The sequence below is a fragment of the Rhinoderma darwinii genome, chromosome 5 (assembly GCF_050947455.1).
Source record: "Rhinoderma darwinii isolate aRhiDar2 chromosome 5, aRhiDar2.hap1, whole genome shotgun sequence".
NCBI lineage: Eukaryota > Metazoa > Chordata > Amphibia > Anura > Rhinodermatidae > Rhinoderma > Rhinoderma darwinii.
In genome coordinates, this window is record NC_134691.1 from 318,349,137 (window position 1) to 318,493,315 (window position 144,179).

The 144,179-nt window shown below is 43.6% G+C and overlaps 3 protein-coding genes across 5 annotated transcripts; 2 read left to right on the plus strand and 1 right to left on the minus strand.

Moving 5' to 3' along the window:
• Positions 1 to 27,656: 27,656 nt before the first annotated feature.
• THNSL1 (threonine synthase like 1) lies at positions 27,657 to 46,023 on the minus strand. The gene is given in 3 exon segments (XM_075827533.1): positions 27,657 to 30,177; positions 36,861 to 36,995; positions 45,929 to 46,023. Coding segments are annotated over 2 exon segments (2,199 nt in total). The 5' UTR covers positions 36,953 to 36,995; positions 45,929 to 46,023; the 3' UTR covers positions 27,657 to 28,070.
• A 5,557-nt stretch (positions 46,024 to 51,580) lies between these two features.
• On the plus strand, positions 51,581 to 57,441 carry ENKUR (enkurin, TRPC channel interacting protein). The gene is made up of 5 exons (XM_075827532.1): positions 51,581 to 51,805; positions 52,132 to 52,277; positions 54,169 to 54,419; positions 56,104 to 56,250; positions 57,190 to 57,441. Exons 1-5 carry the CDS (start codon positions 51,729 to 51,731, stop codon positions 57,361 to 57,363), a joined length of 795 nt encoding a protein of 264 aa, XP_075683647.1. The 5' UTR covers positions 51,581 to 51,728; the 3' UTR covers positions 57,364 to 57,441.
• Positions 57,442 to 61,877: 4,436 nt separating this feature from the next.
• PRTFDC1 (phosphoribosyl transferase domain containing 1) lies at positions 61,878 to 105,873 on the plus strand. 3 transcript variants are annotated; one of them, XM_075828722.1, is made up of 11 exons: positions 61,881 to 61,937; positions 62,609 to 62,713; positions 66,708 to 66,792; positions 73,651 to 73,757; positions 79,412 to 79,595; positions 81,085 to 81,150; positions 82,668 to 82,685; positions 86,136 to 86,218; positions 87,720 to 87,763; positions 100,374 to 100,450; positions 105,712 to 105,873. In XM_075828722.1, the coding sequence occupies exons 3-11, from the start codon at positions 66,742 to 66,744 to the stop codon at positions 105,757 to 105,759; spliced, it is 678 nt and encodes a 225-aa protein (XP_075684837.1). In that variant the 5' UTR covers positions 61,881 to 61,937; positions 62,609 to 62,713; positions 66,708 to 66,741; the 3' UTR covers positions 105,760 to 105,873. The 3 variants fall into 3 exon arrangements, with proteins under 3 accessions (XP_075684839.1, XP_075684837.1, XP_075684838.1); XM_075828723.1 differs by having other exon boundaries at positions 61,904 to 61,934; XM_075828724.1 differs by lacking the exon at positions 62,609 to 62,713 and having other exon boundaries at positions 61,878 to 61,937.
• Positions 105,874 to 144,179: the final 38,306 nt, after the last annotated feature.

The window sequence follows — 144,179 nt, forward strand, 5'->3', positions numbered from 1 at the left end:
TTCCGGCGTCTGCGCAGCTCAATAAAAATGAAAGGAGCGCTGGTCACGCATGCGCACAAGCGCGACCGGCGCTCCATTCATTTCTACGGAGCTGCCGACACAGACCCCGGAAGTCCGAGGTTTGTGATGGAGAACTTCAGGGGACTTTCAGTCCCCCGTTCTCCCTGTCAATGCCAGCGATCACACATGTATCCCCTGTCCTGTGGATATCCTGTGGATAGGGGATACATGTATTTTGCTTAATGGCAGAGCGGGGAGATACCTCCCTGCTCTGCCGTAGTGGTGTTCAGTGGCGTCCCGCTGTAGCAGCCATAGCGGCTGCTAGCGGAGCCTCCGGCCATGGTGGGGTCCCGTGCCGGCGGGCGACACGGGCCCCCTCATGCCGCGGGCCCCGTAGCAGCCGCTGAGTTACGCCACTGACTAATGGGCATCTGCCTACAAATTGCTGTAAATTCATTATTCTATTGTCTGTAGGACCTGCCAGACCCTCACTTGGGGCTCGATGATACAGGTGGGAGGGCGATAAATTAGGCAGGTTGGGGTTGGACACTTTAATTTTTCTTGAAATAAGCAGCACAATCTTTTGGCCAAAGATTTCTTTATGTCCATATTCAGGTTGAGATTTTAATCAAAATCTTATAATCTTGTAGCTCTTCTGTCTCAAGGCCGTCTGCTTATAGTACAGACTTATTCAGGGAACATTGTGACAGTTGTAACAACAGCATCCAAAAATCATGTCATCATTTATAATGAATTGTGCGGTTTGGGCTAGCTGTAAGAGTACTATAACTACTACCTACATAGCAGTGATTACTTTTTCCAAGGCTGCATTTTTTATATTGCCACTCCTATATGTCGCTGGTCTCCAAGTAAATTACTGGGGGAGTTACAGGTTGGGCATCAGACAATCAAATAGATAGAGTTAGGACATTAGTGACATCTGGAGGATGTGCAAGGGTACTGCATCGCTGGTTAATTATACTATAACTTTAATTACGGTTTATAGAGACGACCAGACTACAGTCCTGCAAAAAGTAAATGATTCTCTGGAGGCCGTTCTTAAAACGAACAATACATGGACTATTAGCCACATACTGCATAAATAGATTAACTAAGGCTTAGTTCCTAGAACCGTAATCAAATTTTTTACATGCACGGCGCTGTGACGTCACTGGATCCCATGTTTATGTGACATAATATCACCATGGATGTCCTGTCACTGCCAGGCGTTCTTAACAGAGGACCAGCGGTGATAAAAGCAGTCTTTTTCAAGGCTGTAAGTATATTGAAAATAATGATTTACCTAAAGACGGCGCAGTAAAGCTGATTTCCCAAATTCACATGAAACCCCTTTAATCATTATATAATGAAAACTTACTTTTTTCACCTTATGGAATAATACAAGTCACATGCGACTGCGACTTTGATGTGAATTTTTAGTCATTTGGGTTTTTAAGTCGCCATCAAGCTTACAAAGGACATATGGACATATATCGATGAGTTGGGTTTGCAACTTGAGTAAGAGTGACTCCTGATCTGGAGGATCTAACCTATTCACCTGAATGGCTGGCCTGTACTACTACACTTCTCCTTCAGTAGCGCTACATTCTCAATGTATTGCTGGAGGAAACTCCCCCCGGCATCAGCAACTGATCGCTGGGGTTCCAGGGGCCGGACTCGTGGTGGATCGGGGAGGCTGCCCATATAGAAGGGGTTGTCTTTATAACACAACCTCTGGAAAGCAGATCTGTCATCTTGCTATGCTGCTCAGTTTAAAAGCAACTACACATGGGGACAAGTCTGCCCTCCTATTAGCTCGAATGGCACAAAAAAAATATTGTGCCGTTTGGCTAATAGGAGCTATCAAAGAATGCAACATACTTATAGTAATGATAGCATAGTGAACTGACCGATGTGCTATAAATAGGATAGAAATTAAGAGATTTAAATGTAAATCGGCTACAAAAGTTGATCGTAACTGACCACATAATACATTTTGGGACAAATTATGGCAAAGATTATTTCAAAGGGGTATTCCCATCTCAGATGGGGGTCCCTGTCCCAACCAGGCCTGATTTACAATAACAGCTGAGCTCACTGAACTACTCTGTTTCTGTAACTCCCATCCAATGGATGCGCTTTAAATGTCTGATATGGGCATACCCCATTCAAGGAAATATAAAGTCTTTGTTCACACTGGCATCATGACTTCTGTTTTTTCAGGATCCATGACAGATATGAGGGATCCGTTATGATCCATTTTAATGAGTCAGTCTGGTTTCCTATGGGTTTCTGCTTTTTTTTTTTTTAAAGACAGAATAGATGCTTCACTACTCTCAGTGGCGTACACACCATAGTGGCAGACCATGCCACTGCTATGCGTCCCGTGGTGAGAAGGCCTGGCTCTGAATTCCTTCTGCATCCCGAGATCCATAGCATTTTCCTGCACATACCACTAGGGGGAGCTCAGTGGGTAGAGATTTCTCCGCAATCATTGAGTTAAATTTTAGCTGTATAAATAAATATGCACTTAGCTCCCCCTAGTGGTGGTTGCAAGCAGCCAGTTTTATCATGTTCTGTGTGAAGGGAAGCAGAGTATTTAGACTTGTATGGAGGAGATTTATCAATGTATTTATGATCTAGTTATCCAGTTGTCTGATCGAAATTGAAAAATATAGCGTTGAGACTGAGCAGCATATTTATGAAGCACCCGTTCCACTTTTTCTGACATAGTCAGGTAAAGTTGTCAAGGTTTCAAAATTGTGCAGAGCGAGACGTGTTAATTAAAAAATTTCTCCACTTTCTACTTAGAAAAGTGTTGAAAAAGGTCCGTCCTGATGTTTCAAGCGTAAGCCAGATTCATCCACTGGGTGCGCACCCCAATCTATTACACGCTGCACAGGAGCATCAGTACTAACAGAGCTCCATCTCTAAAGATCTGATATATAATTACTGTGAACATTAACTTAAAAGGGGTTTTCCCACAGGATATGTCATAAGTGTCAGCTAGATGCGGGTCCCACCTGTGGGCCCCCTAAACCCCATTCTACCTCTCTGTGTTGCAGCTGAAGCATGCGATTTCCGAACAAGAAGAAAACAGCCTTGCTCGATGAGCTATGCTGTTTCCATTAGTCTCATAGTAGTGATTGGCAGTTACGGAAGCAGCGTATCATGCGAGCTACGCTTTATCCGTAACTACCATTCAGTCCTATGGGACTTACGGAAACAGGATAGCTCATCGAGCAAGGCTGTTTTCTTCTTCATGTTCGGAAATCACACGCTTCAGCCGCAATACAGAGAGGTAGAACGGGGTTTAGGGGGCCCGTTCTAGAGATAGGTGCGGGTCCCAGAGATGGGACCCGCTTCTATCTGACATTTATAACATATCCTCTGGATTTGTCATAAATGTCCCTGATGGGAAAACTTTAAAAGGGGTTGTCCAGTCCCTAAAAATTGATGGCCTATCCTCAGGAGAGGTCATCAATAGCTGTTGGGTCAGGGTCCGACTCCTGGGACCCCCACCGATCAGCTGTTTTAAAAAGGGCACACATGTAGCGGCGATTCACATGTATTGTTTTTGAAGCCATTGAAGTGAATGGGAGAAGAACGCCGCTACATGTGTGTCGAGGATTCACAGTGAGCAAATAAAAATGAAGGGGAAGCAGCGCTCGTACGAGCGCTGCACCCCTTTTTAAAACAGCTGATCGGTGGGGGTCCCAAGAGTTGGACCCCGACCCATTAGCTATTGATGGCCTCTCCTGAGGATATGCTATCAATTTTTAAGGACTGGACAACCCCTTTAATAATAAATTTGGAATTGTGTTGGGGCTCTCCGTGGAGCCCATACTAAGTTTTATGTGGCCTTATGATTTCTGTGTACGCCCCTGACTATTCTGACAAAGCCTAATCCAAACTGATCACAACTAACAACAACTGGCCACAATTTATTTTATTAAAGCCTAATTCCACGAGAAGAAATTCCCTGTACCAATCCAATAAAACCGTTATATACATTAGATTACATCCCTCCCAACTTACTGGGGGCCATCTTCCATAACTGTTTCTGGCTTCATGGGCGGATTCCCCATGCTCCGTTCTCTCCCGGGACCCCTGTGTGAATTATTGTCTGTGACCACAACGGTCAGGTCTGTGAGGAGACTAGACTGTGGTCACTGAGACAGGAAGTGATGTCATCTGATTGACAGATACAGACAGGAGGATATCATTTGGAGCGGAAAGTGACTGCAATTATGTTACATAAGTCGCATGTTATTTTGTCACTTAATATACTGTACGCTTACAGGCTCTTCTCACACTGGCAATAAGGTCCGTTCCCAAGTTTGCAATGGTGAAGTTGATAAGGAATACTGATTCACTGAACAAAAAAAATATTTACATTATCTACCATAATTGCAATTTTGTTTAGAAAGTTTTCTAGAAATGTTGCACATAGTTTATGCATAAAGTACAGCTGCCACATTTTATACCACCTCCACAATTAGAATATCAGTCAATTAGTCAAATGTAAAAGAGTGACAGCAAACCATGCACAGTCACACACACCTTATACCATCATTGTAAGGGTAAGGCCACCCGGAGCGGCACCGACGCGACTACAATGTGGCCAACAACAGCGCCCGTACCATGTTCGGCACAGCTCTCAAATAGACTGATGATGTCCGCGTGTTGTTGCGGGTAAAACAGCCTTTACCTGCAAAATCGTGCGCCCATTAATTAATACTCCCTTGATGGACGTGCAATTTTGCAGATAAAAGGCAGTTTTACCCGAAACAACGCACGGCCATTAACAAGCTATTTGACAGCCATGCCGAACATAACTCCAGCCGATTGAGCTTCTGACCCTACGATGAAAGGAAGAATTCATATTAGACTTTATGATGGGCAGCCCCAAACCATAACATTTCCACCATTATTCTTTACAGCAAAAAGAAGAGAACTTCTACTCATAATACCCTTTTATGACTTAAGGGGGCAGCATTTTGCAGATATACCATACATCCTGCACTTTCTCATCTAGAATTGGGAAGGGAGGGGACACATCTCACATTTCATCTCAGCACAAAAGCTAGTAACTCCCCTGTGCTGCTGCATGTAAAAAGACATATGCATTATTTTTCCTGTTGAAGTCAATGGGGAAAAAAAAAAAAGTTACAAAAACAACGAGGGTACATTGTAATATAAAAAACTGATACCATAAAAAAAAAAACATGGTACAAATGGGAATTCATACATTTGTATTCACTTAATGGTAATATCTAGACATTGTTTTTTTAAAAATTAAATTAACTGGAAACGCGACATGGCGCCATATTGATCTTACTGCTGAGTCATAAAATCATTTCTTTTTATTCCTATTTCTTTTGCTCATCCAAGAATAAAAATAAAGTAGATTCAACTAGAAAATACTCCAGAGATAAAGCGTCAGGGAATTGAGGGGACTGAGATCCTGCTTTCAAAAGGCTTCACTGACAATGACAATGTTTTTATCTGTCTCGATTGAAGCAAAGAGAAGAACATTCACACATATGGAAATTAAAGTGTAGATCCATTTTTTTCTGTGCTTCTGAAGGTTTAGACTGCATTAGTAGGACTTCAATTTAAGTCCATGTAGTCCATTAGGAAATAAATTTTAACTAAGATAAAGGGTATCAAGGTCTGGAAATTTGCAGTGTTTTTATAACTTTTTCGGCATTTTTGCTTCCATTTCCCCCCCTTGATGCTGCTACAAATCTGGCAGCTGACTATATAGTCCCTTCTTACCTCCCCTGCAAATGGAGTCTCCTCAGCTATACTTCTGTGCTACTGCAGAGGCCCTGCTCCTTCCCTGACAAGCAGGGCAGAAAGCTATTTCTATTGACTGCTCTACAGTGAACAGAGGATCAATATGCGGAGACCTGGCTGTGGGAAAATTGGCTGAGCATGCGGGTCCACCAAAACTCAGCTTATTAGGTGAACGTGCACATTGCTATACACTTTGAACACTAGGTGGCACCATATTATGTAAGTAAATGTCATAGCTCTTCACTGAAAAATGTTTTCAATAGCATGTAAAAGGACAAACATAGTCCATTTTTTATGATCTATACAATGAATATGATATTTATTGGAGGGACAACCCTATTAATGTGTAGTTTACTACAGGTTTATGCAGAATTTTGTCAAGGGTTAGTTTCACATGTATGGTTATGCATATACAAATACCAGCACACATACAAATATATGCACACGCATTTGACAGACACAATCAATCCCCTCATTATAAAGTAATTACACAATGTCACCATACAATGTACCTAGACAGTGCTGCCATACCATACACATAACTAATGCCACCATATAATACACATAAATAATGCTGCCATACTGTGTACATAATAATTACATAATTAACAAGTAAAAAAAAAACGACCCCCATTAACAGCACTATCAGAGTCCCCCCATTAATATTGTCAATACAGCAAGAAGACTGCCTACTGCAAACAACGCAGCTTGAATTTCTCCCCTAAACCAGAGTGCCAGCATAGTGCACCTTATAAAGAGTCGCAGCTGAGTGCCATACACATATAGCGCCAGCATGTAATAGTGGTACGTTTTTTGGTGGTATTGGGCAGTAAAGTGGTTCTTTATAGGGAGTTATAGCTTTAAATAATAAAATTCTGACTTCTTACAGCCACTACTAGAGGGCGCTTACTACACTCCTCAACATTGAAATTGCAACACCAAGAAGGAAAATTTTGGAATTACAGGATCGTTAGACATGTTAATTATATACAAATGATAAAAAAAAATGGAAACAACATATTCCAAACATCTTGATTTATTCAGTATCGAGTATGAGCGCCACCTGCAGAAATACACGCTCTTACACGCCTTGGCATGCTATTAACGAGGTTATTAATGGTTGTCTGAGGAATGTTATGCCAAGCTGAATGCACTTGGACACACAAATCACCAAGATTGGCTGCTGGCAGCTCCCTTTGCAATTGCCGACCAATGTCGTCCCAGATGTGCTCGATGGGGGACAAGTCCGGAGACGCTGCAAGCCATGGTAGCACATTTAGGCCACGTAGGCTGCTCATAGTAGCATGAGCAACATGCAGCCCGGCGTTGTCCTGTTGAAAAACAGCTTCTGGGACACTTTGTTGAAATGACCGTACCACTGGTTCCACGTTCAAAACAATGTAATGTCGAGCTGTTAGTGTACCTGAAATGAAGACTAGGGGCGTCCGGCTGCCATACATTATGCAAGCCCACAATATAATCCTGGGAGTAGGACCGATGTGATGTTCCTTTGTGAAGGCCTTGCCCACGTGGTCTCCAGACCAATCTCCAGCTATCATTGCATCTGAGGCAAAAGCGGGACTCATCGCCGAAGAGGATAGACTTCCATTCCAGCCACTCTTGCCTAGTTGCTGTGCACCATGATAGCCTTTGAGAGCGGTGGCATGTGGCCAACAGAACACCTGTAGCTGGACGTCTGGCTCATAGCCCATTGTCGTGCAAACGCCTTCTGATGTTTTGTGTCGACACTGGTTGTCGCCCTAGGCTTTGGATGTGACGTGCAATTTCACTTGCAGTACAGAATGGATCACTATGCGCCATTCTTCCAATCAGACGATCCATCCGTGCAGAGGTTCGCCTCCATGCACCTCTTGCTCTTATTCCTGTTCAGTTTTTCGACAAGTGGCGATAACTAGCACATCGACGAACAGGAGGCATCGCACAATCATCCCACACCACTTGATCAGGTTTCATGTGGATAAAAAACTTTGCTTTCAATCTGGCTTTTATGCCCCTCTCACATGCCACAGATTGGATCTTGGTGCTCAAAAATGTGATCATTCTCAGATCTTAGTGACACCTGCTACTTTCCGGATTTACATAACCTTTACAGTTTGCCCTTCTTGGTGTTATAATTCTAATGTTGAGAAGAGTAATTTAGATATTGTTTTGAAATGTATTGGTATTAGTGGTTGGTGTAGAGCCAGTTCACATGAAAACAGTGCGTTTTTTAGGGTATACTGCAAATTAGATTTTCCTATAAATTGAAATGAAAAAAATTGTGGCATTAAAAAGTGCACATAAAAATTGTGGTAGGAGCCGTTACATTGCTTCGAATCACTAAATTGTGATCAGAGCCTTAGTGCTAATGCACACAGCAATGCCATACGATTAAACTTGTAGCAACTCCATGTGCAACCATATGGTTCCTCTGTAATACAGCAACTATATACACAGGCTGGGGGTGATGATAACTTCTACTCCCCTTACTTGACTCTTTGCACCTATCCGGGCCTGTTCCCAGTGGCTCCCGTCCCGCTTGGCATATTATGTGATCGCAGCCCTCAGCCGCTCCCGCCCTGCCTGGCTCTCTAGCTATCTCTAGCCCTAGACGGCTTCTGCTCTGTCTGCCAAATCTGGCTCTGCACACCCACCTACTGACTGAAATCTGGGTGGCGTCACTCCCCTATATGTTCAGGAGAACAGGCCTTAGGGAGACAATGTGTCCTTGCTGCTCACCAGTATGTACGCCCAACCAACATGACGCCGAATAAACATCGCTCCTTTTATCATGTTTAATGTGGCACCACCCCGTAACTTGAAATGCGCGACTACGGCATCATGCTTGCGCTTCTTAGAACCCTCAACATCAGGGAACAAGTACCTCCCCCAAAATGGCGCTGATATTATCTCTGTCCGGTACCCAAACACACCACATGTAATGCAACCTTAGCAGCATGGGCAGCCCTAGGCACAGTGTAGTCCCACTTAACTCAGATTGTTGGGTCGCACCCCCTTGTTTAACGCACTAATCACTCACTACATAACTTTCCTGGTTGGCTATAATAAAGGTATTCACCCAAGATACTTTTACCCCAAGGGATAATCACAGCCACAGATTTTTGGTGTGGATTCCGCACTGAAAATCTGTAACAATTTACAGTAAAATATATGTGGATGGGGTTTTGAAAACCCTATCCACATGTAGAGGAAAAAATCCATGAGGAATTCAGAGCTTGATGATGATTTTCAAATCCGCAGCACGTTCATTTGGTTGTGAAAATGTTGAAGATTTTTACTGTGGATTTATCCAAAACATTGAATTCCAAAGGGAAAAATTAGCAGCAAAATATATAGCAAAATTTGCATGTAAGGGTGTGTTCATATCAGCGTTAGGTTCCGTTGATGGGTTCCGTCAGACCTTTCCGTCAGAGGAACCCATCAACGGAAAGGCAAATGGAAGCCATAGCTTCCGTTTGATTTCAATAGTAATGCTTCCGTTGCTAATGGTTTCCTTTGTCTCCGTTCCGTAAGGTCTCAGTTGTCTTGGCGGAATCAATAGGACGGTTGACATCTCAGGAGAGGTGACTGGTTCTCTTTAAGCATAATACGTAATCTGCGTCCGTTTTCAGGACCTTCTTTCTCCAGTTGTACAGTGGTAAAACATTCTTAAATCCGTCCCATTATTAGGTCACAGATATTCTGAAGTAACCTCCGTTAATAAAATATATATTGGCCTTTTTGACCCCTGCTCTTGCCCTGAACCTTAGAGAATGAGGTCACAGACGGATGAGTCTCAGACTCATTGTAATAGTATGAATCATTTATAACCATTCAATGAACTACTTCTAACAAATTTAAATCACACTTTTTATTAAAGTACAATTCAGAGAGGGTTTCATTTAATTCTCTCCGCTATTTTTCTCTCCTATTAGCAATTTTGCAGCATCAAAGAGTTTCATGCTGCAAAACTAAATCTATAATGGGAATGCAGTGTTATCTGTGACTGACAATCACAAGATGGTGAAGATTTAATTAACGGTATTGTGGTGACCCAAGTAATATTAGCAGATTAAAGTTTTGCATGCTTTTATTTATACTGATCATAAATAGCTGATAAAATATATAGCACACAATATCAGCCTGGGATACCTATGACGCAACAGAGCAAAGATTTTTAGGGACCACCTTGAGGTCTAGAGAACAGAGATCTGGTCCATTGTCAGCTTCAGATGATTTTCCCAATGCTAGACCTCATGGGCATACATGCCAACTCTCCCGAAATATCTATGAGGCTCACCGAGAAAGGGGAGACCTCCCGAATGAGCAGTCATGTCTTCCAGGCAATACGTCCTGACTGGGGATTCTTAGCCCTTCTCGTTGCTGCAGTCATCTTCACTCCCAGGGGGACACAACAGACCATGCATGTCATGATGCCGGTGGCGGAAATCTGTATTAGTTTAGGGGGTCTAGTCTGGTGTCTGCATTTGTTTAGGGGGTCTGGTCCGGGTTCTGTATTTAGGGGGTCTGCCCACTCTGTAAATTCTGCCATACAGCCCCCTGTATTCAGGGCTATACAGCACCCCTGTAGATAGTCACACCCCCCCCCCTTGTAGATCGTGCCACCCTTCCCCCCCTGTAGATAGTGCCCCCTCCCCACTTGTAGACAGTGCCATTCAGCCCCCCTTGTAGATAGCGCCATACAACCCCCTCTTGTAGATAGCGCCATACAACCCCCTCTTGTAGATAACACCTCCCACCTCCCCCTTGTAGAAAGCACCATATAGCTCCCCCCAAATAAATAAAACAAAGAAATTATACTCACCTAGGCTCCGTTACCGGGACGAACAGAGCTGCTCCACAGCATCCTCAACGCTGACAGGATCCTTGCAAGGGCCTGCGTGATCCAGTGACGTCATCACGCTGGAATGCACAAGGATCCCGTCCCTGCGCCTGATAAGCTGAGGACGAACGTGGCCTGTAGCCAAGTAAACGGCAGAGCAGGTAGATACTTCCCTGCTCTGCTATAGTGTACAATAGTCCTAACGTCCTAAGGACGCAGATACTATTAAATGTGGCGTCGCTACCGCTGTAGCAGCTGATAGCGGTGCCCCGTAGCAGCCATTATGACTGCTACGGCGGTAGTTACGCCACTGGCCCCATCATATCAGGATAATCCTTGGTAGTTCATCCAAGACTAGGATTGGAATAGAAAACAATGGCTGCCATATTGTGTCCAAATGAAGTGCATTGAAAAGTGGAGCAATTGGCCATACCAACCAATCCGATTCCAGCTCTCATTTTTCAGATGTCTTCGGAAAATAAAATTTATAAGCCGAATAAATTGTGTCCAAATACGTAAAAAGCTTGAAGGCCTTCTCTGGTTGCTTCTGACTAATTACACTGGACATAATGGCGAAGGCTTGAAGCCAATTACCAAATGTTTTCGCAACTTTCGACTTCTTATCCACCAACTTTTCAAACCGTCTCTCTTTATCAATGGTCAACTGATCGGGAGACACTAATGACCATATATCCACAAACTCAAATTTTTTCCCTTGTTTCATTAGATAAATGTGAAAAGGGCCACACCACAAAAATATGAATCTCAGAACAACAGACCAGTATTAACTGGGCCCTGCTCAGGTTGTGCGCTACTAGCCCCTGGAGGAGGAATCGAGGGAATAGAACCATTTTGATAACACGTCTTTATTCCACGCATGAACACAAAATAACTCACCAGTCAGTCAGTTGAGTGGCGGGCTGTGCATCAGGAGTTGACATGGTAGGCTGTAGAACTGCAGAAACCGCAGCGGCAGGCACAGCCAGCTGCAGAGGCGTAGCTAGGTTCTCCAGCACCCGGGGCAAAGATTCAGTTTGGCGACCCCCCCCAACTTCTTTCCCGACATCTCCTTCCCCCTCGCCGTGTTTGTTTTCTCTACCAATCGACGTGTCATTTCTTTTTATGTAACGCGAGCATAAAATTATTTGTACATTTCACAAGCAATATGGTTCTATACACAACACCAGAACCAAGCTCAGTACATATATACAGCCCCAGAACAAATACAGCTCAATTTAGTGCGACCCCTGCCGTATAGGTTTGTACGGCGTAAAACTACAGCTCCCAGCATAGCCCGAACAATGGTAAGGATATGCTGGGAGATGCTGTTTCACAAAAATAAATCCTATCATAATCATACCACCATCATCTCGCTGCAGATCGTACAGTGACTACATTACTGATTAGAGGCAGAATAAACATTTACATTAAGTGACTCACCGGTGACATCTCAGATTCTAGTTCTTTTTCTCCATCCGGTCCAGACTTCTATGATGACTTCTCCCGGTCCATTTCTGCAGTTTGCCGCTCACATGTCTTCAGCTTCTCACTTTACCAACATTTCTACACCTATAAATAAAGATAAAGTTATCATTATACCACACACTACGCCCCTAAATATAATAGTGACATACATTGCACCTCTAATTATAATAGCACCATACACCGTGTCCCACACACACACTGTGCCCCCTGTAGATAGTGCCTGCCATAGAGGCCCTGTAGATAGTGCCCCCATATAGACCACCCCTGTATATAGTATCCCACAAATAACTCCCCTATAGTGCTCTACAGATAGCCCACCCCTGTATATAGCCCTCTGTAGATATAGCCCACCCCTGTATATAGAGCTCTACAGATAGCCCAACCATGTATATAGCCCACCCCTATATATAGTGCTCCACATATAATCCACCCCTGTATATAGTGTTTCACAAATAGCCCACCCCTGTATATAGCCCCCCCCTTGTATATATAGTCCACCCCTGTATATAGTGCTCCACTAGATAGTCCACCCCTGTATATAGTGCTCCACAGATAGCCCACCCCTGCATATACTATATACAAGGGTGGGCTATCTGTGGAGCACTATATACAGGGGTGGACTATATGTACAAGGGGGCTATATACAGGGGTAGGCTTTCTGTGGAGCACTATAGGGGGGAGCTATTTGTGGGATACTATATACAGGGGTGGGCTATATCTACAGGGGGACTATATACAGGGGTGGGCTATATCTACAGGGGGACTATATACAGGGGTGGGCTATCTACAGGGGGACCATATCTACAGGGGGACCATATCTACAGGGGGACCATATCTACAGGGGGACCATATCTACAGGGGGACCATATCTACAGGGCTGGGCTATATCTACAGGGCTGGGCTATATCTACAGGGCTGGGCTATATCTACAGGGCTGGGATATACACAGGGGGGCTATATATACAGGGGTGGGCTATACACAGGGGGGCTATATCTACAGAGGGGGGCTATACACAGGGGGGCTATATCTACAGGGGTGGGCTATATACAGGGGTGGGCTATATACAGGGGAAATATATCTACAGGGGGCTATATCTACAGGGCGACTATATCTACAGGGGGGCTATATACTGGGGTGGGCTATCTATGGAGCACCATATACAGGGGTGGGCTATATCTACAGGGGGCTATATACTATATAGCCCACCCCTGTATATGGTGCTCTATAGACAGCCCACTCCAGTATATAGCCCCCCTGTAGATATAGTCCCCTTGTATATAGCCCAGCCCTGTAGATATAGTCCCCCTGTAGATATAGTCCCCCTGTAGATATAGTCCCCCTGTATATAGCCCAGCAGATATAGTCCCCCTGTATATAGCCCAGCCCTGTAGATATAGTCCCCCTGTATATAGCCCCCCTGTAGATATAGTCCCCCTGTATATAGCCCAGCAGATATAGTCCCCCTGTATATAGCCCAGCCCTGTAGATATAGTTCCCCTGTATATAGCCCAGCAGATATAGTCCCCCTGTATATAGCCCAGCCCTGTAGATATATTCCCCCTGTATATAGCCCAGCCCTGTAGATATAGTCCCCCTGTATATAGCCCAGCCCTGTAGATATAGTCCCCCTGTATATAGCCCCCCTGTAGATATAGTCCCCCTGTAGATATAGTCCCCCTGTATATAGCCCAGCAGATATAGTCCCCCTGTATATAGCCCAGCCCTGTAGATATAGTCCCCCTGTATATAGCCCAGCAGATATAGTCCCCCTGTATATAGCCCAGCCCTGTAGATATAGTCCCCCTGTATATAGTCCCCCTGTAGATATAGTCCCCCTGTAGATATAGTCCCCCTGTATATAGCCCAGCAGATATAGTCCCCCTGTATATAGCCCAGCCCTGTAGATATAGTCCCCCTGTATATAGCCCAGCCCTGTAGATAAAGTCCCCCGTTTAGACAAAGTCGCCCCCGCAGATACAGCCACACTTCTATTACAATTTAAAAATAAAAATAAAAAATAAAAAACTTTCAAACTCACCTTATTCCCGCTCCCACGCCGTCCGGCAGCCATGGAGACCTGCTCTCTTCTGCGCAGGTCTCCAGGGGGTTGAACACAGCGTCTATGAAAGGAGCTGATTGGCTGGGCAGGATGACTTTCCCTCCCAGTCAGTCAGCGCCTTTCATCGACGGAAGCGTCACTGGTACAAAAGGTACCAGTCGCTTCATTCGTGGAGAGACGCTGAATGGCCGGGCACGGAACGTGCCCGGTCATTCATTGCTTCTAATTGTACCGGTGTCCTTGCGACACAGGTACAATTGGCGCTGGCGCCCCCCTCTGAACTGCGCCCGGGGCACATGCCCCGCTTGCCCCCCCCTAGCTACGCCCCTGGCCAGCTGTATCTCCTTCCCACGGTTGTCAGGCCGTCTACTCCGCCTATGTCTCCAGCTTCCATGCGAACGTCTCGTATGGCGACTTCAGACACTGCTGTCAGATGACGAGGAAAAATAATGACCGGACCGTCTCCTGATGTGTCTGCTCATAGAACGGTGCCCACTAGTAGTCCTTTGTTCTCTTCTACGAGAACGACTATGGGAGCGACTATGCCCCATATATCTTCTATAAGGGGGTACGATCCGACCCAGTCTCAGACGGGGTACGGCTACACTCATAACGGGACCCAGCTATATGGGATGCGCTATGTACTGCCAGACGCCGTCTATCAATAGGGACCTGAGTGCCAGTCCTAGGAGTGCCTGGTACACAGTCAAAAACAGTTATCTGTGCTATTATTGCCAGGTGACCCTTAACATTATCATAAATAATATACTGTGCCTCATTCATATTGTCATTGGGTGGATTCTGAAATGGTATGGATGGCATGGCCAGTGGGGGTGGGGTGGGGGAGCAGAGCTGGAGAAGGGCTCAAGCGGGGGGGGGACGGCGTTGACGCGTAGGCTACCTATAACGCGCCCAGACGCACCAGAAGTCTGACCTGCAGAGCCGTTAAGCAGGGGGGTAAGCCACTCAGCGCCATCCATGTCTAATTTCTCCTTCAGGAGAAATAAAAGCGCAGCTTCAGCCATTATAAGTGCTAAAAGTTAGCAAGCAAAAAACTCAAAAGGTTCTCTTCTAGAGCTGGAGGGGAGTCAGGGGAAGAGCATATGAGGGCATTTTACTCTAGGGAGGGCCTATGGAGGCATTATACTGTGTGGGGAGGCACTATGGGGACATTATACTGTGTGGGGAGGCACTATGGGGACATTATACTGTGTGGGGAGGCACTATGGGGGCATTATACTGTGTGGGGAGGCACTATGGGGGCATTATACTGTGTGGGGAGGCACTATGGGAGCATTATACTGTGTGGGGAGGCACTATGGGGGCATTATACTGTGTGGGGAGTCACTATGGGAGCATTATACTGTGTGCTGGGCTGTGTGTGCCCACCAATCCCTGCTGGGTAATTCCCTTAAGGGGACATAACCGCTAGTCACTAACTCCCAGGCTTAAAACAGCATGGGAGCAATGAGGGGATTAGGCGGGGTTAGGGACGTATAAGGGCATTACAGTGTAGGGGCATTATGCTTTGTGGTCAGCACTATAGGGGCATTATACTGTGTGGGAAGGCACTATAGGGGCATTATACTGTGTGTGGGGGAAGGCACTATATCGGCATTATACTGTGTGTGGGGGAAGGCACTATATGGGCATTATACTGTGTGTGGGGGAAGGCACTATAGGGGCATTATACTGTGTGTGGGGGAAGGCACTATAGGGGCATTATACTGTGTGTGGGGGAAGGCACTATAGGGGCATTATACGGTGTGTGGGAAGGCACTATAGGGTCATTATACTGTGTGTGTGTGGGAAGGCACTATAGGGGCATTATACTGTGTGTGTGTGTGTGTGTGTGTGTGTGTGTGTGTGTGTGTGTGTGTGTGTGTGTGTGTGTGGGAAGGCACTATAGGGGCATTATACTGTGTGTGGGAAGGCACAATAGGGGCATTATACTGTGTGTGGGAAGGCACAATAGGGGCATTATACTGTGTGTGGGAAGGCACTATAGGGGCATTATACTGTGTGTGGGAAGGCACTATAGGGACATTATACTGTGTGTGGGAAGGCACTATGGGGACATTATACTGTGTGTGGGAAGGCACTATGAGGGCATTATACTGTATGTGGGAAGGCACTATGGGGGCATTATACTGTGTGTGGGAAGGCACTATGGGGGCATTATACTGTGTGTGGGAAGGCACTATGGGGGCATTATACTGTGTGTGGGAAGGCACTATGGGGGCATTATACTGTGTGTGGGAAGGCACTATGGGGGCATTATACTGTGTGTGGGAAGGCACTATGGGGGCAATATACTGTGTGGGGACATAACACTGTGTGGAGGGGCACTATGTGGACATTATACTGTGTGGGGACATAACACTGTGTGGAGGGGCACTATGTGGACATTATACTGTGTGGGGAAATGACACTGTGTGGAGGGGCACTATGTGGACATTATACTGTGTGGGGACATGACACTGTGTGGAGGCGCACTATGAGGACATTATGCTGTGGGGAGGCACTATGGGGGTATTATGTTGTGTGACTGACCTGGGTGTGTATGAGTGACTACTGGCAGAGAATAAACAAGCCTGCATTCTTGATAATTAAATAATTACACAGAGACTTATTGTTGGTATAAAAGTGGGGGTAGGCCACAGCTTTATTACAAGTACGAAGGAAACCTTGTCCATAGTTAGCTACGGTTGGAATTCGTTCTTCTCAAAATATTGTCACCATGCATGCCCCGCCACGGCAGCTACGGTGGGCGCGTCTTTGTTGATATCTCAGGTGACCGTTCTGCTACTATCTCCTAACTTGAATGGACACGTTCCTTCCACACCGCCAGCTGTGACCATAATGCAAGGAAAACAACATAAGTGTAAATTCCAGAAAAAAACAAATCGCCATTTACAAGAATAAAAACAATGTACAACTCAACAAATACACAAAAATAGACCAATGTAGGGAGGGTGGGAGGGGATCCTCTTCCAGAACTGGAGGGGAGACAAAGAGGAAGACCCTGGGAGGCTGAATTTATATAGGTGGGGAGGGGAGCCCATCCCCCCCCCCCCCCCCAGGGGAGGTGCCCTCCAATCCCTGTTGAGAACCCAGGCTTTTGGGTAATTCCCTTAAGGGGACATACCCGCTAGTCACTAACTCCTAGGCTTAAAACAGCATGGGAGCAATGAGGGGATTAGGCGAGGTTAGAGACGTGGCTTAACATTAAAAAAATATTGCCGCCACAGAGGTTTGCCGTGTCCATGGACCCTTCAAAACCGCAATTCAAAACCATACTCTGAATTTTTGCACTATCCTATAAATGAGCCGCCATCCACGACCACTTATATGATATTAGCAAAAGAATACAAAAATAAAGATTTAGTCAAATTAACAAATGACTCTTTTATAATTAAAATGAAGCTCTTGCCATAAACTTTTCCTAAAGTCTTCATACATTTTAGTCAATGATATTTTAAAGCCAAATGAGGAAAGGAGATAATTTGAATAAATATGTTAATCCAAGCGAACAGTAAAGACCATTAATCATCCAAAATAATTGGAATTCCCTCACAGCTTCACAAGTGTCTGCTGTGTCAAGTGGAATCTAATTATGCTCCACCCAAAGCCAGATGTTAGTGCAGAAATTGGGATTCACACTGTTCGAGCAGTTTTTACAAATTATTTTTTTCCCAAATTGTAAATGTCTTACTTTATCAAACCACCAGAGGTCACTAGAAATCAGAAATTAAATTTGCATGAAAACAGGGTAGAGCTGTTGAATGCGATGACTTACACCTCTTGCACACGACCGAGATCAGGCCATGAAAAACGGTCCGAGTGTCGGCTGGATTTCCCGGCTCGACCACGGTACAGGTGAACGGGACTCCTGGCATCATAGACATTTTATGATGCTAGGAGTCCCTGACTCCCCGCGGAACTTCTGTTCCATACTGTATCATTTTGTTCAGCTTTTTACGTGCCGAAATACGCGTTAAAAAACACTTGATTAAGCTTCCCATTGACATCTATGGGAAAGTGCGCCATTCGCATATACAACGTGCTTTTTTACGAGAGCAAAATTAAATCACACGTTGCGCAAATAAAAAGCATTATGTCAATTATTTGGCACATAAATTCAAACATTTTTATAGATGTCACAGTAGTTTTTGTGTGTATTTACAGGCTGTGATCTTTTGTGATGATGTCACTATAGTGTGCATGTGTCTAATCATTGTCTGGTGATGTCACAGTGGCTTGAAGTGTGCTCTCTTGTGATGATGTCAGAATAGCGTGTGTTTGTGCATTTAAATGCTGTGCTCTATTGTGAAGATATCAAAAGTGATCTCACAAGATATTGTCACAATTGTGTGCGTATGTGTTGTTATATGCATGTATGTTTGTGTGTGCGTATTTGTCGCACCATATTAAGTAAACCGTGTTCGATTGTGGTGATGTCACTATACAGTTTTTGTATTCACATCCTGCACTCTACTGTGGTTTTTCTATCAGCTGGGCTCTAGTACGATTCTGCCACAATAGACGGTTTTATAGACTACGCTCTATAGTGATGATAGTGTTTATCTGTGATTATAGACTACACTCTAAAGAAGAGGCTGGACGCAGCCTGCAGGGCTTAAGGGGAAGCCTCCATGACCTCCCTGGTAGGGAAAGGGTTAATAGGTAAGGGAGAGTTGGAGGGAGAGTGAGGAGGAGGGACAAGGAGGAGTCAGGGGGCCGTTGCTGGGCTTCCCGCTGTTTTTCGGCATTGAGCCGGAAGCAGCGGGAGAAGTAACACAGGGAGAGACAAGCTCCCACCCTCCCGCCCTTGATTTGTTACCCCTGTGGGTCTTTATGTACGTCTGTCTATGAGTGTTGTGTTTGATTTGTGTGCTTATTTAACATGTTTTTTCCTTTTTCCGGAGTAGGTTCTGTTGTCATGGCAGCTGGCGGGGGGAGTCCTTGAGGCCAGTCAGTACAAAATGGTGGGGGGGTCGCATCGGGGGTATGCGTCCCCCAAAAAAGGTACATGGTTGAAGACTTCATCGGGTGTTATCCCTTTGAAGTGGTCTTCTGGTGGAAGGTATATCACTTGAAGGCTTCATCGGGTGTTATCCCTTTGAAGTGGACTTCTAGTGGTCGGTATATCACTTGAGGGCTTCATCGGGTGTTATCCCTTTGAAGTGGACTTCTAGTGGTCGGTATATCACTTGAGGGCTTCATCGGGTGTTATCCCTTTGAAGTGGACTTCTAGTGGTTGGAGCCATCTGCAGAGGTGAACGGTGCTTCCGAGCTGGTTTACGGCTGGAGGTAATTACTGGTTTGCAGATGGCTAACTCGGTGTGTTCTTAAAAAAGGAATATCGGAAAGGGCTTCAAGGACTTCCTCTGCTCGGGTTAATGTTAACGTTAAAATTGTTATTTACGATTCTGACCCATGTTGGGTCATGTGAATTATTAGGAGGAATTCTCTGGTGGATTCCTAACTAGTTATCCGAATGTTTCGGATTTAAATTGTTTTTATAAAACTGTGAAATTAATAAACGGCTGCTGTGGCCATTTCACATCCAACCTCGGTGTCACGTGTCTTTCCTAAAGGTGGGGGTGGAGGGATAGGATGGGTAAGGAAAGGTTCATTAACACACGACTCTACTTAGGCAGGTCATGTGTTGATGTCAAAGAATTGAAATAATATAGAGAACTCACATCAATAAGGGATAATAAACATGACTATTAGGCCTTATTTACACGAACGTGTTAAACGTCCGTGGGACGGCCGTTGAAACAGCGGCCGTCCCACGGACCTATGTAATTCAATATGGCCGTTCACAGAGCCGTTGTTTCAACGGACCGTGTGAAGGGTCCGTGCGAAAATAGGACATGTCCTATCTTTTCATGCATCACGCATCCCTCCATTGACACAATTATGGTGGATGCGTGACATCGCGTCCCGCAGCGCTGAGCACAGATGCACCTCGGAAATTTCTGATCCACTAGATCTCACCCGGTCAACTGTAATTTTGAAGTGGAATCATCGAAATTGGGTGATCAAAATTGGATAATTTTCTAAAGGTCAGCTCCCCTATTAGGGTATGTTCACACGGCCTATTTTCAGCCGTTTTTCGTGTCATAAATGCCCCGAAAAATGGCTAAAAATAGGAGAGCTGAACGCCTCCATACATCTGCCCATTGATTTCAATTAGAAAAACGGCATTTCCTCCCCACGGGGCATTTTTTACGCAACCATTTTTAATAACGGTGCGTAAAAAAACACCCAGTAAAAAAGAAGTACATGTCACTCCTTGGGCCGTTTTTGGAGCTGTTTTGGAGATGCTTTAACCCCTTAGTGACCAGCCCATTTTAGGCCCTAATGACCAAGCTATTTTATTCGTTTTTCTATAGTCGCATTCAAAGAGCTATAACTTTTTTATTTTTTCGTCTACATAGCTGTATGAGGACTTGTTTTTTGCGGGATTAGTTGTACTTTTTAATAGCACCATTTTTGGGTACATATAATTTTTTTATTAACTTTTATTAACTTTTTTTGGGGGGGAATATAAAAAAAAACTGAAATTCCGCCATTGTTCAATGCGTTTTTAAATTGACGCCGTTCACTGTGCGACGTAAATAACATGTTACCTTTATTCTATGGGTCGGTACGATTACGGTGATACCACATATGTGGAGGTTTTTTTATGTTTTACGACTTTTGCACAATAAAAACACTTTTGAACTAAAATTATTTGTTTTTGCATCGTCGCTTTCCAAGAGCCGTAATTTTTTTATTTTTCCATCAATGTAGTGATTTTTTGGGCTTGTTTTCTGCGGGACGAGACGTAGTTTTGATTGGTACTGTTTTGGTGTGCATGGGACTTATTGATTCATTTTTATTTTGACTTTTTTGGGGGGCAATGGAAAAAAATTGCAATTTCGCCATTGTTTTTTGCGTTTTTTTTTTACAGTGTTCACCTTGCGATTTAAATTACATATTAACTTTATTAATGGAGTCATTACGGTCGCGGCGATACAACATATGTGTACTTTTATTTACTTTTTATACTTTTACTAAATAAAACCACTTTTTATGGGAAAAAATGGTTTTAATTATTTTTTTTACTGTACTTTTTATTAATAATTTTTATTTCACATTGATTACTTATTTTATTAGTCCCACTAGGGGACTTTACTGTGCGATCTTCAGATCGCTACTATAATGCTTTGGTATACTTCGTATACCAGAACATTATAGCCTGTCAGTGTAAATCTGACAGGCAATCTGTTAGGACGTGCCTCCGGCGCGTCCTAACAGGCATATGTCCAGGGCAGACCTGGGGGCTTTCATCAAGCCCCTGGCTACCATGACACCCCATCGGAGACCCGCAATTGCATTTGCGGGCCGCCGATGGGTGACAGAGGGAGCGCACTCCCTCTGTAAACAAAGTTAAATACCGCGGTCGTTATTGACGGCGGCTTTTAACGGGTTAAACGGCCGCGATCTAAGTAAACTTCGATCGCGGGTGTTGGAGCAGGAGCTCAGCTGTCATCAGACAGCAGAGCCCCGGCTCCAGCCTGCACGGGAGACCCGTGCAGGACTTAGACTAGGCTCACGTGAAAAGGCGTCAGCCTAGCCTAAGGCCCCTTAGTGACGAATGTAAAGGGGTTAAACTAAGGGGTCACTAAGGGGTTAAAAACGGCTGAAAATCAGAGGCTGTTTTCCCTTGAAAACAGCTCCGTATTTACAGCCGTCTTTTGTTAAGCGTGCGAACATAGCCTTAGGGTATGTTCAGATGGTCAATTTTCAGCCATATTTATTGGGCTGTAAACACCCCAGAAAACTGATAAAATTCCAGGGGCTGAACGTTTCCAAACATCTGCCCATTGATTTTAATGGGAAAAACGGCGTTCTGTTCCCACGGGGTGCTTTTTACGCGGCCGTTTTTAAAGACGACATGTAAAAAAACGTCCTGAAAAAAGAAGTGCATGTCACTTCTTAAGCCGTTTTTGGAGCCGTTTTTCATTGGGTCAATAGACCCAATATGCAGCTGTTTTCAAGGAAAAACAGCTCCTGATTTCCAGAAGTTTTTTAATTAACTAGTGTTTTTTGCTGCGTTTTTCTATGGAGTCAATTAAAAACGGCTCCAAAAACGGCTTAAGAAGTGACATGCGCTTCATTTTCACAGGCTTTTTTAATGCGGCTGTTTTTCAAAACGGCCGCGTAAAAAACGCCCCGTCGGAACACAACGCCATTGTTCCCATTGAAATCAATGGGCAGATGTTTAGAGGCGTTCTGCTTCCGATTTTTCGGCAGTTTACGGCCAAAAAAACGGGTGAACATAAGCCGTGTGAACATACCCTTATAACATATCCACAGGATATACCATAAATGTTTGATAGGTGGCGGTCACACTTCTGGGACACCGATCGATCATGTGGACAGGGGTCTGATGACCTCTCAATCGACTGGTTCCTCACCAGCATCCAGGCAGAGATTAAAGGAAGAAATGTTCATGGCTCTCTCCATTCTAGTCGATGGAAGTTATTGCCATCTCTCCATACAATATCAGTCTGGATGCGGCAGCTGCTTCACCAGGAGGACCAGGGTCACGGGACCTTTGTTCTTCACACCTACCAGATATTTATGGAATATCCTGTGGTAAGATGTTGGTCCTAGGAAGAAAATTAGACATTGTTATGCCACCCTCTATCCCCCCTCATTTTTATGACCTTCTTGAGGAAACTGTTAATATCATCAAAGACTTCTTCCCATCCGTACACAAGGAAGCCTATTGTAAATACATGTATACCACACAGTTTACGTTTTGGTGTCATCCACTTGTATTGAAAAGCGTAGTCTACTATGTTTTCCAACACTGACCAAAAAAAACAGGCACTTCACAGTATAAATTTGGATAACTTTTTTTTTCCAATCCAAACCCCTATAAATGTGGTGTGAAGAGAACCTTGCAAGCATAAAAGTATGATACAGAGACAGACAGTAGGGCTATTGTTTCTAAAAAATAAATAAATTGGGATAATGGCAACAATCTGAACCAGTTGCATATTGTGATTATGTCATAATAGTGTGAATATCTTATTTGGAGGCTGTGCTGTAATGTAGTGATGTCACAATAGTATAAACTGTGCTCTATTTTGATGATGTCCCAGTGTTCTGCATGATTTTATAGTATGTGCTCTATTGTATTGATGTGTGTCTATGTGTGTGCCTATAGGCTGCGCTCCCTTGCGATGAGCTCACAGTAGTGTCTAGGTGTTTTTATAGGCTGCCAGTCTGTTGTGATGAGGTAACAATGTCGTACACGATTTTGTAAGCTGCTTTCATGTGATGAGGTCATAGTAGTGCTTGTGTATATTTACAGACTAACCTGTTTTTTTTATTATATCACAATAGTGTGTATGTATCGATTGCAATCTATTGGGATGATGTCATAACAGTGTGTATGTGTATTCATAGGCTGCACTCTATTTTGACGATGTCACAATAGCATTTTTGTGTGATTATAGGCTGTAGTCTATTGTGATAAGGTGTAAATTTTACTACTATGGTGTGTGTGTGTGTATATATATATATATATATATATATATATATTATTTACTAACTTTAATATTGCTGTTCTTTTTTTCCTTTTATAACAGATGGGGATGTCAAGTTAAAAAAGGAGACTGGGAGACAGGGGTCTACGGGGAGACATTGAGACAGCACCAAGCAGGCAATCGCTGTTTCTCAGGTGTCTGGAGATTTGGTTGGCGTGTCTAGTGGTGTCAATTAGCATCGAAAGATGGCAGAAGGGATCTACCCACGAAGTTCAGGACGTTGCTACTTGTATGTTTTAAGACTGTAGCTGTAGACAGTTCTCTGGCTGGAAAAGTTATCTTCATTGGATTCCTTCATCAGGGCTGTCTTTTGTCTGTACATTCACGTACAGTCTACGAAGATAGATTCTTCTTAGTGTCCATGATAAAAAAAAAAATGTATATGTCTGATTTTCTATATGCTAGAGGAGTGTGTACATTATGTAATCATCATTTTGCAATTCACAGTAAATGCAGCGAATGTGTTCGTATTAGTATCTGAGCTATAAAATATATTATCTTTATTCATTTTAGGTTTGTCTGTCCAACAAGAAAAAAACAAAAAAGGAGGCTGGCAACCCTGTCCTCTATGATGGCGAGTTCTGTTTACCCTCGATAGCCATGGCCCAGGAGACATGTATATATTACGCATTACATAGACATATGAAAAATAATATCACACATGAATTAATGATGATTAAGTAGGTGAAAGACACTAATAGATACTGCATTAGATACTATTAGATACACTAACAGATACTGCATTAGAAAAGTAGTATTGATCGAAGAGGATGACTGGATTGATATATTACGTAGAGTACCCAAACAGTCAGTCTACCAGGTATCAGTGGCTCCAAACTCTTTTGTCTGTATTTTAGGCTATGTAGGGTATGTGGCGATAACTGAATATGTACGAGCGGCTATTCAGTAGCAAGAATGTTATACACAGCCAGAAAACGAATATCACAACATGGATAGATGAACAACCGCCTACTGTACAAGTGTTTCAAATAAAAGTCTACTTAGGCGGAGTTCACACGGGAGAGCTACGATGCATAAGAGCACGTTTTTCGCCCGGAATATCCGCCGTGGAAAACTGCTGCATTAACCGGCCTGCTAGAAGGCCAGCCTCCTGGGATGACATTTTATCCCTGTGATTGGCTACAACGGCGGTCACATGGAATTAAGCATCATCCCAGGAGGCCGGCCCTCTGACATCATCCAGACCGGTTGCTTGAGATGACGTTTCATCCCATGTGACCGCCGCTACAGCCTGTGATTGGCTGCAGCGGTCACACGGGATAAAACATCATCCTAGGAGGCCGGCCTGGAGGAAGAAACACAGACTTCTGGGTAAGTATAATGGGTTGTTTTTTTTCCAGAGTTGTCTTTTGTGGCGGAATCTTTGCGAACCCGCTGCAAAAAACGCAACAACTACTACTTGTTGCGGATTTTACCTCCCATTGAATACAATGGGGAAAACCCGCATCAAATATGCAGGGATTACACAAGTTACTGTATTATGCTGCGTTTTTTCCGTCCGCAATTCCGGACAGGAAAAAAAACGCAGCAATTCCGCTACGTGTGGACAAGCCCTTACTGCTTCATATGGAAATACATGTATATCTAGAACGGGGAGACATCTCTACATATGAAAAGATATGGGCCTCACGGTTAGACACACCTGGGATAGTATTGTGGGGTAATATAAACTTTCCAGTCAGAATTACCTGACTGTATTGAATGATTAATCTTGGTGACGAGACCCAATTTCTTTTACGGCACACTGGGGGGAATACTAGCGTTTTATACGCCAGTCTTCATATGAAAACAAATTCGGAGTAAAGTGTGCCTACTTAATGAAGAGGCACACTCCTCTTAATAAATTAGGCGCATCGCTGACTAACTGTGCACTAGAAAGTGGAATCTACACCATCCATGAGCTGGCATAGACTTGTGCAATAATTTACTCAAGCTTCTTTCGCAAAGCTCCACCCACTTTCTAGAAAAGTTCCATGAGCAGCAGAAACTACACAAAAGTTGCGACTTTTATGCCATTTGCGATTTTTCAACGCCAGAAAGAAAAAGTTAATAAATTCCCCCCACTATGTATACTCGTAGTGCGTAACCTTTATGTGCAGAATGACAACTATATGATATAGTGTTATGGACGTATAGAATCAAACATTTAGTGTTAATGCAGGAATTAGCAACCTATTACATAGTGCATTACATATAAAATATTGCTGCATTCATGTCAGATGGGGGGGGGGGGTTCGTTCTTGCTTTTTGGATATGTAAATGTAATATCTTGCAATTAAAATGACAAGATAAAAAAAATAATTTTAATGAACTTACAGAGCTGCATTCTGCAGGCTGCAGAGCTGAAATCTTCCCGCATTCTGTACCAGAGTCGGGTCTGGTAATTAGCACTTTGGGTAGTATCATCTTTATTATATATAAAACAAACCCATTATAGGAGCTCAGATAAGCGGTTAGGGATGTGTCTGACATCAGAATTGTCAACTGTTTTCAATAGTAACCAATAGACTTGTGAATACAGATTTGTACTAAATACAGGCTGTAACTCAGGATCAGTGCAAGATAAACAAAGCAATGTATTTACAAAGTTGTTCATCTTTATATGTAATTCTATGTATACATTGTGTTTAAAATTGCTTGAAGATAGATAGGAGAGAGAGAAAGAGCGAGATATGAGAGAGCGCGAGATATGAGAGAGGGGGAGCGCGAGATATGAGAGAGAGATCTCTCTCCCCTCTCTCTCATGTCTCCTTATCTCTCTCTCTTATATGAGAGAGAGAGATATGAGAGAGAGAGAGATATGAGAGAGAGAGAGATATGAGAGAGAGAGAGATATGAGAGAGAGAGAGAGATATGAGAGAGAGAGAGATATGAGAGCGAGAGATATGAGAGCGAGAGATATGAGAGCGAGAGATATGAGAGCGAGAGATATGAGAGCGAGAGATATGAGAGCGAGAGATATGAGAGAGAGAGATATGAGAGCGAGAGAGTGAGAGCGAGAGAGTGAGTGAGAGTGAGAGTGAGAGTGAGAGTGAGAGAGAGAGAATAGATAGACTCTATTGTAAAGAGTTAAATGTTGCACACCTGTAGGGAATGCAGATTTTGTGGTTAAACTTGAGCTCTTGTACATGAGGGGGCCCAAAATGTCCTTTTCCCGATATAAGGAGACCAGTACTACAAATTACATTGAATAGTTGTGGGACGATGTTATATTTCTCTTTGGGTCAGAGGAGCTACAAGTCACAGCCCTTTGTAAAATATTGCCACCATAAAAGACCCCTTTGTATACACACGGGAGGCTGCCAACATCTTTATTGCAGAATTATTCTGTCCTAGCACTGTTCTTTGTTAATAAAGATAGTGATTTAACGTATATATATATATATATATATAAACACATGTGATTGGTGCAGCTTTCAAAATACTTTTTATTAAAAATAATTTTTACTTCTTGATATAAAGCTGCTTTATATTCTGTATACAGAGCAGCTTTATCGTGCGCTAAGACCTGAATCCGTCAGGTCTGCAGGACTGACAGGTTCAGTGTCAGCAGGTCCTGTGTGCCCCTGACACGCAGGATCCACCTGTAATCGATCACATCTAAGTTATGAACTTAGATGTGATCGATAACAGCTCGATCTCTGCCGATACTGAACCTGTAAGTCTCGCAGACCTGACAGATACAGATTTCAGCGCACGATACAGCTGCTCTGTATACAGAATACAAAGTAGCTTTATCTCAAAAAGAGTCAAAATCATTTTTAATAAAAACTAATTTTGAAAGTTGCACCAATCACACAGATAGACATTTAAAAAAAAACAAAACACTGATTTCAAAGGTGCACATAGCCTTTAATTTGTATATTCGGTAATTTATTCTGGAGGTCCAGTATCACAATGTATGTAGCTCCATCCATAGGCTGCTGTCGACAGTAACTTCTGTGGAAGTGGCTACAACTGCTAAGTAATGGGTGACATGACATGTTTTCCTACAGCTCACAAAGCATTCCCGGCAGAACATTTTCAATATGTCATTTTCTCAGCCTAATTTTAGATTGTTTCAACCGGAGTCTTTCCTTTGCCAAATTAGCATTGAAATAGCTTTCCTGCAACGTTACTATATTTCGCTCATTTTCCTAATCTGTTTTGGCGGAAGTTATTTTGCTATTGTGTTTTTTATCCTTATCGAACGTCTGGCTTTGGCAGAAGACGACTTCATAGGAAAGAAAATTACCGCCGTGACCTTTAGTAAACCTTTAAAAATTGAGTTTGTAGGTAGTTTTCTACGCAGTTCATAACATGCATTGAATCAGGCTGGCATATATGGCTTTTGTGATGGTCTTTAAGCATTTCTATCAGAGGCTTGTGAGCCGGAGGCAATGGGTGAAAGGAATTTAACAGATGGAGTTGGCTTAATGGATTTTGCTTAATATCTTCAACCTTTAAAGCTTGTAAAATAACAGGTGCAAACTTGGAATAATGAGCGGTACAGGATATGATAACTGGACAAGTACCGTCCTGCACCCTGTCTGTAACCACTTTGGCAACAGCCGTGTGCGTGTCCAGTATGTATCCTGTTGCGGTATAGACGGCACGGATTGCCGAAACGCAGTCTGACTCCGAACACCAGTCACCAATAAGGTCCTGCTGTAAAAGATGGAATAAGTGATCTGGTAACTGAAAATAACCTTGATTCTCCAGCTGACTATAGAGTTTATTGATAAGACAACCATCTTGGTTTGCTATAAGGTGCAAATATCGTTCTAAATTGGAAGATTTAAGGATATCAATAGCCGGGGAGAAGGACTGCAGCAATTTTTTTCCTCGGAGGTCGTATCGTCCACTTTTTATAAAATCGGTCAAAATATGATTTTGATTGGACGCACAGATAAATTTACGGATTGGAATTCCCATTTGTTTTGCGTAAAGTGCAGCCATGATGTTGCCAAAGTTTCCAGTGGGAATACAGACATCGACTGGGGAGCCGAAAGTAATAACACCTTGATCGACCAGATCTAGATAGGCAGATGCATGGTATACAGTCTGAGGAAGCAGTCTGGCCCAATTGATGGAGTTCGCTGTACTTAGACTTGTTCCATATTCAGCTGTAAGAAAACCAGTGAAATGTGGATTAGTGAACATGGCTTTAATAGTTTTCTGACAGAAATCAAAATCAGATTCGACTCCCACTGCTAATCCATTCTCTCCCTGGCAGGCAATAATTTGGGATTTTTGCACTTGGCTTATTCCATTTTCTGGATAAAGACAAAACACGGCAATTCTCCGCTTGTCAAGGTCACTGAGGCGGCTGAATCCATCTAAGACTGCACTGCCTGTATCTCCAGACGTTGCTACTAAGACTAAGTGGTTACATAATTTTGGATTGCAATAGGCAAAAATATGAGGCATAAACTGTAAGGCCAAGTCCTTGAATGAAGCTGTTGGTCCATGAAATAATTCAAGGATGAACTGGTTACCGGACAAGTGCCTTACTGGGGCAATTTTATTACAAGAAAAGTTGTCACCATAAGCTTTTTCTAGAATATAACCTAAAACTACAGGTGGTACGTCAGCCGGATGTATGCATCTTTCCAACATTATCTGAGCCCTGTCAACATATGATGATTTAACAAGTCTTCTCCATTCACCAGCTGTGAGCTTGGGAAGGCCATTTCCAGGAACATAAAGTCCACCGTCATTGGCCAAACCTTCGATAATGACATCACTGAAGAATTTTGATGGTCTTTGGTTTGGCTTTATATCTGAGCCTTGAGATCTTGTGGAAACAAAGGTTTCAGAATCTACACGCTGATATCTTTTAACTGCATCAATCACTTTGTCAGCCACAACTTCTACACAATCCCCTGTCTGACAAAGTACACGCACATCAAGCCACTTTTTATAAAAATGCTTCCGTTTCTTAAGTATGTCGCCAAATGAAATGCCGGACCTTTGGCCAACAATGCGATCCACTTTCATTCGTTCAAGCCTCTCAATAATATCCTGTGACTGGACATCAAGATAAACGACTATTCCATTTTTCTTAGTGTGTTCCATGCTGCTAGGGTGAAGAGGGTTGGATCCCGTAAGGGAAATTACACTTCCAGATGCTGAAAACTTTAAAAGGGCTTTTCCTTCCTCTTCTAAAAATTGCTCATCACCAACATCCTGCAATTTATTGGAGACACTCATATTCCAGGTTTTTTCAAGGACATCGTCATCCACATCTATAACGGGACAACCAAGTTTTTGGCCAAGAACTCTGCCAACAGAGGTCTTCCCAGAGCCTGGAGGCCCCATCAGAATCAAATTCTTCTCTCCGACAAGAGAGCTTAGAGTTGAAAGCCATAGTCTCCGGGGGGCGCTCGCGAGCTGCAAACCAAGATGGCCGCATGCTGAGGTAGCTCCGCGACTCCTGGGCACAACAGCTACAAAAAGCTTATATTTGAGGTGAATTCCCTCGCTCACTTACCCTTCTCCTCCATCCGGAGGATCTTCTGCCCGGATTGTCCATGGTTCGGAAGAGTGCGGTGGGGCGAAAGGACTTGAAACCACCGGAGTCCTCCGTCCCTGCCCCCACACCTGAGATTGCAACATCGCCCGCCATGTCGACCGTTTCTGAAGACGAACTACAGGCCTCGCCTGAGCTCATCGCAGGCTCCCAAGAAGACGGTTCACAGCTATCTGAACCCCAGTTCACTACCAGAGATGCCTCTCTGCTGCAGAAATTTAAACAGCTCTTGCAGCAAGAACTGCAACTTACCGCGTCTAAGCTGTCGAGAGATCTTACCCGAGAGATACGTGAACTGGGAGCCAGGACTAATGCCCTGGAAACCAAGATGGACGACACCATCGAAGTTCTGAACGCGCACGATGCCGAATTTGACTCGATGAGAGCAGACCTGGATTCTACAATGCTTCGTTTAGAGGACTTTGAGAATCGTGCACGGCGGGGGAACCTCCGGATACGAGGTTTGCCCGAGACATATGAGGACCTTAGTTCTTCCATTACAGCCCTGTTCCAAGAGCTGGCACCGGGCCTTCCAATAGACAGGTTGGAGATGGATCGGATCCATAGGTCGCTCGGCCCTAAGCGACAAGACGGCAAGCCACGAGACATAGTGGTGAAACTCACCTACTATGCCACCAAAGAAACCCTGTCCCAGAAGGCCAGAGCATCACCAACCCTCATGTTTCAAGGCCACGAATACCAGATTTTTGCTGATCTTTCCCCGATCACTATACAGAAACGACGGAATATGAGAAACCTGCTAGCTGTTCTACAGAATCGCCAGATAAGATATCGCTGGGGATACCCCTTCAAACTACAATTCACTCTGGATAATAAATATTATTCGGCCAACTCAGCGGAAGAGCTCAAGCAAATTTTGGTCTCCCTGCAGCTTTTACCGGCTGACGCTGAACGCTCAAGCCAACCTTCTCAGGGACGCCGGGACGGGCCGCAGCTACGTCCCATTTGGAATAAGGTACCTCCACGCAGACCGCCTGGGAGAGCTGGAGTTGTTGCTGATGTCCGAGACGATCCTGGCTGATGGATGAGTACTTTTTAACATGTTTCACCCTGTGTATTGGCTCACCTACAGCGGAGACTGTTCTGAGGATTGGGCAACCATGGCGGCCATGTTTTGCTGTATCCGACAAAAGTTTGCCGTTTAACTGATTGCAATGTTTATTAATTTGGTTCTGACCCTTCCCTCCATTAATATGGTTGTCATTGTTATTTTTCTGTCTTGCCGGCCAGACACCCTTTGCCTTGCTTCCTGGCGGCATTGAGTGTATGGCCCACAGGGGTTCAATCTGCGATACAATTTGAGGTTATTGATGGGCCCGGCCCAGCCTTATGCTGATCGGAACGGGGACGTGAGTCTTGGCGCGGTGCGGCCTGCCTGTCACTCACTGCCCCAGGATTGGGGGTGGTGGGTGGCGGGTATGCGGCCCCGTGGCGGACAACACAGTGCGGCGGGTTATGTTTAACTACACTGAATAACTGTCCGAGACGATCCCGGCCGATGGGCGAGTACTTTTAACACGTTTTAACTTGTGTATTGACCCATCTACAACGGAGACTATACTATGTCCTGAGGAATGGGCTGCTATGGCGGCCATGTTTTGCGGAACCTGACAAAAGTTTACCGCTTAACTAAATGCAATGTTTAATAATTTGGTTCTAACCCTTTCCTCCATTAATATGGTTGTCATTTTTCTGTTTCTGTCTTGCCGGCCAGGCACACTCTGCCTTGCCTCTCGGCGGCGTGGTGTGTATGGCCCGCAGGGGTTCAACCCGCGCCATAATTTGAGGTTATTGATGGGCCCAGCCAGGCCTTATGCTGATCAGAAGAGGGTCGGGATTCTTGACCGTGGTGCGGCCTGCCTGTCACTCTCCGCCCCGGGACCGGAGGTGGTGGGTGGCAGGCATGCGGCTCCGCGGCAAGCGACACAGTGCGGCGGGTTATGTGCAACTGCACTGATTAATAGATATGTTTGAAATGTGACCATATGTTTGTAAAGGCCTCGGCGCGCCTGGTCCGCCATTTTATTTGAGGCAGAATGTTTTGGGAGACTATTGTTCTCTTCCCTCTATCCACAATCCCTGGTTTGTTTCCCCCTCTTTGTCATGACAACGCCTTGGGGTTCACCTCAATGGATTACCGTAACCACACCTTTGTGCCCAGGTGTTGGTGACCCCGGATTCTATCAGTAGTACCCCCTGTGCTACTGTCTACCCTACTTGGCCGATTTTCGGACACTTTCTCTTTTTTATTTTCTATGCATATTTGTCTCTATACCCCTTTTTACTTAATCTGTTTCTCCCACCCCTTTCCTTCCGGCCCTTCTTTCCCTTTCCCCCTGTCGGTCAGAACTCAGTATAAAAGTATTAGATCCTACAGATGGCAGCATCTGCCTTAAAAATAATCTCACATAATGTCCAAGGCTTCAATTCTCCACATAAACGATCAAAGGCATTTCATTTCTATAAAGCCTGTCGTGCGGACATTGTCTGTCTCCAGGAAACCAGATTCTCTGTCACTTCTAGACCAAAATATCTCAGCGCACATTTCCCTGTTTTCCACGGCGCATATGCTCATGAAAAGCGACGTGGGGTAGTTATTGCCTTCAGGAAGAATCTCCCCTTTCTTTGCAAAACGGAAATTCTTGACCCCACTGGTCGTTATGTGATTCTTGTTGGCACGCTATTTGATATAGAAGTGACATTAGTGGGATATTATGGACCAAATGATTTCCAAACAGGGTTTTTTTCCCACTTATTTAAATTGATAGATGCTAATCGAAAGGGCTTACTAGTGGTCATGGGCGACTCAAATCTGGTAATCAATCCCTCTATGGATAAATCCCCAGCCCCGACCGCACCCACATCTCAAACTTCCTCATCCACGTTTAGCGACATGTTACGCACGCATGATCTCCAAGACCTGTGGAGGGAACTTCATCCCAGTACTAAGGATTTTACTTTTTACTCCAACCCTCACTCCTCTTTTAGTCGCATTGATCACATATTTACGTCGCAGCGTTCACTACCATTATGCTCCGCTGCAAAGATACTTAGCACACCCTGGTCAGACCATAACCCTGTAGAGGTCTCCTTCTCTTCTCTGATCCCACGGGGGCTCTCTTTTAATTGGCGCCTAAACGACTCCCTATTGACATCCAAAGACTCATTTGCGCAGATTGAAGTAGCTGTTAAGGAATACTTTGAATTAAATGTGGGTTCCACGTCATCGCCGATAATACTATGGGAAGCCCATAAAGCCACCCTGCGAGGGGCTCTCATTAGGATGGGGTCCATTAAAAAAAAAAACAGAGAAAAGAAAATAGCAGATTTATACCGAACGTTAAATCAAAATGAAAATGCTTGGAAACAGACTCCTTCGCTTGCTAATAAGGCTTTGGTAGAGGCCACCAAACTAGAACTCGATCTTTTATTAACGGAACAGGCTGAGCGCAAACTACGATGGTCCAAACAGCGCTACTACTCGCAAAGCAATAAACCTGGTAAACTTTTAGCACGCCAACTGCGAGTTCCTGTGGTGCCAAAAGAACTTGTTAGATTGAGGACAGCCTCCGGAACAATAACAGCTGATCCTAATAAGATTGTCTCCCAATTTAAACATTTCCTTTCTAAATTGTACTCATCCCCCCCACCTTTTGACCCCTTGAAGGCTGAAGGCCTATTTGCTAATCTGATCTTCCCGGGCATCACCCCCACCAATCTTGATGCCTTGGAGGCCGAGATATCTGAGACGGAAGTTCAGGCGGCTATCAAGGAGTTAAAACCTTCCAAATCTCCTGGTCCAGATGGATTTTCCCCATTATACTACAAAAAACTTTCCCCGCTCCTAAGTCCGTATTTAACCCAACTCTTTAACACTATCCGAACTGGCACGACTCTTCGGGTACCAACCCTGACGGCACATATTGTAATGATTCCAAAACCCCAAAAGGACGCCCTTCAAATTACTAATTATAGACCAATATCCCTCCTGAACACTGATATAAAAATTTTAGCTAAAATTCTGGCGGCTAGAGTCAACCGCTTCCTTGACGGGATAATACATGGGGATCAGGCAGGCTTTGTCCCAGGCAGACAAACAAGCGATTGTACCAAGAGAGTTATATCCCTGGTTCACCTGGCACGTAAGAGAAATGTGGCTTCAATGCTCCTTTCACTTGACATTCAAAAAGCTTTTGACACAATATCCTGGTCTTACATGGATTTTGCCTTGGGGAAGTGGGGGTTTGGCAGCCATTTTATGTCTTGGGTGCACGCCCTCTATTCTAACCCTACTGCTAAAGTTTGTTATGCGGGTTATCAGTCTGCTTCCTTTTCTATTGAACGAGGCACCAGACAGGGATGCCCGCTATCCCCTATTCTATTTATTCTAGCGCTAGAACCTCTAGCTATGATGATTCGCCAAAATCCGAACATCAGGGGTCTGGAGTTAGGGGGCGTGCAACATAAATTGTCCCTCTTCGCTGACGATATGCTACTTATGCTCTCCCAACCCCTTATCTCCCTTCCTAACTTAATGCAAACTCTATCAGAATTTGCTTCAATATCTGGACTGGCTATAAACCCCACGAAATCCATCGCATTAAATATTAACCTGACACAACAAACTATGCACTCATTACAAAGCCATTTCCCCTTTCAGTGGGCCAGACATTCATTGAACTACCTGGGTATTCATTTGACCCCCTCCTATGATCAGCTGTATTCCGCTAACTACCCCTCCCTTATCCGCTCTCTAACATCCTCGATGACATGCTGGCAATCTACATATCTATCCTGGATGGGACGCATCTCTGCAGTCAAAATGACCATCCTTCCAAAGCTCCTCTACCTGTTTCAAACCCTGCCAATCAAAGTCCCACCACACATTTTGCGTCTTATTCAGAACCGGATTTCTTTCTTTATTTGGAGGGGAGCGCGTCCTAGAATATCCAGGTCTACACTTTGCTCGCCAAAGGCAGATGGGGGCTTGGGGGTTCCGAATATTTCCAAATATTACCAAGCAGCTATGATAGCGTCCTTAACTAAATTGCATGTTTCTGTAAATATGCCTTTATGGGTATACCTGGATATCCCGGAGACGTCGCCAACCCCGATCCAATCATTACCGTGGGTACCCCCCTCCCTTCGCTCTCCTCATCTTTCCCCCACACTTATGCACATTTTAACGGTATGGGACTCTGTCAAATATTCTAGCAGATTGATCTCGCCGCACCTTCCTCTCCTTTCGCTGTGGCATAACCCCCTGTTCTCCCCAGGCGCGGACAATTATCTTGCATTTAAATGGTGGTGGTCGAGTGGTATACTCAGAGTTCATCATCTTCTAGCGCCCACTCACTCTCGGATTCTCTCGTTCTGTGAGCTTCAGACCTCTCGGCAGATTCCCAATGGCGAAGTATTCCGATATTTACAACTCAAGAATTGGATTACTTCTCTTATTCATAATAAGACTGCTTCTGACTCCTTCTCTCAGTTCGAGCGAATCTGCGAAACTAGCCCTAACACTAAGGGGATCATATCAATATTATATAAGTGGCTTCTTAACAATCCCACACCTGTTCCTCACACATATGTGGATCGATGGCACCGGGATTTGGGGGTGACGCTTGAACCAGCAGATTGGCACAGTATCTGGAATACAATGTCGCACTGCTCTATTAATATGAATATCTTAGAATCAGCCTATAAAGTCATGATGAGGTGGTATCTGGTTCCTAGTCGACTTGCCCGCGCTTTTCCCACCTACCCCGACTCATGCTTTCGTGGTTGCCACACTCCCGGTGACATGCTCCACATCTGGTGGTCCTGCCCAAGGCTTATACGATTCTGGAGTAGGGTGTTTGGCCTCGCCCAAAGTTTATTCGGCATACTTATACGTAGGGACGCTAGGATAGCTCTTCTCCATTACAAACCTCCAGAACTCACGAATGCACAATTTCGACTATTCTCTTATATCCTATTGGCTGCTAAAATAACTATCGCCCACTCCTGGAAAAAACGTACAGTAACTTTTGCAGAGGTCAAAACAAGAATAGACCAGATATTTGTGAACGAAAAACTTACAAGTATCTTATTAGATAGAGTTGCCGGATTTGAGTCGCTCTGGTTACCCTGGATTAGCTACGCATACCCTCACCTGCCTGCCAATATGATTACTGCTTATTAAAGTCAAACGACTTCTTTCATAGCAGATTTCTGGCCGACAACCCCCCCCTTACCTTCCCAGCTTTCCGCTATACTCTTCCCAATCCTTCTACTCCCCCCTGTTTCGTCTCTTGTCTTTATGCTGTTTCTTTTATTATATCGAACCTGCATATTTACTGTTACTGCAACCACGAATATTCGACACTTTGTCTTTATAATTGCAATATAATTTGCTGAGTGTATAGATTGATTTTTTGTTCAGTATTATTTATTTGTGTTTTCGAAATATGCCCTTTACCTTGTTGTAAAAAACTTTCAATAAAATTTGTTGAAAAGAAAGCCATAGTCTCCTTAGCTTGCAATGTGTCAAGGATTTCAAAAATAGAAATCTAGACATTTTATATGAGGAATGCAGATGGCAGAGACTTGCCATTTGTTACAGATTCTTAAACTTCCATATTCAGTAGTTTGGCTCGCTGAAAAACAAAAAAATTTATTTAATAGATAAAACATTAAAAATAATATACTTAAAAATTCTTCACAGATTTAAGGAATGGCAGAACCAAATTTTATATATATATATATATATATATATATATACACATACATACATACATACATATACACACACATAAAAGTCTCATGCCCACGACTACATTATGGCTCCGTACGCGTCTATGGGGCCATACTGTACCTCTGTAGGCCTCTGATTTACAAAGGAGGAGTACAGAGATCTTTTTCTCAGATTCTTGTGAAATCCAACAGAAAAAAATTGTGGTATGCTCCACTGGTTGGCATATTATATAGGTATTTTTCCTTAGAAATATTTCCCCTATAGGAGAGTATTTCTGTAACATCATGCCGTAGGGAGCACCATATGGATGTGGCCGTCTTTACCTTGACTTTTAAAACATTAAATACACAGTGGCAAGAGCCTTTATCTTGAGCTTTTCAATGACTTATCAATGGCTTTTGTTGAATGATATCACGCTGCAGCAAGTTATCAGAGTCAAGATAAAGAGGTCTACATCCCTACATAAGTTCTAAGACTCCTGCCATGTGCATGAGGCCTTGGATCTGTTCACAGAGATATTTTTGCCACTACAGCGTTTAGTAAAGGATTGTCTAGACTGTTACATTGTAGCAAACCTTCAGCTGTGTTCGCACCACTAGATCAGAATGGGTTTTCAACCTCAGAATATAAACAAGAATGTTTCCCTGTTTATTATACAGTGATTAAAGGTAATCTGTCAGCTGTTTGATACACCAAAACTGCTGACAGCACTGTATAGAGGGTATTGTAACAATACCTGTTCATGCAGCTTGCAAATCAATGTTTAATGACCCTGGCGCCGTGATTACAAGTGCCACGGAGGCGGAACCTTGAGGTTCCAGTTCTCCAGGCTCCACTTACGGAATACTGCCAGTCCCTCCCCTCTGCTCCGACGGTATCCAGATTAGATGCTAGAGCCGTCACTCAGAGCAGAACGTGGCACTTGCAACCATGGCGCTGGGGGCATTCAAAATCTAATTCTCAGTCATGCAACTTGCACGACCGACACAACAGGTATCGTTACAATGCCCTCCCCCTCCTCTACATAGCACTGTCAGCAGTTTTGAGGTTTCAAAACTGCTGGCAGATAACTTTTAAAGGTGTTGTCCAGTCATAAGAAATTGATTACCTATCCTCAAAATAGTCCATCCATATGTGATCAGTGGGGGTCCGACTCCTGACAACCCCGCTGATCAGCTGTTTTGAAGGGACCGTGGCACTCGTACATGGTCCTTATCAGCTTGTACTGAGAATCGCTGACTCACTTCTAGTTCACAGTATTATAGCCTTATCACATTTAATACTGCGAACCGCCGCCATTAGTGTATCGGTGATTCACAGTACGAGCAGTGACTGTAATGAAGGTGAATCTGTGCTCGTACGAGCGCCACGGCCCCTTTAAAATAGTTGATCAGTGGCGGTGCTGGTAGTCGAACCCCCACCGATCAGATATTGATGACCTATAATGAGGATAGGCCATCAACTTCTTATGACTAGACAACCTCTATAATCTTTATACTCACTTAAGACTAGACAACCCCTTGGGCACTTTTGGGTAAGACCCTCCTCTGATTCAAAAGAGTGAATGATGGCATCTTTGAGCACTACATGTGGTTAGACCTGTTTTTCTCTTCCCAGACAGCAGTGAGGGTCCTCTTGCACGGCCTGATGTGGGCCATGTAAACGAGCGCCGATCCACCTCGATGATTGGCGCTTGTTTGCTCCTTTCACAAGGAGATATGTATGGGGACGAAAGCTCGTAAATGCGATTGTTCGTCCCCATACTTTTATTTTTCATGTCAGCAGCACGTCTCCTTGTTTACACAGGGAGATGTGCTGCTGACAACGATAATATTTTCGGCAGCATAAACTATACAATCAGCCGATGAACGAGCGTTTGCTCGTTCATTGACTGATCGCTGCCCTGTTTACACAAGGCAATGATTGGGAACAAGCTTTCTGTGAACACTCATTTGCCCGATAATTGGCCCGTGTAAAAGGGACTTAAGGGCAACAGCTCTCCTATCCCGGGTGCATCTATAATCTTCCTCCCCATAACGTTATCAAAAATCATTAGGGGGCATCTAAACCTCATTGTACGGATATAACCCATGCAGTGGCTTTCATATGGCTGACAGCTCGGAGACTTTTCAAACAATCTTTCCCAGATGGAAACGGAAAGGTTAACATAATTTCCAGACAATAATCAGCAGTACTACAAGGTCATAGATACCTGGACATGTGCCCAGTATGTCTTTTACTAATAAATGTCAGTAGAATCCAAAATTCTTTGCATATGATTCTAACACGGTCTCTTCCACCCAATTGAACAATGCTCAGAGAGCTCAATGGGAACTGTTGACTGCGTTGCTGTGGTTTATCTACAGCTTGTATTGTATTACACAAATTAAGAAAAAAATATGTTGTACTAATAAATCTCACTTTATTGCAAAATAATGGCTCCCTGCACGAGTCCTATATTTAATGCCAAGGAAGGGTTCTAATTCCATCAAGTGAGATTAGTGAAGCCTTGCCAATGGTCGGTATCCCATGCCAGGCCATGTGCACGAGCCAGGCCAACAATACTTTATATCATTGCACCCCCGACTGATTGTCTATCCAAATATGAACTTCTCTTATATATATTGTACTCGTTTCCCTGCAGTCCAGTCTTGTCTACTTCTGATCAGACATCATCTTGAATTTTAGATTTCAGCCTGCTTTCTCTTCTCTGTGCTATGCTACCAATCCTGTGATGCCTCAGTACCACCGGATAGGTCATCAGTGTATCATCGGTGTGGGTTCGACAGCCGGACCCTGCACCGATCAGCTGCTCCAGCTGCCTGTGGGCAGCAGGTGTAATTGAACAGTATGCAATGTGCGGAGCCAGAAGCAGTTGGCTCCGTACATTGCATGGCGTCCGTGCTGCCGAACTGCAGCTCTGCTCCTATTCACTCAGTACTGCAGCTCGGCCGCTATTCCGTGGCCGGAGACATCTTTTTCTGGCATGGACGTCCAGTGCCCGGAGGCAGCCAGAGAAGCTGATCAGTTCGGGATCCTGGTGTCGGACCCCCGCCGATCATATACTGATGACCTATCCGGTGGATAGGTCATCAGTTGTCTGGTAGTGAACAACCCCTTTAACAAACGTGATGTGAGCTATCCAGTCATAGCTTGGCTGTCCTTCACCTGAAGAAAGATTCATTTTGATGCCAAAATGTCAAACCCTGTATTAAAATACCCTGGTCTATGCACAGTGATTTGTTACCGGCCCGCCTGGCAACCAGCACCCGAAGCACATGCCCTGTTAAATGGGTTCCCCAATGGAAGAATTTTCTGACATGTCATCTAAACAATTTAGAAAATTACTTAAGTGGGGATCATGGCTATGTAGGAATACACAAGGGGATTTTTCAGTACAGTAGATTGGAAAGGCTGAGAACAGAAATCCCCTAATCTGAACAGAAACATATTCACACAATTGACATGTCAAAACAGCATCTTCCTGGGCACCTTACATGTCTTTGTATTTCACATATATAGCACAGGGGAATTGCACTGGGTAAAATCCTCTGTAATGTTGCATGTCACTCATCCTGTACCAGGTACATAAATCTGGATCCTGGAAACTGTGGATCTGAAAGCCCCTGGGACCGTGATTGTGCTCTAGGGACAACACGACAACCGGAGACTTTACTAAGTTGCTAAGCAATATGGATAACAAGCAATATGGATAACAAGCAATATGGATAACAAGCAATATGGATAACAAGCAATATGGATAACAAGCAATATGTCTGGTCCAGTTTTGGTTAGTGTTAACCAAATACATTATCATTGTTTTCAACCCTATCATCTATACAAACATATTGCAATTTTAAAACTTCAAAAAACACAAATAAATTCACTGATGATTCTCATACTGGATCATTTATGGTATAGAACAATAATCATATCCTCATAGTAACCAAAAAGATTTTACTTGCTATTTTAGCATAGGAAGTTAGAAGACGTAGACTTAAAGGGGTTGTCTGGTTACAGCAAATGAGTGCTATTTTTGTATAATTAAAAGTTACAAAATTTTCCAAAATACTATATGTATTAATTCCTCACAGTTTTCAAGATCTCAGCTTGTTGTCATTCAGTAGAAACATTCATTGTTTACTTCCAGTAGATAAAATTCTGTCCATGGTCACGTGATGGACACACAAGCGCACAACTCATTACAGGGTCATGTGATGCACACAGGTGCTGGGATCGTTACATGGTCATGTGATGGAGACACAGGTGTTAGGAGCATTAGAAGATACAGTTCTCATACACATACTGTAACTACAACGAGCCGTCCACCTGTGTGTCCATCACATGACCATGGACAGAATTTTATCCACTAGAGGTTAACAATCAAGGTTCCTACTGAATAACAGCAAGCAGAGAGCTTGAAAACTGTGAGGAATTCATACAGAAAGTATTGTAAAAATTGTATAACTTTTCATTATACAAAAAATTATTTGCCGAGACCGGACAAACCCTTTAAATATATTTAGTTGCTACTGAGATCCAATGTGTTTTTTCTCTTCAAGAGATACTCATTAAATAAAAGACTTACGCCTAGTTCACATAGAGGAATTTGCAGGCAAAAAAAAAACCTATCTACACTTTCTTGGGCATTTTTCACCCACGGCCATTAAGGGCTGCGGGCAAAAGACGCCGCGTAAAACACTTTCTCTGCCTCCCATTGCTTTCAATGGGAGGTCAAAGGCGAAACCACGGCATGAAACAACAAGCCGCTTTTTTTGTCCTGCGAGCGGCTGAAAGCTGCGGTGAAAATAAAACGCCTCTGCCTCCCATTGAAATCAATGAGGGGCGGTTTTGGCTGGTTTCAGGGCCAACAAAACAGGGCCAACAAAACTCAGTGTGAACTGGCCCTAAGAAGGAAAGTCAATTGCCAGTGGCCTACTAATACAGAATTGTCCCCTCTCCTGACATGTCTGTATTAGTAAATACTTGTATTCCCCATAAAATAACAATTCTGGAGCATCTCTTCTTAGAAGTCCGTTGTTATGTTCCTCTGTTATTCCTCCTGAAAATGTATGACTAAATTGACAAGTGGGTGTTTCTCCCCAGATTTCCTCATAAACCTGCATTCTTGGATCAAAATCACTTTGGCAGAATCAACGTGACCATGTTTTTCACAGTCATCCATTTATTTGAAGAGACTTTATGTAATACCACATTTTCCCTACAGTGGTCGATACATGAGAAATGAGTGACCCATTATCACCATGAGTTAGGGCGGGTTCACACATGGCGGAATTCCACTTAAATTCCGCTGCGGACACTCCGCAGCGTTAATCCGCAGCGGAGCCGTTTCTCCATTGACTTTCACTTTAATTTAGCAGTGTTCGTTTACACGATGCGTACAATTCCGCTGCGGAGCATAGGCTGCGGAGCGGAATTTGGTGTCCGCAGCATGCTCTGTCTGTTGCGGAGCAGTGGCGGACTCATGGCGGAATTTCTCCATTGACTTCAATGGAGATTCTAAGTTCCGCAATGAAGTCCGCAGCTGTCATGCACATGTCATGTGTGCTGCGGATGCGTCTTGCTTTTTTAACTTGACATTTCTTCATTCTGGCTGGACCTAGGTATTTCTAGGTCTACAGCCAGACTGAGGAAGTCAATGGGGCTCCCGTAATGACGGGAGCGTTGCTAGGAGACGTCTGTAAATAGTCACTGTCCAGGGTGCTGAAAGAGTTAAGCGATCGGCAGTAACTGTTTCTGCACCCGGGACAGTGACTACCGATCCCAATATACATGTATCTGTAAAAAAACATATAAGTTCATACTTACCGAGAACTCCCTTCGTCTGTCTCCAGTCCGGCCTCCCAGGATGACGTTTCAGTGTAAGTGACGGCTGCAGCCAATCACAGGCCAAGCACAGGCTGCAGCGGTCACATGGACTGGCGCGTCATCCAGGGAGGTCGGGCTGGATGCCGAAAGAGGGACGCGTCACCAAGACAACGGCCGGTAAGTATGAAAATCGTTTACTTTCACTAGGGAAAGTGCTGTCCCTTCTCTCTATCCTGCACTGATAGGGAGAAGGGAAGCACTTTTCCCGCAGTCTGCAGCAGCTAGTCCGCATCAATGTACTGCACATTTTGTGCAGATCCGCTGCAGAATCTGCAACGCAGATTCTGTGCGGCATCGATGCGGACAGTTGCGGAGGAATTCCGCCATGTGTGGTCATGCCCTTAGAGAACCCCTTTAAGGCCAGGTTCACACAGGGCATATTTTGGGCACTAATTGGAAGGGGGATAGGTATTTCCAAATGTTTTCCTATGCATCTAGATGTTACCCAAGAGCGAATAGGAAAATAGAATTTTCCATTCACAAACAGGTATTTTTTTTTGTGCCTTATGGATGTTTTAGAGAATTCTTTGTATTTTCAGACCTTGCTGGGATTTTGTTTTTTCTATTTTTTTGTAGCATCCTCTCTGTGTAGTAGGGGAATGTTTCCATAGAAACCGTCATTTCTCAGAACAGTTTCCTTAAATAATAAATGCTCCAACAATTGCTGCTAAATGTAAGTTAAAAAAATAAATAAAAAAAATAACAATTTTCCAGCAATACTTGGGGAGATAGTGATGTGGCAGAGTTCCTGCATGGACCCCGTATGGGAGAACACGGAGATCCTACGGTTACAAATAACGGAGCGGTTGGCACTTCCTGTGCCAAACGCTTCTAGGGAAGAACGGCTCCTTAACACGGCTCGTGATGCTGCATGGCAAGAATATTATTTTTTCTTAAATTCTATAAAAGCCAGAGAAAAACATCTGCGTGCCTCTGTACAGTACGAGCACCGTATTCTGAATCCGTACATAACGGATCCTCAATACATCGATGTGCGCAAGCTCTAACTCATCATCATAACAAAAAGGTCATTCAGTTCACGCCATTCAGCTGAGCGCTGTGCTGCTTTTCTAATCGGCCTTACTCGGAAAGCCGCGCAAGTGGTGTACGGACTCATATACTTTCTATTGACACCACAACGAAGCTCCTGAAAGGTCATTATGAATGGTCAAAAGTTTTTAGAAAGTTTAGTTACCCTTCAAAGTCACATCTCTTTTTTTCCTGGCTAAGGCCCCATGAACGCGACCATAGAAATCATCCGTAATTACAGTCCCATTCACTTTTATCGCCCACGGACACCTTCCCGTATATTTACAGGAAGGTGTCCATGCCGTAGAAAGGCTCCGCAGACAATAGAAGATGTCCTATTTTTTACGAACCGTACTCCCATACTTTATATGGGAGCACGGCCCGCAAATGTGGGTGGCTGTCCGTGGCCGGCCGTGCCCGTAATCACGGAGAGTGATTATGGGCACCATCGTCTCCAGTGTGCCTAAGGCCTCGTGCACACGACCGTAATGGTTTTTACTGTCCACAAACACGGATTCGTAGTCATCCACGTATACGGCACGCTGTCCGCAAATACAGTCCTTAGTGCATCCGTAAGTTCAACCGTATTTATGGATCTGCAAAAAAAACAGGGAGGAGACTTGGGTAATCCCCTGGTGTCGCATAACAAGGCTTCCGTAATTACGGATGGCTGTGGGTGCACGTCCATAGTCGTCCGTAATTACGGAAGCGCCCATAGACTTTTATGGGGCGTCCATGCTGTAATTACAGACAATAGGACACGTTCTATATTTTGTGGATCATTTCTATAGCATGGACACCCATCCGTAAATATACGGAAAGGTGTCCGTACGCCATAGTTTCATGATTTCATCCATAATTACGGATCTGTATTTACAGATGAAAACTACGGTCGTGTGCATGCGGCCTTAGAAAATGATTTACAAAGCTTTTCTATTCGGACCTGTCCTTACTTGCGCAGTTCGCTGGCGGTGCCATATACCTTTATAATCGGATACGCTGACCATGCTGCACTCCAGTATTAATAAAAGCGCCGCCATGAGCTCTATTCATGTGCAACTGCTGCTCTACAGTAACAGGTTATGCTAAAACTGTTATTCTTAGGGAGGATTTACATGAACGTGCTATACGTCCGTGCAACCCGCGTGGTCTTCACGCGGGTCGCACGGATCTATGCAAGTCTATGGGGCAGTGCAGACTGTCCGTGAGTTTTGCGCAGGGTGAGTCCTCTCCGTAAAACTCACGACATGTTCTATATTTCGGCGTTTTTCGCGCATCACGCACCCATTGAAGTCAATGGGTGCGTGAAAATCACGCCCAGCACACGGAAGCACTTCCGTGGGACGCGCGTTATTCGCGCAACAGCAGTAAAAGAATGAATGTAAACAGAAAAGCACCACATGCTTTTCTGTTTACATACATCCAAACAGAGTGTCATAATGATGGCGGCTGCGCAAAAAGCACGCAGCCGCGCACCATATGAACAGGGCACACGGAGCTGTCACGCGCGCAAAACGCAGCGTTTTGTGCGCGCGCAAAACGCACACGTTCGTGTAAATCCACCCTTAGCTGTCGTTGTATTGGTTTGCACAGATTAGGACATTTATTGTATTCCTAATGACACAATTGTTGAGTAACATCTGTCTGTCACTCTTTGTTACGGGTCTGTAGCTGCCATGGGGCCGGGGACGTCATCAATATAAAGGGCATGGTAATAATGCAATGGTAATATTATTCTGGATAACGCATCCAGTACATATCCATTTTAGTACACAATTTTGTATTCTATGTGCGATGCAATATCTAATTCTTTCATTGCAACATTCATTGTTTTTCTAATGTATACGGTATATACTCATAGTAGAATGGAGTAGGACAATGGTGAAACAGTGTGACAGCTGCGAATGTGCTCCTTACCTGCAGACCTGAGGCTGTTTACACGTGAACTGTCAGCAGCAGCACAAGGCAGGGCTGTGCATTTCCCTCCTGCCTGCCTGCCAGACACCCTCCCAGCATGCTTCACTTCTATTAAAAGGGAAACTTCTTAAAGGGGCAATGCTTCACACGCTAGGCAGCAGACACACAAGTGAAATGCACTCACCCAGAACAGCATAGCTTGAAACTCCTGACCCCACTGTCAAATCACTTCCATTTTGGAGGGACAATCCCTACTTTTGATCCAAATCTCCCTGTCCCTCTTTTTTCTTGAAATGTCCCTCTTTTCAACTGATCATCAGATCTCCATTCAGTATGTTGTTGGAGAAAGTGTACGTCTGGTTGTTAACTGAATATTATCACGTGTCCTGTTGTTATTTGGTGCTAATACGATTGTACAGATGTGTCCAGTGTTACCTTTGCTTGAATTTGGTTAAGGACTAAAATTTCTCATGAAACAAATTCAATACAATATCGCGACATGATAGCAAAACCCTCGACAGGTTGCAACCCACATCACAACCACTGGGTGGCCACATATAGACACATATAGCATGGCCACCTGGTGACAGAATATAGCGAAATTATATTTTTTTTCAAAGCGGGTCATCTCGTGCCACACGTCTCAGGATATATTGAGATAAGAGGAAAGGTAAGGAAGGAGGCATCTATATATTCAGCTGATTTATGAATGAAGCATGTAGTCAAACATGAAAAATGAAATATTTTTCCCAATTAAATATAATAACAATAACCTTAAGACCAGAGCAACACGGCGACGTTAAACGCAACACAGGTTGCGGTTGTTATTATTAGTGTGCCCCTGATTGTATCGCAGGTAATGAAAGTCAATGTGGCGCTTTGTGACTAGCAAGTTGCCGCGACCGCGTCACCACAGTCGCAAGGAATCCAAACCGGCTGGACTTCTTGCAAATGTGGTGTCGCGGTCGCAGTAACTTGCTGGTTGCAAAGGAGCCAGATTTATTTACGCTACTGCGATGTTCACACCGTGACACAGCGATCTTTGGATACACGACCGCCTAGTCCTAGCCATATTTATATAGCAGCAACATATGCCACAGCGCTTTTCTACTGTGGAGGGACCAAAAGTGTGAATTATACAGAATCGAAAATCAGACAAATGGAGAGATGTCCCTGCCCATAAAACCTTACAATCTAAGGGGGGATTCACACGAGCGTGTATTCGGTCCGTGCGGGCCGCGTGGTTTTCACGCGGCACGCATGGACCAATACAAGTCTATGGGGCAGTACAGACAGTCCGTGCTTTTTGCGCAGCGTTTGTCTGCTGCGCAAAAAGCGCGACAGGTTCAATAACTCTGCGTATTTCGCGCATCACGCACCCATTGAAGTCAATGGGTGCGTGAAAACCACGCAGGTTGCACGGAAGCACTTCCGTGCGAACTGCGTGTTTGCGCAACAGCTGTCAAAAGGATGAATGTAAACAGAAAAGCACCACGTGCTTTTCTGTTTCCGAACATCCAAACGGAGTGTCTTTGCGATGAGCGAAGCCGGACAAGCGAACCGAACTTCACCGGGTTCGGCCGAACTCGTTTTGGCCGAACCCGGCAAAAAAATTATCGGTACGCGACGTCAGGAGATAGTCACTGTCCATGGTGCTGAAAGAGTTAAACTGTTTCAGCACCATGGACAGTGACTTCCGATCCCAATAAACATGAACCTGTAAAAAAAAACGAAGTTCTGACTTACCGATAACTCCCGGCGTCTTCCTCCAGTCTGACCTCCCGGGATGACAATTCAGTCCAAGTGACAGCTCCAGCCAATCACAGGCCAAGCACAGGCTGCAGCGGTCACATGGACTGGCGCGTCATCCAGGGAGGTGGGGCCCAATGTCGAGAGGCGCGTCACCAAGGACGCGTCACCAAGGACGCGTCACCAAGGCAACGGCCGGGAAGTTCTCGGTAAGTACGAACTTTTTCTTTTTTTTCAACAGGTTTTTCGATATTCTGTTCGGCATTCACTGTCGAGGGTGCTGAAAGAGTTAGCTCTTTCAGCACCTTGGACAGTGACGGGCGTCGACTAGCCTCATCTCTATGATGGCGGCTGCGCGAAAATCACGCAGCCGCGCATCAGACACGCATGACACACGCATGACACACGCAGCTGTGTATCTGCCCTAAATGTACTGGAAGGAGTGACACAATAGGTTAATGGCGCTCTGTATAACAAACCCCTTCTCGGCAACAGGAATATCAAAAAAGCTGCATGAGCCAGTTACCCTAAGCCAACACAATAATGGGATGCAACAAAGGCGTAAGGTCCCATTCACATAAGGTTTTTGCCCTATGTTTGTACTTTGGTAAAGCTCCCGATGTACATGTTAAATGTGTCCAGAGGGCTCCATTAGCCTGACGAAGGCCAAAGGGGTGTACTATTGGCCTCCGTCAGGCTGTTATACAGCAGTCATAGACTATGCTATACCAGTAGAATCCTGAAAAAAGTATCCCACGCATTATACGTTTTTTTAACATGAAAGTCTATGCGTGTGTTTAACGTATACATCATGAAAAGCTGTTGAGAAGCTCATGACGTATATGGTAAACGGAAGCCGTAACAGCCTATGCGTGACGTATGCCACTGAGTCCATCTAATGTATACGTTGGGAGCTTTTCCAGGCATATATGCCAAACTTAGGTGGAAAAAATGCCACGTGATTAGGGCGTAAGTTGAGGACATAGCAGTCTGAATTTCTTGGACCAGGTCAGGTTGTGTATGGCCCATGGAATATGGCTGTAAACTAACTAAAGTTATGTGACATAGGACTCCTTGAAGAAACGAGTTTTCAAGGTACGCCTAAAACTGGGAATGTTAGGAGCAAGTCTAATGGCCCAGGACAATGCTTCTAGGGGAGAACACCGCCGTATATAGAGTCCGATAGAGCGTGACATATTTTTTGTATGAAAATCAGAGGCATACGGAGGAGGTACAGTATGGGCCCATATAATCACTGGAAGGGCCAACTTTGATATTGTTGCCTTTTTATATCCATAGACTAGAATTTAAAAACATGACTAATACAAAAATATCTGGGATTCCATGTGCCACGAATATATAACTACAGACTGTCAGTCAGGATTTTCTAATTCTGTTTTTAAAGAATTTTAATATTTAAAAAATGAGTTTAATAAAAGCCGTCTTTACAGCTCTTCCCCGCTGGTTCTTCAGAGAAAGCTGCACAAAGCAGATGATTGATTTTTATAATGAGCATTATAAAACTGTTCATAGGATACAATCACTTATGATCAGTACGTCAGCTGAAATTGAATTTTAATGGTTTTTCCCATCACATAAATTGATGGCATATCGCTAGGATGACTGCCCCGACCACCTTCAAAGTTTTTCCCTGCACAGCGGCTCTCCTGGCCACCAGATGAAAAACAGTGAAGGTGCCACGGCACTAAACCAGTAATGTGGCCCCTTCAATCTCAGGTTCAGTGGTGGTCACTGTAGTTGGTTGGACCCCCAGCAATTAGAAAGTAATCACTTTCTTTGATGGGAATAACCTTTCAACCCCTCCTGCTGATTATTCAAAGCTGATCTCGTTTAACGGGAAAAGGGCAATACTGTTTTGAACGAACAGCTGCAGAGGGAGCCCACCAAAGGCTCTAGCTAGAGACGCGATCTTGGTCTTGTTTCTAAGCCAAGAGTCTAGAACGAGCTAAAGCGTGTTGAAGAGCAGAAGAAGGGCCAGTGGGTGACGTGCTGACCACAGTCCAGGGAGAGGTGGAGGATCTGTGATCATCCCCCTGTTCCTGTATGGCTTCAGGTGACCCCAGGTAAGGGGTTACAAACTTTTGTTCAGGTTACCAAACCCTTATATATCAGAGATCATACTTGCTTTTTGATTCACCCATATGTGGGGGGGGGGGGGGGTCTTTTTTTTTAATCACTTCTGTGCACCTAGTTAGGTTGTTATTCACACGACCGAGTGTCAAATCTTTTGTCACGGCTGATTTGCACCTGTGCAAAACCCAATTTCACGGATCCCTCATAGACTTGAGTCTATTGAGGGATCCGGGAAAACGGGCAAAAATAGCACATGTTCTATTTTTTTCCGGGACGTTCACACGGTCCGTTAAAAAAACGGCCGTGTGAATAGCCCCATGAACATGCATTAATTTTAATGCAACCGTGTGACGGCCATTAAAAAAAACAGCCGTCACACTTTCCCTGTCGCCTGAATAAGCCCTACCTCCAAAACCAGGCCAAATAAGCCAAAAGAAAACAGTGTTTAGAAAACAATAAAAAAAACAATGGCAGAACCGCTGTTTTCTCTTCAACTCGCTTCCCAAAAACAGGAATAAAAAGTAATCAAAAAGTTGTATGTACATACCGCAAAGTGGTACAAAAGAAAACTGCAAATCATCCCGCAAAAAACAAACACTCAAGCAGCTCTGTCGTTGGAAAAATAAAAATGTTATGGGTTTTGGAAAGCGGCTACACAAACACAAATTATTCTGTAAAAATAACTATTTTTATTGTGCAAAAGTAGTAAAACATAATAAAAACTATAAAAAATAAACATAATAAAAACGATATAAATTTGGTATCTCCATAATCAGAACCACCCGTAGAATAACGTTATGTCCTTTATGCCGATAGACACCTTAAAAATAAATTCCCAAAGCAATAGCGAAATTGCTGGGATATTTTTTCCATCCCCCCCAAAATATACTAATTATAATTATATATTATATGTGTCCCAAAATGGATCCTATAAAAACTACAACTCATCCCACAAAACACAGGGTCCATGATTACGGGAACGGTCGTATGCATGGGGGCTAAGGGAATTTTCCGTTTTTTTCCTGCTCAAAGCCATAGTGGTTTTTTATTTTTAACTCCTTAGTGACCAGCCTATTTTAGGCGTTCATGACCAAGTTATTTTTTTTGTTTTTCCATCGTTGCATTCAAAGAGCTTTATTTTTCAGTCAACATGGCTGTATGAGGACTTGTTTTTTGCGGGACAAATTGTAGTTTTAATGGCACCATTTTGGGTACTTATAATTTATTGATTACTTTTCTTAGCTTTTTGGGGATTGTAAGGAAAAAAAAACCCAGAAATGTCATCATTCTTTTTTCTGTCATAAATTTGCGCCTTTTACCAAGTGGTAAAAGTGTGAGTAATGAAGTCCAGAGACTTCAAGGATGGGGCTGCCTGCAAATGGGGACACCATTGAAGTGTATGGAGAATGTGGCAGCTGAGAATAGGTGATTGGCGGACACGGGACCCCTGTTCTACCGATAGATGATTGTCCCAGATGTCCCGCATGTATCAGACATTTATAGTATATCTTGTAAAAAGACGGATAGATAGATAGATAGATAGATAGATAGATAGATAGATAGATAGATAGATAGATAGATAGATAGATAGATAGATAGATAGATAGATAGATAGATAGATAGATGATAGATAGATAGATAGATAGATAGATAGATAGATAGATAGATAGATAGATAGATAGATAGATAGATAGATAGATAGATAATATATAAACTGTACCTCCTGTAGTGAAAACACGCAGTGAGACTTTCTATAAGTTTCTGTAGATGTAATTGAAACTGTTTAAATAAAGCTAGTACAAAAAAAAACAGCAGGGACACCTAACAGCTGAGCAGTAACGGCTGCCGTGGTAACGGTAGAGACAACACTGATGAGCGGAGCTTCTGTGTACTGAGCCCAGGAGAGTCCCCGACACCCGCACACACTGCACAGTCACTGCTGTAATTACTTCTCAGTATGAAGAACATGAATCCTACTGAAAGTATCTATAACCTCATCCCCACAGAAGAGGTGAAAACATCCAAACCACCCAGGTGAGTGGTATCCATGAGATAGATAGACAGACAGACAGACAGACAGACAGACAGACAGAGAGAGAGAGATATAGATAGATAGATAGATAGATAGATAGATAGATAGATAGATAGATAGATAGATAGATAGATAGATAGATAAAATCCATGTAAATAATGAAGAGGTCCCTTTAATCATTGCCGCGAATCGGACCCCCACCGATCCAATATTGAGGTCTTATCCGGATGATAGGTCATCAGTTTCAAATACCATTTGCTCTGTATCACACTAAAATAATTAAAACAATGTACATTATTTTATTCTACATATTTATTCTTCCATTCAGATATATTTCAACATTCAGGGATTCTGTGAAGGTCGAGAAGAACAAAAATAAAATGGACCACAAAACCATGGGTCCCCCCAAAGTAGAGGTGCCGTCTCCTAAAGAATTTCTACAGAAGCACACAAAGGAAGCCTCACTGGCGCACAGTAAGTCACTTTATGTCTGCCGGTACAGGGAGTCTTGCGGCACACGGGTACAGATGTGTCCACTCTTAACTGTTCTTGAATTGCGTTAAGTTATACAATTTGTCATAATACCAATTCAATACAATCCCGCGCCATCCAGTAAAAAAAGTATACATTGACGTATCCGTTCTTTTTAACATTGGAGTCTATAGATCACGGATGGCTGACATATGCGCTGAGTCATCTGTCGCTGGTATACGTTTTTAATTGAACATCTCGCGCCACATGTCTCGGGATATGTTGGGTTTAGGCTCTTTTTACATCTGCGTCTGACAAAAATGCAGAAACCCAATGGAATTTATTCAAGTCAATGAGTTCCGACGGGCGCAGTCTGTCGGGTGGATCTGGAGGCTCAGTTTTTTTGTTGCTCTGCTCCTATGACAGAGCAGAACAATGAAAACCTGTACGCAGATGTGAACAGATCCTTAAAGATACGTTAACCCCTTGGCCACATGCAATGTAACTATACATAACTACACGTGAGTATGGAGCGGGCTCACAGGCTGAGATCGCTCCATACTCAGCAGGTTTTCAGCTGTAACGTACAGCCAAAACTTCACTGCGACGGCCAGGATCAGAGGTAACAAAGCCATTAGAAAAAGAGGGTGAGGCCCCCTCCAACAGCCAATCCACAAGCGTGCAATCGCAGGGTGCCAAAGGGCAGTTTATTGTGCAAGCGATCCAACGATCGCTCATCCAAGCCCCCTAGGGGGACTAATAAAAAAGTAAGAAAAACTGTTAAATATCCCCCCAAATTTTTTAAATTAACATAATTGGTCTCGCCGCATCTGTAAAAGTCGGAATTATTATTATAAAGTTATTTAACCCACACAGTCAACGTAATAAAAAATAAAACCTTAGCTCCCAAAAAAAATGAAATAAAAAGTGATGAAAAGGTTACATGTGCCCCAAAATGGTACCAATAAAAACTAAAGGTCGCCCCACAAAAAAAACAAGTGCTCACACTGCGCTCAATTGACCGAAAAATTTAAAAAATTGGCTTTTGGAAGGCGGGAGGAGAAAATTTAAATGTAAAAGAAAATGGGCTGCCAAGGGTTAAGGGAGGACACATCTGTATATTGGACTCTATCTCTTAGTTTCATTATTTTCCATTGTTCCCATACTGATAGGTCAAAGTGAAGGGTTAAAGGGGTTGTCTAGGATTAGGAAAATGAATCGGCTTTCTTCCAGAAACTGTCACTTTTGTCCATGGACTAGGATTAGTATTAAGAGTCCAGTAGTTCCAGTGAATGGGGTTGAGCTGCAATACCAGACACAGCCTAGGAACGAGAGTGGCGCTGTTTATGGTAAAAAGCAGGCACTTTTTTCTAATCCTAGACAGCCCCTTTAAAATCACTCATCCTTCACTGGAGCGCCATTGCTTTTTCATTTAGTTTTTTCACTGGGGAACAGTACAAGAATGTGAACCTATCATTTCAATTGTAGACACTCTCTTACATATACACTATCAGTAAATGTGGGCGTTATGTCACCTATCAAACTGGAAAAAGTACTCTGCATACCACATGGCACATATGTCGGTTCCCCGCTCTTCCATATGCCCTCCTGCTCATTCAGACGAGAAGGCTTAAATGACACTCATATGACTTTATAAGCTTTGACTATAGTCATGTGCTTGTGTCATGGGGCGTTGGTACTATTGAATGGCGGATAGGACTTAGGGAGGGAAGAGGAGTGCGGTTGTTGTTATAAGTTTTGAAGCTCAAAGTATAATAAAAAGTTGCATCACTTGTCATCGTACAAATATTAAATAGGACCAGAAATCCCCTGTAATGTAAAATAGAGCCGGTACCATTCATGCCATTACTAAGATGATTTACTCTCTTGTTAGAGAGCGCTTTAAATGATTCCACAGGTAGACCGCCCCGATGCTTGGCAGAAGAGAAGCGCCCCCCAGTACCACACAGGACCGAGCAGCCAATCATGGGAGTACAAACCAGCAAAAGTTTCATCACAACCAACGTAGCCGAAGCGGTTATGGCTGTGCCGAAGAAACCGCAGCCCAACTATGTGGACACCAAAAAGGGGGATAAATATCTCCTGGAAACCTCTGGACTTGTTCCTAAATACATCAAAAAGAAGGTAATATTGCGGCGTAAGTCGCACCGGCTCTTAACATAACAGGAAAGAGTGCATAATTTATACACTGCATTACTAACTGGCCGGTATCAATCATCTCTAGTGACAGGTGCCTTATACTTGCTAAGCACTCCCACCGATGTATACGTTATTATGCAATCTCCACGTGACATGCCTAATGTATATGATATAGTGTGCTCTAAACATGTCAAATGCCGATTCTGAATGGCTCTAATTTTAGTATAAGAAGTATATGAACCGTCTCCTGGTTGATCTTTTAGTTTAATATTCAGTCCGTGGGGAAGCAAAAATATAATTCAGCATCAGTCGAAGATCCATATGTCAACTCCAACTGTCCAAGTATCTTTATAAAAGACGCCGCCATTATCTGATGATTATATTCTATTATATTCTGATAGACATTGATGGCATAATGCAAGGATAAATGCAAGCTTTAGGGTATGTTCACACGCACTAATTACGGACACAATTCGGGCGTTTTTGCCCCTAATTACGTCCAAAAAATGCGCCTCGATAGCGTTGACAAACATCTGCCCATTGAAAGCAATGGGCTGACGTTTGTCTGTTCACACGAGTCGTATATTTACGCGCCACTGTTAAATGACGGCGCGTAAATAGACGCCCGCGTCAAAGAAGTGACCTGTCACTTCTTTGGGCGTAATTGGAGCCGTTATTCATTGACTCCAATGAAAAGCAGCGCCAATTACGTCCGTAATGGACGCGGCGTTCAAGCGCCTGCACATGCCGTTACGGCTGAAATTACGGGGATGTTTCCTCCTGAAAACATCCCCGTAATTTCAGCCGTTACTGACACTGCCGTGTGAACATACCCTTAAAGAGAAACTGTCACCCGGTCATATAAGTTGAACTGGTTAACTGACCTGAATAGCGCTGTCTCCCTGATTCCAGCGCTGTTTTTCTTTTTTTTCCTGGACCCACCCCCCCCCCCCCCCACTGTTCCAGAGACATGGCCCACTGTTATGTTGGCTCCCTCTATGCTAATTTGCTGTAGTTAGTCAACGGGGTGGAGCTAGCTTCCGTGCCTCTGATGCTGACCAATCAATGTAAACAGCTTACTCTATCAGCAGTTGAACCCCCACCGATCGCCAGAACAGGGATTCCCTGTCCCCGTTACTTCCTGCTTGGCAGTCTCCATCACTTCCGTAGACTTTGAATGGAGCGGCAGGGCGCATGCTCGATCGTTGCTCCATTCAACTCTTCCTGGCAAGCAGACTTGCGGCTGAAGGGAACCAGGGGACACGGGACCCTCGTTCTAGCGATCGGTGGGGGCCTCAGCAGTCGGATCGCCACCAATATAACAGTTATCACCTATCATGAGGAAACAATAAGATGGTAACATTAAAGGATAGTCCTTTAGTTTGGAGATTCACATGATCTTAAAAGACATTTGCTCAGATAATTCTTGATGTTTAAATGAACATCCACCAGCAGTCATTCTAATGTGTTCTGCCAACAGGTTTTCCCATAGAAAGAGGATTTTCTTAAATTGGCCGTAGAACCAGACAAAAAATTTGTATAGTTGTAATCCTCTTTATAAAAATTGAATGTGCCTCATAAGTGGAGATTCACCATCACTGTTGTATGGGATATGGATGGATAATGTACGGGCGTCACATTATTTTTTTCATGTTTTTTTACTCTTAAGGATTATGGTTCTACTCCTGAGTATTTAGCCAAGAGAAATGAAGATGTACGGAGAGCTCAAGAAGATTATGATGCCTATGTGAAAGAACGACTTAGGATGGGAGCCATGAAGCAACTCTCTGAAGATGAGAGGCAGTGCGTACTCCAGGTTAGGATTTTTTATGTCAAATAACAGCATTATTGTGACGTGAACTCAATGTTTGCCTACGAGAAAAAGGGTCGCCCACGACCTTGCGATTATTGCAAACAATAAGACCTTTCCCATAGGAAAACATTGATGTCATATTAATGCAACGATTTTATCAAAAGTTCTTGCTCTAGTGTTATCATACATAAACCCTCAAACCCATAAGCAGCTGGATTTTTATTTTTTGTTATTTTTATTTTTCCTATCATTATTAAAAGCGGGCCAAAGACATTAGACTTTGTTTGGTATATCCAATCCATTTCAAAGGGATCTGCTTGAACCTAAAGTCTGCAATGCCTAGCAGATCCTTGGCTGAAGGCTACTGGTGGGGAAAAACAAGAGCATCATACATTTTATGCTTCCGACCCTCTTAGAATAGGCCATCAATGTGTGATTATTGGGGGTCTGACCACCGGTCCCGTCACCGATCAGCAGAAATAAAGGGCTTTCATCCATGTGGCTTTTTCTGGTACTGCAGCACAGCCTTTTTCATTCGAATTGGCCTGATATTCACTACCAGACACAGCCGTGGATGGCGCTGTGCGACATACTGAAGTGAAGGGGCTGCAATTCTGCAGCAAGCACTGTGACCCCTTGGTTCTGTTGGTGGTCTGTTTGGGCTAATAGAGTCAGACCCACAATGATCACACATCTTTAATTGGGGATGTTGGAGCAGGTTCGCTGTGTTTTGTCTGAGCTCATGATAACCTACAATGGACCTTAAGGCATCAGCATCTTTACTGACCCTCCATCACATTGCGTATGCTTGAGTTGAGTTAAATTCAGTCTGGTCATATCATTATGGTGTGATCTGTTTGCTATATGCACCGCAAGTTTACAGTTTTGTGCGGTCAACTAAGACTTAGATCCTAATTGAACTGTCTTCTTTATATTTTCTAGGGAATTAAGAAAAATTGGGATCAGCTCCACCATGAGTTTCAGGGCCTCTCAGTTGTGATTGATACACCCCCCAAAAAAGCGCACAAGGAGGCGCTGGAAGCAGAAATGAGACAGCTGGAGCGAGATATTGACATGATTGAAAGACACAGGATCATCTACATCGCTAATAACTAAATAACCCTTCGATGCACAGTCAACATAGGAGAGACCAGACTTTCTAGTGGAAGATAATAAATTGTAACTTTTAATGTGGCCATTGTTATTTATTCTTTTTTTTTATCTTTGCGCTTGCTTAAAAAGTGTACTAAACTATACCTATGTAGGCTCTGTGCCGTTATGAGCCCTGACGGCAGGACAACTGTCCTGTACTGTAATCATATTTTCAGTACGGGACAGTAGTTCCACGGAGAGGCAGGGACTCCTAGCGTCGTACATAACTATGATGCTAGGAGCCTGGCTCCCTGCACGGAGTTCGGTCCGGGACTTCCGGCCGAAATACGTCCGTCCATTACGGACGTTAATGTGCTCGTGTGAACCCAGCCTAAGAATGGTAAACCAGAGCTCTCTGCTGTCTTGACATAGTGGATCTAGTTATGGCCATTGTGAAAGGGACAAAGAGTCTGGTGACATCGGAATTAATAACCTCGGTGACTGACATACACTATATGGACAAAAGTATTGGGTTACACCTGGATTGACGGGTAGGTTTTGTGTAGGAAAATGGTAGAAAATTGACCACTGAATGGAACTTGCAGAAATCCATGCAACTGCTGCAGAAACAATCAGATTAATGGAACTGCTTTTCAGTGACTGCCTCCTTACAATCAAACCAGACTCGGTGGTTAAAAGTGTTGTCCAGTCCCCAAAAAATTGATGGCCTATCCTCAGGATACCCAAAAGGAAAGGACTCCACAGAACTGGACCCAAAGTGGGTGCACGCCTCAACAGGACCTGGTCCGCAGTCCTAGATACTGGACAAGACAATAGACATAGAAGCTATTTTCTTTGGCAGTGCTGCCTCTGTGTCTATTGTCTTGTCCGATATCCTCAGGATAGGCCATCAATATTTGATCAGTCAGGGTCCAACTCCCGTCACCCCCACCGATCAGCTGTTTCGAAGGGGCCGCAATGTACGAGAGCTGCTTCTTCATTTCCTTAGCTACTTACACTGTGAATTGCTGACACACTTGTAGCGGCGGGTCACAGTATTACAGCCTTCTTACATTGAAGTGAATGGGCTGTAAGGCCTCATTTACACGAGCGTATTATACGCGCGTGCGACGCGCGTGCTTTTCACGCGTGTCGTACGCACCTATAATAGTCTATGGGGCTGTTTAGACGATGGGTGAATTTTGCGCTGCGTGAGTGCGTTGCGTAAAACTCACGACATGTTCTATATTCTTGCGTTTTTCACGCAACACGCACCCATTGACTTCAATGGGTGCGTGAAAACAACGCATGCCACACGGACGGTCCTGCGTTGCATGCGCGAAAATCACGCAAGAGCTGTCAAAAGGATGAATGTAAACAGAAAAGCACCACGTGCTTTTCTGGTTACAAACATCCAAACGGAGTGTCAAATTAGAGATGAGCGCACCGAACTTCACCGGGTTCGGCCGAACTCGTTTTGACCGAACCCGGCAAAAAATGTTCGGGTACGCGACGTCAGGAGACAGTCACTGCCCACGGTGCTCAAAGACTTAAACTGTTTCAGCACCCTGGACAGTGACTTTCGATCACAATATACATATACGTGTAAAAAAAAACAGAAGTTCGGACTTACCGATAAGTCCCGGCTCCTTCCTCCAGTCCGACCTCCCGGGATGACAATTAAGGCCAAGTGACAGCTGCAGCCAATCACAGGCCAAGCACAGGCTGCAGCCAATCACAGGCTGCAGCGGTCTCATGGCCTGCCGCGTCATCCTGGGAGGTGGGGCCGGATGACAAGAGAGGGACGCGTCACCAAGGCAACGGCCGGGAGACCGGACTGGAGGAAGCAGGCAGTTCATGGTAAGTTTGAAAGTCTTTTTTTATTCACAGGTTGGTGTATATTGTGATCGGCAGTCACTGTCGAGGGTGCTGAAAGAGTTACTGCCGATCAGTTAGCTCTTTCAGCACCTTGGACAGTGACGGGCGTTGACTAGCCTCATCTCTATGATGGCGGCTGCGCGAAAATCACGCAGCCGCGCATCATACACGGATGACACACGGAGCTGTCAATTGCCTTTTGCGCACGCAAAACGCAGCGTTTTTTTGCGCGCGCAAAACGCACACGCTCGTGTAAATGAGGCCTAATACTGTGAACTGCCGCTACAAGTGTGTCGGCGATTCACAATACGAGCAGATAAGGAATGAAGGGGAAGCGGCGCTCGTACGAGTGCCACAGCCCCTTCAAAATGGAGTCAGACCCCAACCGTTTAGATACTGATGGCCTATCCTAATGATAGACCGTCAAAACCTGCCCGTTAATCCAGGTGCTTCACTAGATGTACGGCTCTGGTGCAGATAAACAATAAAGATAAACAATAAAGCTCATAGGGAAGGACTGAATGAAGCAAATATTTTGGTTCAAAATGGAACTATCAAACCTAGGTTAGCAGTCAATGACCTTAGGCCTTGTTCACACAGTGCCGATTTGCTGCATAATTTTTGCATGCATTTTTTAAGCCAAAACCAGAATTGGATCCAGGAGAGCAGACCTATAAAGCCTTTCTTTTATATATTTCTTCTGTTTAGGTTCTATTCCTGGTTTTGTCTTAAAAAATTAATTAAAAATCTGCAGTAAATCTGCACTGTGTGAACAAGGCTTTAGGCCGGGTTCCCACGGGACGGATACGCTGTGTAAAAACCACTTAGCGTATGCGACCTGGAACCCGCGGGGGCTTTCCATCCGAAAAATGCGTAATTAAGCACACACACTTACCACCTCCGGCCTCCCTGGATGACTTTTCAGGCCATGTAATGCTTCAGACTGTGATTGGCTGCAGCGGTCACATGGGATGCAACGTCATCCCAGGAGGCCGGACTGCAGGAAGAAGGAGAGCGTTCTGGGTAAGTATGATTTCTTTATTTCTTCCGGCGTTGAGATTTTTGCGGCGTAACTGCTGCGATTACGCGTGCAAAAGTCGCAATGCTTGGCGTTCTGTTGCAGGTTTTGCCTTCCCATTGAATTCAATAGGGAAAACCCGCAACGGAAAATCAACAAAAACGCAGCACAAATTGACATGTTGCGGAATTAAATTCTGCACCGTAGGTCAAGTTATTAACGTTTACTCTACGTTTTTTTTCCGCAGCACGGGCATGAGATTTACTAAATCTGCCCCAATTTGCTGCTACTGTAAACGCTGCAGTATTTCTGCACACAATTCCGTTATGGAAATTCTGCAGCGTTTACGCTACGAGAAACCCGGGCCTTAGACTACTAAATAGCAGATACATGGAACCTCTTCTTCATACCACACTTGGCACGTGACCCACGCTCTGAATTAGACCCCACTTCTAGTGTCTGTCTCTGCTGCATTCAGTACAGAAAGCCGCAAAGAAGAATATGACCATTATTGCATTTGCAGGAAGCTCAGCTGACTGTCCGGGCGGATGATTCACATTAGTTATAATTCAAGGCTGTTAGTAAATGTTATGATATTAATGACTGTCATACATCATTGGTTATACGCCCCCTCTGCCCAAGCTTCCATTTAGCCATTATATTGCCTCCTCTTGCACCCTCAACATCTTACTGAAGTTCCACGCTCTGGAGATCTCGACAGTCTTCCATTCATAAATCATCTGTCCAGATTTAGGGCTCATGTACATGGCAGCGCCCTCTGACCGACCCTGAATGGCAGCACATCGAGACCCTACAGGTCCATATTATGACAAGAACTATGTAATGATCTTGACATGATTTTTCTCTCACGGATTCATATAGGAGAAAAAAATAAACATACTTTAGCCTCCATCTAAAATCCGTGACACACAGAGGTACAGTATGCGTCCATAGCAGGTTATAGGCCCCATATCATTCATCGGCACCACATGGGTCCATAATATGGTCATGTGCATAGTCATAAATTCTTATTTATATAGCTCCATCATCATCCACAGTGCTTTATAATTGAAGAAGTGAGAAACGAGTCAACTGACCAATCAAAACATGAGACAGAAGGAGAGAAGTCCTTGCCGGTAAGAGCTTACAATCTAAATGGGTGAGCCATAACACTTTAAAAGGGATATTCCAGTTTCAGAAAATTATTCAGAGATTATTATAATGTATAATGAAAAGTTATAGAATTTTCCAATATACTTTACAGTATACAGTTTACAGTAGCAGCAAATTGGATGAGATTTAGAAAATCTAATGCCCACGCTGCGGAAAAAACCCGCAGTGTAAACGTTAATAACTTGACTTGACTTGGCATTTAATTCCGCAGCATGTCAATTTATGCTGCTTTTTGTTTGATTTTCCGTTGCGGGTTTCCCCCATTGAATTAAATGGAGATGCAAAACCCGAAACAGAAAGCCAAGAATTTCGACTTTTGCGGTGTAATCACAGAGTTTATGCCGCAAAAATCGCAACAAAAAAAAAAAAAAATCATACTTACCCAGAACACCCTCCTCCTTCCTGCAGTCCGGCCTCCTGGGATGACAATGCATCCCATGTGACCGCTGCAGCCAATCACAGGCTGCAGCGTCACATGGCCTGAAACGTCATCCAGGGAGGCCGGAGCGGATGTCAGAGGAGGGAGGTGGTAAATATGAACGGCTTTCCTCCACAGCGGAATTTGGTGCGATTTCTCGGGGGGGATGTCATGCGGGTTCCAGGTCGGACGCGCTGTGTGATTTTTACGCAGCATATCCGTCCCATGGGAACCCGGCATTACTGCAGAAAATGGTGCGGATTTTGCTGCGTTTTTCTCAATGCTGGGAGATGGCGACATCTCCTCTGAAAAACGCAGCAATTTAGTCCACTTTCCGCAACAGGAATTGACATGTTGCAGTACGAAAAATAAGCACCGCAGGTCAATTTCTGGTCGGAAATTTTACGCAGCGTCTGAATGAAATTTGTTAAATCTCACCCATATTGCTGCTACTGTATTCTGCTGCGTATTTTCCACCCGCAATTCGGGGCGGAAAAGCCGTAGATGGGACAATTTTTCGCCTGATGGCGATGACAGCTGACAAAATATTGCACTATGTACGGCCGACTATAATAACGTTTCTCATAGAGTCCAAATCTTATATATCCCCCCCATTATGATGTGAAGATCTGCTCATCAAGACTTCATGGCCTAATAGGAGTCACGCTTTGTTGTCTCGCTTTCTCCAAAAATCTCACATGGCTCGAATTACGCAAGCCCTATGTTCTGAATTCCTTTCTGGGAATGAAAGGGTTAACACTTGAGCTTTTTCCAAATTACAGAGAAACAAGCAGTGTCTTTAAGCTGAGCCCTCCTTCCCCCAGCTCGGATCTCAGCCTTCCTCATATCCCCTTCTTTCTTTGGTGCTCTACAGACGGGAAGTTGAGGTGAGCCAGGGGGTTTGGGGGTCTGCACATGGTTGGAGGGGACTTTGGATGACGCAGTGAAACGTCTACATGTGGAGAAGTGAAGTTAATGTGACTTTTATTGAGTTTGAGAGTTGTGAAACTAGTGAGTGCACATGGATCTGAGAGGCCATGATATGAGTGTGAGCTCTTTAGGATTACGGAGTGCTATAGTGAGTATGGAGAAGGCAGTAAATATTAATTATGAATGTGCGCCGGGACGCTCCTACGAGATTATACGTAAGTGCGTGCAGAACACTACTAGATTGTTAATTATTAATTACTTTTTATTCGTGTTATTATGGGTTAAAAGGTCATCCTAGGTAACGTGCGTTATTGAAGCGTTGATGTATCAGTAGTTACGTGAACAATGTATATTTGTGTTTATTATAAGGCTGTTGCTTCATGGCAAGTTTTTGTAAATTTTTGTTTTGTGTCCCGATTTGTCACACTTTTTGATTGTGATGCATAAAAGGTGAGATATATTGGTGTCATCCATGCTAAACCCTCATGCAAACGGCTTGAAAGCAGCATGAAGTCCCATAGGGCTCCATACTGCGGAGCATATACTCTTAGGGTATGTTCACACGGCAGCGTCCATAACAGCTGAAATTACGGGCCTGTTTCCAGGAGAAAACCGCCCCGTCATTTCAGCCGTAACGGCATGTGCAGGCCCTTGAACGCCGCGTCTATTTCGGACGTAACTGGAGCTGGTTTTCCATGGAGTCCATGGAAAACGGCTCCATTTACGTCTGAAGAAGTGACATGACACTTTGTTTGGCGCGGGCGTCTATTTATGCGCCGTCTATTGACAGCGACGCGTAAATATACGCCTCGTGTGAACAGACAAACGTCAGCCCATTGCTTTCAATGGGCAGATGTTTGTCAACACTTTAAAGTCGTAATTTCGGACGTAATTCGGGGGTTAAAACACCCGAATTACGTCCGTAAATAGGCCGTGTGAACCTACCCTTACAGAGACGATATTGTACGCTACTGAGCTGCGTTCTGATGTGATTATCGCAAGCATGTCACCGCGGAGCTCTGAGCGCTGCGTTTAGTGGTGTCCGTTTGATGTATACATCAGGGGAAGCTCCCAACGTATATGCAACGCCCCATGCACACGACCGTAGTATTCATCCGTAATTACGGATACGGTAATTACCGATGAAATTGTGGACCCGTTCATTGCTATAGGCCATGGACACCATTCCGTATAATTACGGATGTTTGTCCGGGCCGTAAAAATGATCCACAAAATATAGAACATGTCGTATTCTTGTCCGCAATTGCGGCACGGACTCGCCCATAGAAGTCTATGGGTGCTTCAGGGATTGCGGACGGCTACGGATGAGCATCCGTATTTGCGGACAGTAAAAACCCTTATGGTCGTGTGCATGAGGCATGACATGTCGGCTGTGATGGATGCCTAGCAGTGGCACCTGTCACCCATAGACCTCTCATGACCCCTTTCTTGATGTATCTGTTACATGGAGACCATTATAGTCTATGGGTGACGGATGGCGTCGTTAGGCATCTGTTTAACGCATCCGTTATCCATAGGCTATAATGGCATTCGTTCAATTTATAAGTCATGAAAAGGCTTTGAAAAGCCATGACGTATCAGTTTAATGAAAGCCGGTCACGAATGCCAGACAGAGGCCATCCATCAACTATAGGCTCCCATGTTTTAATTTTTTATATATATATAATTTTTTTTTTATTTTTTTTTCAATGTATGTGATTTTGTTTATTGAATGCCTCTGGATAGAAAAGTGTTGTCTGTTATGCTCTTCTATCTAGCAAAAAAACAAACAAAAACGATTTGTCGTTTATGACGCATACCACCTGTCCGGGCCCAAAAAAAGTTTATTTATCTGACTACGAAAAATCGCAAGCAATTATCTCAGCATGTAGATGCGATTAAAACAAAAATAATCCGCGATTCGCTTGCATCTAGCAATTTGTTGAATAATCTCTAACAAAGTCTAGTCTAGTCCCAGCCTCAGGCCTCATTCACACATTGCAGATTTGGTCAGTATTTTGCATCACTATTTTAAAGCCAAAATCAGGAGTCGATGCAAATAAGAGAAGAAATATAAGGCCCTGTGCACACATCACGCAAAATTTTGCCGCTATTCTGCAAAAAAATCCCAGCAAAAGAAACACAGCACAAGGGCACATTCAGACATGGCGGAATTGCAGTGGAATTTTCCAGCGGCCGTTTTTTACATTTGTTTCTATACATTTTTAGGCAAGTTAGTTCAGACGTTGCGGAAAACTCCGCTGCGGACCATAAGAATTTTCCCTCCGCAGCATGCACTGTCTGTTGCGGAGAAGAAGCGGAATTTCACTGCGGATTTTAGCCTTTGCAATGCAAAAACTGAAATCTGTGGCAAGTCTGCTGTGATATCTGCAACGTCTGAATTACCTGTCAAATATGCAAATGTTGGTGCAGATTAGTTGAGTAATTGCCCCAAATCTGCACCAACATTTGCAGCGGAAAAACTCTGCCACGTCTGAACATACCCTAAAACTCTCCATTATATTCCACTGTATTTAGGATCTAATCCTGGTGTTGGCTTCAAAATCCTTATGCACATTCTGATCCAATCTGCAATGTGTGAATGAGGCTTAACGGGTACAATCACATGGAGTAGTAATGGTTTTAGAAAACCTCCTTCACCAGTTGAGGAGCAGGGGACACATTTGTTCCATGCCATGTGCCAATCACTTTTATCATGTGTATTGATGTATTTAGATTGTTTGTTTCTAATTGTATTGATACAAATTTATTATATGTTTTACCGTGTGGAGTTGAGCAGTACCTTAGTTCAAAATATTTCTATGTAAAGCACAAGAAAAGGACTTTTAGGGCGGGTTCACACATGGCGGAATTGCACTTAAATTCCGCTGCGGACACTCCGCAGCGTTAATCCGCAGCGGAGCCGTTTCTACATTGACTTTCACTTTAATTTAGCAGTGTTCGTTTACACGATGCGTACAATTCCGCTGCGGAGCATAGGCTGCGGAGCGGAATTTGGTGTCCGCAGCATGCTCTGTCTGTTGCGGAGCAGTGGCGGACTCATGGCGGAATTTCTCCATTGACTTCAATGGAGATTCAAAGTTCCGCAATGAAGTCCGCAGCTGTCATGCACATGTCATGTGTGCTGCGGATGCGTCTTGCTTTTTTTACTTGACATTTCTTCATTCTGGCTGGACCTATGTATTTCTAGGTCTACAGCCAGACTGAGGAAGTCAATGGGGCTCCCGTAATGACGGGAGCGTTGCTAGGAGACGTCAGTAAATAGTCACTGTCCAGGGTGCTGAAAGAGTTAAGCGATCGGCAGTAACTGTTTCTGCACCCGGGACAGTGACTACCGATCCCAATATACATGTATCTGTAAAAAAAAATGAAGTTCGTACTTACCGAGAACTCCCTGTTTCTGTCTCCAGTCCGGCCTCCCAGGATGACGTTTCAGTGTAAGTGACGGCTGCAGCCAATCACAGGCCAAGCACAGGCTGCAGCGGTCACATGGACTGGCGCGTCATCCAGGGAGGTCGGGCTGGATGCCGAAGGAGGGACGCGTCATAAAGACAACGGGCGGTAAGTATGAATTTCTTTTACTTTCACTAGGGAAAGTGCTGTCCCTTCTCTCTATCCTGCACTGATAGGGAGAAGGGAAGCACTTTTCCCGCAGTCCGCAGCAGCTAGTCCGCATCAATTTTCTGCACATTTTGTGCAGATCCGCAGCCGTAATCCGCAACCCGGATTAGGTGCGGCATTGATGCGGACAGTTGCGGAGGAATTCCGCCATGTGTGGTCATGCCCTAACTTGTCCCGACAAACAGCATTGTAGAAAAGCAAACATGAGATGTTGGAGCGCACGGGGGATATTGTTTGTTCTTTCTACTACTCTGCCAAAAACTACCTGCAACAAAGAAAATCTCTTATTCCTTTTCTCTCCTCCTGTAGCGGTCACAAGACTTCCTACTCCTACAGTATATAAATGGATGACAACGTATCCCGGCTTTCCCATACCCCAGGTCATGGATTGGTGGTAAGTAAAACGGATGTTGCTTTTTTGGGATTGGAATTATAGTCACAGGATTCATTATTGCCAAACTAATAATAGAAAATGATGCAAAAGCAGAATAAGTGGTATGTCACATAGAGACTAATGTATCCTAGCTCCTCACTAGGAAGGTTTTGCGAAATATTGCTTCTACAGTATATAGGTGGATGTAGTATTCGTTACTGAGGACCGGTCCGCTCTCCTGACATGTCTGTTTTAGTAAACCCTCCTCATGTAATAACAATTCTGGAGCATGTTTTCTTACAACTCTCCATTGTGCCGTTCCTCTGTTATTCCTCCTGAAAATGTATGAATAAATTGACAACTGGCCGTCACCACCTTATCAATAGGGTGGGCCCTACACAATCTGACACTATCCGCACTGTTTGGACAGCGTTGGTGTATATGGACACACCCCTTTGATAAGTGGAATGGTAACACCCAATTGTCCATTTATTCATACATTTCCAGGATGAATAACGGAGGAAGAGCATAAAACAGAATTCTAAGAAAAGATGATCCCGAATTATTGTTTTATGGGAAGTATGTATTTACTAAAACAGACATGTCGGAAGAGTTGACAGGTCTTCTTTAAAGAGGCTCTGTCACCAGATTTTGCAACCCCTATCTGCTATTGCAGCAGATCGGCGCTGCAATGTAGATTACAGTAACGTTTTTATTTTTAAAAAACGAGCATTTTTGGCCAAGTTATGGCCATTTTTGTATTTATGCAAATGAGGCTTGCAAAAGTACAACTGGGCGTGTTGAAAAGTAAAAGTACAACTGGGCGTGTATTATGTGCGTACATCGGGGCGTGTTTACTACTTTTACTAGCTGGGCGTTGTGTATAGAAGTATCATCCACTTCTCTTCACAACGCCCAGCTTCTGGCAGTGCAGACACAGCCGTGTTCTCCAGAGATCACGCTGTGACGTCACTCACAGGTCCTGCATCGTGTCGGCACCAGAGGCTACAGATGATTCTGCAGCAGCATCGGCGTTTGCAGGTAAGTCGATGTAGCTACTTACCTGCAAACGCTGATGCTGCTGCAGAATCATCTGTAGCCTCTGGTGCCGACACGATGCAGGACCTGTGAGTGACGTCACAGTGCTGCACTGCCAGAAGCTGGGCGTTCTGAAGAGAAGTGGATGATACTTCTCAACAGAACGGCCAGCTAGTAAAAGTAGTAAACACGCCCCGATGTACGCACATAATACACGCCCAGTTGTACTTTTACTTTTCAACACGCCCACTTGGACTTTTGCAAGCCTCATTTGCATAAATATAAAAATGGTCATAACTTGGCCAAAAATGCTAGTTTTTTAAAAATAAAAACGTTACTGTAATCTACATTGCAGCGCCTATCTGCTGCAATAGCAGATAGGGGCTGCAAAATCTGGTGACAGAGCCTCTTTAAGTAGCCCCAAAAAGTGGAGCATCATTTACAGTTATGTTACACGACTGCACTAAAACCCTGCTGATCTGCTGTCACTTTAAGGCTTTATGCCCACTTCAGTCTTTTTCTTCAGGGTGCTAGCCGTTTTTCAGAGCATGTCGGGCCTTATGAAGACGCTGGTTCAGCCTTGAAACGCGTAGTCTTTTGCAATAATTTATTTATTTTTGTATTTCAAAACACTGGAACTGCTTCTACCTTTATTATTACCAGCAGCGCCGTTTATGGCCCACCAATTTTTTCTTCCTGCAAATACTTTACAGCGGTAACCACCTCCACCTGGCTGCAGCGGTCTAATGATACCTATTTCATTATTAGTCTACAACAGCTTTGTGCCTGTGCTAGCACAACGCAAAGAGGTGAGCTGAATTGACTTTCCTCTGTTTTATTCCATTATTTTTGGTGATCTGCACTATGAGGCGCCGTGCGTTTTTTTTGCTTTCTTCTCCAGATTTGTACAATGGTCCAGCCATCCTTTGTGCAAAATTGAGGAGGACTCATACGGTTGTGAGAGCCAATCGCCCGCCAGTATCTATACAGACACCGGTACGAAGGGCATTTGGGTGTATAGTGTGAAAAATATTGCTAAACATATGCCATTTGGCGGACACCCGGAATTTCTCCCGGGAGTAGACAGTGGGGACAGATTTGCCTATTAGGGTACTGGAGGCATTAATAACGCAGGGGACCTTATGCATATAGAGGAAAGGAGATGGTTAAACGGGGCGGAAATCACCGCTAAACTTAGACCCTTAGAGGATAGGGTTAATTTTTTACAAGTTCTTCAGGTACGGTCATTCTGCACCTCTAGGCTCAGGGATTTGAATAAGGAAGCCACCACTCACACCCTAGATGAGGTCATAGGTCCAACAACTGGGCGTGCGACTATTTCAGGGTTGTATAGAGCACTTGGGGATGGTTTTGTTCGTTCACAACCAAGGGCTAGATTCAAAGTTTGGGAACGATGGACTCAAGATCCAGGTATAGGCGAGATCATATGGGAGGGTTGAGAGACGGTACGGAAGAGTGTCATAAACGAGAGCTGGAGGCAAACCTATTTTAAATTAATGCATTCGGCTATATATGGCTTTAATATTTTGCCTTCACAATCCTTCCCCGACCGCATTACGTGTTGTCCCAAATGCAACACCCCCCTGACGAATTTGTGGCATGGAGTATGGGGATGTGTTCATACTAATCGATATTGGGTGATGGTACACAAATATATTTCGGATCATTGGAAGGCGAAACTCCCAATGACTCCTCAGGCGCTGCTGTTCCACCAGGCGCGACCGCCGGAGGAAGAGGGTGCTCGAGGGGTGAGATCTCCTCCCCTGCTGGTGCACACAATTTTACTGGTGGCCTTGAGATGCCTCCTTGGTAAATGGCTGGAAAAAGACATGCCGGGGTTAGATCTGATAGTGTCCCGTTTGAAACAGTTATTAGCTCTTGAGCGGGTGGAGGTGGAAAGATGGAAAGAAACGGGAACGAAGAAGCTATTCGCTAAATGGCAAATATTCATAGAATCGCAGTGCACAGTGGTCGAGGTGGTGGAAATTGTTACGCCTTTCCGGCACACAGCGTGGTATCATACGCAGCTCTTGGCAAGCACTTTAGGAGGTTTGCAACTTTAATCTAGTTAGGGGATAGATGGGACGTAGCTACTCAGTGATGACCAAAGTCGTGTTCAGGGATAGGGGAAGTCATGTTTTCAGTTGATATGAGGATCGAAACTTATGCCATGATTGTATGTCATGTTATGTAGTGTTTAATTCAATGTTAATGTAAAGGATCTGCCAGACACCGCTTCTGGGTCAACGCCCATAGGTAATCAGTCTGCACCTGCTTCTATGTCTGTGAGACTGACTCCATCTTCCACCACCCAGGATGGCAGGCTTAGGAGTGGGAGAGCCTATCACAGCCTGGCCAGACGGAGCTAGCTCCCGCCCTCCGTCTATTTATACCTGCCTTTCCTGTTCCTCCTTTGCTTGTGATTCTTCTCTGCTGGTTTCCTGGCCCTGCTGCAGCTTCTTGAACTACTGACCCTTTGCTCGTTATTGACCTTGGCTTTACTGACCACTCTTCTGCTCAGCGTTTTTGCACATCTCCTGGTTTGACTCGGCTCGTTCACCTCGCTTGTTGCTCACGGTGTTCCCGTGGGCAACTTCCCCATTTCCCCGGCTTCTTTGTACACTTGTCTGTTTGTCTGTCGTGCACCTATTGAGTGTAGGGACTGTCACCCAGTTGTACCCCGTCGCCTAGGGCGGGTCGTTGCAAGTAGGCAGGGACTGAGTGGCGGGTAGATTAGGGCTCACCTGTCTGTCTCACTACCCCGACATTACAGTTAATTTGTTGCCAGTTGCGTGCTGTGCACTTATGACGCAACCTTTGCGTGGAATGTTTATAAGAAAATGTGAAAACTGTTAAGAAAAAATGAGGTTTTTAAAAAAAAAATACAAAAAAAAATATTGCTGAATGAAATTAAGGTATCAGGTTCTGAGGAATAATGTAGAGGGCATGTTAAAAAGGAGTCAAATAAGGGACTGTGATAGGCCTCTTTAGTAAGCAGGAGCGGGATTAGTTCTCTTGGGGGACAAGGCAGGGGTTTCAGAATATGCTCCAACACCCTCAGTCCCTTCAAAGTTGTGAGGCTGGGTTCACACGACCTATTTTCAGGCGTAAACGAGGCGTATTATGCCTCGATTTACGCCTGAAAATACGGCTCCAATACGTCGGCAAACATCTGCCCATTCATTTGAATGGGTTTGCCGACGTACTGTGCAGACGACCTGTAATTTACGCGTCGTCGTTTGACAGCTGTCAAAAGACGACGCGTAAAATTACAGCCTCGTCAAAAAAAGTGCAGGACACTTCTTGGGACGTTTTTGGAGCCGTTTTCTCATAGACTCTATTGAAAACAGCTCCAAAAACGGCCGGAAAAACGCCGCGAAAAACGTGAGTTGCTCAAAAAACGTCTGAAAATCAGGTGCTGTTTTCCCTTGAAAACAGCTCCGTATTTTCAGACGTTTTTGGCTCAGCGTGTGAACATACCCTAACATTGACAATCGTTTATTTTCCCGCTGTTGCCCCCTACGCCACCAATCGCCAACGTTCATACATACTCTCTGTTTTACTCAACCCCATCCCCCTACACATGTGCCATTCTAAATAATCTGCTCCCCCAACACTTTCTTCAGTCAGCTGCTTCATTCTACAGAGATGATTGGTTACTGTGGGCGACTCTCATGCAATGAAAGCCTATTCCTGTGTGACAGATGCCACTCCCTTACCAATGCACTAAAGGGTAGCGCTCATCAAACTCCGGCCCCTATACCACTATCCACGGCTCAACAAGTATCCAATTGGTTATACAGAGAAATGTTACGGTAGAGCGTTGCTGTTTGTTACTTTTAGTCTGAATGGCGCTCCAAGTGGCTGCCGACTCCTTACCCCTCAACCTGACCCTGTGAATAATGTACTTGGCTCACATGAAAACTTTCCCTTGTTTGCAGGAAACAGGAGATTTAGATTGTGAACGCCATATACGTTCTTTATGACGTGCTGCAGAATATATTAACACTATATAAATAATAAACCCTCATTCTACTTTACAAATGTGATAATGCCTTTGAGGGGTTGCATGAAATAAAAAAATAAAAAATATAGGTCTGCTTTTTTCCAGAAACCGTGCGATGCTTTGTATTGCTGTTCAGCCTCATTCACATGAATACTGCAATACCAGACACAGCATATGGACAAGAGTGGCGCTGTTTCTGGAAGAATGTGGCCATGTTTTCCAATCTTTTACAACCCCTTTAAGGCCACTTTGAGGTCCTGAAGGACAGCTTAGACCTGTAGTACCTAGCAGTCATAGAACCCTAGGGCACGTAGTTCTGAATAATCCCCTTACTAAACACTAAAAATTTAACTCATGTGTGGAAAATGAGTCAAAATACAAATATACAAGTCATATCAAATAATTGAGCATTGATATACTGCTAGATCCTTGCCAACTCTTCTGGGAGTTTTTCACCCGTCGTCACACATTGTTATACTACAGCTTAGAGTCACATGCTGCTAAAGCCGGTTCTTTGCCTTCATAATGGATAATTCCCCTTTAAAGCGACTCTCCAGGCTCCCGTTTACGAAGGTTCATTTGTCTCAGTATGTGTGACTGTAACCTGATAGTCTTTTTGTTTTCTTACTGTTTAGCAGTGTGTGCTTTATGACCATCCTGTAATAGAAATAGTCTCTCCATGCACTGACTTTCATTGTGGGTTTGTGCTGGGCTTGTGCTTATGCACAGCAGCCAATCTGAAGAGGCCGAGCTGCAGTGAGGAGAGAGAGCAGCAGCCTGAGCCAATGATGAGACAGGAGGTGGATCTCAGACTACCTGTAGACACTGTATCTAAACTGTAGTCAGAGATCACAGCTCTGCCCTAATGCAGCTGAGCTAAATATCAAATGAGCCGCTAGCACAGAGGTAAATAAATAGCGGGCAACTACAACATTTAAGTTCTGACTTGCAAATAATCTTTTATGTCACAACTGCACAGTCTCTTTTAGGCCCTGTTCACACGTTCTGGATTTCATGTCAAAATCTGCAAACCATTCGCCTCACACTGAGTTCAATGGGAAAGTTGCATCTTTTGTGCAGATATTTTTGCACGGATTTAAAATCTGTGTCACACAAAAAAACAAACAAATTTATTGACGTGGATGCCTCACGGAAAAGCCGGCGAAGTTCCACACCCGGATTAGCCCTATTGAAATGGGGCTAATCCTTGTGCAGATACGTTGCACATCTGGGGCACATGGGATTTCTGCTGCGGATCCTGCGGTAAATAAGTTTCGGATTTGTCATAGGCAAATCTGATCCGTGTGAACAACGCCTAAGGCTACAGCTATACGTACTATTAAAACTAGGGTTCAATGAGCACACTCCCTATTCAGTGGAATAATATGTATGAGTTTGCGTTCCCTAGAGGGTTGACCTTCACTGCGGCAATATCCAAAACGTATAAAAATGGGACCGCCATCTAATGCAGTGATTCCTTATTTACAATCCATGTCACACAGTGCACCGCTGGTGTGTATCAATGCAGGTGAGGTGGTCACACGTGCGCGGCACTCTCCAGTGATGGTGGGGGTCCCAGAGGTGAGTAGTATATACACTACCTATTCAAATGGGTAGATCAAATGATCGAACTGGTCCTTGGTGGAGGTCATCTAGGTCCCTAAGTTGGCGGAGGCCCCAGCCCGCCTATATTCTGGCCTCAGTCACATGTACTGTATGTGAAACTTTCATGCAATTGTCCCATCTCAAAATGTCATAGGAATGACGCGCGGTATTCTTCTTTTTTTAATTTGACGAATATTTTTGCTTTGTAGATTTCTGACAACTGGACTGGATATAACTTAGATGTGTTCTCCCTGCCCAACCACTACTGCGAGGATCTAGAATGCGTCTTCATACCACATGGAGTCATAGTAGACAGGTATTTCCAGTATTGTGTGTTGTGCTGGCAAACAAGCAAGCCTTGCAAAATCTTGGCGGTAAGGTTAAAAGGGTAATTTATCAACCTTTCTACGCCAGTTTCCTTGTGTAGAAAAGGCACGAATGGGCCCAAAAGTCGCAAATCGCGACAATTGCCCTTTTTCCGCCACCCTCCCCACTTTTGTGGAAAGAGAGTATGGCTTTGCGGAAAGGGTGTGGCTATCGAGGCCCAACAAATTTATTTTATTCCAGAAAACTACCGTAAATTATAGTGGAAATCTATGCCAACTAGATTTTACTCTATAGGGAGTAACTAGTTAGAGGCCCACGCTGAGCCCCTACCTTGCCCTCCAACCCCCCCACCCCACCATTGGCCATTTTTAAATGAGAAAAATGAAATCATTAAAAAAAATAAAGAAAGACAAACCCAAACTCACCACACCGCTCCTCTTCTCTTCTCCCCTCCGGCTCCCTCATCATTCCTGCGCGGCTTACACAACGTAATGGTGCCGAACATCATCAGGACGTTGTATGCGATGCAGCACTGATGACGTTGAAGTGCTGTGTCGCATATAAGGCCCTGACACTGCTCGGCGACAGGACCTTGTATGAGCGGCGCTGGGGTGATGAGTGGACCCGGAGGAGAGAAGACAAGCGGTGAGGTGGGTATGTGTTTTTCTTGTGTTTCTGTTCTCCTATGTCTGATATGGAATGTACGGCGCATGGCCATGGTCGTTGGTCTACAATAGTGGTGCTCGGCCTGGCTGAAATACGCGTCACGTTTATTAATAGGCTTTCGCCTCTTAATAAATATATCGCTGTTTACTCCTGCTATTAAGACTGGCATATGAAATACCAGTCTTAATAAATTGCCCCCTTAGTGTATTATTCTATCAATAACTTCATCCTAATTATTACCTCTCCTGTTCCCTACAGTATTTTTGCCTTTTATTTTTTACTTTGTATTGTAATAATACTGGTTATTGATTATTCTTTGACTACTTTTGCAGAGATGACACGTTATCTAATCTCAATCCAGTGTGAGAATGAAAAAAAAATAAAGACATACTTGTAACATGATGTAATATGTGATCTATGATATTTAATTATTCATGAGATGTGCTCATTAATTCATTAGAAGCCAGTGCTCCATAAATACTAGTCGTAAAGTATTTCAATGAGGTTATGGGGTCCTTGTCGGCTGCATACACATAGAGGTTGCATAGAAGTATCAGATGTGTTCATCGTTTCATCCTCTATCTAAATTTTTGCAAACCGGTTTGCTTTATAGGAATCTTCTATGTAAAAAGACCCTTTCACATACATAAAAAAATCGCTTGCTTGATATTCCAGGTCCAAAGCCTGAGGCTTCAATACAAAGCCGTTTTTCACGACACCCGATTTTCACAGGCCCATTCACTTCAGTGGGTGAATCGGGTCCATGAAAACGGGCCAGACTCTCCGAACTGTAGAAAGATAGAACATGTCCTATCTTTCCACGGATCGTGGATGGGACTCGGCGGCACGCACGGTCGTGTGCTGAGACACTAAGGTCTCTTGCACACGACCGTTGTGCCACTCGGGCTGTTTTTGACGGCATCCGAGTGGCACCTGATAGTCTTCACGGACCCATTCACTTTACCGGGTGAATCGGGTCCTTCAAAAATGGTCCGAGTCTCCGATCCGAGGAAAGATAGGACATGTCATCTTTCCTCGGATCACTGACGGGACTCGGACGGCGCACTCGGTTGTGTGCATGAGGCGTAGGAGATTCTGATTGATACTGATCATGTCCCCTCTCATTTTTGTCAAGTGCAGTGTTATCATGGACACCTTGTGTGAACTTAAAGAGGCTCTGTCACCAGATTTTGCAGCCCCTATCTGCTATTGCAGCAGATAGGCGCTGCAATGTAGATTACAGTAAAGTTTTTATTTTTTAAAAACGAGCATTTTTGGCCAAGTTATGACCATTTTTGTATTTATGCAAATGAGGCTTGCAAAAGTACAACTGGGCGTGTTGAAAAGTAAAAGTACAACTGGGCGTGTATTATGTGTGTACATCGGGGCGTGTTTACTACTTTTACTAGCTGGGCGTTCTGATGAGAAGTATCATCCACTTCTCTTCAGAACGCCCAGCTTCTGGCAGTGCAGACACAGCGTGTTCTCGAGAGATCACGCTGTGGCGTCACTTCCCCAGGTCCTGCATCGTGTCAGACGAGCGAGGACACATCGGCACCAGAGGCTACAGATGATTCTGCAGCAGCATCGGCGTTTGCAGGTAAATCGATGTAGCTACTTACTTGCAAACGCTGATGCTGCTGCAGAATCATCTGTAGCCTCTGGTGCCGATGTGGCCGACACGATGCAGGACCTGTGAGTGACGTCACAGATCTGCACTGCCAGAAGCTGGGCGTTCTGAAGAGAAGTGGATGATACTTCTCATCAGAACGCCCAGCTAGTAAAAGTAGTAAACACGCCCCGATGTACGCACATAATTACACGCCCACTTGGACTTTTACTTTTCAACACGCCCAGTTGTACTTTTGCAAGCCTCATTTGCATAAATACAAAAATGGCCATAACTTGGCCAAAAATGCTCGTTTTTAAAAAATAAAAACGTTACTGTAATCTACATTGCAGCGCCGATCTGCTGCATTAGCAGATAGGGGTTGCAAAATCTGGTGACAGAGCCTCTTTAAATCAGCATCAACATTTATAGCCTACCTGGCAGGAATAGTGGCAGATATCTGCGTGTATATGTGAGACTTATAAATGTATTTGGTTGTTTGGATCCACACGAGGTTTCCATGACAACACTGCACTTGACAGAAATCAGAACAGGAAATGTCATCAGAATCTCTCAGGCCTCATTCACAGCTGCGGTCGATATTTCTGTTCTGTTCCGTCATAGGAGCAGAGCAATGAAAATACCGGACACACCGGTTCCGTTGCACCACCGGCAGCCGATGGAACCCATTGACTTTCATCGGGTTTCTGTCTGGGTGTATGTAGTTTTACCGGAAACAATAGCACAGCATGCTACGCTATTGTTTCCAGTAATTTCGGGCAGATCTGAGACTGAGGCCCCTAATGGAGCCTCCAACGCACATATGAACGAGGCCTATGTAGTGCAGCCTTGGGCAGTGAAACTGTGACTTCAAGTCATCATATCTCAGCATAGAAGTAAGATACTAAAATTCACATTTTAACCCTTTTATGACCAAGGGTCCATGATATGTTTGTATCCAGGTCACATTTTGCAGTTCTGGTATGTATTGCTTTAAATACACTTTTCCAGGACACAAGGGGCTTTTCTTAAATTTATGAAACTTCTTTTTTTGTTTTTCAAGAAGTTTTATGTTTCTTTTTCTTCTTCTTCTTCTTTTTTTTTTTCAAGAAGTCTCCGTCAGCTAGAATCAAGGCTTGGGCCCCATGCACACGACTGTAAAAACTCACCCATTCAGTTCTATTGGCCGCGGGCACCTTTCCGTATCGCTACGGATGGTTGCCTGTGCCGTAAAATTGTTCAGAAAACTATGGAACATGTCCATTCTTTTGCATTTTACGGGCCGTGCTACCATACCTTGCATGGGAGCACGGCCCGAAAATGCAAGCTGCTGTCGGCGTCAGGCCGTGCCCGCAATCACAGGCCGTGATTATGGCCACGGCCGTGTGCATGGTGCCTAAGAGTTTAAGCTGCAGGAAACATTTCTATAATTACTATGACTGAAGAATTATGGTGATCATCAGTCATTTACCCAGAAACTGAGCTGGGGGATGCCAAGGATGCAAGGGGCATAGTCAGGACATGTATAGACATATGTCGTGAAAGGGTTAATATACTCTAAGGAGCACGTTTTTTCCTTTTTTATCTGGTAGCTCTCAATTAGGTTATTTAGAGAGATAATGTTTTTTTAAATGATAAAAACAAAAATGATTATTAAAGGGGTTGTCTAGTTTAGAAAACCCAATTTTAAATACCCTATTAGGGAATTCTGAGATAATTGAGGTGAATCTATGTTTCAGGACTCATCTCTTAGCAAGATCTGAGAGCAGCGCCCTGTGCTCAAATTATCATTGGTCACCCTCTAGAGAAAAGGGATTGTCCAAAGCAGACTGCCATGTTAATAATAATTGTTACATCTATGGTACTAAATAATTATTTATCAATTTAAGTCCAAGAAACTGGAAAATGTGTTGCACATGATTAATATAGTTCCATGGTATGTGAGGCTGAAAATGGACACAAGTCCATCCAGCTCTGCCTATTATCCTCTAATGTTGATCCAGAATAAATCCCTGGATGAACGACCAATCTCCGGAAATCTAGTGCCCATAACTTGTAATAGTATTACAATCAACGTATCCAGGCCCCGATTGAACTTTTTTGTTAAATTTATTTTCAGTGAATTAACCGTCACACCGTCCTCTGGCAGAGAGTTCCATAGACTCTCACTGCTCTTACAGTAAAGAATCCCCTTCTATGTTGGTATAGAAACCTTGTTTCCTCTAGACCTAGTCGCGATCCCCTTCTTATAGTTACAGTCTTGGGTATAAATGGATCATTAGACAGATCACTTTACTGTCCAATCATATATTTATACATAGTTATTAGGTCACCCCCTCAGCTGTCCCTTTTTTTTTTTTTTTTTCTTCTAAACCATACAAACCTAATTTTGATAATCTTTCTGGGTTCCATGGTCAACTGATTCCATTTTTTTTTTACTTGGGTTGCCCGCCTTTGAACCTGATCAAGCTTTACTTTGCCTTTCTTGTGCTGATCCCCATAAGGGTATGTTCACACTGTGTTTTCAGACGTAATTCGGGCATTTTATTACGCCTACAAACATCTGCCCATTGCTTTCAATGGGTTTTACGGTGTTCTATTCCCACGAGGTGTAATTTTACGCGTCGCTGTCAAAATACGGCGCGTAAAAAGACGCCCGCGAAAAAGAAGTGCATGTCACTCCTTGGGAAGTTTTTGGAGCCGTTTTTCATTGACTCCATTGAAAAACAGCTCCAATAACGGCCGTAAAAATACGCAGCGAAAAACGCGACTTGCTACAAAAACATCTGAAAATCGGGAGCTGCTTTCGCCTGAAAATAGCTCCCTATTTTCAGAAGTTTTGGTCACTGCGTGTGAACATACCCTAACTATACGCAATACTCTATGTATATACAGTATGTTTAATGATGATTTATGGAATCTCCCCTTCACTTCTGCATTGATGCCACAAAAAGGCACCAAGAGCAGTGATCACTTTTTTTTTTTTTTGCTATAGACCACTCTGCTTGTTGGGGTACAACGCACGCCGTGTTGTGGTGCAATTGTGTCTAAATATTGACCACGTCATGAGAACATTTACTCACATTGTTGATGTCCTTTTCATATTGGATTTCCAACTTTTTTTTTCCTCTTTTGTAAACAAATGCCTAGATCTTAAAAAGAAAGAAAGTTCTGATGTTCAAGAGGCTACTTTCATCTCTTACCTTTTGATGAGGACAATATCATCATCATAACGTCCAGTAACCTCTATTATATTTCCAGTAATATTCTTAATGTCAATGGCATCAGATAATGACTGACTCGCCTCCTGCATCCGTCTTTGATGGGCAGATAATTGTACTCAGACGTTTTACTTGTTTGTTTTCCAGGATAGAAAGATTGGCCAATGACATTATGAAAGACATTGGAGACCATCACATCACCGTCCTATGTGTGTTGAAAGGAGGCTACAAATTTTGTGCTGATCTTGTAGAACATATCAAGAACTTGAGCCGTAATTCAGAAAGGTTTATTTCTATGAGAGTAGACTTTATCAGGCTGAGAAGCTACTGTGTAAGTCAACTATTATTATTTTATGGTTGTTGTTTTTGTTTGTTTTTCTTGTACTGATTTAAAAATCAAGATCATACTAAAGTGCTGAATGGGTGCAACGTTGATTTGCTGCCCAACTATAGGTGAAGATGTATGTTTGTGACAAATTTGTAGATTATTCCACCTTAAACTAATATTTCCATATATATTGTGTTCAATGACCACCCCTGTGAAATTGCCCACTTAGGAATCAGATTAACGAACCAAAAAGGAGGGCAGCCCTATAAGAGTGGCTTTTGCTCGGATTGACCTGGCTTGTTGGTGTCGTTACATGGTCGGTCATTGATTTTTCTCCCACTCGGGAACCCCTTTAATGAGTCAGAATGGAGAGTTGTTCCGTAAGAGCGTCTTCAGCTCTGGCGGATGTGGTGCATTTATGTATTACATAGTCGGCCATTTCTGTGAAGGGTCAGCATGCAATGCCACGTTCCCCCTTCAGGAGGAATGAATGGCTAGCCACGGCACTGGAAGGTAGAGAAGCTGTGCCCATTGTGATCAGCTGATTGTTGGATCTGCCTCTTTTTAAAAAGGGTTGCCTTCATTAGAAAACTCCTTTTAAGTCTGAACCACATAAACTAAGGTTAATAGTTTCAATCCCTCTACTCTAAACCAGACAATCTAAAATGAGAAAGCCGTTCCCGACCTGGCAGTTTATATTTTTTCCCATTTTGGGATATTTATGGCTCTGTACATGAGCCATATATTAAGTGCCAGAGACACGATTGGATCCTGTCTTGGGAGATCAGGAAATTCTCTCCCAAACTCTTTCCTTATGGAAAGGTATTCCTGATCTCCTTGCATGGGATCCAATCCCATTCTTGGCACTAAATATACAGCTCATACATTGGTGTAAATCCAGTCATAACAGATGCTATAGGGCCCGGAGGCTGAATCGGACAATTTGGTGAAGTAATGGTGCCCCTTTCTGTTGAAAACAAATCATGATGGTGGACTTTTGCTGTCTAGCCCCACTTGGTAGGTTCTCTTTTTGAATATAGGCCTCATTGTATTACATCAGTGATTTTGGACTTTTGTTCAGTGTACCAGATCATTGTAGCAAAACAAACTCAAAAACTGTCTGATGTCCCACAAGAACATACAAACTCCCATGCAGATGTTTTCCTTTGGATTCGAACCCAGTGCCCAGGGCAACCCCTTGAACTTGTTCAAGGAGTTTTACATGCTGGCACGCCTTTTTTCTTCTTTTTTTTTCCAATGCTCATGGGATCTGTCAAGAAGAACCTCAACGTATATCATGTGGTGTGTTTTTTTTTCGTTTTTTTTTCTTTGAGCTACAAGTTTTCTATTTGTCTTTTACCAAGCTATTTCATTTGTACTTCTCAGAGTTGCTGATTTGTTGAATGTTTTTGCATTTGTAGGTATAATGCTGCGAAAATCTTTGACTCATGCCTATAATTTCCAGCTAATATCCCCCTCTTGTTTTATTCAGAATGACAAGTCTACAGAAGACCTACAAATAATTGGAGGGGAGGATTTGTCAAAATTGACTGGAAAGGTATTTAATGTATCATTTCACTTTAATATAAATTGACTCTACTTACACAGGTCTACTTTTCCTGTACACAACAAAAGCCTTTTCATCCGCTATATCCTACAGATACTGGGATTAAAGTGAGGTATATAACAATGTTCATGTGATCCTGGATCTTTTTATTTCTATTGGTGCGTTCCAATAACTATAATGGACTTTCGTTGAGCCATGTTCTTGTGTCAAGTTATTAAAAATTGTATTCCGCCATTGCCACGTTTCTGGTCAACCAATATGTCCACCGTTCCAACTCCCACAGGAATTGTGACCGAGTCTTCCTCAAAGGGTTTGTCTATTGTTGATAACCACTATCCAAATGTCCTATTAGGACCGCTCAGCCCCATTCACTTGACTGTACCAATCTACATCAGATCACTGTAAACAAACCTAAAGGAAAACTCTACACAAAAACTCTATGCCATTCATATGTCCAATAAAGCATATGGGCAGGGGTTTTCCTGATGTACTATACACAGCTGAACGACCACGGACAATGCTGAGACAGTGAAGAGACCATGGTGCTTCAGGTGCCAAGGCTAATTTGTTTTGGTGATCAGTGGGTGTCCCATGCCAGGGTCCAACACCCACAGATTACACAGTGATGGCCTATACATAGAGGGTTTTTCCAGGAAGCACTTTTATGGCATGTCAACTAGATATTTCATAAGTGTGATCTGTAGGGGTTTGATGGGTGGGACCCTGTCCCTATTACTGGGGAAAAGTGGTAGAGTGTATGTGGAAACTTTCCATTAGGAGCAATGAGAGATATGGAAACGGCTGCAATTGGACCCCCGTTGATGACACTATTATGGCGTATCTAGGTCATATGTCTTAATTATTTCATGGACCCTTTAAAGAATGCCTTTCTAAGCGCTAATTATAGGTGTTTTACTTAAATTAAACGTCTTCATTGTGTACAGAAAAGTTCTTTAAGATTGTAATTTACTTTTTGTATCCCGTATCGTTTTCCAAAATCTGTTTGCCTCTAGTGAATGGAAACATTTTTGTTGAGGCCGAAAACCTGTCCCGATTTATGTATTGGTCAAAAGGGAGCTCTGATGCCAGGAAGAAGCCCCAAAGGCCCCTACACTAAATAGGAAGGAACCAGTATTATTAAAAATGACACTTTGTTGGTGAGCGGCCCTTTTGACTAGAGGGCCGCGTGCGCGAATTGACCGCTTACGGCTGCCACACCAGGCGGAACGGGGGTCTGTTTACCCCAATCCTCTGGGACCCGCATTTATCAGGCATTTATGGCATATCCTGCGGATATGCCATACATGTCTGAGATGGCAATAACCCTTTAAAGGGGATGAGTTGCAATACCGAACACAGCCCATGGACAAGAGTGGAGCTGTTTATGCGAAAAAATGGCTGACTTTTTTTTTTTTTTTCTAATCCTCGACCTTTCCTTTTAAATAATGCTGTGTACTATAAAATAATGACCATACCAGACACTTACTTTGTGTTTCTTTTTTTCCCAGAATGTACTGATTGTAGAGGTAAGAAAAATTACTTTCTGAATACTATTTTTAGGCTTCGTTTATATCTGCATCGGGGTTCTGTTCTGGCGTTCCATCTGAGCTTACCGTCAGAACGGAACCCTGACTGAAACTATAGGTTGTGATAGGGTTCCGTCGTTTTGACTGAATCGATACCGTAGTCGACTGCGCTATTCATTCCGTCAAAACGACGGAAAGCTTGCACAACGGAGACAAACGGAAACCATTTGCACCGGATCAGTTACCGTTGAAACCTATGGTTTCCGTTCGTCTTAGTCAGGGTTCCGTTCTGACTCGAAAGCTCAGACGGAAAGCCAGAATGGAGCCCTGTCACCGTTTTGAACGAAGTCTTAGACATTTGCTTTTGTTGCAGGATCCAAAAATATTATACGAGGGGGCGCTTACTTCATACTAGAAGGCTGAAGTAACTCTGTGTTTGCAGTATCCGCTTGGCATATCTGCCAGAAAAGCTCATGGTGCAGAAGCCAAACATAATTGGCACATGCCAAACGGTGGGGACCTACTCTGCACATACACCCAGAACTGGGACTAAGCCTACATATATCTGGGGATGGTAGGAACCAGCATTAAACTAATTCAAATCACCCAGGTCAGAATGGGAGGAGTGCAAGATCAAAAAATGGAGGCAGTCACTAACCCCACATATATGAATCCCATAAACAACACCAAAGTTTGAACAGCACATTCCAATAAAACAAAACGTGTATACAGGTGCAAGAACAACTGTGACTGCGAATATACAGTACAGCATGCAAAAAAAATGGTCCATATATGTGGGGTTAGTGACTGCCTCCATTTTTTGATCTTGCACTCCTCACATTCTGCCCTGGGTGATTTTAATTAGTTGAATGCTGGTTCCTACCATCCCCAGATATATGTAGGCTTAGTCCCAGTTCTGGGTGTATATGCAGAGCAGGTCCCCACCTTACAGAGGTTGCCTTGTCGTGGCAGGTGGGCAAACACTTTTTGATCAAAATGTGCACTAAGAACCTCCCTATTGTAAGTAGATTTAGCAGTAATGCATATTTATTTATATTTAGTGTCATTAGCGTTTGCAGTCTGCTGTCGCCATTTTCTTGTGTGCTGTATAAATTTGCAGTCTCAGGCGTTCTTGCACCTGCATACACGTTTTGTTTCATTTTGTTGGAATGTGCTGTTCAAGTTTTTGTGATGCCTGCAGTGCTAACAGCCAATGTTAGCCCCATGCACACGGCCGTGCCCGTAATCACGGGTCGCGATTGCAGGTACGGCCGGCCGCCAACGACCCTGGACAACCGCCCACATTTTCGGCCTGTGCTCCCATACATGTCCTATCTTTTGCGGTACACTTCTACGGCCCGGACACCTCCCAGTAAATAAACGGGAAGATATCCGTGGACAATAGAAGTGAATGCGTCTGTAATTGCGGTCCGCAATTACGGAAGATTTTTACAGTGGTGTACATGGGGCCTTTTAGGCTGGATTCACACGAGCATGTTTGGTCCGTAAAGGACGGAACATATTTCGGCCGCAAGTCCCGGACCGAACGCACTGCAGGGAGCATCATAGTTATGTACGACGCTAGGAGTCCCTGCCTCGCTGCGGGACAACTGTCCCGTACTGTAATCATGATTTCAGTACGGGACAGTGGTTCCACGGAGAGGCAGGGACTCCTAGCGTTGTACATAACTATGATGCTAGGAGTCCGGCTCCCTGCAGTGCGTTCGGTCTGGGTCTTGCGGCTGAAATACGTTTCCGTCCTTTACGGACCGAACATGCTCGTGTGAATCCAGCCTTACTGTGACAAATCAGGTTAAATCTGTAGGATGTCTTTGATTTACAATATACTTTCCTTGTACACTTCTATTATAATTTATGGCTTTTAGCACTACTCACACTGAGAATGAACAACGCATTAGGCCAGTTAACACATATCACAAAAGAATGTCTCTAATTCCTGGCTTCAGTTAGATTTATTGCACTATGAAAAATAATTGGATTTGACATTGCTGTGCAGAACAATGTACCTGATATCTGTGATGTGAAGCTGTTCCATTTCCATGGTGAATAGTAATATTGAAACTCTGTCACCAGTAGAGCGGAGTATAATATGTGTGAAATAGAGGAAGCGACTGGCGTTATCGGAGTCTTCTAAAACTGCTGCTCTGCTTCAGGTGGTTTTACACAAGCAGATATTCGCCCGTGTTCACTACCTATACCGAGCGCTGATACAACTTGCCGATCGGCGCTCATTTGTTTCCTTCAAACAGAGTAATGATCGTTTAGTATGGGGATGATCGTTCGTCTCCATACGTTTGCATCATGTCGTCCGCCCATCTCCCTTTTTACACAGGGAGATGTGCTGCCAACTAGCGACCATTTTAATGATCGCATAAAAGATGCGACCAGGTAATCAGCGATTGTTTGCTCATTCAACGCCTAATCTGAGGGCTCCCAGGTCCCCTAAGCACTTCCCAGGCATTCCTAGTAGGAGATTGTCCATCCCATATACAGTATTCAAAGAGTTTGAGCTGTGTTCTTTCTTCAATGCGCTGATACCCCCTCTACTGTACCTGCACCAAGGGTTGCTGCCTTTTCTACCCAAAAATACTATGTATTTACACATGCCCATTTTTTGGCGCTTTTTTTTTCAATTTTTTTTTTAGCAAAACACGACAATAATTTGCCACAGGTCGTGTAATTACACCCAAACACAAATAAAAGTTGGATGTGGTATTGGGATCATGACCTGACACGGAGTGTGCTTTGCCACTTCGGTCTCAGTTCTTCAGACAAATAGTCCCTGTAACTCCGTATCCTCCAACGACCGCCACTCTTGACTTTTGGGGCTGCACAAACCGTGTGGGCATGTCTGGCACCTGTTTGAGTGTCTATGGCTCTCTGCAGCTTTGCCCACTGCTATATCCCACTAGCGCTAGTCCCACACACTGGACACTGTTGACATTTCTGGAACTTGGCGTTCTTGCAAAAGAGAATTATCCATTTTAAATAGGAAGAATTTTGACTCTGGATGTCCAGGAAGCGGGAAAATTCTGATAATGTCATATGGCATGGGACCAAACTCTGTCCCTACCAAAAATGTCCTGTATAACGTGTAGGACAAACAGAGCACCTGTGCTAGAAACTCTCCCTATAAAGCCTTATAAGTCATCCCTCTATCTAAATCCCACCACATTTCCCCGTAAACACAAGTAGTCCATCAGGGGACCAAGGGAATTGATGGAAACCCAAATGCAGATGAATAACCGTTGTACCAAACATGAGCGGCAGGATAACACTCAGACGGTTATATGGTGCAGAACAGCTTTATGGCCAGGCTCTTTATAAAGCCACTTTCTGCACCCAGGCGCCGATGTAAATGGCGTCCACCACTCTAACTACTGTCACCGTTGTATCTGTACATTTACCAAATTTATTTATAATTTGCAGGATGTTATAGGAACTGGAAGAACAATGAAAGTTCTCCTCAATCATTTGGAAAAGTACAATCCAAAAATGGTGAAAGTGGCAAGGTTGGTACCTACATTACCAGACATGTTATAGACTCAATAATGTACCGTAATTGAATTACTGGATATCACATAGACCGTGAAACCTCTCAAAAGGGACCTTTATTTGAGAAGGCCACCTCATATCCAGATCAGATTTTCTGTTCCACCATATACTATGCATACTGACCATCCTCTTTGAGAGTACCACCCATGTAGAAGACCATTCTTCTATGCAATTTTGGGTGGTCCTCTCAAAAAGGTTTTACTATAGTTCTTTGATTATAGTAATGTCTTTGAAGAAATGGTGCGTGTTATATTTCTTACATGTTGGAGATTTATTGGCAACAGACAAAACATTTTCTGGTTGCAATTTTGGTCCCCAGCAGTGATTTGGCTGTAGGTTCACTCCATAACAAATAATTATATTATTCACCGTTGCTGCCCGATACGTTTTTCTTTTTTCACATAATTGATATCCGGGTCAGTTGCAGTTAACGGACAGAAATTCTCCCATATTGCGCACTTTGAAAAAATTGTAAGAAATCAACTAAAATGCTACAAAATATATCTCAAAGACTTGTTACACTGAAATTACCGTATTTCCTTTTTGTATGTAAGCGGGTTCTGCATAAGGCCAGGATTACGTTATGGTGCAGCACAAAGCCATTGTAGAGGAAAAACAGGGCAACGCTACTAGATTATTCCACATTTTTTGGCCAGTGACGGTTTCATTGCCCACTTACATAAAAATGTTACTCACTTTGCAATACAGAGATTTTAGGGCTCCTGATGCTGGGGAAGTATAGCATAGAGGTGTATCTGTCTGTCTATCATCTATCCCCCACATAAGTCTGAGTTTGTGAGGAAAGAGATTAACCCCATCAAGGCAAATGGAAAGAGACCTTTACACTGGAACCACTGCAGGGGTGTAGCTATATGGGATACAGAGGTAGCAGACACACCCAGGCCCTAGTTTTGTGGGGGCCCAGAGGCCCCTCTGGCACATAAGAAGCCACCAGTAATAGATAACACATGGTAGGGACCTGTTAAGCAGTGTTCACATCAGCGTTGGGTTCCATTGCAGCTTTCCGTCAGAGCAACCCGTGAACGGAAAGACAAACGGAAAGCATAGCTTCCGTTTGCATTACCATTTTAATGATAATGCTTCCATTGCAAATGCTTTCCGTTTGTCTCCGTTCCGTTCTTTTGGTGGAAACCATAGCAAAGTAGACTATGCCATTGTTTCCGCAAAAAAAACCGGAAACCTCTCGGAACAAAGACAAATGAAAACCAACGCTGATTTGATCAGGCACTTACAGATTTTGCTTTGGGCCCCTGGAGCTTGAAGTTACACCTCTGAACCGCTGCTACAGTGTAACAGTATATTATGAATCTGACAGCCAGTAGTTCTCTGTGGATGAAGAACATTGAGATTCTGTTTTTAAATGTTTCGATAAAAAGGATGTGATCGGCTTTGTAAATATATCCGCTTCCTAAACTATTCTTTTATTTCTCTTTACAGCTTGTTGGTGAAACGATCGCCCAATAATAAATACAGACCGGACTGTAAGACATTTGTAATACTTATATTCCCGGGGCATAGTGTTGCTGTATTTTAGTGTCTAGAGTTGAAAAACAGATATGCTTATAAATATAGTGATTTTATATGGTTAGGAAACTCCTTGTTGTGGGTAGATTGACACGTGGTCGATTTCTTACAAACATTTCTGCAACTGAAAATCGGTTCCGTGTGTGTAAACAGGATTATTTTTGCAGCATGTGCGTGGATTTTTGCACGGTTCATTCAGAAGACTAGACCGAAATTTCTGAATGTCAAAATTCAACCTGTGAATATATCCTTTTAGGGCATGTGCAGCTTGTACAGCATTGTGGTGCGGTTTTTCGGACGGAATTTCCGCTGCGTAAAAAAACGCTCCTACTTACCCCCTCCCTATTTGACATCCACTCCGGCCTCCTACGATGACCTTGCAGGCCATGTAACGCTTCAGCCTGTGATTAGCTGCAGCGGTCAGATGGGATAGAACGTCATCCCAGGAGGCCAGAAGGAAGAAGTGTGTTTTTGTTCTTTTTCCGGAGTTGCGACTTAATAGCTGTGAATACACCACAAAAGTCGCAACACTTGTCTTTCTGTTGCGGGTTTTAAATCCCCATTGAATTCAATGGGGAAAACCTGCAACGGAAAATCAACAAAAACGCATCATTAATTGACATGCTGCAGAATTAAATTCCATGACCTGCCTAAGTAGAGTCGTGTGTTAACGAACCTTCCATTACCCCATCCTATCCCCCCACCCCCACCTTTAGGAAAGACACGTGACACCGAGGTTGGATGTGAAATGGCCACAGCAGCCGTTTATTAATTTTACAGTTTTATAAAAACAATTTAAATCCGAAACCTTCGGATAACTAGTTAGGAATCCACCAGAGAATTCCTTCTAATAATTCACATGACCCAACATGGGTCAGAAACGTAAATAACAATTTAACGTTAACATTAACCCGAGCAGAGGAAGTCCTTGAAGCCCTTTCAGATATTCCTTTTTTAAGAACACGCCGAGTTAGCCATCTGCAAACCACTAATTACCTCCAGCCGTAAACCAGCTCGGAAGCACCGTTCACCTCTGCAGATGGCTCCAACCACTAGAAGTCCACTTCAAGGGGATAACACCCGATGAAGCCCTCAAGTGATATACCGACCACTAGAAGTCCACTTCAAAGGGATAACACCCGATGAAGCCTTCAAGTGATATACCTTCTACCAGAAGACCACTTCAAAGGGATAACACCCGATGAAGTCTTCAACCATGTACCTTTTTTGGGGGACGCATACCCCCGATGCGACCCCCCCCACCATTTTGTACTGACTGGCCTCAAGGACTCCCCCCGCCACAGCGAAACAGGCCTTGACCACCTTAAGCCTGTGAGTTCCTCCACACCACCACCGCCCTTTCTATGCCTTCTGCTATCGCCAAGCTCCAAAGATCAATGCCAACCTCGGTCAGATGAACCCCGTCACTCCTCCAGAAATTCCCCACTCCTGACTCCAAATCCCTATGCCTCACGCAAATGCCCCCGTTTTTTGCCACAAAACGGGACACCGCCCGATTTAACTTTAATGCGAGCCTTATTGACTCTCTCCACAGATCTAGCTAACCGCCAATGCTTTCTTGGGACTATGTCCGACCACACTATCACCAACTTGGGATAAGATACCCACAAACACAACATATCATGTTTGATATCCCGCACCAACTCACGAAAGGGGCGGACTCCTAAGTCATTCCCACCCACGTGCAACACTAAGACCTCCAGAACCCTATCAAGCCGAGCATATGTCTGGAATTCCGCCAACACCCTGCTCCACGACATACCTCTAAAACCCAGCCAATGCACAACCGCATCCTGTCGCGGAATGCGCAACTGGCGACCATTCGGGCGGACGTCCGCCCTCAAAGCCCCCCAGTGCACGTAAGAATGACCCATCAACCACACCAAACACGGAGGCGAATCTGAAACGGAAAAAACAATTAGGCACCACCATATAACATTTTTAAAGCGTTAACAGCAAAATTCATAACATATGGGGGCGGACATAGGACTTAAACCTGTTGGACTCCCAACGACCAATACGCCTCACCCCCTCATCATGCAACCCCCAGCGCCCCGCTTCTGTTGCTGCGCCAATCCTGAAGGAATGAGATGAATAGGAGCCTGCCGCGACACCAACCGCCGTCAAACATTTTTTAAATACAGCTCCAAACTGAAACCTGGACAAAAACGACCCGTCCACATGACGTAACAAAGGCAAATCTGGAGACCCCCTGTTTGGCGTAAAACCCCGCATGCACTCTACTGGGCACATAACCGACCCCGGGAGGGCGAACAAAACTATCAGTTTACCCTTCCCTACCTGGTCAGTTTTTGACCGACGCAACCATACCTCCAGCCGATCTGCGAATAGGCTCACCTCCCCAGATCTCAGCCCCCCTGCCTGTTTGGTACTTGGCGACACCAACTCACCTATTCTAAATGCCCCAAAGAACGCTAACGGAAAAGCCAACCGAAACAAATCCATTTCGTCTGAAGAACGACAGACCGATGCTACTGAACCGCCCAACGAGCTAAGCAAAGCAAACGACACAGGCCTTCTACTATCCGCCTCCACCCTACCTCGGCGCAACCCCTTCAAAGCCTGCGATACCAGAAATTCCTTCGATACATCCTGAAAGCCCCGCAACTTAAACCCAAACGCCACCGCAGATATGAACCGGTTCACCTTCGCCACTGAAAACCCCGCCTCCCAGGCGTCCCCTAACCAGTACAAAAGTGCCACCAACCTGTCTCTATCCGTATTGACGTCACCCAACTCTCTTACCCACTCCTCCCACTGCCTCCAACAAGCAGCATAAGCACTCCACGTCGTGCGCGCCAAAGACCTTTGTAACAGTTGTTCTACGGGACCGATACCAGATCCCAAAGATGCTCCGGACAAGCCAAACCGAGACGTTCCGCTCCCGGTGCCAATTGCCGAAACCGGTCCCACTGCGAGCGAGAGAGCATCAGCGATACAATTCCGTACACCCGGGACATGCACCGCCACCACCCACGCGTTCAACGACAAACACACCAACACTAAATGTCGCAACAATTGAACTACCGGAGGAGAGGACGCCGTGATGTTATTAATGGCAAGCACCACCCCCATGTTGTCGCAGTAAAAACGGACCTTCTTATCCCTGAGCCTGTCCCCCCAAATGGTAGCCGCCACCACGATGGGAAACAGCTCGAGCAGGGCCAGATTCCGCGTGAGTCCACTGGACACCCAGCTAGCCGGCCATTGACCTGCGCACCACGGACCTCCCCCGTAAGCTCCAAAACCGCCCGCCCCAGCCGCATCCGTAAAAATATTCAACTCACTCGTATCCTGCGCTGGAGCCATCCATAGCGAGCGACCATTGTACTGGCCCAAGAAGTCATCCCAAACCTGAAGATCAGCTCGGTGCTCCTCCTTGAGCCGCACAAAATGATGCGGCGCACGCACTCCCGCCGTTGCCGCCGCCAACCGTCTACCAAACACCCTCCCCATTGGCATAATCCGGCAGGCGAAATTCAACTTCCCCAGCAGCGACTGAAGCTCCCGCAGCGTCAACTTCTTCAGTCTACAAGCCCGCCGTACCTCTAGCCTCAAAGCACCCAGCTTATCCACAGGGAGACGACACTCCATTGCCACCGAGTCTATTTCGATTCCCAAAAAACAAATCGTCGCTACCGGGCCCTCCGTTTTTTCTGGCGCCAAAGGAATCCCAAAATCACTCGCCACCTTCTGTAGTGCATGAAGCAAATTACCGCAAACCGGCGAACCCCCCGGGCCAACGCACAAAAAATCATCCAAGTAATGGATCAACGAGTCGACCCCGGATACTCCCCTCGTTACCCACTCCACGAAGCTACTAAACGCCTCGAAGTATGCACAAGAAAGGGAACACCCCATCGGAAGGCACCGATCCACGTAAAAAGCCCCATTCCAAAAACAACCCAACAGCCGTTGGCTTTCTGGATGAACCGGCAACAACCTGAACGCCGCCTCGATGTCGGTTTTTGCTAGCAGCGCACCTGGACCCGCAGCCCGCACTAACCCCACCGCCTTATCGAATGAGGTATAAACTACGGAGCACAACTCGTGATCAATCCCGTCATTTACCGACGAACCCTTGGGATACGATAAATGTTGAATCAAACGAAATTTTCCGGGCTCGCGTTTAGGGACAATACCCAACGGGGACACAACTAAATCTTTCACCGGCGACTCAACAAACGGCCCCGACATGCGGCCCAACGAAACTTCTTTTAACAACTTTTCCGACACGACTTTTGCATGCAAGTAAGCCGATTTTAAATTCCTCCGCGTAACCGGAACCTCATAAGGAGGCGGAGGAATAACAAAACCAACACGAAACCCTTCGAAAAGCAACTTAGCCGCCGCCCTATCCGGATACTCATTTAGATAAGGGGCCATCTTTTCCACCCTCACCGGCGACACCCCCTTGACCAGCCGCGGAGGGCTGGTTTCCTGACCTCTTTTTCCGCATACATTTTGCCGCCCCGTGTGAAGCCCCATTACACTCGGAACACACGTGCTTGAACTTGCACGTGGCCCCGAACTTACACTGGCCTTCATTAAATTGCCAGCAAAAACCCGCCTTTCCCCCGCCGCTTTGTCCAACCTGACTAGACTGGCCTCTCTGGCCGGCGCTCCCGGGAAAGGACTGCCTAACCGGAGCCGTAACCCGTAACCAGAGAGCAATATCCTTCTGGTCCCACCGAATCGCCGGCCGAACCGCTTTTCGCTGACGGAATTGCTCATCGTACCGCAGCCACGCCTGACCCCCATACGCCCTATGAGCCTCCCCAATGGCATCAAAATAACAAAACAACGCCGAACAATTTTCCGGCGCCTTTTCCCCTATCACACTAGCCAATATGGCGAACGCCTGCGACCAATTAACGAACGTTTGCGGGATAAGCCTATACCGCCGCCGTTCTTCCTCGTCCTTTTTACTCTCGTCCCGCTTGCTCTTATCCAAATTAAATTTAGCGAGCGGCAAGAGAGAAAAAATCTCCACATATTCGTCCTTCCAGATCCGCTCGCGCACCTCCTGCTTTAAATGCGCCCCCAACGGACCCTCGAAACAAACGTACACCTCCCCCCGAGCACGGTCATCAATATGCACCCGATCTCCATCCTTTTGTGCCTCGGTCTGTACCGACACCGCGACCGCCTCCCTAACCGCCAGCACGGGCCGCGCCTGTACCAATCCGACGTCCCTGGGGCCCTCCCACACTACCGCCGGGGACACTTCCGAAACTACCGGCGCCGCCGCCCTATCCAGGCGCCCGACCAGCTCCCTCAAGCAACCCACTAAATCTGCCAGACCCGCGCCATCGCGCCCGCCCGCGCCACTACCGGCCACCGATGCGACGCTAGCAGCCCCCCCGCTGACACCCGACATAAAAATCGCTGGATACGACAATGATGGAGTTACACACTCACCGGGCCGCACAGGCGCTGTGTTCCCGTCAGCCGGACCATCCTGACCTCGACGATACACGTCCAGTTCACCTTCCTCCAGCTCCTCTCTCGCAGACGACTGGCCATCCCACCGACATCTTCGGATCGGAGATGATGAGGCGCTGACTGATGGGCCGGCAACCTGCCGCCCGACCGATGGAACCCAGACTTCCGACTGGACCTGTTGCCTCAACGTCGCTGCAGATCTAGGCGTCCGTCTCGCTGATCCTGAAGAGGCCTGCCCCCTGGCCGGAACATCACCAGGCGGGGCGGCCGTACCTCGTCTTCCAGATCTTCCATCCGATGGTGGAGGGGTGACAGGGAGCCCGGCCTGCGACTCCCTGCTCACCGCCGGACCCCGTCGCGGCTTGGGATTCCTGCCAGGACGCAGGGCCTGGGAAGGGGCGGTCCCCCCAGCTGCCTGGCCTGCAGCGTCCGAGATCGGGCTCCCTCTGCGACGCCGTGTCCGCGGGACTGTCTCAGGACTAAGGTGCTCCGGAGGTCGAGACCGCCGGGAGGGACGGGTCGACCCGGCCTGCGTCGCCGTCACCCCCGGCAACGCTCTCTGCCTGCTCCGGACAGGAGCAGTTGTTGCCGACTCCCCCCCCGCCGCCATGCTAGGAAGGGGGCCGGGGGAGGGGAGCCTGTCCCCTGCAACAGACCCCGAACGCCGGGCCTGACATGGCAACACGGCGTCCGGGATCCTCGCTTATGCAGCCACGGTCTCCTCCAGCCATCCGGGACCGTGGTGCACAGCAGCAGCACGCAGCTGCTCTAACAAAAATGCCTCAGACATGCTGTACAAGCGCGGGCAACGGGGAGCTTGTCCTTACTGTGTTACTCCCTCCGCTGCTTCCGGCTAAATGCCGAAAACAGCGGGAAGAGCAGCAACGGCCCCCTGACTCCTCCCTGACCCCCTCCAACCCCCTCCAACTCTCCCTCACAAGTTAACCCTTTCCCTACCAGGGAGGTCATGGAGGCTTCCCTTCAGCCCTGCAGGCTCCGTCCAGCCCCTTCTCAACACAGGTCAATTTATCAACGTTTACGCTGCATTTTTTTCGGCAGCGCGGGCATGAGATTTACTAAATCTCATCCACTTTGCTGCTACTGTAAATGCTGCGGAATTTTCGCACACCATTCCATTGCGGAAATTCTGCAGCGTTTACGCTACGTGGGAACCCGGCCTAATAGGAGCTGTCCAAACCAGACCCTTTTTAACATACAAATATGCTTCAAGTTGACTCTCTAAATTGGCAGTAAATGTGCCAATGAATGTGAGAGACGTAGAAGACCATTCAAATCTTGACGTTTAAAAGCCATTTGTTTCATTTGACCAAACAAATAGGTCCAATTGCTGGATGGCTTTGCACATACAGATGGATCCATATAAGGCAAGAGGTTTAGCTACAGTTAGATGTAAAACCACTGATGGCACATCATATCACTATGATTTTCCTAATGACTAATTCAACTTCGTTTCGTCTAGCAAATTTGTCTCTGCTACATCTGGTTATTGTGCTTGAAAGCAATTAAAATCACAATTATTACTTCTTTGTCACGATAATATAAAAAACCGAATACTTCTGCATTTAACGTGTCCCCCTAGTGGTCAGATCATGGCACAAATGGTAGGTGCCTCATGAAGAATTTATTATTCTTGGGGCACTTATATGTGCACACGTGATGTCCATGAAGATAGCTTTGTATAGGTAATGTAAATTTGTAGAAGCCGTGATAGGCCACATTCAGATGGTCGTGATAATGGAAGAATTTTAAGGGAATGTGTCATCCGAAAATGCCGTATAATTTAAATCCAGCTTTTATGTTCAACATATATTTTTGTTAAGAATTTTTGGTGATGTCATGATCTATATGAAAAAATATTATCACAGGCGGGATTACACTGACAGGTAACACCTATATATAGATAACACAGGATCCACCATTCATAATAGACTGACCCTTCCTGTTCTGTAGAGATCACTTCTCAGCAGTCCTCTCATTATCATCACAGGCAGGATTACACTGACAGGTAACACCTCTATATAGAGAACACAGGATTTTATACACACCCCTGTCAAAATGGCAGGTTTTTGTTTCCACCTTTAGGCATCATTTACACGAGCGTAATATACGCGCGTGCTTTTCACGCGTGTCGTACACACCTATATTAGGCTATGGGGCCGTGCAGACGGTGCGTGAATTTTGCGCAGCGCGAGTGCGTTGCGTAAAACTCACGACATGTCCTTTCTTTGTGCGCTGTTTGCGCATCACGCACCCATTGAAGTCAAAGGGTGCGTGAAAACCACGCATGCCGCACGGAAGCACTTCCGTGCGAACTGCGTGGTTCGCGCAACAGCTGTCAAACTCTGAATGTAAACAGAAAAGCACCACGTGCTTTTCTGTTTACAAACATCCAAACGGAGTGTCATAATGATGGCGGCTGAGAGAAAATCTCGCAGCCGCACATCATACACTGATGACACACGCAGCTTTTAAGTGCCTTTTGCGCACGCAAAACGCCGCGTTTTTTGCGTGCGCAAAACGCACACGCTCGTGTAAATCAGGCCTTAATGTGACCCATGATCTGTACAATTGTATTGAAAAACAAACTGAGGCAAATTGGGGCCTGAGCTTTAAGGGTAGGAACACACACTGCGTATTTCGGGGGCGGATACACTGCTTCAAGCTGCGCAGCGTATCCGGCCTGAACACCACAGGGAATGACATCCGTAAAAGAGCACCACATCGTGACGTGTTTTTCCGCCAAAAAAAGTTCATACTTACGCCCTCCCTCTGACACTGCAGCCTGTGGTTGGCTGCAGCGGTCACATGGCCTGCAACGTCATCCAGGGAGGCCGGACTGGTGAAGAAGCAGGAAACTCAGGGTAAGTATAACTTTATTTATTTGTTTTTCTTGCAATTTTTTGCAGTGTAATTGATGTAATTCCACCGCAAATAATGCAACCCACTGCTTTGTTGTGGATTTAAGCACCCCGTTGAATACCATGGGAAAACCCCCAACAGAAGAGCTGCGAATACGCAGTTTTAATGGACATGCTGCAGTTGAAGAAACCGCACCGTAAGTCAAATTATGTGCGTTTTTCGGCTGCATTTTTCCACAGTGTGGGGACGAGATTTGTTGAAATCTCACCACCACCGCTGCTACTGTAAACCGCTGTGGATTTTCCACAATGAATCCGTTGCAGAAAATCCGCAGTGTTTACGCTGTGTCTGTTCGTACCCTAAAGGGGTTATCTGGGGACTAAAAATTATTAGTCCCTGCAGTATGTGAGTACTCGCTAATATACATTCTGGTCCCCCGTCGCGCTGATTCTAAGATTTTTCATAGATTTTTATAGCGCTGGCGGGGGACCAGAAGTCTAGTTGCACAGTCTTCTTTGATGACGATACGACTCTTCGTCGCGTGACCGGCCCTGCTGTACGCTATCCAAAAGTAGTACAGCGATTATATAGAGTACAGAGGAGCCAGTCACATGACGAAGAATCGTATCGTCCTCAAAAAATTTGGATGTGCAACTAGACCCCGGCAGCGCTATAAAGATCTCAGAATCCGCACGAAGGGGGACCGGAATGTATATTCGTGAGTACTCACATACTGCAGGGAGTACACTGCTAATAATTTTTGGGCCCCACATAACCCCTTTAAGTTACGCCTCTGTTCTTTTCCATGGGTAGGTGAAGGGGAAAGAAGCCCAAGGGCCACAAGTCCTGCAGGAGAAGGGTATGAAGATCAACAAGCACCAGACTGTCTTATGACAAATTGCATGGTGACCTGAACCTGACTAGCACCAGGACGGGGGCCCATATTGCTTTTTTATGAGGCCCATTCTGCTTTATTTTTCCCTGGTTGGATTTATTAAGACTGGCATTTCATACGCCAGTCTAAATATAAAGATAGTTGGAGTAAAATGCGCCTTTATTTAAGAGGTACGTGCCTCTTATTAAATTAGGTGCATCTCTGGCTGTTCATGCGCCTGAAGAGGACGTCTACACCGGCCACGAGCAGCCGTAGATTTCTGCTATAATTTACGCCAGTTTCTGATGTAAATTATAGTATATTTAGTCGGGCCGCAATTTGCAACTTTTAATGCATTTGTGACTTTTCTACCCCAGAAAACTGGTGTAGAAAAGTTGATAAATTCCCATTGCTCTGCAGAATCTTTCATTCTATATCTAATAAACAATTTGACCTTATTATTGTGGAGTATTAAATATTGGTGTTTTTCTGACTATGGCTATGTTCACACGGAGTATTTTGGGGGAGGAATATCTGCCTCAAAGCTCCAAACGGAATTTTGAGGCAGATATTCCTCCCCCAAAACACTCCGTGTGAATAGCAATTATCGCGCCGTTTTTCGCCCGCGGCCATTGAGCGCCGCGGGCATAAAACACGCTTTCTCCTGCCTCCCATTGAAGTCAATGGGAGGTCGGACGCGGAAGCGCCCGAAGATAGGGCATGTCGCTTCTTTTTCCCGCGAGGCAGTTTTACTGCTCGCGGGAAAAAGACGCCGACGCCTCCCATTGAAATCAATGGGAGGCGTTCTCGGGCCGTTTTTGCCGAGTTTTGCGACCCCGTGTGAACATAGCCTCAACTTAATTATTATAATGAAGTGTTGAAGTCTACACTAGGCTTCGTTCACATCTGCGTCGGAGTTCCGTTAATGGGTTCCGTCAGACCTTTCCTTCAGAGGAACCCATGAACGGAAACCATAGCTTTCCATTTGCATTACCATTGATTTCAATGGTAACCCTTCCGTTGCTAATGGTTTCCGTTTTCCTCCGTTCCGTAAGGTTCCCGTTTTTTGGGCGGAATCAATAGCGTAGTCTATTATGCTATTGATTCGGCCGAAAAAAACCAGAAACCTTTACGGAAAGGAGACCAACTGAAAGCATTACCATTGAAATCAATGGTAATGCAAATGGAAATCCTATGGTTATCGCTCATAGGTTCCCCTGACGGACCCCATGAACGGAACCCCGACACAGATGTGAAAGAAGCCTTAGGAAATTGTGCATTCAGAAATGTTTAGGATTATGTCCACCTTGAACATCATTGTGTGTGTGTGTGTGTTACATTACTTCTTTTGCAATGATCCTGAATTATAGCCCATATTGTAGTCCAGAGCTGCATTCACAATTCTGCTGGTTGTCAAAAAAACATGTCAGTCTGACAGCTGTGCTGATCTCCTATATTACAATGGAACAGCTAGATTTTCTTCAGATTACTGTACAATATCTGGTGCAATGATGATCTATTCCTAAAATCACACAGTACTCTATTCAGATTTTAAGGCAGCAAGGAATGCTGGGGATTTCTGCACTGAAGCCTGCAGAATTATGAATTCAGCTCTGGAATATAATACAGGCTGTAACTCAGAATCAATAAAAGACAAGTAATGTAATGTATATACAAAGTTACTTAACATATAAAAATAATCTATACAAAAAGTTACCTGTAAATTTTTTTGGAAGGTGGACACATGCTTTATAGTTGTTACAGAAAACGTTAATTGAAAATATGATATTTCTGCATTATGTCTGTTTCTTGTATTTTCTAAAGTCTTCAATGGCAAATCTGCTAACAGAAATATCAAAGGGATATTTTTTGCTTCATAATTAGGCAGATTTGCCATTTAAGAGTCTGGGAAAGCTGGGTGATAAACTATTGAGTGAAAAACACATAAGAGGGAAGCGTTCTATCATTCTTCACCCTATAATGTCAATGGATTAACGAACACACATTTATTTGTATTTACGGTAACTGATTGCATCTTTTTATAACTTGACCACTAGGAGGCACTGTTCTGTAGAAGTTAATAGGTAGTATCTTTTATCCTAGTTTATTTCAGCAAAGAAATTGGTGACACAAATATTAATACCATGAAACTACGTTAATATGGTCCAGGTCATGTGGACAGTATTTTATACCCTGTAAATACGATGTGAGGAGAGCTGCACCTTTTGAGCAGTTTCCTAATGTACGGAATACAGGTTCACAGCGCTTGTAATCTGTGGCTGGAGGTAAATGGCATGATGGCTGACGGGCATACATAGATTTACTGTATACAGGTGCCGTACAGGGCATTGCTACCCTGCTAATGCTGCTATTGAAGGCATGGGGCATTGAAGAAATTTAAGTAAACGACGTCCTAACTGCTGCCTTAGGACCTTTATGCACTTGTACTCCGCAATTAGGCCGGGTTCCCACGTAGCGTAAACTCTGGAATTTCCGCAACGGAATTCTGTGCAGAAATTCCGCAGCATTTATAGTAGCAGCAGTGGATGAGATTCAGAAAATCGTAAACATTAATAAATTGACCTGCGGTGCGGAATTTAATTCCGCAGCATGTCAATTTAGGTTGAATTCAATGGGGATGCAAAACCCACAACAGAAAGCCCAGTGTTGCGACTTTTGCGGCGGAATCGCATAAAAAAATCACCACTCAGGAAAACATAAATCATATTTACCCAGAACGCTCTCCTTCCTGCAGCCCGGCCTCCTGGGATGACGTTTCATCCCATGTGACCGCTGCAGCGTCACATGGTCCGGGGAGGCCAGACTACATGCAGAAAAGAGGGAGGGGGTAAGTATGAACTTTTTTTTTTTTTTTTTTTTTTTAAGCGCTGCTTTCCACAGCAGAATTTCTGTCCGGAATCTCGGACTGGAGATGCTGCGGGTTCCAGGTCAGATACATTGTGCAGTTTTTAGGCAATGTATCTGGCCGTGGGTTCCTGACCTTTAGGCTTCCAAAATGTTTATACCCCAGTATCCCTCTCCTAATATAATGAAACAAATCATGTCAAGTCTAATAGAAAAAAAAGCAATAAAATGTATGTAAAGATGTAGCAGAGCTAAATTTGTCATGTGCAGTGTATTAATTCCCTGAGTTATGATAATGGGGGGGATTTACCTTTAGTCGCAGAATGAGCTATGACGGACGACAAATCCTCTTTGCTTCTGTGCTGTCCCCTTCTAATGTGTAAACTATGAGTTCTATAAATATCTCCATCCACTTTTCTCAATTTGCTTTTTTTTGTAATATATATTTCTTTTAATTAAAGATATTGGATTTGAAATTCCCAATTTATTTGTCGTTGGTTATGCCCTGGACTACAATGAACACTTCCGAGACCTTCATGTAAGTAAAGTTCGCATTAATTCGGGGGAACTTTATTTAGAGGTTTACGCCATTAAAGAGTTGCAAATTCTGGTGCATGCTATAATTTTGGTGGTAGGTGGGGCCTAGGGAAAAGGGTGGTGGAGCGTTACACATTTACTATAGTTTACACCAGAAATTGGTTTTATTTAAGATTTGCCACAAATCTTGCTCCTGCGGGTTTTAGACTAAGCTTGGCGTACATAACGCCAGTCTTCCTAAATTTGCCCCATTGGCTTTCACTTGGTTATTGACCAGACGGAATCTTTGAATTTCTGAATACATTATGATAGAAATGTAAGCGGTTTATTCCTGACATAATCGGTTATCTGTTAAAATTAAAATCTACCTAATTTCAAATAATAAAAAGAGTGATCTAAAATTATTGAATTTTTTTTATTTTTCCAGAAACGGCGCCACTCCTGTCCATGGTCTCTAACTGGTATTGCAGTTCACCTTCATTTAAGTGAATAGGTTGGAGTTGATATACCAGACACAACCAATAGACATGAGTGGTGCTGCAAGCTGGAAATGGGCTCCAGAGCTGAAATCTCCCACCATTCTTTGCTGGGTTATGGTTTGCACAGAGCTCACACTGGTGACTTGCATTTTGTGCAGTCTTTATGTCAGGGTTCTGTCTCGAATCCTGACAAGACAAAACTTGGGGTCCCTCCTTTCTGCAGTTGGGGGTAAATTCATAAATGTAACCATCAAGGCCCCAGAAAATCTTTCAGGTTTGCTGTGCCTCCAGTAAAACTTTCTAATATGCTTTGTTTACATTTTCCCCATTTTTAAGATCTTTGTTTGCGGTCAGTGAATGGTAACTCTTGTTAATATTCAGAGGTGCATCCCTAATCCTCCTCTCGGTTGAGAAGTGGATACAATTGTACCCAGTCTAGATAAAGCGCTCTGAAGTCCAGACTGATCCATTGTAGCAAACTACCAGAGGGATTTGTGCAGCAGCTGCTGATGTATTTAGACTGTATGCAACAGTAGCAAACCCTCAGCTGAGACAAGGATTAGGTATGTGAGAGTTTACTGCCTCAAGAATGTTCATTTTCACTGACCACAAACAAATATCTTGAAAATTGTAAGGAATTTAAATACATTGGCTCATATTAATAAGGCGAAATTCACAAGAACTTTTGCGTTACGCTGCATTTTTTTCACGCGTTGCAGTTCCGTGTGTCATAAGTGTATGCTGCGTGGCTGCGTGATTTTCGTGCGTATGCCATCCTTATGACACGCGGTTTTGTGGTTTAGAAAAAGAAATTAAGGAGGTGGTTTTATTTTTCCCTTCATTTCTTGATCTACTGTTGCGCGAATCACGCGCAGCACACGGAAGTGGAAAAACGCTCAAGTATAGGACATGTCTGTTTCAATCTCTTATTAAGGTGATGACACGTGTAGCGGCGGTTAGTTAATGGCAGCGCAGTTTTGCGGGGTATGCTATGCTTGCACAGCGTATTTCGGAGCGTAAAACGTTCATATAATGCTTTGAAATATACCCGCAAACCGCTTTCTATTCATTTTAATGGGAAATGCGTTGTGTAGTTCCTCTGAGGCGTCCGGTCACTTCTTGAAGCATTTTAAATGCTGATTTTTCCCATTGACACTTCAAATAATGCTTTGAAAATGTACCGCAAAATACTCTAGAAAAACGCTGGTAAAAATTCCGCTCCAAAAACGCCTGGATTTCAGCCTGAACGCAGCCTAAGGCCGGATTTACACGCGCGTGTGCGTTTTGCGCGAGCAAAAAACACGGCGTTCTGCGCGCACAAAAGGTAAATAACAACAGCTCTGTGTGTCAGCAGCGTATGATGCGTGGCTGAGTGATTTTCGCGCAGCCGCCATCATTATGACAGTGTTTCTATGTTTGTAAACAGAAAAGCACGTGGTGCTGTTCAGTTTTCATTCATAGTTTTGACTACTGTAGCGCGTGGCACACGGAAGTGCGTCCGTGTGCCTTGCGCGGTTTTCACGCACCCATTGACTTCAATGGATGCGTGGTGTGCGAAAAACGGGCAAATATCGGACATGTTGTGAGTTTTACGCAGCGGACACACGCTGCGTGAAAATCACTGACAGTCTGAACGGCCCCATTGACTAACATAAGTCCGTGCAATGCGGGTGAAAATCAAGCGCGCAGCACGGACGTATTATACGTTCGTCTGAATAAGCCCTTATTGTGAGCTATTAACCACTTAGTGACCCCCCCAGTACTAGACCGTCACGGCCATTTGCTGGTGGAGCGGGCGCTCTGCTCTCCTGGGGCTCATTGTTAATTTACAGAGGAGCTCCACTTTGTTCTTTCCTATGTTGCTGATCTGATTGTCTCGCGCCAGGGATTGTAGATGATTTCAGGATTGGGGAAAATGGAAACCTTGGGTTATGATCAGTCTACAAAGGGTAACTGGTAATCTGACAACACAAATACACCGTGTTCCAAATTATTATGCACATTAGATTTAAGTGTCATAAACATTTAATTATTAGTTTTTCAATTAAACCCATGGATGGTATTGTGTGGATCATTGTAATCAATCTCAGACACCTGTGATAATTCGTTTTCCAGGTGTGCCAAATCAAAGGAAAACTACTTAAAGGGAACCTGTCACCAGCATTTCACCTATTGAACTTTACTTATCCCTCACTGGCCGCTGCTATCAAAAGTTCATTGCCGTTATCCTCCCTACTAAACTCCTCCTCCGACTGTAAATAACGGTCTGCAAACATTTTGCGCCTTTTATCGTAATAATCCGGTGTCCCGTTGTGCGAACACACCAGTAGAGGACATCAATACACAAGCGCGGGATTTTGTGTGCAGGGGGAAGGCGAGGAGCTGTCAATCAAAAGTAAGGAGGCGGAAAAAACTTGGATAGACTTGAGAAATGAAGATATGACTCTTTTCAAATGAAGATTTAACTCTTTTATGCTCATTAGCATACGGTGTGGGAACACTAAAAAACTGAATACTAAAGCTACAGAGCTGACTAAGAAGACAATTATAGGTTATATAGAAATGATTTTTCACCCACTACCACCTGGTATTGCTGGTTTAATAGGTGAAATGCTGGTGACAGGTTCCCTTTAAGATAATGTTCCACATTATTAAGCAGGCCACAGGTTTCAAGCAATATGGGAAAGAAAAAGGATCTCTCTGCTGCCGAAAAGCGTGAAATAGTGCAATACCTTGGACAAGGTATGAAAACATTGGATATTTCAAGAAAACTTAGGCGTGATCATCGTACTGTGAAAAGATTTGTGGCTGATTCAGAGCACAGACGGGTTCGTTCAGATAAAGGCATAATGAGGAAGGTTTCTGCCAGACAAATTAATAGGATTAGGAGAACAGCTGCTAAAATGCCATTGCAAAGCAGCAAACAGGTATTTGAAGCCGCTGGTGCCACTGGAGTTCCGCGAACCTCAAGTTGTAGGATCCTCCAGAGGTTTGCAAGTGTGCATAAAGCTATTATTCGGCTACCCCTAAACAATGCTCACAAGCAGAAACGGTTGCAGTGGGCTCAGAAATACATGAAGACTAATTTTCAAACCGTGTTGTTTACTGATGAGTGCCGTGCAACCCTGGATGGTCCAGATGGATGGAGTAGTGGATGGTTGGTGAATGGCCACCATGTCCCAACAAGGCTGAGACGTCAGCAAGGAGGTGGCAGAGTCATGTTTTGGGCTGGAATCATGGGGAGAGGGAGTTGGTAGGCCCCTTTAGGGTCCCTGACGGTGTGAAAATTACCTCTGCAAAGTACGTAGAGTTTATGACTGACAACTTTCTTCCGTGGTACAAAAAGAAGAACCGTGCCTTCCGTAGCAAAATTATCTTCATGCATGACAATGCACCATCTCATGCTGCAAAGAATACCTCTGTGTCATTGGCTGCTATGGGCATAAAAGGAGAGAAACTCATGGTGTGGCCCCCACGTTCCCCTGACCTCAGCCCTATTGAGAACCTTTGGCGCATCCTCAAGCAAAATATCTATGAGGGTGGGAGGCAGTTCACATCGAAACAGAAGCTCTGGGAGGTTATTCTGACATCCTGCAAAGATATTCAAGCAGAAACTGTCCAAATACTCACGATTTTTTTGATTGAAAGAGCTTTTGATTTCTGTAAATATGACCTCCTGATGCTGCAAATTCAACAAATGACCATTTTAGTTCTCTTTACAACTAAAATGTTTTGATCTCTGTTGTGCATAATAATGTGAAACAGTGCATTTTGAGTTTTTTACTTCTAAAAAAAAATCTGTTATCATTAGGAGATTTGTTCAATAAAATGTGCATTATACTCCAACGGTTGATGGCTTAAAGATTATACGGACTGTCATTTGCATCGACTATTTAGGAAAATCAGCGAAAAATAAGATTTGCATAATAATTTGGAATTCGGTGTAGAGCTGTGAGATTAGAGGCTAAATGCTGACAAAGGCTTTATAGGTGCCCATACACGTTGGAGAAAAATCTGAAGATTTTGGCGTGAGCGGTTCACTAAGTATCTAAGGCCTTATTCACATGGACGTGTACGTTTTGCGCATGCAAAAAACGCTGCGTTTTGCGCGCGCAAAAGGTCCATGTGGCATCAGCATATGGTGCGCAGATGCGTGATTTTCGCGCAGCCGGCATCATGATGACACTGGTTTTAGGTTTATAAACAGAAAAGCACTTGGTGCTTTTCTGTTTTCATTCATTTATTTTACTGCTGTTGCGCGAATCACGCGCGGCACCCGGAAGTGCTTCTGTGTGCTGAACGCGATTTGCACGCACCCATTGACTTGAATGGGTGCGTGCTGCACGAAACACGGCCAAATATAGGACATGTCGTGTGTTTTACGCAGCGCACATACGCTGCGTGAAATTCACAGACCGTCTGAAAGGCCCCATTCACTAACATAGGTCCGTGCGACGGACGTATAACACGGTCGTGTGAATAAGGCCTAATGTGTATGGGGGTTTACCAACTCTCCCTTAACGGCAGGTGTCGGGGAAAAGAGGATTGGGCAAGTTGGATAAGTTGATGCGAGATTGGTGTCAGCAGCTTGTTCTCCTCATTGAAAACACATGTACGAGCTGAGCGTGTGTGTATATGGGGAGTCGGGAGGAATAGTGGACTGAGGTATATGGCCATCGTAACAACACTCAGATAGTGGCCGAATTGTGACTTCTCGCAGCATTGCTATGTACAGTATATTAATAAATGAAGCCATCGATGACATTCTCATTCTGTTTTGCAGCATTTATGTATCATCAACGAAAAAGGCAAAGAAAAATATAAGGTGTGATAACTGGGCTTCATCATCCGTACGCCACGTGTGTAAGGACAAAGAATAGCGAACGCCCAAAGGAGCAGATTTTAAGAATGACATAATTAAAATTATAGCAATTCCTTTTCTAAACAGTTTCTTGCTAATTTTTGTACTTCCAATTAATGGGGTTATCAAGATATGAGTGTAATTTTATTGTGTTTGTTGTTGAGTCTCCTGACTTTATATCTAGGATTAGTTTACATAAACCAATCTGAAATCCATAAAATATATAATGGGGTGGTCTCAAAATATACATTGGTGGCTAGAATATGCCAGCACCAATAGGAAAGCTCCTTGCCACTTTTTCTCCTGTTGGCTCCACTCCGCTTTCTTCGTTGGCCGCATGGTCGACCCATTATAGTCAATAGGCAACTATGTGACTGCCCAGAAAAAGCATTTGTAATGATAATCACGCTGTGTATATAGGCAAAATAGTGAATAATAGTTTACTGCAGCACATAAAAGTAATGAAAATGCCATGTGTGAATGCAACCGAAGACTTGGTGGAAGAGAAGATAAATCGAGTAGTGTGCTGGAGGTCTATGTCCTCTGCTGGTTGTCTGCAGATGAGTTACTTCGGATGTATGAATAGGGATGACGCACTAAGTACTGCTCGGAGGAAGTTGTTAGGGGTATGTGGAATCTACTATTTTGTGATGTGGAAAGCTTCCAATCTCTAAGCAGTAGGTGGGGGAGAAGTTTAAAACAGACCCCATAGGAAAAATCAAAATGGGGCCCTCTACTTTATCCCACCCCCATCACACTTCTAAATTTAGACAATGGCAACGTGGTCATTGAGTCGGTATCGCTCACCTTTTTGCTAACTTTGTAGAGAAGGACAACACTGTGGGTTCACATTTCACATAGTGTAGTGGATTAACCATAGCTGAGCCCCATCTTTCTCGATTCCCCATAGAAGCTGCCTATATGATATTTATGCATGGGAGGAGGAAGCCGTTGCAGCCCAGTCATGTAGTACTATTCGAACAGTAGTTAATAAAGATTTTTCTGGTCTTTTTTTAATGGTTCGAGGGCTCAAAAGTAGCAGATCGCACGCGGCACAAAATTCCATAAAAGATGTTCTGGATATAAGGGAGTGAAAAAGTGAATTTAGTAGGAGAGAGATGATGGAGGTTGTGTGTAGGATGGTACCTGGAGATTAAGGAAATTTAGGTAGGAGCAGATTTGGACAGGGTCTTGTGGGACGTGTGTGTGTGTGTGTGTGTGTGTGTGTGTGTATATATATATATATATATATATATATATACACTCATATTGGATGCTACACAATATAAAAGTCCATCCACATAATAATACATCCAAGTGCACAGCTTGTCCATAACTTACATAGAAGTTGTCAGGGGCAGAACAAGCTCTCAAGGGACCAAATGTGTTGATTTCAGACTGCGCCACTACCCTCGATTCCCATCATTCGACTGTCCCCTGTTGCACAATTCCCCGTTACTCCTATAGGGTTTTTATTTATTCAGGAAAACATTGTCCTTTTTTTTTTTCTAATTGATAAATTGTGCTCTAGGTGACTGAACCTTCTGCCTACCCTTCGTCTCGTTCCTGGAAGTTGTGTATTATTACAAGGAAAACCTCCTTAAGGCTAAGTTCACACAGAGTATTTTGACAAGTTTTTTGACGCGGGAACCGCGCCAAAAAGCTCGTTAAAAACGGCCCAAAAATGCCTCCCGTCGATTTCAATGGGAGGCGGGGGCAGTTTTCTCCCGCGAGCAGTAAAACCGGCTCGTGGGAGAAAGAAGCAACATGCCCTATCTTCGGGCGTCTCCGCCTCTGACCTCCCATTGACTTCAATGGGAGGCAGAAAAAGCGTATATCTCGGTGTTTTATGCCCGCAGCACCACAATGGCCGCGGGCGAAAAACGCAGCGAAAATCGGCGTGCAGGGAGAGGAAAATCTGCCTCAAACTTCCAAATGGAATTTTGAGGCAGAAATTCTGCCTGCAAAATACTCCGTGTGAACATAGCCTAACTTCATTATTTCATATTCAAAACACACGATTTATTGTAGGGCTATTCTCCTGAGATGCCCCATGTATGTTCGTTTCCAGCTAGCAGATGATATGTCATTAGATCTGGGGAATCAGCTGTGAAAGTGAACTATCAGCAGCACAACTAATGACCTCCAATTTGGGCCGAGAAGTCAGCGTGCAGAAGACGAGCTGATGAAAGGAAGAATTCTTTGAAGTCTGTATATATATATATATATATATATGTCACAGTCTGGGAATGCATAAAATAAGGACGATTCTCTAACCACAATTTTCATGACCATAACGCAGGAAAAATTCAAACACTCGGACTTCAGATACGTTGTGAGATGGATGGTCATCTCTTCATTACAGTACCAATTCCATAACACAATTATTAATAAAGCACTTTAGATTTTTCATGTTAGAACCACAAATTAGTAGTAAACCATTGCGTGGAAACTATGGGCCACATTTGCAAAGATGCGCGCATCTTACACCAGCTTTAGTTAAGGCGATAGTTGGATGATTAGCGCCAAATTTGAGTCCTCTGATTACATTTGGTGTATTATGCACCGAGAAGCACAAAAGTTTGCTACAGAATTTTCAGGCTTTCTGACTTTTTGATTAAAACGAAGTGTCTTTCGAGACCACGTCCACATTTTCTCGTCACTTTCCAAATTTGGTAAGTAACAAGAAAAGTGGCAAACCTGTTGCATGCTGCGATTTGTGACTTGTTTGTTGCAGATTATGCCAAAACCTGGTGTAAACTGCATAATAAATGTGGGCTATGGTTGTCATCCTGTTGTACTGGGGTTTATTATAGAAACCGGTGAATGGAGAACATAGAACATAGAAAAGAAGCGGATCCTTTATATGTTTCCATGGGTAAAATGCTTTTTCTGAAGTGCATCGTAGTTTTCATGAATAATTTCCAATGTTTTTCAGTGCAACGTAAGAGATTATATATATATATATATATATATATATATATATATATATAATTAGTGCTGTTAGGTTGAATACCTCCTATTGATTGTACTCGATAGGTCTTCAACCTAAGGGTATGTTCACACGTAGTGACTGAAAATAGCTCCTGATTTTCAGACGTTTTTGTAGCAACTCGCGTTTTTCACGGTCGTTTTTGGAACTCTTTTTCAATGGAGTCAATGAAAAACGCCTCCAAAAAACGTCCCAAGAAGTGTCCTGCACTTCTTTTGACGAGCCGTCATTTTACGCTCCGTATTTTGACAGCGACGCATAAAATAAAGGCTCGTGGGAACAGAACATCGTAATTCCCATTGAAAGCAATGGGCAGATGTTTGTAGGCGTATTAGGGGCGTTTTTCCAGGCGTAATTCGAGGTGTAAAACGCCCGAATTACGTCTGAAAACACTGCGTGTGAACATACCCCAACCGCTATACCTCCTGCTGACTTGTAAAAATGTTGTTTCTCTGATGATAATGACGTGTCAATGTCTAAGTCTATGTTCACACGCAAACTCAAAAACTTCTGAAAATTCAGAGCTGTTTTCAAAAGAAAACCGCTCCTGATTTTCAGAAGATTTTTAAGCCACTCGCGATTTTCACGGCCGTTTTTGGAGCTATTTTCTATAGTCTATGAAAAACGGCTCCAAAAACGGCCCAAGAAGTGACATGGACTTCTTTTTCGTGGCCGTTTTTCTAAACGGCCACATAAAAAAACGGCCTGTCGGAGCAGAACGCTGTTTTTCCCATTGAAATTAATGTGCAGATGTTTGGAGGCGTTCTGCTTACGATTTTTTCGGGCGTTTACGGCCGTGTGAACCTGGTGGCCCCTGGTTAAGAAAAGTTTATAGGCCCCTTGCTCTCCAATAGCTCATCATATTCTTTCACATGTAATCTAATAGACAGTGGGCAGTTGCTGGCTACTTTTAGGGTATGTTCACAAAATACTGATTTTCAGACTTTTTTGTGCCACTCGCGATTTTCGCTGCGTTTTTTACGGCCGTTTTTTTTGCTTTTTTCACTAGAGTCTATGGAAAACTGCTCCAAAAACGTCCCAAGAAGTGTCCTGCACTTCTTTTTCGCTGCGAAAAACGCTCCGTCGGAACAGAACGCCGTTTTGCCATTGAAATCAATGAGCAGATGTTGGGAGGCGTTCTGTGTCCTTTTTTTTGGGACGTTTTTCGGGCGTTTATAGGCCGCGTGAACATACCCTTAGGGTTGTAGTGGGCAGTTGCTGGCTACTTTTAGGGTTGCAGTGGGCACTCTTACCTATTGGGCCTCTGTGTATTTGCACTTTTGTTTTTTACAAATATAAATCCATTGTTATGGCTTTTACAAAGATGAGTCCTATCTGTGGTTTAACATAGAAGACACCACCACCAATCCCAGCTGGTGGAGACTTTAGAAAAATCAAAAGTTAAAAAAACCAAACTTCCCTTAAAAAACAGTTGCGGGACAGACCACCGAACACCCCCAACAGGGCCAAACCAGCTCACCCGAAGATCCTCTGTTCGGCCCCGGCTCTGACATAATAATGGGCCCCAAATGTCCAGCAGAAGATAACCTTATGTGAAGCTGACAAAGGAGTGTCCTTTTACACGGTCCGATATGGGTCGTGAAAACGAGCGCTGTATAAACGAGTAGATCAGGGCAATGATCGGGAATGAAGGTTCATGTAAAGGCTGGTTTGCTCGATCATTGGCCCATGTAAAAGGACCTTAACCCCTTAAGGACCTTAACCCCACAGGCTGGGCTTAACAGAGGCAGAGTGAAGGCAGCCCTGGGGGCCTTCATTAGGCCCCTGGGCTGCCATAAAAACCATAGTCACCCCCCGATCTCGTTGCAGGGAGGGGCGATAAGCTGTCAGAGGGGGCCGCCCCCCTCTTTTCAACACCTCAGATGCTGCGGTTGCGATTGACTGCAGCATTTGAGGGGTTAAACAGCCTGGAACAGGTGTTAGTCCCGGGTGTCAACTGTAAAACACAGCCGACTCCCGCAGCATATGGAGCGCGCTCCAAACATCACCCCCCCCCCCCCGCACCATGACGTACCAGTGCGTCATGGTGCGTCAAGGGGTTAACTTGCACTGGGGTCCTCAGATTGTTACGGACACTGAAATTTAGCTGGAAAAGATAATTTTGTTCGTGTCTCCCATAGATAATACCTACCCTCGATGGACACTACTGGGCTTGTTTAACAGGCAGAAAAGGAAATAATTATATTGAGAGACTTCTGCCAGACCTCATTCATTTGTATCACTATGTATGTAGCAATAAAAACTTCATTAAGAACAGAACCCTGCCACTGAAATCTCATTATTAACTCTGGATGTGATCACGGTTCATGATTCATAGGGAACGCGGCCGCTCCAGTTTGCCTGTGCACTTAATGGTTGAGCAGGTTTACTTTTCGCTTCCATTTGTCTTAATATGATTTTTAGAAAGATAAATGTCATCATTATTTAAGCCAAAAGACTTTACGTTATAAACTGATAAAGAAAATGCAATTCTAATGTGATGCACAAAGACTTTTGCCTCTGTAGAATATCAGATACTCATAGATATAAACATAATAAGGAGGAACACTTTTATGTATGGATGATGCTTCAAATATTGCTCCTGTATAATGCTGTTTTGTAATAATTGATTTCTTTAGATTCAAAAATAAAGCAGTTTCCCTGAAAATAATTTGAGCTCCAGTTTAACATCCGCTTGGGCGACATGTATCAAAACTGCCTAGATGGAAACATGGTTTTGTTGACAATAGCAGGGATAATAAACATAGTGATGTCACTGGACAGCAATAATAAACACAGTGATGTCACCGGACAAAGATAATAAACATAGTGATGTCACCGGACAGGAATAGATAAACATAGTGATGTCACAGCACAACGCAACACAAGGATAATAAATGCAAGGATGTTACACTTCAAGGATAATAGAAAAAGAAAATTATGTCACAGTACGTACATGGATAATAAACACTTTGATGTCACAGTACAGGAATAATAAACATAGTAACATCACACTTTTGAGTTTATAAACACAGTGATGTCACAGTACATGAATAATAAACATAGCAATGTCACACCACTGGGATAATCAACACAGTGATGTCACAGCTCAGGTATAATAAACAGGGATGTCACAGTGCAGGTATAATAAACATGACAATGTCACGCTACAGAGAAAATAAACACAGTGATGTCACAGTACAGGAATAATAAACATGGATGTCACATTACAGAGATAATAAACAGGGATGTCACAGTACAGGGATAATAAACATAGTAATGTCATACTACAGAGAAAAAATAAATACATTGATGTCACAGTGAGATATAATAAACAGGGATGTCACTATGAGATATAATAAACAGGGATGTCACAGTACAGGAATAAATGCAATAATGTCACAGTATAGGAATATTAAACACAGTGATGTCACACTACATTTCTAATAAGTACAGTGATATCAAAGTAAAGGCATAAGAAATACAGTGATATTATATTAACTACAGTGATATCTCTGCACAGGGGTAATACAGATTTTAATGTCACAGCACAGGGGTAACAATTATAAAATTCCCTTATGAGGCAGAATGGCTGTTTGACCCGTGTGACTACGACTTCTGAACCCCCTATAGTTACGCCCTTGAGTTTGGTATAAAAGTAATGAAAAGTCAAACAGTCAGGGCTTGTCCACATGTTGCTGAATTGCTGCGATTTTCCTGTCCGGAATTGCGGACGGAAAAAACGCAGCAGAATACAGTAGCAGCAAAGGGAATGAGATAGAACAAATCTCATCCACACGCTGCGTAAATACTGAGCCGGAAAAACGCTTTAGAAATTGACCTGCGGTGCGGAAATCTATTCCGCAGAATATCAATTGTAATTTTGCAATCACTTCACATTTGCTGCAGGTTTTCCCCATTGAATTCAATGGGGAGCTAAAATCCTGCAACAAATATCAATTCTTGAATTTTTTACGACGGGTTCGCAGCGATCCCACTGCAAAAAACGCAACTCAGAAAAAAGAACCTGATACTTAACACGAAGTCTGTGTTCCTTCCTCCAGCGCAGCCTCCTGGTATGTCGCTTAATCCCAGGTGACCGCCGCAGCCAATCACAGGCTGTAGCCGCGGTCACATGTGATGAAACGCCATCCCAGGAGGCCGGCCTGGATGACGTCAGAAGACCGGTCTCCTGGGATGACGATTCATCTCAGATGACCGCCGCTGCTGTCAGACGTTTCATCCCAGGAGGCTGGCCTGCTGCAGTTTTCCGCAGCGGACATTCCGGGCGAAAAACTGCACCACGGTTTGGTGCAGTTTTTTCACTCTGTATTACCTGCAGCGCACAGGACAGATACGGTGCGTGCTTTTACGCAACGTACCCATCCCATTTGAACTCAGCCTCAGTGTCAGGAAATGGCAAATTGCGATGGGTCTTCAAAATGCCACTAGAATAGCTTCCCTTTAAAGGAGAACGTCAGCTACATGTCTCAAGGGCCGCAGTGAGTGAAACATCCACCACATATTCTAAGGGTATGTTTACACGGCAAATGAAAAACAGTCATAAAATACGGAGCTGTTTTCAATGGAAAACAGCCTCTGATTTTCAGCCGTTTTTTAAACATCAAGCGTTTTTTGATGCGTTTTTTACAGATGTTTTTGGAGCCTTTTTTTCTATTGAGACAATGAAAATCGGCTCCAAAAACAGCTCAAGAAGTGACATGCACTTTTTTTTACGGAATGTTTTTTTTACGGGCTGTTTTTTACAAACGGCCGCGTACAAAAAAATGCCCTGTAGGAACGAAATGCTGTTTTTCCCATTGAAATCAATGGGCAGATGTTTGGAGGCGTTCGGCCCCAGTATTTTCAGCCATTTTTCTTGGCATTTACAGCCCGAAAAACGGCTGAAAATAAGCCGTGTAAACATACCCTAAGTAACATAGCTAGCACTCTATGTTCTGGCCTTCCACTAATTGAGATTTATTGAACGGGTACACCACATGTAGGTAATAAATGTTACTAGTGGGAAAACCCCATAAGGCTGGGTTTCCATGTAGCATAAACGCTGCGGAATTTCCACAACAGAATTCTATGCAGAAATTCTGCAGTATTTTAAATCCGCAGTATGTCCGTTTATGCTGTGCCTACGTTGCTTTTCCGTTGCAGGAAACAAATAGCCAAATGTTGCGACTCGTAACGACGCTTTCTTCTGTTCTTCTTCCAGGCCGGCCTCCTGGGATGACGTTTCATCCCATGTGACTGAGTCACCCCAGGAGGCCGGACTGCCCGAACAACGGAGGCATGCGTTACCATGACTATGGCCGGGGTAAGTATGAATGTTTTTTGTTTGTTTTCTAGCACTGCTTTCTGCAGTGGAAATTCTGCCCAAAAACAGCACCACAATGTGTGGTTTTTAGGATGGAATGTGCTGTGGGTTCTAGGTCAAATACGCTGCATAGTTTTTACACAACATATCCGACCCGTGGGATCCCGACCTTAGGGTATGTTCACACGCAAACGCAGAATACGTCTGAAATTACGGAGCTGTTTTCAGGAGAAAAGAGCTCCTGAATTTCAAGACGTTTTTGCATGTACTCGCGTTTTTCGTTGCGTTTTTTACGGACGTAATTTGGAGCTGTTCTTCTTTGGAGTCAATGAAAAATGGCTCCAATTACGTCCCAAGAAGTGTCCTGCACTTCTTTTGACGAGTCATCTTTTTTACGCGCCGTCTTTTGACAGCGGTGCGTAAAATGACAGGTCGTCGGCACAGTACATCGTAAAACCCAGTGAAAGTAATGGGCAGATGTTTGTCGGCGTAATGGAGCCGTTTTTTCAGACGTAATTCGGGGCATAAAACGCCCAAATTACGTCTGATACTTGGTCGTGTGAACATAATCTAATGGTATCTGTGTTTTATCCAGTACGTTTTTTTGGATTCTTTGGTATTCAATCTGAAATTCTCCTACTGTTCAAAAATCCATATCACTTCTTCCAATTTTCGACTAGGTAAAGTGCTTCACTCAGAACGGGGCGTCAACGAATACAGGAGAAAGCTCCTCCAATGGTCATTAGAATTTAAAATTTTTGGTTCATCTCTAGAAATAATGGGATTGAAAGTAAAAATAAAGAAAATGTATTTTGCAGAAGACATTTTTCAAAAATTGTTGTTGCTGTTTTCCCAACATGATGTTTTTTTATTACATCTCTGTATATCCTATGGAATATTTCATGCATTATAAATTAGTAAACTTATGTTCCTAGGCGGGCGGTCTGGTAAATAATTCCATTTATTCACTAGAGAAGTCACTTCAGGTTATGAAGTGGAACAAGCCAACATGGACGCCGAATGGCTCTCTATTCACCAATTGCCTTTCCTTGGAATGTTTGAGACTTTATCTAGTATCTCTCCTCAGTTACATGGTGAACGGTTACACCCTATGACTCACAATCGGCTCCAATGTTTGCTACATTTGCACAGCAACATCTGGACATTTCTCCATCAGAAAGTGATTGAAATTGGGATTTCTCATTTTAGGTTTATTGTGTAGCTACAAATTTCCAGTCGCCAAGGTAGCGGATCCAAACATGCAGAATTTTCCTGAAACTTCAGTTACTGATTTGGCAGACTGGGGACAATGCAAAAGGCTGGAAATATGAGGTCACACCTTACACAGCTTCATGTGTGTTTTATTTGTCTTTTACAGTGGACACGTCAGACACAGTCTTTTTGGGACTTCACTCCATTCATCACATAATATTACACTGATGACAGTCCCTTCTTGTTAGTCCCCTGAACATAAGCTGATCACATAAGTATACCATTTCTGGTACCCCCAGTGATCAGCTGTAATCTGTGGAGGAATCTAGCAGCAATTGTTCAATTCCACTGCAGCGCCACCACAGGAGAAAATACGAATTACACTATGCCCATTCACATCATTGCATGGACGGGTCTTTAAAACGAGAGATGCTCTTTCTAGCCACTCTCTGCTTTGGCTAATAGATGAGGGTCCTGAATGGGTGACCCCATTAACTCATTTTACTAATACAGTAACTTAACAGTAACTTATCTTGTGAAGAATACCTCCATAATACAGCATGCGATTGAGCATATCACAATTTTTTTTCTTGTGGATTCCGTATGAATCTAAAAGTAAAAACCTCCATATAAAATCTGAACACATTATGGGCTTATAACAGGCTATGGGCGCTGTATTGCAGATCCGTAAAACACAAATTCGCTATACAGCCATGTGCATGAAAACGAAGACGTCATTAAAAGATTTGGAGCTCTAATGGAACATGTAGCATTAGCATCTAAATCCTTGCATGTCCACAAGACACATATAATGCTACATTTCCTTATGAAGCTGTGAAGAATACGTTTATCACCCTGTGTGGGAAGCTTTCAGAATATCTATATTTAACCTTACAGCATTAGCCAAAGTAACAAGAATAGCGGAATAGATTGCATTGAATTTAATTAGAATTTCTATGGATAAGGTTTTACATATGATGTTAGACTTCTATATGTGGCAACATTTTGTCTGTGGCCACTCAACATTGAAATGACGGAAATCATAAGACCCTTCTAGTCCTCATTTTAGTCATTTTATCAATCTGGATTTGTCTTCTTTGACATTTATGCATGTCGGTTTTGGGACAGTCTCTTCCTTTGGTGGCGCTTAAATGATAAAAGTATCCATTATACTGCTCCCCAATCCAGAATTTGGGGGTTTACACTGATTATTCCATCCAGGCTTTGTTTACAGACATTACAACACTTCAAATACTACCTTAACTTTATAAGACAGTTCTTTAAATGGGTCATAAATGGGTCATAAATGGGTCATATATGGGTCATGTACATATCCCAGGATATCTGGATAAATATGTTGTAACATACATGGTCCCCTCTTGTAGTTGTAGTTCCAAAGATCAACTCTATGAATATATTAGCAACATAGAGCATTTTTAATGCCCAGTGATTTGAATGGGTTGTCCACTTTGGACAATCCCCACTGAGGGACCTTTTACACGGCCTGATATGGGCCGTGAAAATGAGCATCGATCAACGAGACAGCTCAGCGCTCGTTTGCTCCTTTCACAAGGAGCAATGGCCTGGTTATGTATGGGGACAAGTGATCGCTACTACGATCGCTCGTCCTCATACATTTCCATTACGTCGGCAGCACATCTCCCTGTTTACACAGTGGGATGTGCTGCTGACTAGGAACCATTTTATTGGCCGCGTAAACTAGCAGATCAGCCGATGAATGAGCGTTCATCGGCTGATCGTTGCCCTGTCTACACAGGGCAATGATCGGGAATGAGCATTCGTAGGAACGCTTGGTTGTCCGATAATTGGCCTGTGTAAAAGGTCTTTTAGAAGGATCTCTTGACAATAAACCAAAAAATTTATAAAGTACCCCATGCCAGAATTCACTGATTATCTATGGGGAAACATGGCAGTAAGTGTTCATTTTCCCTGCAGCGCCACCACAGGGAAAATTAGGCATTACACAGTGTCCATTTAAATGAATGGGTTGTCGGTGTAATACTAGACAGGGCAGGTCCTCCAGAGAGAAAGATGTTCTCGATCTGGACATTTTGCATAGACGGCAGAAAGTTGTAATTTTTTTGCCTGTCCCTCTCCCCATAGTTGACTGCATTGTCTAATAGATGCTGCAGGACTTTACGTCACTATGGACAAAATGTTATTGTGACCTACAGCAATTGGATTATATGATTATGTGACGTCGCACGATTATAGTGCCGATGTAATTACGGCCTAATTCACGCACCAGATGGTGGGAGACTGGAGTCGATAGACAGAATAAGAATTCCGATGGAAGTATATTTCAAAATGTTTTTTTTTATGTTTTCAAAAATGTAAATAACATCATATGGGTCATTGTTTTCCACAAAACATATCCATTGACTGTCCAAGTGGAACCCGTGTCTAATCTTCCTATATAATAGCAAAAGGACTGATCTATGACTGGGCCCGGAATCTAACATTCCCCGGTGCTGCAAAGGAGCTGTGCTACCTACTCTTCGTCCTTTAGGATTTCCGAGTACAGGTAAAGTATCAATGAGATAAATAATCTGGACACCTAAGTCTCAGAGATCTAATCTATAAAACAGATCACTGTTGAATGGCCAGAACTACTGGTAACCCTAAAGCCTCTACAATAAAAAATTACCTTCAGCGTATGTTTTTTTTAAAAAAATGCACTTGACATATTTCTTACTGGTAACTGGAAAAGTTGCCAGGGACTGCGCTATATTAGGAAAGGTAAATAAAGTGTAAGGCGGGTGAGTCTAATATTACCAACCCATTGATTACAAGTGGTGACTATGCTACATAAATTCTGTCCGATTAGCTGCTAATTTACTCCTTCGTGAAGTCTGTAATGTTATTTAAAACCGAATTACATGGTCACTAAGAAAAACGTGTCCCTAGGACTAATAGTAAAATATCATGAGGTATATCTAATAGGATGGAAAGATCTTACAAATTTGGAAACATTTTATTTATGTTTTTTGGACAACAAAAAATTGCAGAATTATAGACAATCTCTCTTAGATTTTTAATAGACAACTGGGCGTGTTTTTACTTTTTGCCAACTGGGCATTGTAAAGAGGAATGTATGACGCTGACCAATCAGTGACCAATCAGCCTCATACACGTCTCATTGGTCCAGCCGAGCTTCTTTCACTGCACAATCACACTGTAACAATGGGCTGGAACAATGAGAAGTGTATGAAGCTGATTGGTCACTGATTGGTCAGCGTCATACACTTCTCTCCACAACGCCCAGTTGGTAAAAAGTAAAAACACGCCCAGTTGTCTATTAAGAAACTAATTAGCATAAATCTAAAACTGCTCATAACTTGCTAAAAAATTATCGTTTTTCAAAATAAAAACCACGTTGTTATCTACATTACAGCGAGGATCACATTATGTAGGAGACAGGACACTTATAATCTGGTGACAGAACCTCTTTAAAAACCCTTTGTTGAATCTCGAAGTAATCACTGCCACCACGGCCACAACTAAAGAGGCCAAACACACAATGATTGATCGGAGCGATAAATGTCTTTGGAGACAATTATCAGACACCTTAAAAATATAACACTCAACAAGTAGCTAAGAATTTCCTATTTATGGCAAATCACAAAATAAATTAGTGATTTTTTGAAATGACTAGAATAATACAGGGAAAAATCACCTTAAAGATGTTGTCTGGATTAGAAAAACGATTTTCACATAACCTATTCTCATTCTTTTAGCCAGATGGGAAGAACGGAAAACAGCTACAAAGAGCATCTCTTCCTTTCTCTCTCTGGAGGACCTGGAACATCTGTAGATTATACTACTGACAGTACATTAATTTCAATGAGAACTGTGTAATGCTTCATTTCTCCTGTGGTGGTGCTGCAGGAGAATTGATCACATCCTGACAGGTTCCTCCAAAGATTAAAGCTGATTGTTGGGGTCCAGGCAGATAGAAACTGTATCATTTTTTATTTATTGTCAAGGAATCCTTCTAACAACTGGTATTGTCTAAAGTGGACAACCCCTTTAAATAAAAGCTGAGAGCCCCGTAAAGGGAAAATGCTCTTTTATACATGCTAAAAATTGCTTGAATAACTAGATTGGAATTAGTCGTCAAAATAAGCAGGAATATTTTACCAACTGATTGGTAGCCCTGCCTGCTGTGCACAAACTCAGGAATACATGGAAACGTCAGACAGGTAAGGCTAAATTCACATCTTGTTTTGTGCACATGTTAGTGATATACGACAACGTATACGTTTGTAAAGTTACAAAAATGTATGCATTTGTAACATACGCTTACGTTTTTTTGTAGTATACGTCATATTCATTTTTATACGTTTGTATCCGTTCTTGCTTATAAAAACGTTTACTTTTTTTGTTCTTTAGCTAAATCAAACTTTGTAAGCTCAAGATTTCCCATATATGGCTACAAAAACGTACACGTTTTACGTATGCAAATGTAGGGTTTAAGATTGCATATGTCATCTATACGTCGCCATTGACTTCAATACAGATAAAAACGTACACGTTTTCGAAGAGTACTGAAAAGCGTAGTAGACTACGGTTTTCAGGACATGGAAAAAAAAAGGATAGAACGTAAGCTCACAAAAGGTATTCACAAACTACAGCAATAGGGCATCCGTCCTGACCATAGAAATCAATATATACATGCTGTGGAACACGTTTTAACACTGTTTTCTCATTTCAAAACGTGCACATCAGACGTACAGTAAAAACGAGATGTGAACTGAGCCTTAGATAACATGAGGTCTGAACCAGATAACCCATACAAATTTACTCACAAAAAAAGTTTTATATATATAAACATATAAACATGTTTGTTGAAAATAATAATATTGGTGAGCCCGGTATACAAAATGCAAGTCATAAAGTTACCCCACAAAAACTAGAGGATTGCTCGAAATGAACAAATCCAGTATAATCCATATAATAGATATTAAAATAATTTCCATGCATTACCTAAAATGTGAGTTACTACCTCTAAATTAAAGCCCAAGTGAGCTACTGAATGCATAAACAGAAATAAATAGCATATGACACATAGTAAACACAAATAGTATTGGGGCACACCTCCAATTTTATTTTACTATGTGTCATGTGCTGTTTTTTGGATAATATGATTAAACCTCCTTTGTATGGCATGGAAGTATTCCGATAATAATAATAAGGTCTAATAGGTTATTTGTCAATCACTTTATAAGAAATATACCCTAGTGGCAAGTGAAAAAGTTATCTCCAAATGAAGTCCTCTTTTGATGGACTGTAAGATTGTGGGAGAATCCCGACTCTTAAGGGGAACTTTGAATTCTCATTTGTACATTTCTATATAGGTCAGAATGGGGTGTAATTAAATTATGTATTGTGTCTTTAAATGTTGTATTTTTGCTCTGTTTTCCTGCCCTAGGTGGCGTCCCACAAGAAGAGTGGCCTGTCTTATTTATGTTGTGTTGCTGTTTATTGCCCTGTAACATTACTTTTGTTTATGGCAGGTACGGTGTATAATGGTTGGCTCGCTTGAGTTCTTAATTACTTGGCACCGGGTTAAGCAGCCCCGACATCATCTTGGCTGAATTTCTGCTGCGCCATAACAGCGACAGGATGTTGCTGCGTGGCTACACCGCATCCTGCTGCTGGAGGCGGCACCTATTGTATAATGGGTGGAACGGGTGGGGAAAATATCCCATCCCTGAGAATGCTCGAGTACTAGCCAACAACATGACAAAGGGAAAGGGTGAATAGGAAAAGTATGGGTGCAAAGAGGACAAAAAAAGGGGGAAAAGAGGGGGTAGAGAGAGTTGTATCAACAATCATTCATAGGTTGTCCGAAAGATAAGCCAGAAAGCAGCAGAGTGCTTTAAGGAACACTCCAGGCACTGTGTTATGCCTAATGCCGCTCAAGAGAAGGCGGTGAATGATTCAAAGATTTAAGGAACACCTAAGATATCAGTCATGCCTCACCCCCTAGACATAACACAGTGTATCAGAGTGTTCTTTTATAGTAAATCCAAGCAGATTATGTGTGAATGAAGCGATCTACTTGCTTGGTGTATTCAGCCAGCTCCGCCCGCATCCCCAAATGCCACTCAACTTCCGAACCGACTCCTAAACAGAGGGAGGAGCCAAGAAGCGGAAATGCTGGGAATGACTGTAGGGGCTACGACCAGATAGAAACGGAGTAAATTTGTGCCGTTTTTTTACCTTGGACTTTTTATAGGGTTTATACTGTAGTTATCGGAAACCAGGTCTTTTGGCCTTTCAATGTGAATGGACTGAGTCAGACAGGTAGATAACATGGTTAAGGGGGTATGATGAAAAAATAGAAATGTGCCTCTCTATCAGCATCGCCGCAAGGCATAACGTATAAACTGAGGATATTACATATAATAAGGATGACATTATTATACACATAGCTTTTCATTGAGTCCAAAGAAAAGTCCAAGAATACAATGTCTCCTGTGTAGGCAGCGCAGCATACTGCAGGGATATGAAGCATATGAGAAGCCTTTACCTCTACAGCTGCACATTCTTATATGGGAGCCAGTGAATCTGCTTTCCGCTTGGATTTGTATAGTTAGACAATAGTTTGAGGACCACTCCCTTCATCTTTAGAATTACCATGGGATATTCAACAAGCAACAATAACAGTTGAACAGGAACTTACTTTAATGTGTTTTCTGGCCTATTGTGAAAAGTCACAGCCCACTACTTTCTGGATCAGATGCAAAATTAATCCAATAAAATGAAACATCTGGATTCTATCAAAAACTATTAAAATCTAGAGCACAGTAGATGTAAAGTGCATGTCACCGTCTAATAAGACTTCTTTTTGCAATAGGCCTATCGCTAACAATTAGAAAGCCTTATAACAGAAAGAGAAGAATACTGTAATTATATAAAGCTAACAGGATCTCTGAGATATTTTTATTTTATATAGTAATTCCTATGTGAGCTCTCATAGAGCCATTGTAATTTCTGCTACTAGGGGCCTGAACAAGGGCAAATATACCACAGAGATATCCCCCTTTATCTTCTGTGGTGGCCATGTCGAGGAGGTCTCGGCTTCAATTCGTACACACCCATTCCCCATGGACAATGTGAGTCTATACAGGACTCTCACTTTCCACATGTACTGCAACTTTGGCAAACCAAGAGGAGAGGAAACAGCCCAAGAATTACCCACCCCTTCTTTTTTAGGCTTCATGTGAGTATTTTGCAGAACGTAAAAAACGGATTCGTGGTCCATTGTTTGTGGTCCATGTGTCATCAGTGTGTCCTCCGCAAACCGAGCCGCGAACGAGGACAGGAATAGAACCTGCTCCAAATTTTGCGGCTCTGTCACACGGATCAGTGAAAACCAAGTTTTTTTGCATCGGACCATTAGAAATGAATGGTTCTGTGTGATATCTGTTGAACAATGGATAGCACACGGACATAAAACAACGGTCGTGTGCATACAAAGAGAAATCATGTGGGAAGGCGAACAGTTGTCAAGTACTTTGGTGGGGGAGTATTTTTGCACATACCAGCACTGGTAGGGAAAGGAACCCAAGTTTGATTTTTGAAAAGTGGGCCAACCCTGAACCATACACAAATACTTCAACAGAGAGATAAAGTAGTACAGTGACTAAATAGAGACTTTAAAAATACATTAGAAATTTAGTAAAAGGGTTTGCGTCATCAATGGGGCATATAGACGTCATAGAGGGGAAAATGAAAGGCTGGCCACAGCTACCCCTGGCGATAACAGTGCAAATCACTGTGGTTTCTGTAGCCGGACATCCAATGGTCATCTCATCATCAATCCAGCTATAATTTAAAAAAAAAACTCAAATTTTTGGAAACACTATCTATAGACATGGGAATTTTCTGGCAATGGCATACAGAGCTATAAGGTACCTGGGATTCTCTGAGAATGGCCGGCCTTAGGGGTGTGAGACCTGTTCAATAGAATAGGGTGCATCCCTGGTCCCTACTGAAAGGGGTGCCACTAGCCCTGATGGCCTAGGCATCGGGGGTTTTACTCCTAATCCCACCCTTGTACCTATTGGAAGGCAGCTGTACTGGATTCAGCTACCTTGCCTATTATTTTTGATTGGGCAGTGTCGTTTAGGCAATTGTTGGGCTGTGTTATTTGGGCATCGTATGGCGCGCCCTTTCTCCGCTAAAGAATCTGCAGCGCAAACACAGGCAATCTGCATGCCCCCATATCCATGCATATTATTATTACAGCTATAGATAATGTTTCTGTATAATATACTCCAAGGAGAAGTTTGGCTTGCTTTACCATTGCTGCCTTGATGCAGTTGATCCTTGGGTTAGGTTCCAATTACGTGCCCTCGTTTGTGTAGGTTTTTTCCTCTTACATCCCTTCTATTACGTTAACTGGCTTAGCATAAAATGATGATTGTAACATAACTAATGAGTATATTTTACACTAATGACCTGTATGAAAGTAACAATAGAATGAACGGATAACACGTTTTTACGTTACGCATCCACACGTTGCACAAACAGCTGGTCGGTTGGCGAATGAATTAACCTATATGTGGAAACTGTTAACCGATAACTCAACACTTCTCTCCTTATTCATAAAAGTTCAGCCTGCAACTCATAAAATGTTCCATTGACTGGGCTGGAATGCAGACGTCAGCAGAGCCATGATCTCCTGGCACCTGTATTGTGAACGTTTCATACAGAAGAACTTTTTTTTTTCCACTGTCTCGTCAGCACAATGTGTGTATTGAAAACAACTGTAGAGTCCCTGCACATAATACCTGGGATGACAAACAATGAAGGCATTTCTTATGAAACATCAGAACCTTTTGCATTGCAACTTCGATGCATATTCATTGCCTGTTGCCCGGACAAGACCTGTATTCTTATTTTTAAATCAGATCATTTTTTGCATAATAATAAAGACACAGACATACACTTACAATTAACCCCGACAAATAAAAAGTCCCTCTCCCCTTGAGTTACATAGGCCTCGTGCACACTTCAGTGTTTTTCTTCAGTGTGCTAGCCGTTTTTCTGACGGCTAGCACACTGACCCATTAATTTCAATGGGGCCATGCACACCAGTTTTTTTGACGGTCCCGTTGCTCCGTTCCGATCCAAAGTAGAGCATGTCCTACTTTGGTCAGAGAATCCGTGACCGTGAGGCCCATGCAAGTCAATGGGGCCGTCAAAAGAACTGAAGGCACACGGAAGGCATATGTGTGCTGTCCGTGTGTGACGGAGCCGTTGACTAGCAACCGCCGGGCGGGCAGAAAAACATTATAAAAATATTACACTAATTGGCAGCCACTTGTCTCTATCAATAACTGATAGAGAAAAGAGGCTGCTGATTAAAAATAAAATAAAAAGCATTTCCTACGTACCCGGTCGTTGTCTTGGTGACGAGTCCCTCTTCTTCCTCCAGTCCGACCTTCTTTTGTGACGCGGCAGCCTGTGATTGGCTGCAGAGGCCGCTGCAGCCTGTGATTGGCTGCAGAGGCGGTCACGTGGGATGAAGCGTCATCCCTGGAGGCCGGCCTTCTGACATCATCCGAACGTGCGTGACCACCCCTACAGCCTGTGATTGGCTGCAGCGGCGACATGGATTGAACGTCATCGCTGGAGGCCGGACAGGAGGAATGTAAGTATGAACTTATTTATTATTTTTTTTATTACATTAAAATTTTATTTTCCGGAGCGTCGAGCATGGTACTGTCAAGGTTGCTGAAAGAGTTACCGCCGATCAGTGCAGCCCATTAACTCTTTCAGCACCCTGGACAGTACCATGCTCGGCGCATGGAAACGGAAACACGGAGTGCAAACGGAAGTGCACACGGAAACCATAATGGCCGCTAAAACGGGTTCGCGGACCCGTGAAATCGGTGATGTAAGTGTGCACGAGGCCTTAGAGTGTGGTTTTTATGCCACCATTACTACATCATCAAATGACTACCGTATTTTACTAGGTTATTCAAAAAGTTTCCATATATACATCAGACCCATATAAGCGTTTACGAAAATGTATAGAATATTTTCCATTTATTGAGTAATCCAAATTTATACCACCAAATATAATTAGAGTAAGAGGAGCAATGACCCCATCGTACGCTGGGTATAAAGTTTTTAGTTATAAACACAAACATTTAGGCAAGTACCTTTCTGTTCAATAGACCCTTGTATCCCGTGGGCTGCAATTATTTACCTATCTTGGTATAAAAGCCTCGGAATACCCAAGGCTCTGAGATTATCTACTTCCAATTCCCTATGGGCCTCCTTAAGCACCAGGGCTCAGGTGTTACTGCTAATTTTGTACCCTCTATACTTACATATCTGTTTCTGTGATTTAATTGAGATTTCAGAGGAGCCTCAATGATCTGAACATTTTTGGACTATGAGAAAAACATTTCCTTTTCACCAAGTGTAGTTGAATCAAGAGAGGAAACAGTTAGCATTATATCTAATAGACAGTAGGAAGCTTCTATTAGCTTGACAATGGGCCCCTTACCTATTGGGCCCCTCTGCCGTTGCAAGGGTTACACATGTGGTATGTCCGCCCCTGAATTGAATGTTGTACTGCACAAAAATACCAATAATGTATTAACCGTCTTCTGTTGCTAAAGATGGCACAAGTGTCAAACTTGTGTACATTGGGCCCACCAGAGGAAATGATTCTGAGAATCCACTGTCCAGTTATACAGAACTTTTACTTGTTTACTTTTAATTGCATCGCATGCCATTCACTTTTCAAGAGAGATTGTCATCCAGGGCTTTGGGGTCGGTAAGTCAAACTTCCAAATCCAACGCCTCTATTTTTCCAAGACCAAGAAATGATACTGCCATACTGTGGAGAATAATACCACCATACCGTGACTGAATAATACCACCAAACAGTGACTGAATAATACCACCAAACAGTGACCAACTAATGCCGCCATATGGATCTGTGTTGCAATTTCATTTACAACGCTTGATCAGGAATGTCACTGTTTTATGAGAGAGGTACCCACTGGCTCTTTGTTCTAGGCACCTGTGGGGTCTTAGAATGCGCATAATTTAATAAATCGGACCATTAATTTTTATAAAACCGGCCAAAAGAAGGAAAACCTGGTGCTTGATTTGAGTCTTTTGGTCCTTTCATGTATATTATACTGGGTCAAAATGTATTTGATTACAGAAACAGACAAATTAATTCTGAACTTACCCCAGGAGGGAATAATATTTTAAAAATGTCAAGTTGGCACAATAGTACCAACCATGGGTTGATTGCACCAGGGTTCATTTTTGCAAAATAGGGCTCCGAATTTCTAACTTTTCCTCCACATTTTTCACTTGTTTTCTAATAATTTCTAATTTGTGATTTATTTTGTAAAATTGAGGACTTTTTAAGGATATAAAATGAACTTTTATGGATAAAACTTTCAATACAACATAAAGACCTTTGTTCTGAGCTGGCAAAGCTTCCCCCAGTGTTTGTTTGCAAAATGAAATAATCCGCTGGTACTCCATTAACTTATAATTATAATATAGTCACGCAACCATGCAAGTGCTTCGGAAATTAGGTAACCAGATACATGTTAGGGCTATATTTAAACTGTATTCTATGAAACAGTAAGATATTAATTTAAGGCGCACCTCCACCCAAAAATACAAGCAATAACAGGGTACAGTCCTTCTATGTAATCTCAGCCATTTGTTCTTTAGACTTCTTTTTTGGGACAGAGTAAAAGCTGTAGAACAGCTAACATTGTCAGCCATATTACCCCTTATGAGCAGGGGAGAAAATATAAAGGGTGCAGAGGTTACAGTTCTGAGTCCTGAGGTCAAAGAAAGACATAAAACGTTCCTCCGACCCATATGAGAAGACCAGTATTGTAAATGGCAGATGATAGTTTGGGAGCCCTTGTTCCAAATTTTGTATTGGAGTCCAGGAGCTTCAGGTTACTGATGAGCAATTCGAATCTTCATGGAACTAATTCAGTCCGAATCTCTGAAAAGTTTCGAATTTGGTGGATTCCGAAACTTTTGGGGTTTGCAGCACTTGAATTGCTGTTGAGCACAAGTCACCATGTTACAGATTAGACATAGGATCACATGAATTCGGGCGGGCTTCCGCTTAATGCCTTGCAAGAGGTCTTCCCAAAATGCACTGCAGTTATCCTTCTCTCTACCCATATATGTTGCTGCCACTTCGCATGCTGGCTTGGCGTTAAAGGGGTTGGATACAGTCCTAGAAGACCTCAGAGCATCAGTCACGAGTTTTCAGGGAAATTGGGGCTATTGAGGATATTCACAGTGAATTTATTCAGACCGAATAGAGTTGGGTGGCCGATTTGACCGAATCAGACCCGAAACGAATTTTTGGATATTCACTCAACTCTACATCCGATCATCCAGAGAGACCTTCTCCCATCCGTCTCAGTGTGCAGAAGCTGCGCTTGATTGAATCTCTGCTTGTAGAGTGTGAAACATGATCTGGTTTCAGTGACCAAAAGTTATATCCTCTAAGGGTATGTGCACACACACTAATTACGTCCGTAATTGACGGACGTATTTCGGCCGCAAGTCCCGGACCAAACACAGTGCAAGGAGCCGGGCTCCTAGCATCATACTTATGTACGATGCTAGAAGTCCCTGCCTCGCTGCAGGACAACTGTCCCGTACTGTAAACATGATTATACTACGGGACAGTTGTCCTGCAGCAAGGCAGGGACTCCTAGCGTCGTACATAAGTATGATGCTAGGAGCCCGGCTCCTTGCACTGTGTTCGGTCCGGGACTTGCGGCCGAAATACGTCCGTCAATTACGGACGTAATTAGTGTGTGTGCACATACCCTAAGTGTTTTTTCTAAGTTGTAAGACAAAGAATAGTGGGAAGTGTAGTTTAGTGGTTAGTGAGGGAGGAAGTAGCTAACTTCTCCTCTGACTTGGAATTCAGTAGCAGCAGAAATTAATATATCTGGCAGCCTGGGCCATAACTGTAAAGACATGTAGCATTTTTCTATAATCTGAAGTTTGTGTTTATATGTGGAAGCACGCTATTAATTTTCACTATCACCCATGAAAGACTGTATTAAAAAGATAAAAAGTAAAATTTTATGCTTACATTTTCTTAATGGTCAAAATTAACTTACTGACAAGAAGGATCACTAAGAAGTCGGAAGCACCTGAGTATCTGCTGCCACATCACTAATACAAGGAGTTATTTAATGGTGTAATCTTACAATATAGAGGGACAGTATGGCCGCATGCGATGGGTGTCATGTTAAAGGGGTATTCCCAGAATCGTCAATTCAAATCACCTATATGGAGAGCTGTACTCGGCGGTATGGATCCGCTTCAAGATCCCTAATCTTGCGGTCGGTGGGGATCCCAACGATGGGGCCCTAGTGATCAAAACATTTGCACCTATCCTATGGATAATTTTTGATTCTGGTAAACCCCTTTAGGGCACTTTACAACTGAGAAGTCATAATTCTATGTGTTTTAAATCCCACATAATATCATTACTCATAATTTCTTATAATGGAAGGTTTAAGGCCTCCACATCAAGACCCCCCGCTACAATAGTAGAGACATTCTTCTTCACAGACATTATTGCCAATACGGCTGAAAATCCTGGGATCTTCCTAAGAAAAACTCATCATCACCCAATCATTAAAGAGATCAGTGGGGTCCCAGCTCATGGATATGTGCCAATGCTAAAGCTGGAAAAACCCTTTCAGAGAGGAGCAATGTTCCTATGTAGGAAAATATACATCTAAATCCTAATATGTACAATAATAAAAACGTGGCTGCATTATTGTGCATTAAAAGCGCCAATTCTCCGGACAGCTGCATTTATTAATATGAGTACAGAAAATTATACCACTTACTGAAATTAAATATCCAAAAGTGTCCTCAAGGGAAACAAGGCAGTAGCTGCCAAATGTGAATACGGCATGGTACAGTACTGCACTGGCGGGGACAATTATATTTCAATGATATCATCAAATTGTCTTCTAAGTTAGGCACTAGACTGATAATAAGAAAAAATATAATTTCAACATCTTGGGAGTGTCTGTCTTTTACTTTGCTCATTAAATTTCTTCGTATCAGAGTAACCAGCTGAAGATTAGAATGGAGAGCTACCGTCTAATTTAAAGGGGTATTCCCACCTTAGAATGCTATTTGCAAGAATATGCTATAGCATTATGATCAGTGAAGTCTAACCTCTGGAACAAAGGGACCAAGGTCCCTTCATCCTTCTCCTTGCATAGCAGTGCTCCCCTTCATCCACTGTGCAGGACACTGCAGCACTGCTCCATTAAAGGGGTCGTACCAGAATGGCTAATTATCCCATATATACAGGATAGGCGATAACTGTCTGATCAGTGGGGGCCCCACCGCTGGCACCTCACCAATTGCGAGAACAGGGTGCCCGACTACACCCCCCCCCCCCCCCCCACACACACACACACAGTGAGCATGAATATCATTGATTGTCTATAGGACTTATGGAAACAGCTGAGCACTGTACTCGGTTCTTTACGTCAGTTTTATGGAACTTGAATGGAGCGGCAACGCGCATGATCAACCGCCGCTCCATTCAATGTCCATCTCACTGCGTGTAAGCAGTGAGGAGAAAAGGGAGGTTTGGGCCCTGTGTTCTGGCTTAGCATCTCCCCTCTATCCTCTGCTGTCCTCAGATGGGAGACCTGGCAGACGCTTTAATATTTGCAATAATAAATTTGAAACTGCAATGGGGACCTCTTGGAATAGCCTTTTAAAAAAGATGGGTATACCCTAAGACCTCATGCACACATCCTTCACCGTTTTCACGTCCATTTAAAACGGATCCGTGTGTCCGTTGTGACATCCGTGTGGTTTCCGTTGTCACTCCGCATCCATTCCGTTGTTTTAAGCGGACGTTGTCCTTCCGTTTGATTTCCGTTTTAAACGGTCCGTTGAAATCCATCTTGTGCTTTGAATGCAAGGAACTTTGGCACGCCCTGTCGTTGCTTGGCGACAGATCCGTTAAAAACGGATAGCACACAGATGCCTTCCATGTGCCGTCCGTTGTTTTGACTGACCCATAGGCTTCAATGGGTGAGACGGACACTGAACAACTGACAGAAGCAGGACATGTTCTACTTTTGATGGATCGGATGCACGGAACCGTTAAAACAACGGAGGTGTGCATGGCCCCAAAGAAATGAATGTGTCGGTGTGCTATCCGTTAAAAAAAAATGGATAGCATCCTGAAGAAAATAACTGGTAAAACAAAGGTAAAAGATGTGCCGGATGGATCTGAGTACAACTTTTAAATGGGGATTGGAAATATAAATAATTGGTCAACCTCTGATGGGCGCTCTGGATCGGCACTTCTTGCTCGGCTACTGGCTCATGGGTATTTTTAAGCTAAGAAATCTCATAGTGTTAATATCTATCAATCATAATGCAGACATATAGAAAAATTACGCAACACCCGATTCTCTGTTACTCAGGGGTTAATAAATAACAGATTAATAATGAATGAAAGATGTGATTAAGCAAATGACACTGTTAAAAGGTTTCTAGGAGTGTCATAGTATTTGTTTCAAGCAGGGAACTCCACCTTCAGAAAACAAGAAGATCAATTCCATCTTAACCTCGTAATCATTAATAGTATTTAGTGTCTCTATAATGTAATTAATCTCCATATAAAACTTTACATGGAACTCACTGAGATTTGCACTGGAGACAACAGAGACTAAAGCCTAATGTGTGTGCAAGAGGTTGTAGTCCCTGTGCCTCCAGAAGACATCATACTACAAACGTGCAGTGACTACAGGAGTTTTTTGTTTTGTTTTTTTACATATTTCTGTATATATATATATATATACTGTATATATGCATTTTTTTCTCATAATATATATCATCCCATGGTGCCCTGTCAGAGATATATTTTCTTGCCTGATACACCAATTTATAGCAGTGAAGGCCCTTTTACACAGGCCAATCATTGGGCAAACAAACGTTCACAGAACGATCGTCTCTGATCATTGCCGTGTGTAAACAGGGCAATGATCAGCCGATGAATGAGAAAAATGCTCGTTCATCAGCTGATCCCATAGTTTATGCTGCCAGAAATATTATCATTGTTGGCAGCAGGGAGACGCGCTACCAACATGATGGTATTGTATGGGGATGTGCGATCGTAGTAACGTTCTCTCGTCCCCATACTTAGCGCCTTATGAAAGGAGCAAATGAGCGCTGATCAACGAGCTGTCTTGTTGACCAGCACTCGTTTACACGGCCCATGTCGGGCTGTGTAAGAGGACGCTTAGTGTTTAGTACTGAAAAAGCAAAATGGTATCATCTGTCCGATCTCAGCTATCTACTGTACAAGCAATTTTTTTTATGAAAGCAAGATAGATATCACTGGGGGTTGAAGTGGCCCACAGAACTTAATGGACTCAGGTTCTGAAATTATAATTAAGGTCGAGCCACAACAAAGTCCATACGGTTCAATATGGACAACCCCAAGGACATATCACTTGCTGATAGGATCTATCACTTTTTTCAGTTATTTAACATCTTAGCTATTAGTCTTTGCTGATGATATGACCTGTGTGCAAAAAAAGTGAATACAATAAATAGTGAATGTAAACTTGCTCTGTATAACTGATAGGTAATCCAAATGTACCCCAATCCCAAAAATTACAATTCCCCTAAAATAAAATGGGTACAACACAATACCTTGGCATTAATCAATGTCTGGTTGCAATGGGATGGCATCCTATCTCCTTCTGTGGCCTATGTTGACATCTAACCAAAGAATTTAGATACTGCTACCCAAACCAGATAGATTGGAAGGCTTTTGTTAAAGTGTAACTACTCGTTCAACAAACTTCTGACATGTCAGATGTTTTGATCGCTGGGGGTCTGAGCACTGAGACCCCCACCGATCGCTAAAACGAAGCGGCAGAAGCGCTCGTGTGCGTGCTAAGCTGCTTTGTTTCTGTTCGGCTTTTTTCGGAAAGCCGACGTACCGGTGTACGGGCTCATAGACTTTCTCTTGAGTCCGTACACCAACTGCTCTGCTTTTCTGAGAAAAGCCAAACAGAAACGAAGCAGCTCAGCACGCACACGAGCGCTTCTGCCGCTTTGTTTTAGCGATCGGTGGGGGTCTCAGTGCTCAGACCCACAGCGATCAAAACTTCTGACATGTCAATATGACGTCAGGAGTTTGTTGAACATTTAGTTACCCTTTAAGTTTAAGAGTTTATGAGGAAAGGATCAAGTAAGGTTTTTTGTGCTGTTTCTATTATTTTTATGAAAAGTCATCCTTGGGAAGTATCAAAGACAGCACCCCACTCTCCTATATTAACCAATATAAGCTTGTCTGGGCTGTCCAAATGTGCACGTGTAGAAAGATTTTTTTTGTCTAACATGATCGATTAATATTGACAGCCAATCTAATTGTCCCATCATACATTGGTACTAACGAAAATCTACGACAAGTCGGAGCTAAAGGAGATTTCAATGTCTGGGGGGACAGCACAAGATGCAACAAATTTATTAAGAGACCTGCGCCTCTTAATAAATTTTTCGCATCTTAATGCTACAGTTCTCTAAAACACCAGTCTTAGTACATCTGGTCCTTTGTGTTTTAATTCTTTAACCCCTAAAGGACGAGGCCATTTTTCGTTTTCAATATTTTTTCCTCCACGCATTGTAGGAGCCATAACTTTTTTTATTTATCTGCCAATGGATCGTGTGACAGCTTACTTTTTGCAAGGCGGGCGGTAAATTATTTTTTTTGGCACCATATAAAGTGCCATATAATGTACTGGAAAATAAATTTGTTTGTGTTTTGAAATTGGAAAATACTGAGATTCCTGCATTGTTTATTGGGTTTCGTTTTGACCACTTTCACCGCGCGATTAAAAAACAACAACTTAAATTTATTCTGCAGGTCAATATTATTACAGGGATACCAAATTTATATAAGTTTATTTTAATCTTTTACTACTTTTACAAAGAAAACACTGTGTTGAGAGCCATAGCTTTTTTATTTTTTCATCGATTGAGGGCCTCTTTTTTGCAGGCGAGCTGAATTTTTTAATGGCACCATTTGTTGATACATAAGACTTTTTTGATGACTTTTTATTAAATTTATTTGGAGAGCTAAGGTGACCAAAAACCAGCAATTCTGCTTTTTTTTTTTCATCCTGCAGGTTAAATAATGTTATCTTGCAATAGTTCAGACTTTTACAGATGTGGCGATACCAATTAAGTTTTTTGTTTTTTTAAATTACTTTAGGATAAAATGGAAAAGTTTTTTTGTAACTAATATTTTTTCTATTTTCCTATTAAGCCCTGCCACCTACAGTGTTCTCACGGGGCTTCGAGGGGTTAATACTTCAGAACACTGTGGGTGACGTCACAATGAATGAGGTGGCAGTGGTAATAAACACCTGTAGTAATGATGACGAATCTGCTGATGTCATAAATACACATGTTTATGACATAAAGAAGATTCCATATTAGAAGGTTTTACTGCCAAGTTCAGCGCCATATTTGATGCAACTGACGACCTTGAGCTGGACTTCCCCACCAATGCCGACCTTGATGCAGTTTGGAGGTTCTACCCTTCACCCATGACCACTTCGTCATCACAGTGATGCCATCCTCTTCATACGGGTGATATACTTTAGACAACCCCTTTGCATATGCTGTGAGGGCATATCGATGTAATAGAGGGGAGTTTCCAGTACAAAATCCCCCTCTATTAGCCAGAGCGGAGACAGCTGCTACAAAGAGTAGTCTGGAGGACCCCTCTGGAGGACCTGTCTCATCCGTGCATTATGTGGATCACCCATTAATTTCAATGGATGCCCAGGAAGAAAGAAGATATCCGCCTAGCCAACCAGATCAGCCAAATTAAGAGTTTTATCTTGTTCATTTTAATGTCGTTCCTTGTAAATCTGATAAAGTGTACAAATTCTATTCATATTATATTGTTATATTTTGGCACCTTCTAAGCCCAGAGGAAGGGCAATCCTTCAGACATGGTTTCCCTAGAGGTTTCCCCCACAGGGGATTTTTCCCTCTCCTGCGTGCTGGAGGGTGACTCCTTGTGAGTCGGAGGTTTGCCATATTGGGTTTGGTCATATAATTTTAAATAAAGCTTTGACCATTTAACACCCAATTGAAGTGTTTTGTGTCTTTATTTTGATTTTTTTTTGGGGTTGATTCTTCTTGTTTGGCAGTCTGGGTCTACCACATATCACAGTAAGGACAGACATCTGCTTCACATAGAGAAAAGTAACTGACCCCCATGTAGGAGTTATTGACCCAGTTGGGTCTTATTGTTGCGCCACTAAACAAAATCTGACTGGCTCCTAAACTCTTTATTATTTTTTCCATCCAGTATCAGTGCCATATAACGGAACAAGCCATGTCATTGCCTCTATACAGTACGTACTTGGAGTCATGTTTCAAGGCTCTATAAGGCTGATTTTACACGCAGCGGATTTGTTGCATAAATTTCTGTTACTGTCCCATTCATGTGAATGGGGCTTGCAGAAAGCCATGTAAATTTCAGCCAAAACAACCCTATTCAGGTAAATCAAGAGGATTTTCAGTCACAGAAATTTCTGCAGCAAATCTGCCTAGTGTGAATTTACACTGAAGGGTCGAACACCAACTTACAGAGTAGTCACCTAAAGGTGGCACTAGAGAGACCGCTTTCTTTCTTCTGGAGGAGAGCAATTTTTCATACTTTTTCCCCAGGGAGCATTGTTTGTACAGGTTGTCAAGTGAGACAAAATGCACAGTGCCCCAAGGTTGCAAAAAATGTATGTATATGACAGGTATGACACTGATTTATTGAATTAGGCTTTCCTTAGCCCCTATTTTCTTGTTGCGAAAACTCCCACTTGATGGAACTGATGACGTATACAGGAGGCTAGGAATAAACGGGTCAGATTTCATCAATATAATGCAGTCTCCAGCTCCAATCTGTAGGAGAGGAGAAAGGTGATGAAAAAGCAACTATTTACCTGAACCGTCATTGCTGCTGCAGCACCTCTCCGCCATACTTACTCCAGGGATTATGGTGTTATTGAGCTCCTCGTAGTCCCACAAAATGATGTCTCCACCTTTTGACTCAACAGCCACTGTGTTGGGGAGAGTTGGATGCCCTTCCAGAGAGGTGACTCTACTGTCAAAAGGGACAGTTGTTTCGATAGAGAATGTAGGATGCCAAAGAAAGAAAAAATGCAGGTACTGGGGAGAAATACTCTCCTACTAACATCTGTAGGTTGGATGCAATGGACAGCATGCAGATCACACTTGCAACTTACCATTGCCCTAACATTCCTACCAAGTGTGCTCCGCTACGGGTAATGCACGTTGCTGGTCTGTCGGTCTTCGGGTTTCTGGTATTTTTTGTTTACAATTTTAGAATTCACAGATATAGAAAAGAAGTAAGAAATAAGCAAAAGTCTACTCAGGTCTATACCTAAAAAAACAATACTCAGGATTAGAGACCTGAATGAATAGTTAGAGGATCTGTCGTAGAAATACCGCTTTAAATACAGATTTATATGCACAACATGCAGCCTTCTTGAAGGGGTTGTCTCATTACGGACAACCCCTTTAATATAGGGGCCGCTGTGAACCAGCTCCGGAAACCCCTCACAAACAGCTGATTTTGCCGAGGGAAGTTGTCGCCTGCTGATCATTTGTATTACAAGTAGCATTCATGGCGGTCATTTAGATAAAAGATTGTCCGTGTAATACAAGGAAAGCCCCAGTCCACCAGAGTTGCTGCTTTTTAGCTGTTAATACAATTGATTGTGGCTCTATTAGGGTATGTTTACATCTAGCGTATACTCTACGAATTTTATGTCCGGATTTGAGGGCATTTTGAGGGCATTTTACAATAGCAGCAAAGTGGATGAGATGTTAACACATCCCATTCACACGCTGCGGAAAAATTCTACACAGAATACGTCAAAAATATGTGTGGATTATAAATCTGCAGCATGTCAATTTATGCTGCCAATTCGCTGCTCATTTGTTGCCGAATTTCCCCATTGAGTTCAAATAGAAAGTCAAATATCACAACAAATGCCGTTGTCAGCGGAATTTGCTGTGATTACACTGCGAAATAGCAGCAAATGTCACAGGTTAAAAAAAGCCTATACTATATTAAAACACCATTTGGTGCGAATATTCGACCACATTTTTCAGCCTGTTCTAGGTTGGATACACTGCAGAATTTTCTGCAGCGTATATGGGCTGTGTGAACATAGCCTTAGGTACTATAATCTGACAGGATGGCACTCAGACCAAATAAAGGTTGTAGCCTCTGAATTAGGGCATTTATTTGGTCCTAATAATACTATACAATAGGGTGTCACTGAATAGCACCCCAGACTCCTGATAGGGGCGCCATTAGAGAGCTTGTCCTGGATTCTCACCAGTGCGCCCTGCTCTATGACTTCTTTTTTGTAGCGGTGAGAAGACAGGCAGTGTTATCCGTCTTGGCCGGTTAGCTGAGAGGATTGCTCCAATTAGAAAACAGTGCATGTTTTCTTTGTCGTACTAAAATTGTCTCAGAAACTTTACGTTGAAGTGAATGAGAGTTTTAAAAATGTGGAGACAGCATAGTAAATTGTGTTTGATGATTTGTTTGTGGATTTTCTGCATTAGTAGTATCATATGATCCCAGCATTAGACAGGATTACCTTTGCTGCAGTCTGGTGCGTCTTGTGAGGCTTGTGGAACATTTTTCTTTCTACAGGATTTTTTGGGCTTTTTGTTAACACCTGCATCTGGCTCTCGTTTCCTCTTCCTGGGTGACTCTTCTTCCAGCTCCTTCTTGGGATGCTATGTCTTTTATCCTTGAGTTGATCTTTTGGGACGCATCTAAGGGGTCAAATCAACATACTTGTACATAGCAGACATAGCATCAAATAAGTAACTGCTGATAATTACTAATAATCCTTTGGAAAGGCCATTAATATATGATCGGTGGGGGTCGGACTCCAAGGAACCCTGCTGATCAGCGCAATAAAGGGTCCTCAAGTGAATGGGACTGAGTTGCAGAACCAAACTCATTGCATATATACAGCACCATAACTAAGCTTCGTACATATTTACAGCACCAGAACAAAGCTTGGTTCTGGTGTTATATTTATGTACTGAGCTTGGTTCTGGTGGTGTATATATGTACTAAGCTTGCTTCTGGTGCTGTATATATTTACTGAGCTTGGTTCTGGTATTATATATATGTACTGATCTTGGTTCTGGTGCTGTATTTATGTACTGAGCTTTGTTCTTGTACTGTATATATGTACTGAGCTTTGTTCTGGTACTGTAAATATGTACTGAGCTTTGTTCTGGTGCTGTATATATGTACTGAGCTTTGTTCTGGTGCTGTATATATGTACTGATCTTTGTTCTGGTACTGTATATATATGTACTGAGCTTTGTTCTGGTGCTGTATATATGTACTGAGGTTTATTCTGGTGCTGTATATATGTACTGAGCCTGGTTCTGGTGCTGTATATATGTACCGAGCTTGTTTCTGGTACTGTAAATGTGTACTGAGCTTGGTTCTGGTCATGTAAACTTTTGTCGTCAAATTAGAGAACCTGTTGTTAAGAATTTGAATCCCACCCTTGCATTCAACTGCTATCCATGTGTATGTATACCTTAAAGTGAATCTCCATTGTTACCCTCATGTTTTTAGGTCCAAAATTCTATGCAGATTTATTAATTTATTAATATATCTTTATAGCGGTTGGAGCTTAGTTTTTCTGATACAGAGCTCCAAATCCCTGCTTAGGCTCAGTTCACATCTCGTTTTGTGCACACGTTTGTGGTATACGACGACGTATATGTTTTTAAAGTTACAAAAACGTATACATTTGTAACATATGCTTAAGATTTTTTGTGGTATACGTCATATACGTTTTATATGTTTGTGTCCGTTCTTACTTAAAAAAAACTTATACTTTTTTTGTTCTCTAGCTATATCAAACTTTGTAAAGTCAAGATTTCCCATATAAGGTTACAAAAACGTAAAAGTTTTACGTATGCAAACATAAGGTTTAATATTGCATACGTCGTCCATACGTCGTCCATACGTCGCCATTGACTTCAATACAAATAAAAACGTATACGTTTTGGAAAAGTAATGAAAAGCGTAGTAGACTACGCTTTTCAGGACATGAAAAAAAAAAGGATGCAACGTAAACAAACAAAACATTAGCACAAACTACACCATTAGGGCATCCGTACTGTCCATAGAAATCAATGTGCACTTTGTGGTACACTTTTTGACACTGTTTTCTCATGTCAAAACGTGCACATCAGATCAGAGAATAAAAACGAGACGTGAACTTAGCCTTAGATATTAATTTGAAATGTAAATAATTCTTAACGTTGTTAAAAATAACAATTCTGGAGCATCTATTGTCTATTTTGTGCCATTCCTCTGATATTACTCCTGAAAATGTATGAATAAATTTACAATTGGGTGTTACCCATCCTCTTGTTAAGGGGACGTGTCCCTACACACTATGGCACTGTCCAATCAGTGCTGAATGTGTCAGTTTTGTAGAGAGACACCCTATTGATAAGGCGTAGTCCCAGTTGTCAAGTCATTCATATATTTCCAGAAGGAATAACAGAGGAATGACACAACTCAGAGTTCTTAGAAGCTATGCTCAAGCATTCTTATTTCATGGGGCATACAAGTATTTACTAAAACAGACAAGTAAGGAGAGTTGAAAGACCCCTTTTTAGGCATGATCCTCTTCAAGTACCCACCAGTAATACGGGCGCTATCACTCATGGAGCGGATGAATGAGCAAGATCTCAAGCAGAACTGGATTTTATTACTATTACATTGTAAATGCAAATATTATAATGCTGCTTTGTCAGAGTAAATATCATTAGAGTCAGTTCAGTTTTCTCTGTGGTTCACCTTGAAATGTAACCAGTAGGACATGAGCACAAGTTCCTCATTCCTGTTTCCTAATAAACAACATTCAAATGATTTTCTTATCTGTCCTGCCCAACTGTAACGTTTGCAAAAACAAGGTAACAACGTTACATAACCAATGGGAAACATTTGAATTTTTGTAGCATTGTTGAAATAATTTCACACATGGATGGATCCACCAGACGTCAAACGTTACATAATATCAACACGTTATAAACATCGACTCCCTGTGTTCATTATGAGCTTACCCAATAAAAAGCTTGGTATGAAAAGAACTTTTGGAAAACGGAGAGATAAAAAAAAACTAAAAACACTGATCTCAGAAAAATATAGAATTTGTTAACCTCTTAACGACTAGAGCTTTTTGGTCCTAAATGATCAGTTCGTTTTTTTACAATCTTGCGCATGCGATGGTTTAACAGCCTTAACTCTATATATATTGATATGTTGGAGAAAACAGAGAACTGGGAGCTGTAACTTTTTAGTAGAGCGAGACTGCAGAAAATGTTATTTTAGAAGACACGACTATCCCGTGAACACTGCAAGGTGATGATGTTGAGTCACATTGTAGCAGCTGGTGGGCTGGTCCTCTGTTATTTTCTGGATAAAGTATTTTCTGTTCTAAGTGTGGGTATTATGAAGCTGATGACAGGCATGCTGAGATGTTAATCTCTAACATATTTAGTACAGCCAGATGTCTGCTCTGTCTGTAACACATTGTGGAAATATCATTTTATAAATCATTAATAAAAATGTTTAAAAAAAAGTATGTCTCCTCTATCCACGGGACTCATTTCAACCAATGCATGTTGGAAACACAATCCCTTAAGCACACGACCTTTGTTTTCTTCAGTGTCCTATCCCATACTGAACCATTCATTTCTATGGGGCCCTGCACACAACCGTTTTTTTGCAGATCCGTGTGTCCGTTCTGCAAGTTTATAGAACATGTCCTATTTTTATCCGTATTTGCGGTCCACCTCACCCACTCTAGTGTATGGGTCACTAAAAAAACTTACAGCACACGGAAACCACTAGGATCCGTGCTTTGCGGTACGCAAAACAGAAGCAGTCGTGTGTATGATGCCTTATTTAATGTTCCAAGATGGATAATCCACATTACTGATGACCTGATATGATGATCATAATCCTTTTCCTGCTACAAATTGAAGTAACTTTCAAAATTTTTGTAGCTTAAAAAAATAAAAGCCAAAACCTCAAAAAGAAATAAAAAATGTGCCCCTAATTTTGGCATAGTGGGAAGGGCTATATAAATTCCTGAAGCGACAATGCATTCAGAACCGCTGAGGTTTAGCACCCAAAGTTGTTGATCCATTTATTCCAACTTGTATATAGCTGTTTCAGACTTGTTAGCCCTCATCAGTGCAATATTTGGTAACCATCACCCTATCGAGTGGTGCTTAGAGAGCAACCAGACAGCCTGAAAAAGGTGTAATACTTTCCAGTGCTGAGGGGCATCGCTATAGGGGGTGTAGACATAGCAGTCGCACCTAGGACCTGGTTGAGAAAACTCCAGTATCATAAATGGTACATGGTAGGTGGGGGGGCCCTGTTACTGATTTTGTATTGGGGCAAAAATCTGGAGCTTCAAGCCGTTCATCAATCAGCAGTTCATCGATCAGCCGCTAGATCAGCCTTTCATCGATCAGCAGTTCATCGATCAGCTGTTCATCGGCTGATCGTTGCCCTGCTTACAGAGGGCAATGATCGGGAATGAGCGTTCATATGAACACTCGTTTGCCTGATCATTGGCCTGTGTAATAGGGTCTTAATCCAGTCAACCTGTTACCCAGACCTATAAATTGGTTTTACACCACCCCACTGCTGCTTCTTCTGACCTATGGCATGTCTTCAACTATGAGAGACTTCATAATATTTTCAGAGATCCGTCATCTGCTTATAGAAAACCAAATCGGTACAACCTATGGATTTCCCATCATCATTACCACATGCAAGGGCCCATGTTGGAGACTATGGCGGAGAACTATTACTAGACGTACATTCAAACCAGACAACTCTATTTAAACAGGATGTGATGTTTAATTAATTACTGCAAGAGCCATCAAGGACCTCATACACATGGCTGTGTCCAGGATCAATATCACACGGATACCAAATATGCTGTACACAGGGACGGCCTTAGGGGTGTGTGACCTGTGCCATTGCAGCAGGTACAAGGGGGCACTGCGCTGGCTCCCTTCCCCTGCTTGTTTCAGGAGCGTCCGGGCCCGGCGAATCAGCAGCTGCCTTTACGCCCGGGCGCTTCCTCTCTCAGTGGCGTCGCTACACCAGGCATGATGGCGCCTGTGCCGACCAACGGGACGGGGACGGGCCCCCCCCATGGCGGTGGGCACTGCTAGCAGCTGCTGCGGCATCTACAGCGGTAGCGACGCAACATTCGTTAGGACGAGGGTCCTATTGAATACTATAGCAGAGCAGGGAGGTATCTCCCTGCTCTGCTATCTACTAGCGCCACTGTAGTTCCCTGAAGGAGTGCAATCCCCATGTGGTTGTGGCCGACGCTGTGACCGGGGAATCCACTCCAGGAGAAGCCCTTGATGTCACTGTCCATAAGTGGACAGAGACGTCAGGGGCTTCTCCTGGAGTGGAATCCCCGGTCACAGCGTCAGCAACACTGTGGACGGGGATTCTGCTTCAGGACAGAGACATCAAGCGCTCCGTCCAGGAGCGGAATCCCCGGGCCACATGGGGATTCCGCTCCTTCAGGGAGCTACAGTGGCAGTATCTACAGAAAGGGGGGTGCTATCTACAAGGGGGATGTGTGGCATTACCTACAAGGGGGATGTGTAGCATTACCTACAAGGGAGCTGTGTGGCACTACCTACTGGGGGCTGTGTGGCACTACCTACAGGGGGCTGTGTGGCACTACCTACAGGGGGCTGTGTGGCACTACCTACGAAGGGGGCTGTGTGGCACCACCTAAAAGGGGGCTGTGTGGCTCTACCTACAAGGGGGCTGTGTGGCACTACCTACAGACGCCTGTGTGGCACTATCTACAGGGGGGATCTGTGAGTGGCAGGCTCATGGTCATTTTAGTGAGATTGGGGGACTAATGGTCATTTTACTGTAAGTGGGAGGCTGATGGTCATTTTACTGTGAGTGGCAGGCTGATGGTCATTTTACTGTGAGTGGGGGGCTGATGGTTTTCACATGGTTTCCACCTCAGATCCTCCAATTGAAATTAATAGGAGGCAGAGAATACCTGCGGCGCTCGTTTGGTGCTTTTTTGCCTGCGTCTTTTGCATTAGCTTCAATGGCTTAAAAAAAACGCAAAAAATAAAACCCGTCAAATAACGCTGTCAATTCAAAATCTGTCTCAAAATTCCTGCAGTTTCATCCCATGTGAGCGCTGCAGCCTGTGAGCAGCAGTCACATGGGATGAAACATCATCCCTGGAGGGTGGGATCCAGTGGCATAACTACCGCCGTAGCAGCAGTAGCGGCTGCTACGGGGCCCGCGGCATGAGGCGGCCCGTGTCGCCCGCCGGCACGGGCCCCCACCATGGCCGGAGGCACCGCTAGCAGCCGCTATGGCTGCTACAGCGGGACGCCACTGAACACTACGGCAGAGCAGGGAGGTATCTCCCCGCTCTGCCATTAACTGGTTCCCGACCGCTGGCTGTATTTTTACGGCCAGCGGTCAGGGTCCTTAAAACCCGAGCCATAGACTTTCTTTGGCTCGGGTTTTAACTTGCTGCCTGCGCGATCGGGCAGCTGAATGTCGGGTCTCCGGCTGTCAGTGACTGCCGGGGACCCTGAGGAGAATATAGAAGCAGCTTTCGCTGCTTCTGTCTTCTCTGATCACTTGTACACAGCGCTGTCTCTATTCCTCCCGGTGATCATGTGACAGGTCACATGATCGCCGGGTGCCGTTACTGACAGACTGCTGCTGGGTCTTACTAGACCCAGCACAGCCCAGTTAGTGACAATCGTCACTATGAGAGGGCTGATTTCCCCTGTAACTGGGGCTGCTGTGCAGGTCCAGTTACAGTGGAAAAACATGGTGTAAAAGAAAGAAAAAAAATATATAAAGTTCCCCAAAGGTCTTCTTTGATCTTTGGGGGACAGACCATAGTAATAAAAAAATAATAAAGTAAAGTGCAAAAAAAATGTAAATAATAAATACACATAAAATACCCACCCCAAAAAAAATACGTTCCCCCCCGCCAATCATTGTTGTAACGCTAGCGCTGACCCAATTACCCTAATATAGACATGTAATATATAAAAATTTACGGTAGACAATGGCGATCACAATTAAAAGGTCTATTTTAGGGTAAAACTATGTTATTACCAAAAAAAAAATAGCTGAAATGTAAAAAAGCTTATTTTTTTACTATTATTTTCAAACTTTATGAATAAAAATTCTAAAATAGCAAAAAAGGTGTGTATAAAAATGATAAAAAAAGAAACCTGCATTGTCTACGGAAAAAACGTTGCAAAAATCACGTCGTTAGCCCAACAAATAAAAATGTTATAGCCATTTAACTAACACGTGCTAAAAATGGCTAAACGGTGTCTGGTCCTGAAGGCGCAAAATAGAGCAAAAAGACATGTATCCCCCCCCCACTCTCCACAGGACTTGCATCCCCTCTCCACAGGATCTCCACAGGATAGGGGATACATGTGTGATCGCTGGCAGCGATAGGGAGAACGGGGCACTGAATGTCCCCTGAACTTCTCCATCACAAACCTCGGACTTCCGGGGTCTGTGTCGGCAGCTCCGTAGAAATGAATGGAGCGCCGGTCGTGCTTGTGCGCATGCGTGACCAGCGCTCCTTTCATTTTTATTGA

Bases quoted from the DNA above. Each gene is read 5' to 3' on its own strand.
- ENKUR (XM_075827532.1), top strand. From the start codon at position 51,729: ATGAAGAACATGAATCCTACTGAAAGTATCTATAACCTCATCCCCACA. The intron at 52,278-54,168 runs GTAAGTCACTTT...CTCTCTTGTTAG, and splicing joins GGAAGCCTCACTGGCGCACA to AGAGCGCTTTAAATGATTCC. The intron at 56,251-57,189 runs GTTAGGATTTTT...TATATTTTCTAG, and splicing joins AGAGGCAGTGCGTACTCCAG to GGAATTAAGAAAAATTGGGA.
- PRTFDC1 (XM_075828724.1), top strand. From the start codon at position 66,742: ATGGATGACAACGTATCCCGGCTTTCCCATACCCCAGGTCATGGATTG. The intron at 73,758-79,411 runs GTATTTCCAGTA...TTTGTTTTCCAG, and splicing joins CATGGAGTCATAGTAGACAG to GATAGAAAGATTGGCCAATG. The intron at 86,219-87,719 runs GTTGGTACCTAC...TTCTCTTTACAG, and splicing joins AAAATGGTGAAAGTGGCAAG to CTTGTTGGTGAAACGATCGC.